Source organism: Coturnix japonica, chromosome 4 (assembly GCF_054131305.1).
Source record: "Coturnix japonica strain WE chromosome 4, WE-NBRP24, whole genome shotgun sequence".
NCBI classification, from domain to species: Eukaryota; Metazoa; Chordata; class Aves; order Galliformes; family Phasianidae; genus Coturnix; species Coturnix japonica.
In genome coordinates this window covers 78,570,789-78,714,967 of record NC_140666.1, presented here as the reverse complement: position 1 = coordinate 78,714,967, position 144,179 = coordinate 78,570,789, and the positions used below count along the sequence as shown (strand labels likewise).

General features: G+C 39.9%; 2 protein-coding genes and 2 long non-coding RNA genes across 10 annotated transcripts; 2 read left to right on the top strand and 2 right to left on the bottom strand.

The window, feature by feature from the left end:
- Positions 1-35,721: 35,721 nt before the first annotated feature.
- LOC146761144 (uncharacterized) lies at positions 35,722-37,659 on the top strand. Its single transcript, XR_014946135.1, has 2 exons — positions 35,722-35,926; positions 36,956-37,659. It is a non-coding gene; the product is annotated as an uncharacterized LOC146761144 (long non-coding RNA).
- A 21,903-nt stretch (positions 37,660-59,562) lies between these two features.
- RAB28 (RAB28, member RAS oncogene family) lies at positions 59,563-117,693 on the bottom strand. Of its 5 annotated transcripts, XM_015862914.3 has the most exons (9): positions 117,521-117,693; positions 114,047-114,126; positions 111,534-111,630; positions 106,715-106,803; positions 98,863-98,992; positions 70,212-70,315; positions 67,386-67,463; positions 60,813-60,913; positions 59,563-60,230 (listed from the first exon to the last, which is right to left on the bottom strand). In XM_015862914.3, the coding sequence occupies exons 2-8, from the start codon at positions 114,113-114,115 to the stop codon at positions 60,818-60,820; spliced, it is 663 nt and encodes a 220-aa protein (XP_015718400.1). In that variant the 5' UTR covers positions 114,116-114,126; positions 117,521-117,693; the 3' UTR covers positions 59,563-60,230; positions 60,813-60,817. The 5 variants fall into 5 exon arrangements, with proteins under 5 accessions (XP_015718400.1, XP_085401860.1, XP_015718397.1 ...); XM_085545734.1 differs by lacking the exon at positions 60,813-60,913; XM_015862911.3 differs by lacking the exon at positions 114,047-114,126.
- A 17,188-nt stretch (positions 117,694-134,881) lies between these two features.
- NKX3-2 (NK3 homeobox 2) lies at positions 134,882-136,887 on the bottom strand. Its single transcript, XM_085545732.1, has 2 exons — positions 136,387-136,887; positions 134,882-136,280 (listed from the first exon to the last, which is right to left on the bottom strand). Exons 1-2 carry the CDS (start codon positions 136,742-136,744, stop codon positions 135,814-135,816), a joined length of 825 nt encoding a protein of 274 aa, XP_085401858.1. The 5' UTR covers positions 136,745-136,887; the 3' UTR covers positions 134,882-135,813.
- A 246-nt stretch (positions 136,888-137,133) lies between these two features.
- LOC146761143 (uncharacterized) lies at positions 137,134-139,273 on the top strand. 3 transcript variants are annotated; one of them, XR_014945515.1, is made up of 4 exons: positions 137,134-137,210; positions 137,908-138,095; positions 138,181-138,503; positions 139,131-139,273. It is a non-coding gene; the product is annotated as an uncharacterized LOC146761143 (long non-coding RNA). The 3 variants fall into 3 exon arrangements; XR_014945514.1 differs by having other exon boundaries at positions 137,892-138,095; XR_014945516.1 differs by lacking the exon at positions 139,131-139,273 and having other exon boundaries at positions 137,134-137,419; positions 138,181-139,031.
- Positions 139,274-144,179: the final 4,906 nt, after the last annotated feature.

The following is a 144,179-nucleotide window of genomic DNA, read 5'->3' as shown; positions in this document are numbered from 1 at the left end:
CTGCCAGTTGGGAGCTCCTTCATTCGAAGGAGAACCCCAGTTTAGCTTCAGGCTAGAACTTAGCAATAATCATGTTGTTTTAAGGATCTAATTTAGACTTTCTGTAAATTCAAAGTGTTGAGTTAACCATGCTCTGTTTATTTGTAGAATATTTTCTGACACCTTGTTACACAATTAATCTACAACCTCACTTATAACCCTGGTCCTAAGAATAGAGGCCTGACATACACAGCCCTTGTCACCTGTAACATAATGTATTCTTTCACTCTTGTCTCACTCAAAGCTACAAGTTTCCTGGACAAAAAGGGTCAGGCTGAAAATTGGCTATTCAACACTGCCGGTAGAAACAAAACTGTACAGAAGTCAAAACAAGAGAAAAGAATGGATGAAAGAAGTCATTAACAGCAGCCCACTTCTAAAGTCTCTGACTCCATTTAAGTAGGGAAAGATTTTGTCTTGGGCTTCAAGCTGGCCCTTCCTCACCAACATTCTGCTGCTCAGGCTCTGCACCTCACCCTGCCTGAATGCTTTAACCAGCAGCTCCTGCAGGCAGGGTTGGTGGCTTCTGCCATGTGTATGACCTTCAGCCCTTCTGAAACAAGAGAGAAAACAAACACATGAAAATCCATTCAATTCATTCATAAACAGAATAGATTTTTACTTCAATACTTACAAAGGATAAATGTTTTATATATACATAAAAACCCATCGCAGAAATGTTTGCATAATGATTTAAAAAATAAAAAATAAAAAACAACAACATAAAAATTAATTTCTATCATCATCCAGAATACCTGTTCTTCAACCACCATCACCCACCACCCCCCAAAAATAGCATATATCCCAGTCCAAACAGCAGAGATTAATGGTCCTATCTTTCCAGTGTGATCCAATCTCATCTGGTGTTGTTGCAGTAAACAATGACATTAACAGATACAGAAACAAGGCCCACAATCTGCCATCCTTTGACAGTTTCTTCTTTTCATCTGTCCAGATGTGGGTAAAACCTGACATACTGGTTGCTCCTTGTAATATTATCAAATATCTATAACTAAGCTTCAGCAACCAAATACTAATTTTGTTGTTGTCAGTTGCAACTAGCAACAACACTAGAAGTTAATGCTTAGAATATACTACTAATAATCAAATAATGTATTAATAAAAAAATGAACCACTGTTTCTTGGATGCCTAAAGATAACCCAGAAAACTGAAAATAACTCTCCAGACAATAGTGAATCTTAATGTTTTCATTCCCCTTTGCTACTTCAGTAAAGACCATTCCCTTTTACTTTCTATTAAACTATCATAAACCAGCCAAAGCCACTGAATGATCTCTATGAATAAGAAAACTGTTCAAGCTAAGTAGCAGCTCAGCACTTACCCATCAGGAAAAGGAAACAATCAAAGCTATCCCCATCTAGGCTATGTTAGTACAGTACAGCATGGGCATAATACTGTATAGCAGCTTTTGTATGTATATGACAAATGAAGCAAGAGCTGATGAATTGTCCAGCAGTTCTAAAATGGTTTACAGTTTCCCTCACATGTCACTCCATTAGTTGTTAGCTCCTGAACTTGCCATATAGAAAAATTACTTGTGATTTGCTGAGCAATAAATATACATTTATATTCAACAGAAAAGTTTCCATCTCCCAAATCCTGAAACATGTGCAAAGCCTCAGATCCCATTATTTCTTCTAGATTAGATTCTGTGTATGTTACTTAACAGACACAAATTTTTTGCAGTAATACAGATGTGCAGAGAGAAATTTCAGACAAATTTCCCTAAAATACCAGTGAATAAAACTGGATCTCAAAAGGGTTCCTTACTTAGACAAATTCTGGGAAATCCCAGCTTGCAAACACCATCCTGCAGGCTGAGATGAATATTGAGCAGAAGTTCTCAGATTTTAGAGTGCTTCCTTAACACTGTGTTTGAAATATAAACTGTCTGATTTCCTCTGACCATAAGAAATCTGCTGAATGGGTGGGACTTTGCCAATATGTGCCCCATGTTGGCAGTGTCTTTGTTTGAAACTGAAGATCTAAGAGAGTAATGAGTAAAATCTACCAAATGTAAATGAACAAATAAATACACCACAAATTTAACACAAACAGTGGCAAGGACCTTGTGAAGATTGTTATGGTCTTGATAGTTGCGCTTTTTTATAGGAAAGATACTCAAGTTACGCTATTGTGAACAGTAATCTACAACTGATGCACCACAACAAACTGCCCAAGCAAGATAGGTATACTCAGGCTCTACTCCTGAATGCTGGAGCTTAAGCAAAGTTATTTATTCATAACTGTTGACGTGACCTGAACTATCTGATACATTAATGAACTAGCAGGTAGATTTTTGTTTGAGCTGTGAAAATAAGATGCAACAACCATGTTGGAGCATGGTTGTGGCAGCCCAAGAGCAGCTGCTCCTCAGAACTAAAGGAAAGCTTTTATTTTGCAGACTGCCCTTCTTTCAGTGAGACCCTCTTTAACCTGCAGGGATCATGCAGGAAACATAAAAGTTACTGAGGCCTTGCTGACCTTGTCAAGGCCACGTGTGGGAATTTTTAAAGTTTGAGTTGCTTCAAAATTATAGCAATTACTAGAAATATTCCAGGAAAAAAAAAAAATTTTTTTTTTCTTCTGTCAGTTCAGATTTCCCAGTTGAAATTGTCATTTTCATCTGCTAGTCTCTTAAAAAAATAGAATTATAGACACTTTTTTGGTCACTGGATAACAGATGGTATAAAACAGTGTGGCACTCAGTCATAATTAAGTCAGGCCTAATATGCATCTGTCAGAAACTGTTGACCTTTGCTGATGATGGTAGGGAAAAAGCTTTGATACTCTAGCACACATTTAAGGATTTTTGAAAGAAAAATGTCAAAGGTTTGAGTGTTCTGGCAGGAAATTACCTCTTGCATTCCTAATGACAAATGTTTTTAGCTTAATCTAGGTAAACAATGAAATGGTGATCCTTCAGTTGGGATTTCTAATCCAAAATATCACTTTTCCTATACTTCCCTTGCAAAGAGTCAAGGAATTGTAGAACATATGTAATTTTTTAGATGACAACATGTCAAATAATAAAATCTCCTAATACAACTGGCAGCTTTCACCTACAGCACGTGAAGATGAAGAAAAACTTGAAAAGTGAATTAAAAAAAAAAAAAATGTTTTCAGACATTTAACTATACGCTATATGACATATATTGCGGACAGCAAGAAGACTGAGTACACACAGAGCTCCTCGGCAAGTATGTGTAGCTTAGCAACAGCCAGTGTTGGAACTTGAAACACAGTTTATGCTGTGTATTACTCTTAGTCTATTACCTTAACTTTTGGCACAAATTGTATGTCAGGTGCCTGCTAACAGTGCTTGTTTACAAAGTCTAGACAGTGCACTAGAGCTAACTGGAGCCAAATGACCTTACCTTCTTCATACAGCCTGATTGTGTAGGCATTATATGAACAAACATCCACAAGGACTGGCTGGTGGGTAGCAAAAGACAAGAGGGGCAGAAGGAAATGCTACCCAATGGCTAGAGTACTAACCCAGTTTCTCTGCAATCCCAGATTCAACTTCCTGCCTGATCAAGGCTCCCAGTGATTTCTTGGCCAGAAAGTTTCAGTTCATATCACAAAGTTCCCCAGGCACGCAGGCATCCTAGCCCCACTAACATCAGCACAATTAGGCAATTTACACCTTGACATTCCCTTATGAGCCCAGCCGCTAATATTTCTCAGCCTCCTCTCCCTAGATATAAAATAGTAGTGATACTCTCTTTCCTCAGGGAAGCATAGCAAGGATTAATGAGTTAAAGATGAAATGGTAAGAGAAAACAAAAGACTTTAAGCAGAGAAGGGAAACATTATTTTTCAAGACCTACAACTTTCAGAGAGCCACACATATTTCCCCTGTACTGAGAAGTTGCAACGAACTCTAATTTTAAAGGCCTGTTTCAGTATTTTGCATTAATTTATATTAATTTAAACTTTTATTATATTATTTTTCTATCTCCCAAAGGTATACCCACTCAGCTCCCACACTCCCAAATAACTCTGGATTAACTTGTGCACAAGAAAAGGTGGTGTTGTCATAGCTTGATTCCTTTAAGCAAGTTACTGTATTGTTTAGCTTCCAGGGGAACAGAAATTTACCTAATCCCATGCAGAAATTCAGGCTTGAAAGCTGTACCAAAGCCATGACAAACAAACAAAAAGCTGATTTGGGAGATGAAGGAACATAATCTTTTCCCAGTGCATCTGCAGAGGAGACTGCAAGACAAGTGTCAGTGAGAAAGAGATCAAGTAACATCCCTCACTGCCTAAAACAAATAAATAATCTAATGCCAATGATTAATGATCAGGCTGTTTTATGTATATGCCTTCTTGGCCATTGGAAGAAATGCATGTGGTAGCTTATTACATTTAGTTTCATGAAAATGTTTTCCCAAGTGCAAGGTGCTCTGCAAAATCAGCTTTCAGCTTTGGAACAGCTCTTGCTTTCCAGCTCCAGAAAGGAAGCCACTGCTTCCCAGCTTTACCCTGGGAATGCCATTACTGCACCTACCCAAACAACAACAAAATCAGAATGGAAAATAAACTCACATGGAAAAGAGGGCAACAGAGAGCAGCACCACCAAAACAGGAAAATAAAACTACCACACACATTTAGATGTGGAAGGTCTTCTGTTAAAGATACAGTGCCAGGTGATTCAGCCATCATTTACTTTCTGTGGTTTGACAGCACATAATATTACTTGTTCTTTTGAATTAAGAGGGCTTTAATGATATTTAAACTTCTTGGTGCTACACTGGTAACTTAAACTTCTGAAGTACATTCCTAGATTTTTGGAAAGACGGTGAAAATCACTCCAAAAAGGAAGGGCTGTTCAGAAGGCAATCCGTGACTGAGCTCCTGATTCTGCTTTCATGCAATGAAATGTTGATGTTTCCTTTAATTGTTTTGGTATTCTTTTTTGGCTGTGAAGAACTACTTTAAAATTTACAGCACCTTTCTTATAAACCTTCAGATCATTCTTCTTATTTTCCAGTGAAATTAATGGGTCTGGTAATTCTACCTGTTGGCAATTTTCTGCAACTATATTCAAAGGGCTAACTGAGGTAACACTTCATCCAAATAAATATTACTCTAATGCATTTCTTGCTAATAATCTAATTTCCAATTTTAATTAATCATGAAAATGTCCATTACCATTGTCTCACATTTATCTAAATCAACCCCATCACCTAAGTATAATGTTCTTTATATCTGCCATATTCTTATTTTCCCCAGTCAGACAAACTTGGAACATTAGAGCATTCCTACTTTTTCTGCTCCCTTGTCTCAGTGCAGGACCACCTCTCAGAACTGCCACATTCACCCTCCCTATTTCAGTCTCTACCAGCTACATTCAGAAATTTGCCAAAGAAGAATACAATGTTAATTTTTAACTTCAGAAGAATAATCAGTCAAGGCTTGATCACTTCCCCTATACCACTGAAACTGGACTTTACCTTTGCCTTTACTCTTCCATGATCCCCTACCTGTCCTTCTCACCGTGAGTGCTACTAAAGAATATGAGCTCCATAGAACACGGGCAGACACCATTTGCATTCATTCCCGATGCTTCCTGCTCACATTTCATTTCTTTATTAAATGCTCCTTTCTTTCCCTTCTACTTTTATGAGCATCAAGCCTCCACACTGATCTCCAAACACAGCAAATGGTGTGGAAATCTGGACCCCAGCCTTGTGAACAGCTTCTATTTCTCTTATGGTCCAAACTAAATGCCCTGATCTGGCAGGAGTTCAGAAATCCAAACGAGAGCACAGATCCCACAAAGCTCCAGCATGTATCACACTGCATGGAGGTGGACGGGCTGCTTTGCTGCCATAGACCTTCTCACACATTCAAAGCTAAGCGTGTGTCCAAGCTGCCAAAGGGAAATTACAGTCAGAGCTCTCTTTCACTCATGCTAATCCCTTATTTCTGGAATAACACCTTGCTTTCTGCCTGGTGAGAGGGTCTACATGCAGATGTTGCCATCCCTTTCCCATGCTCTGCTCAGGTTGTAGCCAGAGTTATTGGATAAGGGGCTCCTTACTGTAAGGACAGATCTGTCTCTGCTGTTGGGCTTACATCCAAAGGTTGTTCTGCTTTGTTTTGATTTTTGTCTCCACATGGAGGGCAACACTAGGGTTTGATATTCATCTGAACATTTGGGTGAACACTCAGCGCTTTGTCAGGGCCTTGTATGAATACTGAATTCTGAAGAACTTCAAGTGTACCATGAAACTGGAAAAATTCAGATGCATGCTGAGAGAGGTGGCTGGAATAGAGGATAAGGTCATAATCAGGAGTGATAGAAACTATAAATCTTGAAAAATTGTTGTTTAACCAACAAATATTCTTCCCTCGATGTCCATTAAATTTTATAGTGCAGGCAGTGCTTGAAAACTCAGAAGTAAAAGTGTTTTGTATAGCTTAGCCTTGATGGTAAGCGCTTGAGGTGGAAAAAAGCCTTCAGGAAAGATGATGAAAGGCTTGTATCTGAATATCTGAGCATGTTTCTTCTTATTTAAAATCTTACAGATTGAGAAATAACTGACCAGTGTCAAGGGAAGAAAATTTCTCCAGGGGACAAATGCCAAAGCTTCTTTGTCTGAGCCCAGTAAGCCCTTGGGACCCAAAACTGCCTGGAAGGATTCTCTGGCCAAGCTGTGGTTTGTAGCCCACTCTGATGCATGACAGAGTAGAAGAATTAGGCTGATCAATCTTTTAAATACCTTATGGAAGGAAGGAAGGCTTTGAGTATCCCATAAAAGGCACTAAGATAAAGAAACAATCATTTTACCCTGACAATCCAAATTTCCACTGTCCACAAAAGAAGTTGTGAAGAACCACCTCTCACAGGACCTAATTATCCATGTGTCATTGACCCTCTATGACTGAACAGGGCAGGAACAGTGGCCAGGTCTGCTGGCACATCACCTCATGGCAGTGGTGAACGGTACTGCTGCTAGCTGGGTTACCAACCATGGCAAAATCATGCAGGCCTTTTCCAAAACCAGTCACAGAAAGATGTAGTGCCTAATGTTGAAGTTTCACATGAGATGTTCTTTGTTCACTGGAAATATGTCCCCTGATAAATCAGAGAGAGCTCTGCTTTCCTTTCAGGTTTTCAGAAGGTAGTTCATCCAGTTCAGTTGACCTACATTCTCTGATCTGTTGATGGTCTGCATTAGACACAGGCAGGAACTAAGAATAAAGGGTTAGTGCTGATAAATCTGACGCAGTTTTGGCTGAAGAGAAAATGTATCTGTCAAACAACTTGAATCGGTGATCTGTGACTGACTACATCTATATCCTGTGACAAGTTTGCAACCTGTGGCAGCTTTTATCTCCACCTGCTGCTCAAAGTCTATGTAGCACCAGACACCTTTTTGTTCCCTTTGCTGTGGCTGAGCTGTAGACAAAAGTAGACTCCTAAACAACTGATAGACCACAGCCATTAACTAAGAAAAACTATGTCTGAGTATCACACATAGTAAAGATGAACCGCAGTAGTACAAAGAAAAAAACATTAGTCGGCTAAAGAGCAGAAGTTAACACACAGCTTGCCAAAGACATTCAAGAGCTTCATTTGGCCCCAAATAATGAAAGGCTTTACACAGTTCCCAGTGCCAACACAACCATGTAATTGGGTTGCTGCAGTGTCAGCAGCCATACAGCTCATCAGATACAGGAAGCTCACTTGTATCAGGAGCTCTATACATACATAGAGATAGAGCAGCTGCTTGGAACTACCCAGAAACTGAGGCTGACTACTTTTGAGTAGTATATTAGCTGTGAGAAATGGTATTTCAGCAGTGCTCTAAAAACTGCTGAGTGCTTATCTGTTGCCGGAGAGAGACAAGGTGTTGACACTGAAAGGTAAAGCCTCATGAAAGTCTCATCTATCTCCTTTTGTCATGTTAGCAGAGCTATTGGTGGCACAAGGAGCTCAAAAGTGCTCCATACAGTAGAGAAGCCTTATCTAGAAAGAGCAAAGTCCTTTTTTTTCCCTTTCCCTTGGGCCAGTGGGTAGATCCAGCCCTGCTGATGAGCAGACAGTATTACTCTGACTTTGCAACTACAAAGGACAAAGAAAGATGCAGAACAACTGGGATTCAATTTCCCAGCGATATTTTGCTACAGTTTTCCAAGCAAGGCTCAGATTTCTAGGTTTCTCATGGTTTACATGGCCCTGAAAATTTTAAAAGCAAGAACAAGCAGAAAACTGGCTGAAGGCTGAGAAGTGAAAAAAAAGTAACTATATAGCCCTCTTCAGTTAAGGTGCAGACAGCAGTTAACCCTAAGTTTCCCTCCCATTGCACACAAGGGGTCATGGATAATCACTTATGACTAATTGCACACTTGTGTCAGGGAGATGGCTTTTCACATCTGGTTCAGATAATCCTGCAGTCCTGAAATGTTCCACCAAATGTTGCAAAAAAATACAACCTGTGCAGTATAACAGCTGGTGGATGACCTGAGCCTACAGACTGACACCTAATAACACATTTGCACCCTGCAAGAAGATCTTATTACACCATGGTCATTTTACATGGTGAAGGATTATCATCTTCAGGATGAGAATTCCACCTTTAAAGCAGAGCTATAAAGGTTCAAGGAAATACTGACCAAAGAACTGACCAACATGCTATAGAGCCACATGTCAGACTGGGGGACAAAGATCAGGACAAGGAAAAAGATCTTCTTTATAAAGTTAGAGTAGCAGTTCCTCAGTCAGGGGTCGGAACTTTCTGACAGATCCACAGCCTCAACCTGCCACATGACTTTTTCTTTATAATGCACTCTGTACCAACTTCATAAATCTTCTTACTAATCTCTCAATCCAACATTCTTGTCAGAAAGATTGAGGCAGTTAGATGTAACAATTCAAATATATGAGAATCATTCTTTTCTCCCAAGTAAGAAGTGTTGAAGATTGTCAGATGGCTCTTCTATGATATGCTAAATTTTGTTTACAGGTGTTGACAAAAGAGCTTTAGCCCTCTTTCTCAGTTATTATAATTATTTATTAGCTCTGAATTAGCTTCCTCTCACTAAACCTTATAAACTGTGTTTAAAAGTTTGCTCCAGATACAACAGTTCTGTACACTCTATACAAGGAATTAAAGTGGTACTCACCGCAGATTGAAGAGTTTGAGTTCCCAGCACAAATCTCTCCATACACTACCTTCAGGACAGTGGTTTTATACACCTGAAATACTCCTCAAGAACACTAAATTACTTATGTAAATACACCCTTCATGAGCAGTTAAAGCTATTTCCCTGATCAGTAAGGACATGAACAATTCTTTTTAGAGCATCTATCTCCCAAGGCAAAACTGTATTTTTGCATAGTGTATTCAAATACGTCTAAAGGCTTCTGTATTTTATCACAATGAGAAGTGTGGAAACTGATATGAAGTACAATATCAGTGGGGTTGCTTTCTTCTCCTTCACAGCTCTATATGTCCAGCTTAATGACATGGATTCTCTAAAGTCTATGAATTATAAAGCGCAATAGATGTCCACAAAATAAGTATCTCCAGAAATGTTGATATCTGCAGTAATGTACTGCACACAATATAGTGAGCCACAACCCAAAGCTTCTGCTCCTTCTGTAAAGATATTATAAGAATAGATTCAAATACAAAAGCAGTTGTTGATATTACAATAGGTCTCACTGCATTAAATACATTAATATGACAATATAAAAACAATTACAGAATACTCTATGGTGAACCACAATGGACTTTGTGGAAGTGAGATGAAATGATAATGTGCAAATGCAAATATGTTTTCATAGTAAGAATGAGGTGATAATATGAAGTTGAAATAAGGAACACTATTTCAATATTACAATATAAGGAAAGATGAAAACTGACCATTAACATCATCTAATTCAGTTGGGGGGGTGGGGGGGGAGAATAAAAAAAGGAATAGCAAAGAGGAAGTAGAAATTAAATTACTCAGAACAAGTGAGACCAACATAGAATTATAGCCTTCAGGTCCCTCTAGAGTGCATTTCATGGAACAGTCCTGCTGTTTAAATAGGTTTTGCTTGTGTTGCAGTTTAGTTAGACATGTCTGTAGTAGTTTACTGAAGACTAATTTCAGTCTTATCTGGTTGTAAAATCCCAAATTGTCAAACTGCTGTTCAGCTCACCACATCCTCAGTGCTACAATGTCAGACATAGCACACATTGGTAAAGCATCTCATCTACCTCTGTGTTATTCTTCTAGGAGGGTCCTATATTCACTTGATCTTCCTGGCACAAACTCTATGATAGTAAAGCAGGGTAACTGTGATTGCAGTGCACCTGGCAGGTTCTCTCTTCAGAGAGGAACAAATGTATGTTTAAGCTAATATGTTCTGTAGTCCCAAAATGCCTCATCTGGCAGGCACTGATGCTTAGTTAAGGCTACAACAATTTACGGGTTTACATTCACATGGACTGGACAAAAGGCCAACGTAGATGTAGTCAGGAGGAGCTAGCACTTTAGTAAGGAAGGATCTACTCAGGGCTGGGAAGAGAAAGTATGACTTAAGAAGAAAAAAAAAGAAAAGAAAAGAAAAAAGGAAAAATGTGGCAGCAATATTCAATATTTTCTGTTAAATAGATATGGAATTCAGGCACAATTCTTTAGTACTACTCTCTGTTTTCATAACAGGGCAGTTACATTTCAGTTAAATAAAAGCCCCTAGTTGTTATGCCAGAAACAGTTTAATGGAACTAGAAGACCAGGCTTTCTAACCAGAGGGGAGAGATCAATATGGGGTGAATGATGCTTCCTTTATAAGAATAATAATATGAATCTTGGGAAAAAAATATGCACATATATATTTTTCTGCTTATATAATAAAAGAATAATCACACCATTTCAATGGTTTGCTGCTAGAAGAGCAAAAATTGTTGCAAAAGACATTGTTCAGCATAGGCAAAGGTAGGTCCCAGATGCACAACTGGAAGCCTGCATTAATGAAACCAGCTGGGAGTTCCAAACATCCCCCAGTTCATGGCCTGCGTGTTCCACAAATCGCAAACTGCAGATGTAGGATAAGCCTTAAAACTTTATGTTAGGTGAGAGTCCATTTTATGAGTACTACTGGCAAGGTTCCACAAGTCAAATCAGTTTTGCATAGTGAAACGTACTCCTAGAAACTAAACCCAGCCAGTTTCTCTGACCTACCCAAGACAGACTTCCAAATGGAACTGCAACCTCTTGTACGTTATATAAGATAGATATAATGAAATATAACTTTTAGAAATACTATAAAGAAAGAATAGGTAAAAATCATAGTATTTAATGTAGCAAATATTCCAGCAGCTAGGAATATTATAATCTCATTCCTTCTGCAAGATCCACCAAGGTGAAACACACCATCAGCCACAAAAATCAAAGATGTTAATTATTTGTACCATATTTTTCACTCTGTATTTTACTGACACTGAAGTATTATACATCTGTGGAGAAAAAAGAACTTCAAGGGCCACGAGTGAGGTGACTTTCCAGCTTTCTTACAGCAAAACCTGCATACAAACACAGTAGATTCCCAGCATTTAGAAATCCTCCTTTTGGTACTTTTCACCTTGAGATATATCAGAGGTTCATTTTAGGATTAAAATAATCTAAAAGCTCAACACATCAAAAGAGATACTGAAATTCAAAATAACATTTCTGCCTGATTATTGTAAAATGTTACTTGGATTTCCTCTGATCCTAAATAGACAATGTAAGAAAAAACAAAATACATTCCTAGAAACAATTTATTGAAGAATCTAATAATGATTAAATACAAAATGATTACAAATTAGTGTGAATAGTGTGATTTGTGTCACTTTCAGAAATTATACATGCAAATATTCCTATCACTCACCATGGCCTTTCTGTGCTGCTCCAGTATAGTGGAGGCAGCATAAATTGGTTTCCAGAAATTCCTAGAACTCAGAGTGGCTGGAAGCCAGCACAGGCAGAGTCATGGAGCCCTGCCACTCCTACAGGCTGGGGAGATGCTACAGGGAGTGGCTGTTTCTTGGAGCTGCTCAAGGTTACAGATTGGTCCATGCTCTTCTTCTAGCCTGCATTCTTTTCTGGCATGCTCTGCCTCTCTGGAAGAGTTCTTAAACCTCAAAACGCTATTACTTTCATTTTACTTGACACTAGAAAGGACTTATTGCTCTAATTCATGCTTTCCTGACTTGGTTCCACAATCGACTTTTAGGAACATTCTTGAAATCCAGAGACAGGCTGAAGAATTTCTAAAAAATGTTTTAGATCACAGTGCATGTTCTCTTGTCTTGTGTACAGCAAGTGTGACATAGAATTGCATCAGTGCTAAAGTACAGCTTGGAGAACTTCTCAGCTCTTCTTAGAACTTCTTCCCGTCTGAGGAAGATAAAAATGAGGCTCATGTTCGTTTTTTGAGTTTTGCTTGGAGGTATTACTGAGCAGGTAATCTTTCTCCCCTTCAATTCTGGGTACTGTTGGTTGGTTGATTGGGTTGCTGGGGGAACATTTTCAGTGGAAGACAGAATTTTTTCCTATATGTTACTGCTGAGACCTTCAATAAATTAAATGGGTGGTTTTGAAGTTTTTCTGCCTACTTGCTACCATAAGTCTCTAAATAGAGCCTCTATAGTTTTTTCTATATAACCCATCTTAGTGTTTATAAGGTGGTAGGAGTTGTGGAACTTACCTGCAGGCTTGCCAAGGTCAGTGTATGAGCATAGCTCTGCTTTATTAGACTTTGGATTCATTCCCATTTGGAGGTTCATTTTCAAATGTATAAATCTCAGCTGGTAAAATACCATGACCTTCTAGCAACTTCTAAGCAAAAAGTCTACGCTCACCTCATACATCAGCATAAATCTAAATCATATCACCTTTTATTCCCCCTCCTTCCACAGCTGGTCCAGCACTCAGTGGGAAATTGCTGAGTTTCACATCTCGGGGGAACTCTTTGCTTTGCAGCAGTTGCCAGTGTGCCAGCGCAGTAAGAGCCATTTTTATCTCTGCATGTTTTGCCAGAAAAAAAAAAAAAAAAAAAAAAAAAAAAAAAAAGTATATATATAATAATTTGAACTCTCAGAAACAATTGCTATAGCAAATAATCCTCAATTACAAAACCTCATAAAGCATCCCTTTTTTCCCTTTGTAAGAGGCAACAAGTTTCATTTTCCTGCATGATTTCTCTTTGTAAAAATGCTTTTACAAAGAGGATCTCCAGTCAGTTTGGTTCCTGCAGGTGCAGGGAGACATGGTTTGTGTGACCACAAGCTCCTGTTCTCTGTGAGGACTCCTCCACCCAAGAAATAGCACACAGAACTTCTGCCTCTCCTCAAAGCTCCACTAAACTCAAAATCATCCCCAAAGAAATTCTGGGACCACTCACAGAGCTTCGCTGAATGAGTCTCCTCTGCTGGTACCAGCTTGTTTTGGGTCACCTGTAGCAAAGTTGATTCCACTGTGCCATTGGGTTGTGGCAGCCTCCAGAGTTTCTTTTTGATGATGCTAGAGCCCATCTTTAAGTGACTGATTCTCTTACAAAGTCAGCTAAAAGTGTTGTCCAAAGCCATGCAAGGGAGCATGCATCTGTTCCACTTTCAGAGATAAGGAAAGGAGGAAAAGAGGAAGACAGGGAGGGAGGGGAGGAAAATAGAGAGGAAGGGAAAAAAAGGAAAGAAGAGTAGGAGGGAGAGTGGGAAGAAGACAGACTGAATGAAGAAAAAACAGATTGAAGGATGGAAGTAAAAAAGGACAGCGAAGTAGTATCTTTCAAATTTCACATTCTCAGCTGTACCAATAAGAGTTTCAGTTTGCTCATAACATCCTGAGGGCCACATCCTCTCACAGAACTGATCATTGCAAAATATATGCCTATAATAAAAACTAATGTGAAAGAGAGAAGTAACATGAGCTGGGGAGAAAGGTCAAATAAGTCTAATAATTCTCCAATACAAAAACTGTTTTTATTTTATTTTCCCACAGCAGTCAACATCCATTCCTGCAACAGTACTAGAAAGAGAAGAGGCTCCCTCAGCCCTACAGCAGTCCCACTCACTGCCTGCCCCATCCCTGTGTTAAGCAGCCGATGCTGGAGGTGAGAGGGGTTCTGCTCTCATGGTTCTGCACTCTCTCACGCACACACAGAGAGCAAAGCCCATAGCCCCAACTGTTCAAAGCATTCTTTTCTAAACAGTCTTTTCATTTTAAAAAGTCTCTGAAACTCAAGACTCCCACACCATTATATTTCTTCTGCCTCCCATGAATGCCAGTATATACTCAGGCAGTGTTGGGCTGAAAAACGCATTCCTACCTCCTTGAAGGAAAAGATTAATTTAAAGCCTCCCAGAATTCTCTACAATCAAAATACTATCCAGCTATTACCATGTCTGAAACATTACAGTCAACTTCTTACGAGCAGTATTACAGGAATAAAATCAGCAATAGCATACGCTATTAATTAATTAGTTTAGAAAATGCTATGCACCTTCTAGATGCTCAAAATAAGACAGTTCCTACCCAAAGTCTCCAGTTCATAGTGTAATGATAGCACACTGAATAGAAATGAAAGCAAATGGAAAAAGCAAACAGTGAGAGGGACACCATTAAAACACAAGTGAGACGTTCTGCATTGGCCAGTTGTAAAGTGGAAGGCAGCATAATAGCCTTTCTAGCAATGACTCATAGTACAGCTGTGATAAGAAATACTTTAAGATCAGTTCAATCCACCATAGTATGATCTATCCAAATTACAGAGCCGTACAAGTCAGATATTTGTGAGCGTGCTGCTCCTTGCGTAATTTACACTCCAGCCCTAAGTGATTACTGGATCAGCCAGCTGACATATGGGAAATATTTGCACAGAGCTGTGACATGGGGAAGTTTGTGGTTAAAAATAAAAAATAAAAAATAAAAGAGAGAGAGAGAAGAAAAAAAAAAGGTGCTGTTAGTATGGAGACTGCCACTCCAGCTGAGCAAAGCCAAAGTTTCACTTGGAAGATTTCCCACCAGAACTTCCATCCTCTCAACAGTGTTAGCAAGAAAAGTCTTTTGCATTCACAATGTGTTGCTTTCATGTGATGAAGGGCCTATTGCTGTGAGCAGCTAAGCATCTCTCTAAGAATCTCCCTATTCAAACACCTCTGACAAATGGAGACATTTACAGAATGAGAATAGAGTTGATGTCAGAACTCAGGTGTTGAGCTCTATGTGTGCCTCACCTCGCCGCCCTTCTCTGCCACATGTGTTGAACTGATGCCATGATTCAGTTGGTAAGTGGCCGCCTTTCAGTGCTAGCAGAAGTAACACAAATTAACACATTGTATAAATGAGCTTGGCCATAAAGCCCTTTTAAAACCGCCTGCATGATAACTGCTTCAATAGCAGAAGAGGGAAAGCCCTAGATTCATCTGCGCTTGCTGCCTTAAGGCTGGGTTGTTTTACAGAGATGCAAGATCTCATCCAATGATGCAAGATCTCATCCAGTGAACTGCCAGCTCTGGGCCTGCTCCTGTCCAGCTCAGTCACCTTAACAGCACCGCCACAGAGAAAGGAGCTGCCCACCTCTCAGGCCCAACAGATTTATGGTGCTATTGTGCCAGTTATAAGGAACTGCTTCTCATTGTATGGCTTGCTTTAATACTGAGGAAATCACTCAAAACTGTTTCAGAGCCCTTCACGCTTAAAAAAATAAATAAATAAACTTTAAATTTTTTTTTAATTTAAATTTTGGATTTAAATAAAAGATTTACACTTCATATATGAGATGAACCAAACTAAATCATGGAAATGTACATCCTCTAACTAGGGAAAGTATTTTGTTACCATTGGTGTTACCAGCTTATGAGAACTGACAAGATCACAGCCCGCGGTGGTGTGGCTGAATGCCTGCAGAAAGAAAAAGGCTTTTGTAAGTCAGCTGGAAAGAACTTCCTTGTAGCACTAACTTCTGTCTGCAATGGAAGAAACAGTCTACTTTCAAATGGGAATCAACAAATATTGCTAAAATATTTCTCTCCATCAGACAAACAATTTGTCTTATAAATATGTTTTTTCTGCTAATTCCTCAGAGGATGACAGCTGGGTGGTAGATTTATACAGCTAAGGGAAAAAAAGGGAACAGAGAGGAATCCAAGCATTTTAAGGCATCTGAACTTTTCCAAACTTCCATACCTGTAGAGCTTCATTCCTCACTACTGAGCATATGGTGCTTCCTCTAACAGGAAGAAACAACAAAAAAGCATATTTGAACTGCTGTGAATGGAAATGCACAGTATCTTGCAATGATTATCTGATATAAGAGCTTCAAAAAATATTGCTAAACTTCAATTATAGAGATACTGTTGTTAAGAATATTTCAGGGCTCAGGGAAAATATGAGCAGGGTGAGGAGAAAAGAGACTGCTCAGACTTTGACACCATTCTCTCCTTATTTCTTAAAAAATAAAAACATGGTAAAGTTCATTAAATGTTTTCCATTCAGTTCTCATAAGTAAAGGAGAAGACAAAGAGAATACAGTGGTGTGAGGCAGCTTGGTATTAAAAGCACTAAAGTACTGAAATTCAAAATTCTAATGCAGAATTTCAGAGATCCTGGGGAGAATGGATCTTTAATATTAGCAATAAAGTTTAGAAAAACAACCTGGGACATTTTACTATAAGCTGGATAGCTGGGATACATACGGACTCACGTACACATGAAGAAGAGAAATAAAAACCAATGAGCTTTTAGCCTGGTCTCAGTGGAAAGAAATTCTAAGATAAACATGGAAGAACAAAAGGTACCAGGACTTGAAAGTAAAACCAAAAACATCTGTGTTTGATCTGAGCAAATGCAAACAAATAACATTATAATCAAAGACAACATACTGAATAAGTCCTTCTAAGTGGTAGCTCCAAGATAACTAGAGAAGGGCTGACAGTTTAACATCTGTGGGGGAGTTCAGTGCTGTGTGACACTCCCACATGAGAGAACTGTCACAATACAGAGGCATATTTGCTAGTCTGCCTTAGGATACATCTGCTCCTCTGCTCTTGGTACCCACCTGGATTGGTAAAATCAACCAACGTGGCCAACGACATAAAGTTCAAATCTCCTGCTTTTGTTGGGTTCAGCTATTGCTATCACTGTGCAGATTCTGTGATTCTACAATTCTGTGATTAGCATTGTAGGTGGTTTGGTACTAGAAAAAAAGGAAGATACTCACAGAAGAGAACGAGAAATCCCTCAGCTAAGTGACTCAGCATTGACAATATAACCATTTTCTGCAGTTCTGTTTTCTGGCTTTGAAGTCAATTAGCAAGGATAGACATAGATCAGAAAAGACAGACATATTCCTTATTTGATAACACTTATATTTTGAAAACTATAAATACCCTGCTGTTTTTACAGTGAGTTTTAATTCCTGTCCCAAATGCTGTGTAATTTTGTTATGTGCTGTTAAATGGCAGCCATGCTCTGACACAGTATTGCTGTATGTCAAGGGTGAGAAAAATCAATGCACTACTGTGTGAGTGGTCTGTAGAGCGCTTTGAGAACCAACCAGCCAAAGTGCTCAGCATTTATTTCATTACACATTGTTATTGTGCAGAGGTGGATATAAAGTCTGCAGGAATTAATGCCCCACGTGGGTTTCATCACAGGACCTGTGTGTGGACAGAAGGAGTCTCTGTCCCATCATAGCCTTCCAGAGCACATGGCAGAGGCATCCACCCCAGGGATTTTACGTTATTTACTTTGCTTCTTAAACAGAAATATCAACCAGTTTTCCACTGCTAGGCTGGCCTTCATCATGTGGGAAGGAAAATAAGTAATTTCTTTTTAATATATAAACTACACACAAGAAAAGTAACATATGAAAGCTCCTCTTTATCAATAATAATAATAATACATGTATAAATTAACGACATAAGCAATATGCTTCTCACAATAATAGCTAATTAATTAGTTTCCCCAACAAATATATATTTTTCAGTTACCTCTGGGTGGGGATACACGATACCAAGAATTTTTCTAATCTGCATTTCCTCAGTTAATAAACTAGTCCTATATGACAGGTTCCAAGTCCTGACTGAAACGGAAACTCTACAACTGACAAAGTCCTTGCCCAAGCTCTTCGCTAGGTTTTAAGGAGTTTTACTTCCAGTATAAAAATGAATTGCTGTTAAACTATGATCACTCCGTTAGTACAAATCTTTAAGCTAGCACATGCCTAGACAATGATCTTAAAAAAAACCCTGTAAAATAAACACACAACTTATCCTTCCCCAACTATTAATAAACACTTAATGCAAATGTTTAATGTAAATTTGAATGTTTCATGAACCCAACAAGGATAATATTCTGATCATTCTCAAAATGAATTTTCAGTGATGGGAATATAAACCAGTGCACAGAACATCCTGACCACACAGAGCAAAGGATAGGTTGCCTTCTACTATGGGAATCGGGTACACAAATGTAAAGAAACTTCAGCTCCTGTATTAGAGATGAGTAATGAACATCAAATGGTTACCAGCCCAGATTTCTATCATCTATTCTTTTTTTCTCTTTCCTCTCCTACTTCCATACGACTCTTCCACATCTTTCTGCTATTTTCCTTCTATCAGCATGTCCTTGTTTGCTAGTTTGCTCCAATGATATTATATGCATACATTAACAGTTTATCAGATTCCATAGGGAATAATTTTCCTTTTACAACTGTAAGTTCTGTAATATGAAGCAGTCCCTGAAGATAAATTCATTTGTGCTCTGGGTTGTACAAGTTAGAAACACTGCCTTAGAAGATACATACAGTTCTGTGAGGAATAAAGGATTTTTTTTACTACCATTTGATTGCATTTTGAGTAACTTGCCTCAAGTGCCATCTTACACCTGTACTAGAGCCAGATAACAAACCTAGATCTTCCAAAGACTTGGAGATTCAACTATTGTGCTCAGCTTTCTTTTCTAGTAATAAGCAGAAGGAAAGCCCACTTGAAAACCTTCTAAAAGGTTAGTCCTTTATATCTTCATTTTCCCTTCTGCAGAACACAGCAGAAAGACATCAGTTCATAAACCCATGTCTGAACTCCAAATACTGTAGCTACAAGCTAGACCTACTCTCACTGCTCTTCTCCAGCATGTAACCACTATCAAACATCCCAGGAAACTGCCAAGAGATAGATCACATGCCAGAGAAAAACATATTGGAGTGAAAGATTCACTGATTGCCTACCTGTTCTTAGAGCCACCTTTAAAATGCAGGGTTTCTGGAAAGAACTTGGACTCTTATTTTTAAGCGGGGAGGAGGGGAGGGGAACGCAACCCATAAGCCCTTTGAGAGAAGGAGAGGTAGAAAGAGATAAACAGGGGTAGGGAATTTCAGGATATTTAAAATCTTTTCCTGTCCTTTTTTTTTCTCAAGAATTAGCCTTATGTCTGACTACATTCATGGATACAGATTTAAAAATAGCTGGGTGACTTCCTGGCTGAGGGAAACAGAAAGATATAATTCAAGTTTATTGGCTGCCCAGCAGACATTACAATCTGTTTTCCTCCTTCACACAAAAAATTGCCTGTACATACACAGCCCTAAATGTGAAAGTTACATTCAAATTCACAACATACTTGTTCAGTTATTTGGGTGTCCAGTGGTTTCAGGAAGCCGCCGCATATTCCATCAAATCATACCCAGCTCTTCAGATAAAATACTACTGTAAGTGGTCAGATACTTTACCACTCAAGTAGAGACTGAATTCACTGTTTTCCATTGCATCAGCATCCATTCATTGCTGCATCATATACAGTATTTGTAAAGAAAAAAAGTAATGTCTCTTGGATTTTTAATTTCATAACTCTATCACTAGAGGACTTGGGAAACTGCTGAGTTAGGAATCATGCAATACTGTGTATTGGAAGTTAATTTGAAACAGGCTAGAAAGGACAAATGTGTACACCATCACACTGCAAGGTCCTGCACGGGCCCTAGGATTTCACATCCCCAGAAGGTGTCCAAGTGAGCAAACAAACTCACAGCTAGAAACAGTAACTTAATCCCTTCTTCCAAGCACATTTTAGCAACATGTGGATGCCACTAAGTGGGTCACAAGAGATAAGTGACCACACAGGACAAAATGAGGCTCATCAGAACAGTTGTAATTGAGTAAGACCCAAACCAAAGCAAAACACACCAAACCAAAACAAACAAACAAACAAATAGTTGGAGTAAAAAATGAATAGCACACTGAGCAGCAGGCATCCTAGTACAGGCCTGGTGGATCTCAGTGTAGCTGATTTTACCTTTTATAAAATGCAATTTGAAAAAGGGTATGTGATTGCAGCAGAGCCTTCAGCTTTTACTGAGCATGAAAAGAGTTAATAGGACACACAAAGGAGCATTGCACAGAGCTGTTGTCTGCGCAACACCAGAGCTTTCAGATGTCAGGGACAGAGGGGGATAAGTCCTTGAATGAGAAATCTACACACTTTACACAAATACCAGTTAGTAATAGAAAGTAAGAAATAAGGTCCACACCTTTCTGAAACCAAATGGCTTTCAATGGAAACACTGCGCGCAAAAATTTATAGAAGCAAAAGGGTGACTCACTGCTTGCATGTTGAGTTTATTTAAGAAATGCTTGTCTTACTTGCAGAGTTACATTTTAAGTAGGTGGTCTCCCCTTTTTGAATGAATATTATTTGCTTCCTTTTCTCAGGCAGCTACACAGCTTATAAAATGTTAGGGTTTGTTTCCAAGTGTTGCCATTCCGCAGTGTTTAAATAGCACTGCTCTAGAGACCAACACACTTTGAATGCATTACCCACCCAGACTACCAGTCATTAACCAGCAGCTGTGTCCCAGCCTCCTGCAGAGCAGAGGAGCTGGGAGGATCCAAACTGCAGTGTGGGATCTACTGACCCACGTTGCTCCTCATCTGGTGCTCTTACACAGAAGGTGAGGCTGCTGTTTCAAACACGCCTCATCACCTTGCTTTTTTTTTTTTTTGCTTCATTCCTTGTGCTTTTCACCGGGTGACCTTTTCAGTCACCTGCACATTTTGGTTTTGAGGTCTTTGTTTGTTTTCTGAATAGCTCATATTTGTGGCTCTCAAGCATGTGCCCTTTGACTCCACCTTCCCAAAGGACAGTCATTTTGGTCATACCTACTTGCTTTTGCTAAACCACAAAACAACACTTTGAGTCTCTCAATAAGGTGGTTACTTCTGCTGCTAAGCTCCAGACACAGAGTGCTTTACACCTGTTGCTATTGTGTTAATTCTCTTTGGAGATGTTGTACTTCTCAATGCTCATTTCACTTTGGGCATAAATGAGATAGATATCTTCCATATTTGGTCAAACCAAAGGAAGTTTTTCTCTTTCCTCTCTTCAAGAATGATTTATGGGAGGAACTTTTCACTGTAGAATGCCACATAAACAATAAATGCCTATTTGTATGATTTGAGGTAAATGAATAAGGGTCCTACACACCACCAGTGATGACATTGGGTATCCTGGGTGTCCTCCAACAGCAAGGCACCTCTTTCCAAGGGCACACAAGTCTTTCCAAGCTCCTGCATGATGCCTGTCAGTCCCACACAGCTGTTTGATACACCTTAGAGAATTCAAATAGCATAAGCATTGATCTGTATTATTTACATAAAGAAATTAGACTAAAGATCCTTTATCCCAAAAAGTAGATTAGGACAAGACTCAATAGATGAGAGATGAAGGAGTAACATATCATCAGGGCAAACCTACACCTGCATGACCACTAAGGAAAGAGCAGTTTGAGACAAAAGACATTGGACCAAAGAACAAGGCTGTTTCTTGACAGCAAGTGTGAACCTAAAGGGAAATAAAGTATGTATAGTGGCTAGATGGAGAGATTTTTGATACTTTAGAGCAAAGACAGCAGAAACTACGTCTAAAATGAGTCTGCAGCAACAGCTTTCAGTCAGAAACCTTCCTGTAAGTGGTGGATATTTAAGATTCGAAAAAGCTGCTTAGAAAACTCCAGGGGTTTTCATGGCGGGATCTCCATGATCTTATGTTCTGTGTGTTACCTATACACACAGACACATACAAGAAATGCTTTTTCTTCCTTGTCCTTCAAGTGAAACATAAAATCTTAAGTGAAAAGCACATGCACAGTATAACAGTTATAAATTAATGTACCAAACTTTGCACTGAACAAATCCACGACAAAACGGGAAATTCAATCCAAAAACCTGCAATCCACATCAATGGCATTTCTATACAAAAGCGGCCCACTGTGTACACACATATATAACACCCATCTAAGAGACATGATTAGAAGAGTGAGACTATTCTCCAGTATGCCAAAGGATTTCCACCTGAAGATAAGCATTGTTTCCAGATAGCTTGAATCACCACATGCACACTTCTAATAATGATTCTTTTTAGCAATTTTGTATACAATCTTCAGATATCAAATTTATGTTTAAGAGTACTAAAGTGAATTACACAAATTAAAACCCTTGCACTGTGTCTCACTTCAATATATAATAATACTCTATATTGAATAATATTCTAGAGAAGTTTAACTCATTTAAAATTAGTACGGTTAAGGCTGTGATCTGTCCACTCTGATTTTTCTAACAGGCAGATCATCTTTGGCTTGCATTAATTTCAACCAGAGCTGAACTCCCTTGGTTTGTACAAAAATTTCAGACTCACATAAACATAGGAATAGCAAAGTAATAAGTATAAAACATGTTTTATACCTTAAGGTCTATAATGTATATATATAACATATATACATACGTAAGGGAGAAGAGCTGAAATATCTACATATTCCAGTAACTAAAACTGATCACTCTTTATATTCAAATTGACACTGAGAGGGAAGTCTTGTCATGTGTTTGCAAACAGCTCTATTGGTAGCTGTGGAAAAGCCGTCAGAGGTACCTGGCCTTCTGCTGCTGGGTCACTCTCTTGTGGAAGATTTTTAGCCAGTTCAGCCTCCCACTAATAACAAACAGATGTACTTAATGCTACTGAATGTAAATATTATTCTAACACACTTCTGCCTAGTTTTCCGTGAGGCCCTATTTTGAACCATACATGCTTGTGAATCCCCTTGCCCAAGGGTTCTGCAGGTGGCCTATCTCACGGTGCCATTAGAAAGTTAATTACCTGCAAGGGAAGTTTAAACAAGTTGTTCCAAAAGCAGTGGAACTAATAAAGTTTGGTTTCCTACAGATCTGTGGCTTGCATCATTCTCCCCTCAATCCCACAACAACCCTTCTCCATATTCCTTTGATAAATTCCCCTCCCTGCAACCCACTGCCCCCATCTCTCCTCCATCTATCAGCTGCAGGTCAAGCAGAAGGCAGCACACACCCCGCTTGTTTCTGAGTGCTCCATGTGCTGCTGGCTGCCCTGGTTGTGCAAGCTGACTGGTTTCTGGTCTATATTCTATATCGATTTTTTTCCTTCCATCGGTGAATTCAAATCCTTCCTACCCTCAATTTATTTTACAGTACACAGGAAAAGAATTATTCTAAAAACAAAAACAAACAGACAAACAGACAAAATAGTGGCATCTTTTATCAAAATTGGCCTGAAAATGTGTTGTTTTTTTTTAATTTTGTAACAGATTTTTTTTCTAACGAAACTCAAAGTATGATTTTACTAAATGCATTCCCTTAGAAATTCAGCCTAAAACATTTCCTGCTCTCAGACCATCTGCATACATCTCCCTATTAGTTACAAGGACTTTTTTCTCTCTTTCTAGCAGAAAATCTTTGAAAACTTTCTGGTCACTGTCTCCTCTGGTCCTTCATCTCAGGTGTAGTTAAAGCTACAGAAAGATAAACCTATCCTTACCAAAATGCACTTATTATCATCATCTAGCACTAAAATTAAGCTGAGTATTTTGATCTCTCACTGCCATGAGGAATGAGATCACAATCTGAGCTGTTCTCTGATCACTGAACTCTTCAGGGACCTAAGTGTTTTATTTCCTGTTGATAAGCTTGTCCCACAGCTCTCGTGGCATCTTTTCTTCAATAAGCAATGGTCTGAAAGTGTAATTTTCTAGGACTTTCCACCCAGTCCTGCCTTAGGACTTATTATGAGCACTGTAGGTCTGTAAGCTACGCAGGGCAGACTTCCTAGACCCTCACTCTCAGAGAGATTAGAGTTTTACAAGAGAGGCCTTTCCTAACAGCAAAAAAGCAACAATAATATGCCTCTTAAAATAGCATCTGTGGACCTGGCCCAGCCCATCCAGGGATATTTTTCTACCACTCGGTAACTATAACACAGATGTATATTACTATCCCTGAGCTTTCTGGGACAGTTCTGATTAATGTTTCCCCAGGACACAGCACCTTGCAAGCCATGAATCATTTTGCCTGATTTTGTCTGCACTTTTCCATGTCAGCAGTTTTCCTGCCCCACCGCATGATGACAAGAGCAGCATGCAGTGTTTGTTGACTGCCAGGCATTGCGCTGGCTGTCACACCAGCATGAGAGGCAATAGAAACAGATCCACTTTGTTTAAGGATGTGCAGTGATTTCATAGACATCTACCCACTCTCTTGCTCCATCTGCAGAAACAGTGAACCTCCCTTCCCAAAATAATACCCATGTCAGATTCCTCAAAGGGTAAGGGAACATTTGAGGCAAAATTGTTTTACCACAGGGCAGTGGGATGCAGCCAGCAAAAGCCTGAGTAGTGACTACACAGTTATAACACTCCACTGTAATGCCCATCTCTGCAGCCTGCTCACATCTGAAGAGCTTGACCCCGTAACATCAGAATTTCCCCATGACACACTTGGCCTCCCCAACACAGTTACATTGCCTTCATTAATGAGCACACAGCTGCTAATGCTCTTTCCAATGCCCATCAGAGCTGTATCAGCCTTGCCCTTTGAATCACTCCCCCTTGATTGCCCCCATTTTTATGTGTTGCTGACTCCACAGCGAAGCTACACCCTTTTCTTTCTTTTTTCTGGTGGAGAACATGTTAACTACTTTTTCATGACAATCGTCATTAAAGATCTATCATGAGTCAAGCCTTCGGTCAGGACTTTGTTTACTCTGTATGAGAGTTTCAATGGAACTTGTTCCAACTTTATGCATCCATCTTACAGCTGATGAGAGACATAGAGAGAATTTTGTTTTGACCACCCAAAATAAACACTTTTGAGAAAAGAGATACAAAGTAAATAGTAAAAAAGACTTCAAAATATTAAGAGGAAACTTGGAATGCCTGAGGACATTACATACTGTCTTTCCACTTTATGAGATTAATTTCTTTTCAAACTCCTCATTAAATTGTAAATTATCAAATAAACATCTATTTCAGTAATTACTCACAACTTCAAAAACAGAGGGATGAAAATGCTAGAGTGAACTGTTAGGGGAAAAGGAAGTTAAGGTTCAAATTTAACTTAGTGCCTATTCTAGCTGAAATGTCTTAAGGTGTTGTGTGGAAATGAACTTGCAGATACCAGCACAGAAAACCCGTATAGTAAGGGGGCTTTCATTGTGCTGGTTGTGGCAGAAGGACAGACCTGGGGCAGGATGCACGCTCCAGCCAGGGAAACATCAACTCTAAATAGTACCACTTCCTTGCTCTTGCCTGTGCTCAAACACATACATATTGTGAGCCAGCAAGCAAATGAAGCAAAAGTGTGTGTCTTTACAGTATTTTCTCTTCCCCTGTCCCTCTCCACTTCTTCAAGGAATGAAGAGGGTCCAAGGAAAGAAGGGGGCTGGAAAACAGATGAACGCCTAGTTGTTCTCTGTGAGGGCAGGGATAAAGAAACAAACAACTCACATTACTCATAGGAGGGGGTGAAGGGAAAGAGAGTCAGTCTGGGCGAGCTGGATTTTCCTGGCTCCAGCAACCTCCTCCTGGAGTAATATATTGAGCCACTTCACACTCATCACTTCTTTATCTGAAATATACTGTCCACTCTCCAGCAGTTCTTAGCCTTCCCTCAAAGTTCTGACCTTCCATTAGCTGCTTCTTAGAGGAACCAAGAAATCCCGAGGCTCAACAGAGAAGGGAAAATGCTCAGGAATCACAAGGAGCCAGGGACTCCAGTACCATCCAGAAAAGAGATGAGAGTAGCCTAAATTCTTGGATGATGGGAGTTCTGGTGTAAAACTGCCAACTTTCCTTTTGACCTGCCACAGACTTTGTTGTGGGTAACACATAGCAGGCTGTTAATCTATGCAGAGAATAAGGAAAGTAAAAATAACATCTCTACTTACTGCATCAGGCTCAAAACTTGAATGGCAGAGTGGCAAACTGACAACTCAGAGGGGAATGAATAGTTTCAGCAGGCATTTAACATTTTTTGAATGTTTTTAACCTCAAATATTTGACTAGTATTAAGAGAAAGGGACAAATTCCTTATTTCATCTCCATGGGTTCACACTGCAACTTTAATTACTCTCTCATATTATCAGAAAGACTGATATCACCATCCATTTACTCATGTTCTCCAATAACTATGCAAGCTATCAAAATGAGAGCAGAAACAATCACAATTTTAACTGCAAAATCACAGAACATACAGTGACCACAGGAAAATGGCTAAGACTAATGTTCAACCATCAGACAACTTTACAACAGACTATTAGGAGGGTAAACTGAAATTGGATTAAAACCATTGGGATGGCCAATGGTGTTTGAGTTATGTTGGAAGACAGCCTCCTCTGTCACTGAAAATACTCACAGGGGAAGGCTTGATGTAACTCAGTTTTAATTCACCTCTGATTTTTCATAGAATCCTAAAATTGTGGAATCATTAACGTTGGAAAAGACCTCTAAGATCATCAAGTCCAACTGTCAGGCCATCCCCATCATGCCCACTAATCATGCCCATCAGCGCCACAACTCCAAGTTTCTTAACCACCACCTCCCTGAGAAGCCCGCTCCAATGCATCACAACTCTTTCTGAGAAGAATTCTTTCTTAGTATCTAACCTGAACATTCCCTGGTGCAGCTTGAGGATACCCTGACAAAAAGTGACCTGACTATTCAAGACAGAGGTGAAGGAAGCATTGAGTAATTCAGCCATTCCCTCATCCTTGGTGGTGATGTTCCCTACCACATTTAATAAAGGATTAAATAAAAGGAAAATTGATTTTCCTTTTGTTGTTAATGTATTTGTTAAAATATTTTTGTTATTTTTATAATGGCAGCCAGATTAAGTAAGTTCTAGCTGGGATTTTGCCTTTCTAATTTTCTCTCTGCAACAGAGACAGAATTCAGAAAGCAGTCCATATAGTCCAAGTCAGTTCTAACACACGGCAGCCCAAAAATGAGAGGAGGAAAACCAGAGTGAACACAGACAGAACTTTGTCAGGAGTATTGCATGGGCAGGATGCAGTCTGATCCACCTGATCTGGTCACCTTGGCTTTCAGTAGCACCATTCTCCTGTGTGCAACAAAACAGACATCAAACATCCATGTCTCAGCAGCCTGGCAGGAAAATAGAAGATTTTATCTTATGCCAATCTAAACATTGGTACATTATACTCCTTAATGTCTGAAGTGACTTCTGGCACCTACTTTGAGTATGAAAATTTCTCTCCCAAATGCAGAGGCCTTGAGTCAGTCATAGGCAATGCACAGGATCACTAAAACACCTCTCTGTCTCCTCTGCTGATAAAGTTAATAAAGATCTTTGGAGACCAGGTCCATTTCTTCAGACATAAATTATTCATTGAGGACTATGAGATCCAGTGGTCTGCAGTAAAGTTAGTCCTAAACATGTGGGCCTTCAAAAAAAAAAAATACTTGGAGTTCCTAAGTCTCTGAGTTGGCTTCTGTAAAGTGTTTCCTTTAAATTAGGCAGGCACAGATCAGAAGGCAAAGGTAAATGAGTTTGCATTAGTTTTGTGTGTGTGTGTCTGTCTCACTGCAGAGGTAATAAAATCATAATAAAATCATCCCTCTTCTATCCACAGATTTCAGATCTCCTTTCCTGCACACTCTGTTCTCACTACTAGTTGTGCTACATCATGGACAGAGATCTCACTATGGACAAAGATTTAACAGTAAGATCCCATGCCTAAGTTTCTCACTATTCTTCCATTATTTACAAGGTTGCACATGGACCTAGCACTAGCAAACACTCAGACTTTATTACTGGGCCCCTACTCTTTCACAGATTGGTGCACTGCAGCTAATAGTCCATGCTGAGGACATTAGCAATGCACTTTCCAGAAAGAAATAATCTTAGTCATCTTTCAGACTGGAGCCAGGATGAAGCAACTTGCAGTAGTAAAAAGCTTAAATGGCCAGAGCTGGCCAGTGACTGAAAACAAGAGCATTCACAAACTCCTGGCCCTGCTAAAAGCAGTGAGCGAAGTCTTGCTGATTTCAGTGCAGGCCAGATTCTCTCAGCTGAGGGTATCCTCAGTGCACAAAAAAACAGTCCTGTATCTAACAGAATTGCTTTTATCTCCAAAAGCATAGCAACTGGCCCAGAAAAATGGATCAAGAGGCTTGTTAAATGTTAAACAAGTTACGCTCTTCTGTCTCTCCCCTATGTTTCCTCCTGTTTATTTTAAAAGGGAGCTTTTTAATCCAAGAACCTAATTTCCCATCCTGCAATGTTTCAAGTAAGTGAGTTATGGGCCTCACTAGGCCGATAAAATACTTACAGGATTTCTGAATTAGCCTTACCTTTTCTAAAATCATCAATTCTTAAAATAAAGTAAGAGGAATATCCTGTGGAAATGTGTTCTATCAAAAGGAAAAAAGAGTGCTCCTATATTTAGTCCCATTCAATACAGACAGTTTCAAAGCAAGACTGTAAAGTAAAACTCTTAGACAACACTATATAAACACATTGTTTAAGCTACATTCTGGATCTGATTAATTATAACAGGAGATCAAATGTTAACAACTTAAGAATCTTCACTCCCATCTACACATATGGGGTACTTTAAAAAGTACTATAATTTCAGAGTAATAAATAAGAGCTCTCACTTAAATTATACAAGAATTATCTTGTTTCTTTAACATGAACATACAATATAGAGTTTTTGTTGCAGGATTTTTTTTATAGAAGTTGCCCATATATGGCATATGAGAGAACCAAGTAGGAAAATTATGTCCTTTGTAAGAACATTTAATTCACATTCTTGTTCTGTTTTCTGTACAGCAGTTATGCTTATGACAGGTATGCATTCCTGCACTGCTTACAATGTGCTTTTATATGAAAAAAACATTCATATTCATTCTTAGCTGAGAACACATCTTGCTTTGCCATGAGTATTACAGTAATTCTTTTTCTTAACAGAACAAAACAGGCCAACTTTCTCAGTATTTAAAGTCCAAATTCGATTTGTTTCCTTACCATTTTGCTTCCAGTTATTATTCTCAAATACTGGAAAATTTCCACTAAGCTCTAAATCTTAGAAAAATATATTGAATGTTTATTGCCTGATAACAATTACGGCAGTTTTCAGTATAATCACCATCACCACATCCTGTAGTCACCAGTTAAAAGAAAGGGAAAAACCATCTCCAGTCCAAATTGTGACACAGATAGTCCAAGCTCATTCCAGATGAGAGAGAACAGAAAAGCAAGCATGTGATCCCAAGCTACCAGTACAGAGCTTTTATATGCCATGTATCACCTCATAAAATTCAATAATGGAAGTGAATCTTCTATTTGAGGTTTTATTTATTTCCAATTTTCATTCCCTTTCCTAAAATTAGTCATAGTGAGCCAGAGCTGCATCTTGAATTACTAGTTAAAGTGATAAACATTAAAATGGGAGAGTTACAAGGAAACAAAAGTCCAGGACTTTGGAGAAACTGTAGCTGAATTAGAGTTGAATTCTACCCACACAGGTTTTCATGGGGTAGGATCAGATTCCTGTTCAAAACTAGTTTGGAGTCTGGCACCAGCCAGCAACCTACATCTTTGCCAAGGGCCCAGCAGCACTCAGACCTTGAATGTGAGTGAATTCAGGCTATGAAAACCATGGCAGGATGAAAGCTATTACTCTTGTGTCAGTGGCATGTTTTAATCAGAAGTAAGGCAGGATTTTTATCAGGTGTGTCACCACATCATTATATTGAATCAAATATATGTGATCTTTATTATGCTGCTGTTTCCACTCTCAATTTACAAATGGACATCAGAAAGCAGACCGTGATCTTAGCTATTCTGATCCCTGGTGCAAAAAATAAAGGTTATTCTAGAATTCAAAATGACCACTTGCCAGTAATATTTGTTGTATATCTATCCCATTTCACAGCAGGTAAATCAAAGGAAAAAGTTTTAACTTTCTGAAGCAAATACAAAGCTAATTCTAAGTACAAATAGCCAATGAACTTCTAAAAGCACTCCACATCGACAACAAAAGAGCTGGCTAGCCCAAAGCAGAATGAAAAGTCAAGGCGTCAAAAATGTTAATAAATATTAGTGTTCTGGTTAACTGAATGGTTCATGCTTAAACACTTGCTGTTTGATCTGCTGTATATGTCAACTTTTTTCTCTCACAGCTCAGATAAAGATACTAAACAATCCTACTTTGCATTGGAAACAAAACACACACACGCAAAATCTTTCACTTAGAAAATGGTTAAATAGAGAGGAAAGCATTAAAAAAATACAGTACTCAAGGTAGCCTTATTTTTTAGATAAACTCACCTTCTTTCCATTCTATTCCATGGCCCTTTAACAATAAATGCATAATCAGAATATATCTAGCACACTGCAAAGGTCATTTCCAGAAACTAGGTAGCTCATTGATGTCAGGGCTCTACAGAGCAGTAACTTGTTTTAACATACTGCTATCTGTCCCCTGCTCTATGAACTCTTCCTCTTGCCTACCCTCCCCTAAGCCATCCCATTGCACTTCAATAATATAAGGTGATTATCTCATCTGAAATGTGATTTTTATTTCAGGACCTTCATTATCTTCTTTGCTCAGAGATACCTTTGTCGTCAGTTTCCTTTGGGTCTATGGGTAGGCTCCATACTTCCTTTAGATCTTTAGATCTTAACCTGATGGTTACACCTGACCATGCAGTTCATAGAGTTCTTCAGAATAAAAGGATGAAGACATACAAATTCAGGACTCTGGGTGCTTTAGTGTGCTCCATCTTGCTGCTGGGGAAAACAATTTGCTGTAGGTCTGATGTGACAGTATTATTCTTTAGCTTTGGCCAAGTAAGAGCACATACATAGTTCCACATGGTATCATTTCCTCTAGGATTATGCCTGATATTTCAGATACATATCACATTGTTATGATGAGCTGTGTAGGAAACAAGTATGAAAGATTACAATGATGACAGTAGTATTAACTACTTGAAAAAGTATAAGTAATTTTTTCTACATTAATATATTTCAACAACATATCATAATGGCATGGTTCTGAATTACCAAAGTAAACGGATACTCCTGTGCATAACTGCTTTTCTCTAGAATTCCAAATACATGATTTCCCTAACAAAAAGAGCAATGTTATAAGCCACCTAAATCTCAGGTAGGGTTTCTAAGTACTCCTCTGTGTCTAAGGAGCTTAAACTTGTAACTTTTGAATTTGCAATTAAGCAATAGTGAAAATGTTATGTATATAACAAAATGTATATGTTATGTATATAACTAAAACAATTAACAAAAAAATTGAAGGGGAGTCACATTCATTATTTGAAGTGACAAAGGTACCAACTACTAAAAGACTTGAACTAACTGGTATTAACCTTGTATAATATGTTCACTCTTCTAATCTTAGCTCAGGATTAACCAGTAATATCAGTCAAAGGAAGGAGACTGAAATTTGGAGAGTGGTTTGTTGGGAGATAAATGAATAATATGAGCTTATGGAAACAGATCTGGATTTTTTGCTTATGTAAGGGGTCAACCAGAGGAAAGCTGTAATTCTAGGTTAAAGGTACAAACACATGAAACAGGTGCTGCCTTCCTCCCTGTCAGCTAGTACAAAAGCATTTCTCACGCAGTAGTTTTTTGTCTGCTGGTGGTTTTCAAGTGACTTGAAGAAGGATCAAGCCCTAATTTCTTACCCTGGTGCAGAAATTCTTGGAAAACACCCAGGCCTCTAGGTGACTGCATCTATGACTCACAGATAAGAAGTCCCCTTCTCTTATTCTCCCTTTCCAGCACTGCCAACAAGAACATGCACCTTCTGCAGTTAAACCCAGAAGTTTTGGTTTCCGTGTTTCAAGGACAAGACAAGGTAGAGGGAGTCCATTGACTCTGAATGTTCAGAGGTCCTGTCAAAAAGATGAGTCAGCTTAGAAGGCATAATTGGTGTCACTCCACCACCATCCAGTGTGCAACCATGACACCAGGCTTTATGTGCACAGCACAAATAGCTCAAATAGGATCAGAAATGATGAGCCATGTGTAGATATCACCCAGTGAGCACACAGAAGAGTGAAATTAAGCAAGATGTGAAGTCTCTTTATATTTGGGGATCTCTTGCAGGCCTTGCGAACAGAAGAGGTGACAAGATCAGGCAGCTGAGTGTAAGCAGGCTCAGCAGGGAGGGTGAATTCAGTCAAAACAAACAGATCCATCATGCCCATCACTACAAGCACCTGGCAACATACAGGTACTTTAGGGCGCAAAGTGCAGTTCTTATTTCATGTTCAGAGGCACTCTTTCACTTTGTTAGACTTTTGGGTTTAAAAATTCATAATGGCCTAATGACCATTGTTTGGTCTGAGCTAGGCCAGATCAAAATGACTTCATCTTTTCTTAAAGTGGTTTAACTCAAGGAGTGGAGACTGAATGGTTTCCCAGTTATAGAAGAGATCTCATTCACTGCCCTCATCCAGTACATGATCCTTTCAGGAGAGGCATGATTGACACAAACTTCGCAAGAGTTATAATTTTTAGATGTTGCTTTTTAGGGGAACAAACTGCTAAGGAACAGTAGAATCTGCTGGAACATTTGTGTCTCAATATAAATACTTTGCTGTTATACATGGACTGTCATTAACTTCTATATGAATGGAAGTTTCACAAATTAATGGAAGTTCTCCCTCCTTCGGAAAATAAAAATAAACAGCCATGGGTGAGCCAGTGTAAAAATTCACATCATAAGCAACAGAGCTCAATGTGTTAAAAACCATTAATCATGCTGAGGTCAACCAGTGCTTTACATATTTCCTCCCCAAACTCTGTCTTACGGGTGATCTGTGTCCTAACAGGTTTTGTATTGCTGAGTTGTAAAGCGGTTCTGATGAATTGTTTTTGGCACTCAGTCTAAAGCTTTGAAAGCCTGAGTCCTTGAAAATAAAAAGCAGAGCCTTCCTTTAACATTAGTCTTGGACACCACACTGGAACACAGTCTGCATTGTATGCATAACAGGAGAACAGCCTATGGCCTGTACATATTTTTGGCTGTGACATTGCGGGGAGTCAGAAGGCTATCAGCAGTGTCATAAAGTAAAGCCATTAGGGAAACAAGCATGCTTGAAGGGAAGGCTATTAATACTAACTTTATTCCTCCTTCATTCTGTCACAGCAACTGTGTGACTTGTCAGGATCCCTCCAATTCCCACCATCAGACAGTGACCCAGTCCATCCTCCCTGCTGTTCTGCTTTGCCCAGTGCCTTTCCTTAAGTTCTCACTCTCGTTATTTTCTTCACGTTTTGACAGAAACACATCTTACTCTCCTGCACTGTGTGAACAAGAAAGGCACTCTGGCTTCCATCCGTTCTCCTGCCTTTTGTACAGTTGCCACAAAAACCTATATTGAATACTTCCCCACTGATCTCATCCTTCATTCAGTTCAGTATGGCATCTCCCTTTAAGTTATACCCTTCCAGGTACAGTGAAGGATATCCCCTTATCTAGTGTTCCTACCTCCCAACCAAGTGGTCTTGCTCTACCTTCATGTCTTTCTATTTTCACCTGCTTTTACAAACTCTTTGCTATGCTTCTCCTCTTCATATTTAATCTTCCTTTTCTTTTTGTATTTCCTCTATACATTCAATGCATTAGACAATAATATCTTTCCTTTTCTTTCCCAGTTCCATCAAAGGATCCAAATACTCATGCTCTACCTCTACCTTTTCTCCATATGCTTCCACATCTATGTAAACTGGCAGTCATTTCTATCTCCACTACCTCTCCAGTCTACAACTCAATTACAGAGCTGCTCGCTGGAAAAAAAAACAAGTATTGGTTGGTTTTCCACTGCATAAAGAACCACTCATCCCATAATCTATCATCTCCATCAAGCTTCCATATTCTCCAATTGTTTTTAGGAGCAATATTCGCTGTGGCCAAGTTATACATCTAGTTAATGTCTAATTCTTCCTCTTGCTTTCTTCTTCTATCATCAAAATACTACTTTTTTCTTTTATTAATCAACAAAATCTTTCATCAAATATCTATTACTTCATGTTGTTATAGACATAGGCTCATTTTGCAGTGCAGGGGGGCAGGGGGGCAGCCTGCTCCTACACCTTCAAGACTTCCTTCCTAAAGAGTGACCAGCTGTCTTGGACCCTTTTACTCTCTAAGATTGAATCCCAGGAGAATCCCCCTACCAGTCTTCTGAACAAGTCTGTTCTCCACTTATTTTCTCCAAAGCCAGTCGGAATCTGTTCACTAATTTCAGCAGAAGGTGGATCAGGCAATTATTTTCTGAGATACTTGACTTCATTCATCATTGTTATCTATTATTTATTCTTCACCACTTCAGTAGGGTTGTGATTACAACACAGCTAAACTAAACATGTCAGAGAAAGTTAAAATACTTATTAAAAAAACATATCTCTTTTAATGAAATTATAGATGGCAACAACAATTTATAAGACAAATATTATCAGCATAAGAATTAAAACATTAATGACACAACTTTAATAAAATGCTGCTGTCTTTATTCCAGCAGCATTTTTTTAAATTAAGCATATTTAAAATATATAGATAGATTTTTCATAGTAAGTATAATTTCACCTGTGATCATGACAAGTAGCATTAACATACTGTTGTGATGATCACATAATTCACTCATAGGGTCACTGTTAGTTGTTTCACTTTTTGTTTGTCTATTTACTTGTCCATGCCATGCCATGCACTTTTTTGCCAGTAACTTCTCAGAACAAATTTTCTATTCCATGCTTATAAATAGCTGAGCACAACAGGACCTCAATCCTGGCTACAGTATTCAGGTGCTTCCAGAAATAACTTATCTTCTAATTTTATCACTATCAGCATTATTTATGGCTGGCCACAAGAACAGTCCCATTTAATTCTGCATTAACTAAAACTGTAAACAACATCACTGTCAGTCCCTTGTTTTTATGATAGGAATTCTGGATTGAATGAATGCTTTAAAGCATCACAATTCTCTCTCTCACATATGAGAGAAAATGTTTTTGTATAGCCTCTCATGTCAATAAATAAACTCAATGTACCATTTAATTCCTCATGGAAAACAGTGATGGATGTTCCACCTCAAAATTGCTAAGAAGCACTATGTTAGCCTCTAACCTCAGCTGCCCCAGTATCTGCTGGGGGTAAGTGGATGCAGCAAAAAATTTCTTGGTCCTTCGAGCTTGCCAGTGGTCTGATTTAGAGCAGCCCACGTCACATCTGGCTAGCACTGACCCCAGAGGGCTGCCTGCCAGCTGGGATTTGCCAGAACATAGTGTGCTTTGGACATTCCCCTGTTCCCACAGTAACGTTCTTGTCAGGGGCTGCGGGGAATGTGCTAAGCAATGAGAATACCCAGCTGAGGAGACACGGCACTTTTCCAGGCGGAACAGAGGGGCTCAGACAGGCACCCTCTGAAGCTCTTTGCAAGAATAAACCCTCTAACTTCAGCATGGAAAGATCACACCACATTACACCAGTCATGGTCCAGAAGGAGAGGAGAAAACACTGCCTAGGTAGGCATTTCTATTTTAATTAATAGGATAAGCAGCATTAAGCTGTGATGGTAGTTGGAAGGAGCACTGAGGTAAGTCAAGGTAATAAAGATTTTAAAAGTTTGTGCTTACAGGGCAACATTCTACCTTGAAGCAATGCTATGCAGGGTTTTACATATGTATTTATCACCATCCATCAGTTGAACATTGTATACAAGTGCAGGAAATATTCTGAAGAAATGAAATATTTTTGCACTTCGTCTCTCTAAAATACCTCCCCAGGACAGGCCCAGACCCACACCCAGCCATGTGTTAAAATATGGCTTTCTCAAACACAAACAACATTTGAACGAGGTTTAAAAGCGAGTCTCTAATGACTGAGCACTCAAAAATCCCACCCAATATTAAACAAGGGCCCTATCAACCCTCTCCTTGCATTATCTCCTGCTCCTTCACTTCCTGTCCCAAACCACTCTACGGGGCCACTCGGCAGCATCGGGCAGTTACCAAATTCCTCCCCCATCGATCACGCTCCTCCAGCGCTGTGCTTCCGAAGCCGTGAATAGCTTTGCAAATCCCTGATGAAATGCATAAAGCACTTCAGGGGGACAGTTGATAAATGAAAGCTCAGTAGAACTTTTTTGTTTAGCACAAGAGCTTAATGGAGCATGAGCGAGGTGGGTGGTGTGTACCTTCGATGGGTGGCAGGGGGGGATGCAGAACAACCTTGCTGAGAAAAAGGAGGAGAGAGAGACAGTAAACACGAAGCTGCGTGCTTCTGGAGAGATGATTTCTTAAATAAGTGTGTTCCAATATGCAGCCCACATATTTTCTACTGCTTTGAAATTGCATCTGCTTCTTATAAGAGTAGGGTGATTATTATATAAGAAAAGCCTATTTGCCTGAGTATGTGGTTACACATTTTCTACTGACTTCACAAATTGTTCAAATTTCAGTATTTGTTGGCTTCATTATAAGCCAGTGTTATTACTGGCAGCTACTTTCAGGTATTAAAAAGATTTTTTTATTTTTTTCTTATTGTTGCTGTAGTGTGGCATTAAGGATCAGAAACTCATCTGAGAAAGAGTAAAAGCTGAAAGGGCAAGACTCTACACCATAGCAAAGCATTGTATTTCAATTCTAAATCTCACTGAAGCAATTACATTTTGCTCTCCAAGCCAAGATACAAGACCTCCCAGACATGTGACCAAGATCTCATCAGTTGGAGTTCTCTGGTTCAGACCAAATCCTGATTGATCACTGTGTTCATTGAAGGGACTCACTTTGGCCTTTACACTTTGTACACCTCCTATCAGAGTCACTTCTTGGTTTCTTTTAGGGTTATTTTTTTCCTTTGTACTTTAATATTTTCTACTGATTTTTCCTGTGACAAAAAAAGGAAGCACAGAGATCTGCACATTGTTTTCAACAGAAGCAGGCCTGGAAGGACTCCCCAGGTCATCAGCTCTGGCTTTCACACGTATCAGTTCAGGTAATTGCTATTAAGTAATTCATTACAAATAATACGTGGTTTGTTTGTTTGTTTATTGTGGGGCTTTTTTCTTTCATTCATTTTGTTAGAATGACTGTTTCAGAAATTTACAGCTCTGGAGGATTGGAATATTCTCATTTTCAGCCCAGCTGCATTCATGACCAATTTATGTCCATCTGTTTTTTATGTCAGTATTGTTCTCAGTTTTGTTTTCTCTTTCAGTGAAAACCCCAAATAAAAGCAGATTTTTTTCTTGGTGAAACCTCTGCTAAATCATTACTTCTCTTCACCCACTGTAGCTAATTTTGTCCATCACCATTATACGCAGTTAAAAGATGCTGATTTACAAGAGAGCAGTATTCCAGCCAGACATCTGCCTGGAATCCTCATTGAAGCCAAAAGGCTTCAGTGCCTCTTTTGTCACCTGTAGGTGACCAAACTTGAAATAATGTGGACCTAATAGCAACAGCATCCTTACAAAGGTCAGGTCATCCTCATATAGACTCACAACTTATTGAAGAATCTAGGAAATCCAATAGAAATCCTTCCCCAAAAGAGACAGATTAAGCCTGTGTTCATTGCTTGTGTATTTTCACTCTGTTGAGTAAACAAAAACACAAGAAGTGGTTTAGGAGATCTACAGTTATAGATGAAGATGAGTATTCCCCTTCACAATACTAAGGCAGAATTGCACAAGCATATGAAGTTTAAGGACAGCAGGCCTGTGCCCACCTTCATACTGTTAAACTGAGACTGCAAAATATATCTCTGTGCATTACTAAGCAGGAACACCTCACACTGAAATGAATAAACAAATACCTGAATGTTAGGTCAGCTGCTGATTCTGAAGACAGTACAAAAACCATCCATTATTTTCCTTTTTTCTAAACCAAATGGCTCAAATGAGCATAATTCCTAATCCAAATGCACCAAGAATATAAATGGTCTCCATAACTTTTCAATGAGGGACAGAAGCCAACTACACTATTTCATTTCTCTAGGTCAGCAGGAGACACCTTGCACTCTCCTGTTGTCTCCTCTTAGGCACAAAAAGCTCTGGAAAATCAAGTTAAGGCCAAGAAAGGGGCCTGGAAGAAAAGGGCTGAGAGCAAAATCAACAGCACCAGTAAAGAGGGGTGTTCATCTAAATTGACAGATAGATTTCAAAGATACACATAAATTAGAAAGTGTATATCCACCTTGCTAAGTGAAGGAAAAAGTAAAGCAGAGAAGCACATGGGCTTTCCACAGCATTCCTATCCTGGGCAAATGTTCAGTGTCTACTGAGCCAAATTTGAAAGAGTCTGCAAAACTATTCATTACAGCAGCAACAAACTCTCCATAAGTTGCCTCAGCATCACCTCTGTTCTTGGGTAAGGATGCAAGGATACTCGCTGACCTCAGCTCCTCATAAGACATCACCAAAGCAAATGACTATCAGCTTCCCATTGGAAACACATCACTGTTGTTCAAATGACAGGTTATTTTGACACCTACTGGCCAACTCAGGGCACAGCATTGTCGGATTTCCAAATTGAGACTATGACAACAGGCAGATGTTTAAATAGAATCAAAACAACAAAAAATTAACATCCTTTCCTTTTTCTTTTCTTTTCTTTTCTTTTCTTTTCTTTTCTTTTCTTTTCTTTTCTTTTCTTTTCTTTTCTTTTCTTTTTTGTTTTTGTTTGTTTGTTTTTAATCTTCCTACTGGAAGGCAATGTAAGGCATATAGAAAGAGGATAGGCTGCCAAAAGTCCCAGGCAAGCCTTAATCCTGGCATTTCTCTAAAATTATTTAGGGAATAAGGAGAGGGAGGGAGGGAGGGAAAGAAAGAAGAATATGGGGACTGGGAAGCAGGATAGTGCTTCAAGAGTGCAGCATTTACATCTGTAAGCACTGGTGGGCTAATGGCTCTAAAATAGCTCTTAGGCATTGATGCATGAAATCCATTGCCACGTCCAGGTGTTGAAAAGGGACTTGGCTGATAAGAAAAGGCTGGTCAGAACTAAGAGTGCTACCAATGATATAAACAACTGCCATCTGGGGAAAAAAGAAAAGGATTAATCACTATCGGAAGCTAATCAGAACACCATTGCCCCTAAATACCGTTAGTGGATTATAGTATCAGGGTCCATACAAAGAGGGGTGCTGGTATATTACAAGTCAGTTAAAATACAGTGTGAAGTAAAGTCTAGGGTTATGAGATGAAAAGATTAATGAACCTTGTTAAATTTTGATACTGGTTGCTGTCAGCTCTCCTGACAGGTTGACACAAGTGCAGGATCAGTGACACAGACTTAGAATCTTGACCAATTAGTTTGGTTTACAACACAGAAATTAGAAACATCCAGAAATGGGAATTATTTTGAAAGAACTGAGTCCATATATTCAGAAATTTAAATATTGTCCCCTTGATTTTCTAATCATCTTGGCAAGAGCTTTCATGTTCTACATTTACCTGACTGTGCAACCAAAGAAAGAAGGTATCCCAAAATGTAAGGTAAAACAATGTTCAGATTTAACAACAACAATCAGTTGAAACCTAAACAAATTCTCTTGCTTTCAGTTATTCCCAGCCAGCCCTTTAGCTACACTGTATACAACACAAGCAACAAGCCCAGACATACTTTTAGCAAGTACTGAACATAAGCAACTTGTTGCAAGCAAGCAAGCGTACTTGCAAAATACTTTTTACCAAGGAAATTAAACAACTAGCACCAGGATTGACATATGGCACATTATGCAGTGAGAAAGAGTTAGGGAAAAAGAAATATATGGAAAAATAGAAACGATATGTACAAGTTGGAATAGAGCTGAGAGAGCTCATGTCGCCAACTGAATTAAAATGGCATGGGACCCTTAGTGAGTACAAGTATTTTTTAATATATAGGCATACCAGCTAATATAACCTCTTCAGGATGGTTATGAATTGACAAAATGACACTGCAGACAAAATACCATAATTATCATTTCTGCAGTTTGACCTGATCTGGCAGAATGTTGCTCTTGAGGCCATGCCTTCCTGCTGAGACAGGGAATATCTTCCTCTGCTCCCCTGAAAAAAAAATGTATATATAATAATAATAACTATTTATTATTATTATATATATATATATAGTATTAACAACAAAAGGCAAAACAGAACTAATGCAGTTCCAGTGCTCTGATAAAGTTAGTGTGTCTGTCTGTCTTATCCAATAAAATGAAGAGAGAAATTCTTGAGTTCATGCCCTCCAGCAAAGGAGGCTGAAGAGCTCAAGGCAGTATCCACTGCACCTAAGACATTAGCAGGACTGAATCAGCACTCTTGAAACTTTATACCATAGAATGATGAAGGTAAAAGTCCCTGGTAGCTACTGAGCCTTAGGTCAGATATTCCACAGCTGCACTCCTAACAGAAAAACAACTTTTATCTTAAGCCTCCCACAATAGCTGGGCTGCCTTAAGCAACATTCTCTTCATGCACATGCAACTGGGCTTCACCTGCTCGCTCTCCTCCTGTGGGCAGAGCCAGTGGGGTTCATATTCGTGCAGAGTGGGCAGAAAAACAGAAGGAGGATATTCTCTGCCATTCCAGAGGGGAAGAGGCTGGATTTTAACAGGGCTGCCCAAGAAGACAAGTATGGAAGCTGTCACTGCACCAAAAATGCAAGTACTCCTGCCCAGAGCCATATATGTGGGAGAACAGAAAAAGCCTGTGAAAAAAATTTCATATAAATGGTTTGATTGTGCTGTCTCACCAAGATTTTATCAGCTCGCACCATCATTAGAAAAATATATGTGCATTTTACTCAGTAAGGAAAGACACTGTCCTGTGTCTTCCAAGAGAATATTTGAGGTATGTGTTAAGAACAGCATGTAAAAGCTCCTGAAATGACTAAGGCACACTACCAACACTGCAGCTGCAGTGGGTACAAGCAGGAATGGTCTTTAAGGTCTCTTCCAGCCTAAGCCATCCCATAATTCTATGATAGGAGGAGGCCACATGTGGAAGGGAGAAGAGGGAGGCAGTGGCTGGCCAAACTAAGGAAATTTTGCAGCTGTATGGGTTACAGAAATATATGGGTGAAACAAAGGAAACCCCAGAGCCCATTCTTCCTCCCACTAATTTTCTGGCCTCTCATCTCTATCATCATCTGCTCTCCCTACAGTTATGCTTCTCCTGGCCTATTTGAGGATTTAATTTCAAATTATACATGTGAAAATACAGACTGAAAAGCCTATTTTACCACCAGTTTGATCACTAGTGTCTGAACTATAATTTAAAAATGCAGTGGTTTAATGTAGTTATGTTTCTCGTCTGCTATGTGAAGTATAATAGGACACAGAAGCCAGGCACCCACTGCATCAGGCACTATGCAAACATATCCCTGCACAATTCTTCCTCCATGAGTTTACAATTTCAGTACACAAGGGTTGAAGTATGTTAACACTACTGCTACTTCCTTTTTTTTCTAGGCTCTGTAAGACCTAAACATCAAGTTGACTGTATATGTTATAAATATTTTCTAAATATTATTTACCCAAGAGGCAGGATAACAGCTTTGAAAGTATAAGTACAATGTAGAAACACTTAAAACACACCCAACTTTCCCATGCCTCTCCTGCCTCTCCCTTCCACCCCTTATTACACAAACACCCACTACTGTTTTCTCCTAACACCCTCGTGGGAAGCATTTCCAAGCAAAGCAAGGTTTGTCTTTACCTTCAAGGCACCACTTAGCAACTGTCTCATGCCTTCCACCAGACAGTAGTATCTCCAGGCTGTCCCATCACATGTTTATTTCTGACTGTGTCTTTTTCCACACTGCCATAAAGTTAATGGAACATCCATTCAGAAAGGGCAGGCTTCCCATTTAAAAAAGAAAAAGAAAAAAAGCCACTTTCATTTCTCCCTGCTACATCAAACTGCTAGCAGGCTTCTGTACTACACTAAATTACCTTTTTTGTCCTTTACTGTACATGAAGACAGCATGTCCTTTACAGCCTTTTACTCTGAAACATTTGGTCCAATGGACGGCTTGACACATTTTGTAGCAGAGCAGCACAAGTGGAGATTATGATGAATATGATGCCATCCTCACTTCTGAATTAATTCCATCTTCTTCCATCTAAAAATACAACTTGAAAACTAATCCTTCCAGTGGGTTTCCCAAAGCATATTCTCTTTCCATCTTTGAGCACTGAGCTCAGTGAGCAGGAGACTGTTCCCTTTTTGTGTCTCACACAGAATCGAGCAGCTCTGTGATTTGTGATAAATGTGAGAAAGCAAACAAGAGAACATACCACCTGATGTTTCCATTGCAAGCTACTGAATACATTCTTACCAAGACATTAAATGTGGACTTCTGCAGAACAGACTGGAATCGTTTCTCCTCAGTGACCTACCAGCAGAACTTCTGTGATTCGATCTTTGTTTCTCTTGGGAATCATATTTAGACTGAATTAAACCTCAGTGAAGATTCTTATTTGCTTTCACAATTGTCACAATTTTTCTTTTGGTAGCCCCACTAGAGAAGCTATTGTAGTAAAAAATGATTAGAAACTATTATAATAAAAGAATACCTCCAAATCATCTTTCTATTATACATGAACTGCTCAGGAAAAACATCCATGTTTTAACCAGTGAGTTGACTCTCACTCTTGTAGTGGATACATTTTAATATACTGAACTTTAAAAAATTCATGCTGGTGATAAAAAAGATCGAAAAATGTATTTAATAGACATTTAATTGCAGAAGAGACTACAGTCTTAAAGCTATTCATCATGTTTTAAGTAGTTTATTACAAGTAACTATAGCCCATTTAGGACTCAAGGATCTTTGATTTCACTAATATTAATATTTGTCCTAAGTTACAAGTAATGATGAATACCAGCGTGAAATGATCTCTTTTCTTTTCTATAGCTGACCTGCAGCCACCCAAGCTGCAAGCCCAGTGCAGATGCACCAGAGAATCCATCTTATAGTTGCAGTCTTTTTTGTTTTTGTCTAGTTTTTTGTTTTTGCTTTTTTTTTACTTTGTTTTACAACTTATCAAAACAGCTGTAGGAGCTCGGAGGGAAATGAGCAATTTTAAATTGTTGTGTATACTAAATAGTTGGCTACTCAGCCAAAATAAACTTTGGCCTTCTAGTAGCTTTAAGGCAGTATTGGCACATGTAAAACAAAACATCCAACAAAACATACCACGATGAGTGCCAGATGTTCCTGGGAGAAAACACACAGCTGTTGGGCTTAGATCACCTGAACTCTTTTCAAAACCAAAGACAACCGGTCACCTTTGTTGAGCTGTCAGATTAGCAGAGGGACTGCAAAGACTGGAAATAGGGAAGGGCCGTCTCAGTTACACCGAAGAATGTCAATTTATACCTCATCAGACAGCTGTCATGTAGAACTGCTTATGACAGACAGAACTAAAAATAACTAATTTGTCTTAAGTGTACTGTTAGCCACACTGAAATAATCCCATTGTCATTACTTTTCTACTAGAAGCCGAGCTTTTCTCAAGTTTACTGTAAAAATCCAATTGACTCCAATTCTTCTGTTCTTCTATCTGGAAACAGCACCGCACAATTCATCATGGAGAGGTTATTTAGCAAGACTGAGCTTCAGCACACCAGGAATTATAATCAAGTGGAGTGCAGAGTCCTAAATTCTATATAATAATAAAATAATAGTTAGGAATTAGTATTATTCCACATGCACAAACATAAGTTAAGTATTGGATGAGATATATCCCTGACATGAAGTTTCAATAAACATGAACTACACACAAAAGATGGAGATAGATTACAGCTAATCATTAGACTATTATAGCTGGAGTTCCTATTCACATTGAAGTATGAAGAATTTATGACCATGTGATGGTGGCACAGCACTGTTGTATATTTTATTCTCTTGCCTTTTTCCTATTCATCAGTGACCTTTTTTTCTTTTTGATTACATTTATGTTTTAACTAAAGATCCTTCTGTAGATATGTTCTTGCCATTAGTAAGTAAAAGGGAAAGGTCTGCTTCCGATTATTACAAGGAAATAACATTCAAACAAGCAATCCCAACTCCTACTCTACGCTGCTCAATCAATGATCACTGTGTGCAAGAAGATGTGATAATGGGCTTAGGACATTTTCTCTCACTGAAGCCAAAAGCAAAATTCACACAGCAGTAACTCACAATGGATTTCTCACAATGGATTTGCCTTCAAGAGCCTATACATTGATTTCCTTGTTCTTGGTCTCCACATGCCTACTACATTCCTATTCTTTAATGCATCTGTGCTGTAATTCCACAGCACAACTCAGTAAATGGCAAAATTATGCACTTAAGTTTTTAGTTTACGTAATCCCCAGACTACTCCAGCCCCACTCAGAAACAATACTCTCTCATATTTGTCTGATAAGAAAATTACTTCATAGCAACAAACTTCATTCTGCAGCAAATCTTTGTTGAGTCTAGGTTGGTCTTTATAAACTGGGCTTTGTGCAAAGTGTCTCACATTCCATAGCCTGTGAGATTCTCATTGTTTCCTATTCTGCTATTAGTTAAGGACTAGAGGGGAGATGTAGGTTAGATGCTGGGAGTGAACTGTGGAAGGAAGGGATGACATTCAGAAGGACCTCAACAGACTTGAAAGGTGGGCCTGGGTGAATCCAATGAAGTTCAACATAGCAAAGTGCAAGGTTTTGAACTTGGGCTGAAGGAATCCCAGGCATCTATACAGACTGGAAGGAGCAGTCCTTGAGAGTAGCCCTGCAAAGAAAGACCTGGGGGTCCTGGTGGATTAAAAACTTAACATGAGCCAGCAGTGTGCTTTTGCAGTTCAGAAAGCAAATGGTATCCTGGGCTCCATCAGAAGAGGGATGGTCAGCAGGGATGGGGAGGTGATTGTCCCTCTCTACTCTGCCCTTGTGAGGCCCCATCTGGAGTACTGTGTCCAGGACTGGGCCCCCAATACAAGAAAGAAAGAGGGTGGTTGGAGAGGGTCCAGAGGAGGGCCACAAAGATGATCAGAGGGCTGGAGCACCTCCCCTATGAAGACAGGCTGAGGGAGCTGGGCTTGTTCAGCCTGGAGAAAAAAAGACTGTGGGGTGACCTAATTGCAGCCTTTCAGTACCTGAAAGGTACCTATAATCAGGAGGGGAGTCAGCTCTTTTTAAGGTTAGATAACAGCAGTACAAGGGGAAATGGTTTTAAGTTGAAGGAGGGAAGATTTAGGAAGTTCTTTACTGTGACAGTGGCAAGGTGCTGGAACAGGCCATCCTGAGAGGTTCTGGATGCTCCATCTGGAAGTGTTCAAGGCCAGGATGGATGCGGCCCTGGGCAACCTGGTCTAGTAATAAAGGTGGAGATTGGTGGCCCTGCCTGTGGCAGGGGGGTTGGAGCTTCATGATCCTTGAGGTTCCTTCCAACCTGGGCCAATCTGTGATTCTGCAATTCTGTAAATTCTTTACCTGGGAGCAGGGGAGGCGCTGGCACACCTGCCCGGAGAAGCTGTGGATGCCTCATCCCTGGAGATGTTCATGTCCAGGATAGATGGGCAACCTGAGCTGGTGGGTGGCAGCCCTGCCCGCAGCAGAGGGCATCTGAAATATTGAGTGCAGTACTCCATGCAGTCCCTATAGTAGGTCTGCCATTACTCAAATGAACACAATTACTAGAAACAGGTGAACAATTTTTGTTCAGAACACTGTATTTCTTTATGAATTCACAGAAACACAGAGAAAACACAGAACTATCATAATGAAACATAACAAATACCTTAAATATTTTAGGTTCCATAAAATCTCATGGGTGGTTTCATTGAAATACCCCCTTTTTATGAAGTCTAGTAAATTCAATGCTTCCTGAAGTTGTTACATTTTAATTGCTGTAACAGCACAAAACATTTATCCATACATCTGGTTAGAATTCCTTTTCTCTGACAAACTTAATCAGTGTAATTATCTATTTGACAGACACAAAGTTAGACAAGGAGAAACCTCAACAAGGCGTAATTTACATGCTTCAATTAATCTTTCTAAAAATTTGTACAATCCAACAGATGGATCAAACTCTATGTGAGTATTTGACCAAAGAGTATAAATCAACACTGACATGTTTTCTTTTAGGCAGTAGCTTGAGAAATTAATATTGTTTCACAAAGTTAGACAAAGGAATTGTAAATCTTACACTTCTAATAGCTCCCTTCCTCATAAAACTATCTACTACACAGAATATTAATGATGCAGCATTCTTAACCATGGCAAAGAAAGGATAGGTTAAACACATATATATACACATACACTATTCTTGTTCAAACATTTTCTTTTATTAATACAAAGAACTCCATAGCCTGCACCACTGCAACTTAATTCACATAGTGAAATTCCCAAAAAGGCAGATGGCTACTCATCATCTGACATCCCAGCATGCTTTCAAAGCAGAAACACTCCTGCAATTTCACACCTTCCCTTAAAACTAAATAGTGCAAATACTGTGATATGAAAACAAAATCTTACCTGAGGAAGTGGCATTGTCCTGGGGAAGACTCCTGTAGATGATTTATGACTACACTAAGCATGGTGTACCAGTACTCAACACATCTATAGTCAGCTCTCTAAGAAATATTTTGGGTGCTCAGTCTGAACAGCCTTCATTCTGAAATAGCCAGGACCTCCCGGGAAGAACAGACAAACCTGCTTCCTTCTTCTGATCATCAGAACATGAAGTAGATGCACTGCTGTGGTCTACAGAAGGTCTGAATGTGACCACCTTCTTGTTCCCAGCATCACTACATGCCGAGGAATCCCTGTCATCCTCTCCCAGGCAGCAGGCACCTGGCAAACCATTGGTCTTACATAGAAGGAGCTCCTGCTCCAGCTGAGCTCTTGAACGATGTATAGGGGTGGCCAGAGCTGCTTCCTCATACAGAGAGATGCTGCTGCTCACTCCATCATCCCATAGTGATGTCACTTCAGCAATAGCACAGCACAAAACTTGCATCTCTCCATCGATATGAGAACTCTCTACATCCATCTCAGTGGCAGCAGTATCCCCCTCAAAGCTGATAAAAAACTCAAGAGGGAACAAAACTGCCCCCAAACATTTTCCAACTTCATTTATCAAGCCAATATTGAAAACATTCTAAGGTTCACGCTATTCTAAAACCTTTCCTTACTGAACCATGAACATACTCCAGAGGTATGCTCTTTTGGCTCTTTTCACTTAAATGTGAAAAGCAGAGCTCCAAAGCTGCAAAGTCCTAATGCTCTTGATGTCTTAAAGATTATTTAAAATAAAATAAAATCAAAATTAGTACCAGATGGGAAGGGGCAAGGAGGCCAGAGAGACTTAAAAAAAAGAAAAAAAAAAAAAAAAAGTTCTGTTTTATCTACAGTTATTTTTGGCATTTCATATTGGTACTTGAGTTTTGTTTGGTGTTTTTTTTTACCCTCCAGCCTGCTATGACTAACTAATTCCAAGCTTAACTGGTAGTGACTATTGGCAATTTTGCTCACTTGTCAGATAATCACAGAGGTTAATATTTCCACATCTTTTATTTCATGGCCCTAGTCTAACACAGCAAACTTTACTTGCAAATACCATTCCCACATGGATTATGCCTTTTGGTGATTCACTGCACTGCTATTTGCGCCCTGCTTGCTTCTTAGGCCTTGGATCCCACTTGAGCTCAGACTTGCTCTCAAGGAGCCAGCCAGGGACTACGCAAGGATTGGGAGCCATCGCTTGCACGGCATGGATACAAGCTTTGCATTTACAGGAAAAATAAAGCCTTATTTCACAGTACAGAAATAACTATTACAATTCCTTAAGCAACTTGGAAGCAGAGAACAAGATAGCACATTTTTCAATCTTAAAGCTTTCCATAAGGAAACAAAAAGAATAATGTGCAAAACCAAGGAATGATCACATAACATGGATAATTTGTAGCAACCAGTATAAGAAAAATCCCACAGACTAAAATGAATTTTCACAGATTACCAATTGAACATTAAGAACATGAACAAATTCTCTACAGAATCTGTTTGTGGTAAATTGAAATAATCTTGAGGGATGTGATTCTATGCTATACTTAAGAAGCTGAAAATGTCCCTTTTTACAACATTGCTAGTTCAATCTATCTGAAAACTTAATTAAGATGCGAGACAATTGGCTTTAAACTCTACTAAATGTTGCCTTGCAGCCTTGGCTCCACCCCAGTATAATTATTTATACATGCATATTATATTCCATATATATTATATTCAAAAGAGCCATATGGAGGAACGTTAAGGCTCCAAAGGGAAACACCAAGGAGTCAGCAAAATGCCAGGGCCGCCTGTTCCCCATAGTGCTGTCTGCTTGCACACACATTTGATACCCTCCCTCAGATATTGCTCTGAGAAAGGCGCGGTACATTCCTCTATTTACTACACCCAAATGAAAACCTTACTGTGAGGGCAGAACTCATTTCCTGGCGGGCTGTTTGGTGTTGTACATTGCTCTGGTAACCAAGCGCTCACCACACACACCCTCACTGCATCCCATCTCCATCTTCTTCTTGGTCCCCATCCCTTTGGCTGGCGGCCGCTTTCCCATTTCTCACGCCCTCAGCCACCCAATTTCTCATCTACTCTTGGTTGGGGCCACACCTAGACAGTAAGGTTTCCATCCAAGACGTAACTCTGGCCAGACAAGTACTTCAGATTTTTCTCCCGACTGCCTTGAACTCCTGCTGACAAAACTCCTCTCATGTTCCTGCAAAGCTTTTTTGAACTGAAAATAGGGAACTGGAAGGGGTAACATAACACGGCAAATCACTGGAGAAATTGCAGCAGCTCTGCTGACAGTTTTTACAAAAGAAAATACCAACTTGTAGGGAACAGGAACTCATTAAATATATAGATAAACTTACGTGGGGTTAAAATCGTCACCTGGAAGAGCAAGAAAAACTTACTTGCCAAGTCCACCTTCAGTGTAAGGGGACCTCACTCTGCACTACTAAAGGTCCATTTCCCAGCAATATTTGCTGAGGAAAGAAAGAAAGATGCAAGATACAAAAGTAAAATATATTACCCACTCTGAGTTAACTCTGGCTGTCTTTATAAATGTGAGCTTTTATAAAAACAACAGTAACAAGAAATTATACTTCCAGGTTGAAATTATTTTTAAACAAGCTTCAAATTAAATTTCTTTTCATAGAATCATGGAATCATTTGAGTTGGAAGACACCATTAAAAGCCACCTTGTCCAACTCCCCTGCATAAGAGCAGCAGCAAGAGGAAGGGGTAATGCGCACAGGGCAGCAGCTGAAAAAAAGTTCTCAGAACTTTCCATACACTGACATTTGGTAGTCAAATTACCACAAACCTGCATGCTGAGAAACAACTGGTGTTGATGGAGTGGTTGGTCACAAGCACAACAGACATTCTTTTCAAGATGTGTGCATCTCTGCATCTCTCTGTGCAGATTCTCACCTACCAAACATATCTGCATAGTGTAGTGCAGATGCCTTTTCAATATGGATACATTTTTCCTACTTGCAACTTTAAGACCAAGTGAAATGTCTGAAGTTAAATAAAAATTAAAATCGGCAGCACGCTGACAAAAATAATGTGCTTGGGTTTATTTCGGCTTTATCAAATCCCAGTGACTTTTTACAACATTTATTCAGCTGTTCTGGATAAAGAATAAGATCTAAAATATTTTGATGTATCATCAGATGTAAGACTCTCTCATAAATTACAAATTGAAAGGTCAGTGACTCTATGAGTGTAAATGGTAACCAATTAGTCACCAAGGGCGAGCATCCAACTATATGAAACCCATCTCCTGACTCCACTTGGGTAGCAGACTGAGTACTGCATAGCTGTGTGGATAAAACTTCAGTTCTTTATGAATCTATCTATTTTTTATTAAAACTTAGTAAATGTTCTGAAGCCTTAGTGTGGAAACACCCTTGAGCCTCTCCTTTCTGCCCTAATATGTTGTACTGCTCATAGTCTTAATGCTTTCTAAAATATGCACTGTCCAGGTGAACAATGCAATCCCACTTCATTATATTTCCAGTTATCTGCTTGGATCATGAAGTATTAATCTGGATTTGAAGGAATAGAAACCTTATAATCTCAACACACAACAGATACAGTGCATGACTAGATGCCACTGTTAATCACAGGAAGGGACATTTTCTCATTGGGGCACAGATGGACCTATGTAGCTAATATGTTCTCTGCATTCAGCAAGGATGGTCCAGGCAATGCCAACAAAACAGTAAGCTATGCAACCCAGCTCTGGGCCCCAACACGGAAGTTGTTTGTAACACTACCACTTAGCTTTTTGGTACTGGGCAGTCATGAGTACCCTCACAATAGACATCTGATGTTGATGGTGAATACCTGATGTTGAGTCCTCACCTGAAGAACTGTGTCCAGTTCTGGGCTCCCCAATACAAAAAAGACGGGGATTTCCTGAAAAGAGTCCAGCAGAGGGCCACAAAGATAATAAAGGGCCTGGAGCACCTCTCCCATGGGGAAAGGTTGAGCAACTTGGGTCTGTTCCGCTCTGAGAAAAGAAGACTCAGAGGGGATCTGATCAACAAGGGAGGCAAAGAGATGAAGCCAGACTCCTGCCTACAGTGGCAGTTCATTGAGGTGAGGTCATCAGAATACACATTTCTAATACAAAAGTTTTTTGATCCAGGAAAGGAAAGATTCTAACCATACGGAGCTATCCCTGCCATTATGTTACCCTCCCTTCCTCAAATCATACTCACCAGTGCATTTCTCTCTTTATTTTGTTGTTTCTAGAAACCATGCAGAAGAGAAGAAACCGGTCATTTGAGGTGATAATCATTCATTTTTGTACAAAAAGAAAATGCATAGCAAAGAAGTGAGAGATCAGTTTCTAAAACTTGGGATAACCCAAGCCCTACCATCAGGTGCTCAGTGCCTTACTTCAGATATTTCCATCTGTTCAGCCACACTCACATGGAAACATCCCCTGTGCAGAACACAGTAAGGCTGTCTTTTTGTGCCAGAGCTTCTTTGATAAGCCCGTTGGGTTGGTAAGAAAAGAGGAAATTAATCATAATTGTTACTGTCTGCACCTTTACCCTTAATAGTAATAAGCAAGAACACCATGAAGTGAATATCTCTGGGAGTTCAGGAATGGATGTGATGGCAAACTGACATTCTGCAGGTGAATAGATGTGAAGAAGAGGTCAGAGAATGTTCAAAAGGATGAGAAAAAGGTCACTCCTAACTTTTGTGCAGACTGAAGAACACAGGCCATAAAGACCTAAAATTATCCCAGGAGCACAAGTACATGAGAATATTTCTTCATAGAAATATTAAGGATGTATCTGAGACACAGCTCCCTGCTCCCTCAGCTGTGCTTAAGGGATGTGTGCAATATCTCTTTATGCTCCTCTTCCACGTTTTTTTTGGCAGGGTCATTTTTCTAGACCAGGTTACAGCATGGTCAAGTAACTGTGCTGCCTTACTGTAGCAGTGGAACTGAGGATGAGGAGTGTTTTGGATCAGTGACAACAAGATTCTCCAACTATCTTCCCATTTCTGCACTTCTCATTGCAGTTCTCATCGTACCATGTAATTAGAAGTAGATGAGCTGGAAGCAAGCATGTCATTTCTACACCACAACAGCAAAAGCAGCACTTCACCATTGCTCAGCAATATACCTTGGTGGTGTGTAAGTTACTGTATTGACAGAGTCAACACAGCATAGAGTCAGCTATATTTAATAAATGCTTATTTTAATATAATAATTATAGCTATTTCCAAGTTTGAGCCACATTACCTAACACATGCTTTTAGCAGTACTGAAATATCAGGGTTAGAAATGTGAGTAAATCACATCCAAAACTGTACTAACACCAACTACCAAGGCACAGGTACAATTGTATGAATGTTTCTATGTGTACTTATACACACAGAAACCACAGCAAGAAGTCAATGATGCTTATAAGGAACTTTGGGATGTTTTCATGAACTTGTGAGTGCAAGTCAAGACAGGGATGCGTCAGACCTGAGACCTGACTTCCCACTAAGAGGTGCACATTGGAGCCTTCATGCTTAGATGGAAGATAAGGATGAAAAATACTCAGTTATACTATACCTGCTTAATAGAACAGAGTTGAAAAATCAGACTCAAAAGAAAATGAACCTCACTTGTGTTCATTCAAAAGAAAAATAGTAGATGAGATGACCAACATTTGAAATAAAGCCCATCTTTGTAGGATAAAACTAGGAAAGAGGTTAAACCAAAGGACTACCATCTCCTTTCTTACATCAGCGTGTGATTACTGGTGGGATACGATTCATTTTCTTGCAGCTTATGCTAGGTTGTGAGCTCACTTGCTGTTATAAATGAGTTGTCTGTATAATTGTTACCAATTACATGCAAATTGCTGCTAAATGGCACAGGCAGTCCATTTGTGCCAAATGTTGGTTTACACTTTGCTGTCTTTCCAAGACAGTGTGGAGATAAAAAAGCAATTGGATTGATGGGTGGGATGTCAAAATTTCCCTCTAGTTTCCATTATGCAGTTAAACATTGCCTCACCATTCTCTGACATATTCTGGAATATATCCAGAAATCACACTTCATTTTTTCCAAGATGATCAAATACCCCCCCAAATCTGAGCAAGAAGTACCAGCTCCTGTTTATTTCCACATCAGATGCTCCAAAAGGGAGCTTGATAAGCTTTGCTGCACTATATGTGCAATATTCTGATTTCAGTGGGACATGCCTAAACCAGTGTCTTCAGATCCTTCCGGTTCTTTCTGATTCATAGATGTGAAGAATGGTTGTTCCAAAAATGGCAACTCATTCAGTACACTCTGATCATACAGCAGAACTATACCTCAACTTGTATTTTTTCCTCTATCCCCTCTCAAACCCCTGTGCCATTCATGCTAGGAGGAAGCATTAGAAAGGCAAATGAGTATCTAAAAAATACCTTTTTTATTTTTGTTTTCCTTCGAACTTGGGAGTGGCTTTAGTTTACACTCTTCACAATGGGTAGCAAATTTCAGAAACAACACTGAAATTCCTGAATGAACTTTAGCTTCAAAGGCATTCACTTCAATGGAGCCAGAATTTCTCTGTCAGCAAAGCATGCCAGAATGTATTTAACTTCAAGTGTGTACTTAAATCTTGTAGACTTCAAGGGAACTTAAATATGTGCTTAATTTTGAGCATATGCTTAAGTGCTTTTGGTGAATAGTACTGAACCGCAGCCTTCAGCTCTCTGCGAAGGACAGAATGCTTTCCAAAGCAACATTTACTTCTCAGGGCACAGTGTGTGCCTTTCAAATCCTCCTTTGATGTTTCTTGGTCTACTTTGTTTTTAAAAGCTCACCAGAAATCAAAAAGGATTAGTAGGTCATGATCTCGCAAGCTACCTGGCATGGATCAGGCCAGGAACAGACAGAAATGGAGTTGAGCTGGCAAAGAAAAAATGTTTGCCTGAAGCAATTTGCATGATCCATTTTTCTGAGGGAGAAACTAGTTAAAATCCATCTGAGATCTTATCTACTATTTATAATCGTTCTTTTTTAAAAGGAAAGAAGAAAGAAGAAAGCGGAGTATAGGATATTCAGCAGATCGTAACTAGCAAAGTTGACCATTAGTAAGCAGCAGACACCTTCACCTATGCCAGTGATACCTCACACAACGTAATCCGTTCAATCAAATCATCTTGAAAAGAAAAACAATCCTGAAATATGTATAATTAACACACCTTGTATTTTAAGCAGGAACTTAAATCCTATCTTTATAGAAATGTCGGCTGTCAACGTGAGAGTAGAGCATAGATATAGAGAAAAGTCTTGAAAGTGAAATTAAAAAAAGATCTGAATTCCTAAGCTATTTCCCTTAGAATTCAGTGCTCTAAATGTGGTCTCTGAGCAAACACCAGCTCTTGACCTCAAATCTATATTCTTCTCAGAGGTTTGTCCACCAGAATAAGGAACTCAGTGTAGCGGTTAAATACAAAACAAACCTGAAATTGGTACCTTCTTAGGTTTGGTTCTGACCAATCTTTGAAACAAGATTGCTTTCAGTCAATTGGTTATTTCAGCACTTGACATCACCCCCACATAAAACAAGGCAAAAAGCCAATTAGCTAACTGGAAATTTTCCAGTTCAAAAGCTCCATCAGTGCCAAAATGAACGAAGATGAAGTGGAGTAGAAAAAAGTTTAAATTGGCTGAACAGTCAGCTCTCTATGGGGAGCTGAAAATAGAAATCAGTTCGTGGAACTCAGGAGCTTCACTATCTTCTATTTGGGGAAGATCAAACTTCTGCATTTGCAAGTTAAACAGGGATCCCCAAGGCTTCTGGAGAGTACATTATAAAAAGAGGTTTTATACAGGACCTGTGTATTTTGCAAATAAAACTGCAGCACATTAAATTCTAATCACATTCTATTCATAGTAACTGAAATCAGAGAATAAATTTGTTTCCTACAGATAATTATCTGGACTGGTGTTTTAATCTCAGATGGATGCCATTACCCCTACACAAACACAGATAAGTTTTGGCTGCTTCTTTTCAGCAGCATTCAGCTATTTTGACATTTTAAGTGGCTATGAGTTGTTTTTAAATAAAGACGGCCTAAAGAAATCAGATGGATATGTTAAGCAGCAGTACTTGCACTAAGAGAAAGAATGCAAGTATAGCATTGTAGAATAACATCTTTGCTTGGGAAATAATGCTAAAATTCCAGATGTCAGCACTGTAAACACCACTTCTATGAAAGTTATCGCTGCTTTAAGTGCTTCTACAGCATGACCATCGTACAAATTCTTCATCTAACGTCAGAAATAAATACAAGTACTCTATGAAATTAAATTCCCCTCACAGAAAATTTCCCATTACTATATAATGGTAAATTATTATAACGAACAGCAGTTTAGTGTTCTGTCAATGACAAAAGATAAATAGAACAGCACAGTTCCAGTCAGATATACCAAGATGTACTTCCAAAGAGTTAAAGATACCAAATTATGGAGATTTTGTTCCGTTTCCAGTCAGCTACAGCTGCTGTGCCAGCTCAGAGCAGTGATCTGCCCACAGCAAAGTACACAGTGACTTAGTCAATGCCACTTGTTCCTCTTGTTCAGCAACCCTAAGTCATGAGTCTCAGATCAACACATGCAATAGGGGCACCTTCTGACCAGTACTCTGTACTACAGCTTGTATGAAAAGGTCACAGTCATCTTAAAACAATGGTTACAAAGCTCTTTTGTGAAAAAGAAACCACTTTCATAACTTACGGTAGACATTAAAAGAAAATAACACGATTTCATATACTTTGTAGCACTAACAATTTCCAAATTGTTCAAGAGAACATATGTAATTTTGACTTTGTATTTGTTCTTTACAGCTTAAAAGAGTTTAATTACAAAGAACTCATGTTTTCATATCTTGTGTCAACTGTCAAAAGAACTGTACACTGGGAGGAGCTCAGGAACTCAGGTTCTGGCAATCACAACAGCTGTTCATAAGGGAAAACAGCATTGTGCTGCTCTTTATGAAATAGAGTTGTCCCCACGAATTTTATACTCAGAGAAGGAAGTTGCATATGGACAACACATCAAATGCACACCTTGAAAATGCTGATAATTGAGCACACAATCCCACAAAAGATGATGCTGACCATAGCGGCGAGTTCAACTCAAACACAGCTTTTAGCTATGGAGCTGTTGCTGCACTGATTCCTTACAACAGCTCTGACTGAGCAGGCAGATCACTTCATCAGTGTGCATCTGTGTAAGATCAGGGACTGAACAAGTTTCTTCCCTTCGTCTGGCCTCAGCTCCAGGAGAGAACATGCTTGCCCCCCACCCCCCTATGTCAGTGGACATTAAGCACATGTCACCTCGACTGGGAAGAGTGCTATATTACTTAAAACTTCGTTGCTGTTTGTTGAACTGCTCTCAACCAATTCTCACCTTCCAAGAAATTTTTAAGCTCATTAATATGCTACACACTTAAGCCAGGTGCGTGGTCACTCTGGGGGCCAGCAGCACAGCATTACTTGCAAGAGACTGGATACAGGATGCTTGTTGCCTGCTTCCCTGCCACACGCCTTTTCCATTCAGTCTGTTCCTCCCTATCAGCCTACAGATAGCCCTTAACTTCTCTGCCAAACACACGACTCCCTCTCTCCACATTGCCTAATCCTCTGGAATTATCTCTGACCTTTCTGCTCAGCCTGGTGGAACACAGGCCATACAGATGGCAAAGGCATCCCTGAATCTCCACCAACAGCTGCTGCAACACTTCAAAGGCAGCTACCACAGCCCAGGATTTACACTGCAGCTGGAATCCAACGGCTCGGGTGGGGTCCCCGGAGCTGAGCAAAAAAGAGCAAAGCTCATTTGTAAGGATTAAAATGTGGACAGGTAATGGATCTAAATGGGATGGCTAAGGTAGGGAAAGGCAGGGAGAGTGGAAGTCAGTATACAACACAGAAATTTTGAAGAGGTTAAGAGGGGCAGCAAAAGGAGGGGCTGGGGGCAGAGAAGACACAAGAGTCATGGTTAGCCTAAATAATACACATGGATGTTAGGGAGGAATAATGAGAAAGTCTCGTAAATGTAAACAAACACATTCAGAGGAGGTAGGACTGAAATATAAAAAATGGTGAAGAGATCAATGGGAAGAAAACACAGAAGGGTGTGCAAGTCAATGGCACGTAGAAAAATACACTGAGAATAAAAGCTCACAAACAGACAGAAAAATCCATTGGTAAAATAGCTTGGACTAGGATGCCTCCAAGCTACCACAATGCAGGTTATCCAAATGTACATAAAAGCAGAAGTTTCTGATTGTTCAGGTAATGATGAGCTTCCCCTAACCAGTTATGAGAAAGCATTCTCTTCTGAAAAGTTAAATTAGGAAAAATTTTTTACGAGAAGCACGCTTTTTTTTTTTTAATCAAAATTGCTATTGGCTCATTATGTTCATTTTCTGCATCTCCAAGTTCAAATGTCTCAGTTTACAGTGCAAAACACCCTTAGTACACCTACATTCATTCACTATTCTTGTTACAGGCCAGCCATGTTACTGTGATTTGTTACCCAGCTAAATGCTACCACTTACACAACAGGCAGCTTACACCAGAAGGCATTAGTTTAGAGATGTGAATCTTCCCACCATCTAAACCCGTGTGCCAAAAGCATCCCGACAGCAAACAAATTCCTTCACAATTGCTTCTCTTGCTCTTGCAGACAGAAATTCCTCAGCATCAACACCAACAAAGTGAAAAGAATGGAGGATCTTTTCCAACTAAGTACCAAACATCTTTGATAGGCCTTCAATACAAAGTGATGGACACCTTATCTTTGCCATTTTTCACAAAACTTGTTTTGTTTTAAACTCTCAAAAAAAAAACTTTTTGTTTTTGTTTTAAACTCTCCATAAAGTGTGAGAAAATTCTTTTGAAATGCTCAAAATACTCACATTTTACAACCATACAACATGATTGCTGGGAAGCAGGACTATGAAGTTGATTTGTAAGTCCTGGAGAAACGTTGAGATCTTGATGGTCCAGAGAGATCTCAGAGAGAGGGCGAGTTTACATGCCTGACATTTGAGCATATGGGCAGAAGTACAGACACAGGAACATGAAGAAAAAAAATAAAAATACTCAAGGCTACAAAAAAAAAAAAAAAAAAAAGAAGAAGAAAAAGAAAAAACAAAAACCTTACCACATGCTTTGGAGAGTATGAGCTCGTAAATTCATCAGCTACTTCAGAATGACTCTTTGATGCAGATGTTCTCATCCAGTGGTAAGCAAAAGACAGTTCACCTTTCAGTTCACCTTTTACCTCACAGTTAAACGCTAGGCAGTAGGACATGAGGAAGGTGACAGGAGGAAGAACATGGATGGTAACCCATAAATACTTCACTGAAAATTCACACCTACATCAACTGTTGAATCTTCCTCAGCAACTCAGCTTGTTTCAGAAAAAATCCCACATTTCAATGCTAAAATATCACAACACTAAGTCATTATCATTCAGTTACAAAGCTACACATTAAATTGCATATAGAACAATTTAAAAATGAACTTAACTTTCCAATTAACTTTGAATATACCAAAATAATATCAAATAGCACGTTCTACCAGCAGAGAAGACTCAGGGAGGGTTGAAACTATAGCAGCCTTTCAGTACCTGAAGGGGCCTACAGGAAAGCTTGGATTTTTTTATAAAGGCATATAGCAACAGGATGAAGGGAAGTGACTCTACACTAGAAGACGGTAGATTTAAACTAGATATTAGAAAGAAATTATTTACAGTGAGGTGGTGAGACACTGGGACAGGTTGTCCAGAGAGGTTGTGGATGCTCCCTCCCTGAAGGTATTCAAGGCCAGGCTGGATGGGGCTCTGAGCAACATGGTCTAGAGGGAGGTGTCCCTGCCTATAGCAGGGGGGCTGGAACTAGATGATCATTAAGTGTCCCTTCCAACACAAACCATTCTGTGATTCTTGCCACTTGGAATTTCTTGAACATATTTGTTTTAACTTTTAAACCCTTCCCTCAGCAGCTCTACAGGAATACTTAATTGAAAGACCTTGACACTTTTTCCACTTGAAATATACAAGCTTCCTTTGCTCAACCTCATTAATTTCCTACATCTCCAAATGTTTTGTCATACTCTATAAGAAAAAGCATTCTAGAGTTAAAAAAAAAAAAAAAAAAGGAAAAGCTTTCTAGCTTGGAAATAGGTTGGCTTAAATTTTTCCTCAGCTTACTGTAGATGTGTCAGGAGAGAAATGTATGTCTGAAAGAGACTGCTAGAAAAGGAACAGAGGAGAAATATGATGATCACACAGGACTCTGCTTTTTATTTGTTGTTTTGTGTGGGTTTTTTTTTTAACTCTTAAACAGAAATAAGAAAGACTCGATCCAAAAATAAGTCACTCAGTTAATAAAAAATGACCGATCCTAATTGATCTATCAACAGTTTCTAATGCACGTTGAATATATCACTCAACATTTACAGCCCAAACAGCCAAGTGAGGTTCATCCATATTCATGTAGACTTATGAGCATATCTACTACCGCAAGAATACTGATGTGGGAATAAAAAAAATACACAAAACATTAGCTTTTTGCAAAGCATCCATGAAGACAACTTGAGAAGTAATTACTTTTATATTACAGCTTTATTTCAAGCACTGATTCTTCCTGGATACAATTTATACATTTTGCACTATGTATATACAGTTATGGAATACTTTTCAAGTTATCCCTAAGTAAAATATATTAGTCATCTAAAAGTATTCCTGCAATAGTTTCCCCAAGTTATATTTTGCTGAATGAATAATGCTAGTTTAGATCACAGGAGAAAGAAAAAAAAATAAAGGAAAAAGAAATGCTTTGGCAAAACTTCCATAATCATACTTCTTCGCTCATTTTCATTCCAGTATCAGCCAAACAGATAGGAGAAAACAAACACGGTTCTACTGCTTTACTGAAATATAATTTCAAAGAATGTAGATTTTTATTTTTCAAAGTGTGTGGTCTCAACATTTCATTTTCAGTCAGTCAAAGAAAAAACCAAACTGCCTGCTGCTTCTTAATGTAAAATGGTGCAACACGCTTTTGAAACTTGTAGTTACATTGTAGTGATGGTGACTGTTAAAAGCTCCTGGCAATCCTAGAGCCTGTGTCAAAGTAGGAGGACAGCCAAAAGTATCAAAACAGAGAAGAATAATACAGTCATTGAACTGCACACATTGAGCTTCTAGGAGGATTAACGCTTCTCGTCACAGGCTCCTGACTGTAGTTGACAATATCGGCTTTCACCACCCTCTGTCAGAAAAGAAAAAAACATGGCAGTAACCAGAATCAAAATACAATACTGATGGCTGGTAAACTACTCAACAGATATTTTACTATGAAACACAGAGTGAAAAATAAAGAAACTGTGCAAAACAGACACAGTTCTGTGGGCATACAGACCAAAGACTGAATTAACATAAAAATAACTTCTGTGTACTATAAATATTCATTTTCTGTTTAAAAAAATAACAGATAATACCCATTCTATTAACAAAGCATTTAATGGAAACGTTTGCCTCTCCTCCATGGGGAGGGAAATAAGAGATTCCAGCTTTCTGTCCACTTTCATTTGAGGCAGCAGTGTAACATTCTGAAACTTGCAGCACTGAAAGCCCCTCTTAATACTATGACATGAAGTATGACCAAGTTTCTATGAACTACGGGGTTATTAGAAATGCCTCATAATTACACACAATACTTCAAATTAATGTGCTATATATTATTTCTGCTTACTGATCATCACTTCTAAGAGAATCTATTACAGATGTTATTTTATGTAAAAGCAATGTGGGTTGAAAAACGAACAACAAAAAAACACTTCTATATCAATACCTGAACTACTGCATCGAGCAGACTTTGCTCTGGCAGCTGGAAGTATTGTGATGTTGGTTATCTTCTTCAGGGTAGTTCACTATTTCTGCCCTGACAACATGCTGTTCAAACATGTACCAAAATATGGATAGAGATGAGGGAGAAGAATGAAAAAAGAAAAGGGAAGGGAAGAAAAAAATGGAAAGATTGATAAGTAGTTGAAAAGGAAGAATGAATGACATAAAATGACAGTGTAGAAGCTAAAACCAAGTGCATTTCTTTTCAGGACCTACGCAGAACAGGAACTTATCTAGCAGAAAGCATCACAATCAGCATCTGTCTCATTCTCAGGCTTCTTCAAGGACATGCATTCTCAAAGCATCACAGTGAAATACTCATGCACGCAACCAACAAAAAGTTACTAGAGGAGGAGAAGGGAAAAAAATAGGATAGAAAATGGGAGAGAATTCAGTGGAAGATGGGAATCGCTCCTTCCTTTAAGCCCACGGTAAATAAATTTTACAGTAGTCATCTTTCCTTTCAGCAATTGTAGCAAATGCACTAGCAGTATGCATGTATCTTTTCCATTACATAGCTCTTGTACTGCAGCTATATATTAACCAAAAAATAGTGACAAATTGAAACCTCACACCAAAGCACTGCCAGCTTTGATTTTACTTCATAGAAAAGATAAAAAGAAACTCCTTTTGTTTTTCCTAATGTTGAAACAAATCTGTTAAAAGCTTTCTATTAACAGAATGCTTATGCAATGGGGAAAAGAAATTCATATAACTTAAGCAAAAAATTACAAAAAATGTCTGGTATGAAAGATAAGATAATCTTTTCTTAAAAACTCCAACTTTTACACAATACATTTTTAAAGTTAAAATGAATGGCTAAATGAATGTATGTCACTATTTTGAAGGGAACAATACGTAAACTGTATGATGTGAACGTATAAGCAGTACATGTTAAAGATTACCTCTGTAAATAAAACCTTTATGTCAAACAAAGACTATTAATTGAATTGCCTGGTAAAGGATCTGAATTTATTAGCTGCTGATGTATTCCTCTTGAGTTTAATTGATCACATTTGTATTATCTTATCTAGTAGACAACATTTTTGATTTACTAGACTCCTGGCCTGATGTTATCAAGGAGAAGGTTGCTAAATCCATGTGAAGCGGTAGTAGGGGCTTTAGCATTAAACAGTGTTATCTGACCTCACAAGACCTAGTTTCATCATACCAATCTTCTGACTAAAGCCAAGGAAAAAAATCTTGCAATCAGTAGGCAATTAATTGTTCCTCAAAACATTGGTCTAAATCCCATCATGTAAACAAGGCTAGGTTAGTGATCTGTGTTTAGGCACACTGTAGCAAAAAGCTGACTAACATAAATGACAAGGATTTTCTAAAGGAATTTCACATGTTCAAAAAAAAAAAAAAATACATCGCAGTATTTATTTTATTAACTTTACAGTAATTAAAAACTTTGAGCTTCTTTGTATGTGTACCTATGCGAGACATCTACAATTGCCAAGATTCAAACCACTGTCAGTAATGAGAAATAAACTTACTCGATGCAGGTGCTCTGAATTCCCAATCTGAATTACCTGCCAAACATTTCATTACACAAAGCTGGCACATACACACCCTCATTTCTTGAGCTGGCATACAGCAAAAGAGAAAACTACAAATCACTTACAAAAACGCTACCTCCTGCCAATGCCAAGGAACAAAGCTGCACCCCATGTGGTTTTTACACTATGGTTGAAAGTAAAAAATACAGAAAGAAAAACATTTGATTAGTAGAGGAGCTATTTCCTCAAATTTCATCAGACCCTTGTGAATTAAAGGAACGGAATTCGAGGACTGAAAATAAGTCAGAATCTGCAATTTTTGGACTTTGGAATGGTTCCATTTCAAAAACACGTTCCAGTCACACACAAACAGTGATCTATTCCTTTGTTTCATCACAGTTTTGACCAAATAAAGGTTTGATTAACAGTCATCTCAGCATGTTAACAGACAAGATTTAGTAGCTCTAGCTGAGATGGTTTAAAAACTTACCACCCCCAAATGCCTGCTCTATTCCTATGCTGGAGATCACTGCTGCCCAAGGAGAGATGGTGGAATGTAACATGTACTTGCACCTCATCCGCTTCAGTACAAAGTCTAGCAACTTTTCACTTAAAAACAACTTTCATCAGCATTTTAAGCTAAGCTGTAGAACTTCACCCTGATGTGGCCAAGGCACACAATCACCTTCCATTTTCTGATTGTGCCGAGGGAGTGATAAATTCCAGCAAAAGGGCAGTAACAAATATCTTGGGTTGCATTAACATCTTAATCTGCTGCAGCTGTTTTCTAACACAATGCATGGCAAATAATTTAATTTCTAAGGCTTGTTCTTGCACTTAATTAACAGTTTAGCAGTCAATTTGAAGGAGGACCAAGACCACATCTACTTTTCGCAAGGGTTTCTGTAGTTCTGCCAACCATCAAAGCACAAGCCCCACAAATTCATACAAGCTGAAGTAGTGTGCTTAGGATTCTTATTGCTAACCACAGGTGAGTGACTTCTACAATCCTCCTAGTGACTGTGACAATTGGAATTGTTTTTAAAGAAAAGAAACATGATCTTCAGCCATAAAATCACAAGTGCTAGAAATAATTTATGAAGAGTATTCTCAGCATTAGACAACCAGTAACCATGAAGAAATAGACAATAAATCATAACTGATAAATCATTTCACTGTTGGTGCCTTACACATGGACAATATTCCATGTTATTCTTTGTTACCGCCTAAACTGAACGAAGGCACATTATGTTCTCTGACAAACATACAATCATAGAATATCTCGAGCTGGAAGGGACCATAAGAATCATCAAGTCCATCTCCCAGCTCCGCAGAAAGAAACACCCAAAAATCAGACTATATGTATGAGAACAATTGTCCAAGTTCTTGAACTCTGGCAGTTCAGAGATGGGACCACTGTTCCATGCCCATCACCCTCTGGTGAAGAACCTTTTCCTAACATCCAAGTTGACCCAAGTGTAATGGCAGCTTCAAGCCATTACACTCAAATATACACAAGTAGAAACCATCTCATTTTTCAAAATAAAGAAACCTCACATTACATTCAGAATGCTGAAAATTCAAAGACAAGATCCTGGAAGAAAACAATGCCCATTTGTAAAACTAAAATGCATTTTACTCTTTGCTCAAAGAAGAAATGAAATAGAATGCTTTCAAATTAACTGAGTTAAGTCACGCTTATTCTTGTGTTCTGTTTTGTTCCCTTTATAGGTTTATTTCTCTATTTTTATAGTCCAGTTGGTAGAGTATTAAACACCTAGAAACATTAAGGAGCACGTTCACATAGCCATTCTATAATTTAAGGAAGTCTAATGCTGCTTGGAGAGAAATTCAAAAAACAAACATCTCCCCTCCCTCTTCCATATTCACACATGGGAATCTCTGATAATCAAACAACCATTTGTAGTAAACCAGGAATCATCTAAAACTACCTCAATTCAGCCAAAAGATCCACTCCATGCTTTTGAGAAACAGCATCTACATACTACTTCAGTAGAGCTTTTCCACTGCAGACTAAGAAATTTCTCTCAAGAAATGTCCTTCTGTTCGCCTCTCTGAGGCTGTGAAGGTTAAAATTTTCTTTCTCTAATTTTATGCATACTTTCCATTTCCAGTCTTAAGAACTAACCAAAGTTTGGACCCCAAATACAACAATGAACCTTAAGCTACAGCTAAAAAGACAAACACTTAAGTACAATTCCCTTTGGTTTCTCACTGACTTAAATTTGAACAATTCTTACTGCCCACTCAAACTAGCACTCTCAAAGGGACCAAACCTTATACCGTTAGCAAAGTATTAGTGCCTATTCACAGCAAATTAAAACTGTGCTTCATTAGAAGAATCTTGCAGAGTCAGACTGTTTCTCCCTTTGGCTACACATGGAGAGACTTCTGCTGGACCTGAGTGAGGACACAATGAAATTTCCCTTCTAACCACCTCCGTTGACAGGCTTTGCTTTTTTCTTTTGTTGTTGCTTGTGTTGTGTCTGGATTTATTTCCTTTTTTCTTTTCTTTAATTTGGATTATTTCTTTTAAATCACTACAGCTTAGATTTTAATTTACAGTAATGTGCGCCATAGTGAGTATATAGACTATGCTTATTAACTGTAATTTGCATAATATCAACTTTGCCCTATCCACATATTGTACATTCCATAGATATGTTCAACACCATTAAAAATGCTGATTATTTAAAAGGTAGGAAAAAGCCTACTTAAAGCCAGCACCAGTTCAAACTAGAATGCACAGCATTCTTCAGACAAGTCTACACAGAGGTTCTTTCCTTAAAAACAGACACTTTCTTTACAAAGCTACAATACTCTATATAACCTCTTATCTCATATTCTTATTTTAATTGAAGGTATTTGCATACCTATCTACAAGTTTATATCTGAGTTTGCAGGACACAACAACACACATGTAAGATGACCGCTTCAATGCAAGCTAAGTAGTCGAATAAAAATTAAGGAGCTCTTTATGCAATTATTTATAACTGTATAATTATCATTATACTGTTCAGAGCAATAGGTGAATGGTGCCTCAGCATTACACAAATATTGAAAAACTACACTCAATATTTATTTACCTACAAATCATAACTTTTTGAAACTCTTTTCCTTTGCTTGTTAGGCATTCACTCTTAAGTATATTTTGGCATTTTACTATTTGCAATACAGTTTTGTAGGTAACCACTTCAACACAGATTGTAAACACTCAAGTGGTGAAACACTTTCAGAAACTACATATTTATTATATATTTCAAAAAGGAGGAGACCAACCTGTACACAAGATATGTTTTGTGTCATTGGTTTGGTTTCTTTTACTAAACTTTTTGACTTATTTTGGGGCTACTCATTTAATGTTAACAGCATCTAGCAATTCTAGGATACCGTGTCACCATCTCAGCCAATTTTTGGTTTAATAATTGTAATCCCAAATATCATTACCTAGTAAAGGTTGCCTTAGTAGTATAATCTTTGCTTCTGAGGTTTCTGAAACAGTTTTGTGTAAAACCCTTTGGTTTAAACCTATGTGCTCACAGTCTTCCTGGCAGGAAAATTATATTTAGAAGCAGGAACCTGGCAGGAGGTGGTGGTAAAGGAAAAGGGGCTATACTAGAAAAGCTCTTGCTTGTTTGCTTATTTGAACAATTAACACATTTTAGTTCTCCTAACATCCACTGATTTAAATAAATAATGTCCAATCCCAGTACCTACAGTTAAACGAATTACAATTTAAATTTTAAATAATGAAAACACTTTTTCCCATTAGTTTTAAATGTCATAAAGCTGCTCTCATTACAACTATTTAGCATGCAATGATTACAAGGAATATTCGTTTCAGAAACAGTAAAAAGCTGTGTTATAGTTCAAAGAAAGATATGCAACAAGGTTTTTATGTGCATTTGCTGTTTTCACACTTCTATTAGCCAATATAAGAGGATAGAGAATATGCTTTTTGATGACTCCACACCTATTGCTGGGAAACACTGTCCTCTCAGTTCTTTCTTGCTACAGAGAAGATGGCAGAAAAACCTCCAACTCAACACAAATTAAAAAGCCCAAAGTCAAAAGCAAAAGAGTATGCAGTTTCTTTAAGAGGAAATTATTAGGGATGGGCAGAGTAAGAAAAATAATGGAAGTCATATTAGCTACCCAATCACTTGATACCACAGGTCTGTCAAGAATGGGTACAGTCAATCAGAAAAAGATTTGTTTCTAATTTGTACATGATAATATACAAGTAGGAAATAGTGCTCTTGCAATCAGGGAAACAGACCTTACTGAGAAAAGCATCATCATACTGCATTATAAATTCAAATAATGAAAAGTCTGAGATTAACCGACCAAAGACATCACATAGTTTATTCTTGACTCTGAAACTGACAAACAGAGAAGCCTGGTCTATTGGCTGGTGACCCTGCACAGAACAGGGAGGTTGAAACTAGATGATCGTTGTGGTCCTTCCTTTTCAACCCATTCTATGAAACAGTAGCTTTTTTCCTATTCAGTTCAACATATGTCTATACTGAATGTTAATTTAGAGCATTTACACTTGCAGAAACTTATGCCTTCTGTCTCTCAAGCTTTTAGTGTTATAAAATGATTTTTCCTTAGTATGTAAAAGATTTTAAAACAAAGTATCATAATATTATATCAGTGTACAGTAATTTATGTATAGATAAGAACATCACTCATGCAAAGGTGTGTTAATTTCTAAGAAAACTTTTACATACTGCAAACTGCTCTCAAACTATTATTATTATCTTTAGTTTTTTGAACATGCCTTTTATTGCTTCAGCAAGTTTATCATGACGGATAAAGATTATTATATTTTTAAGAAGCTGTTGTGATAATAACTAACTGTCTCTGTAGAATGGGTACAGTTCACTTTAAGGGATAGATGTTAATTTGCAACATGGCTTAGTGTTTGCTTTTTTTTTTAACACTAAATAAAATTTTAAGCAAAACATATATTTGTGGGAAATTACCTGTGATTGTTCCATTTCTGCTTTGTTTAATTTAATGCCAAGGATGTCAGCAGCAATCCTCTGAAAACACAGGAAGACCTATGGAAAAAAAAAAAATTAAATTCCATTTAAATGATTAAAAACAGACATCCTAAAAGTTCTTTCAAATATATCAAACCGTTCTCGAACTGTAAACAACGAGATATAGAGAACTGTGACCTGTGCAAAACAGATCTGAGAACAATCTCATCTGGTACATTCTATTTTGTTTAAAAATTGGGGAAAATAACTCAACAATGCTACGAGGAATGAACAGTACACTGGATTGTGAGGCAACACTTCTACTCTGCCTCCAGAGGCTTAAGTTTAAACAAGCTTTTACACAACCCACCTCTCAAATACTGCTCTCGGTGCTATAAAATATGAATAAGGGTATTCACCAATGTTTTCACCAATGTTTAGCACAAAAATATTTTACCAGTGTATTGTGCAATAAAGACGTAAATTGCTGAAATTCAGAACAACTGAATTGTGCATCAGCAGCACCAAAATCTCTGCTATCTATGTTTCAAAAACATTATGAACATCAAATCCAAGCAATGATACATCTGTTTGGGAGTCTTACAAATGATTGTATATGTTACATTGAACAGAAATATCTAAGTAAGCAAAATGTAGCATGGCATGGAACAGCCTAGCCGTTAGACTTCAGATGCGATTTGACAGATAACAATGGGTGGGAAGGCTATCTTAAGTAACTCCCCTTTACTTCATCTCAATACAGTGCACCAAACTTACCGCTTAGGAAGCTGCATTTTAAATCTGATTAAAGGACATAAAAGATATTAAACAGGAACAGTTTAAGACTGTACTGCTGCTGAATGCAGCATACTGTCAAGCTGCATCCTATGCTCTGTGTAGCAGTGCAACTGAGCACACAGCCCAACCTGCCAGTTGACAATGCTTTTCACCAAAGAGCTGCCACTCCAGAAGGTAAGGCCTGTGGAAGTGTTATCAGTCATTTGCAAAGAAAAATTAAAAAAAAAAAAAAAAATTAAGTAAAAAAACATTCACGCATTTTTTTTCTTACAGCTCAAATGGAAGCTGAAAACAAATGAGTGGCAAAACCAACACTGTCACTTCCAAAATCACTTTATTTTCTCTGAACTACTTGGTCTACTATCTTAGTGTTAGTCTACTGTACTAACAACAATACAGCAAGGAAATGGGCAGACCTTTTCCAGAGACCTGCTCAATCACACTCTGTGGTGTTAGTAAACCAGTCACCTGCTGTGTTGAAGTTTCATACACAAAGCACCAGGTGGGAGCTCACTGCTCTAGTTATGAAGTTCAATGGAGAGCATGACAGTTATGCTACAGTAAATCTTTCATGACGTTTAATACTCCTCTAAGGAGACATTCAGATTTTTCTATGTATATAAAATTATCGTTTGCAATTGAGTCCGTTGGAAAGATCTGAGGTAAACAAAACAAATCGCTTCATCGACCTTAATTGAACATGCAAGACTCTTCTAGTCTAAACCCACAGCAGCCATGGAAGGCCTCTCCCTAAATCACTGTCCAGAATAAACACCCTGTCTTCCCTGCACAACTACCCAAATACATAAACTGCAGCAAGAGTGGAAAGAGTTAATTCAAACCTATACCGAAACTAAAAATGAACTACTGTAAACCATTCTTCATACCTTCTTTTGTCAGTAGATATTTAGACAGAAAGTTCTGGTGAATGCTTTTAGGTACATTCAGATTTACTTTTGTTTTTAAAGAGTAAGTTAAAAAAAGTACGATTAGCATATACAGTGGGATGCTGCTGTAATCATGAATTACATCATCAATTAAAAAGACATCATAAAGATTCCTTCTTAATTTGTAATGTTAACTACATCTATCTTATAAAAACCACTACTTTACCACAAAATGGTTGTCTCCTTGAGAAAGGAACACATTTCATCACATGCAAACTTCACTGCATGAAGTATTATAGAATTTGTCTTCTCTTTCTAACGTAAGAAAAACATTTTCAGACTTTAAACAAAAATTCCTGCCAAAGATTCAACACAAACTCTAAGGAGAATCAGGATTCACTGCATTTGTATCAGCAGTATAACACAGTAATTACAGATTATAAAATCTGGCAGTCCACTCTAGAAGTAATTGAGCTTTCATCAAATATCTTAAAACAACAAGTGATGCCATTTATGTTACAGAATTATGCTTCCATATAACTGGACACGGTCTTACTCTCCAGTAATACTCAAATAAAGTACATTATGTTGCCTGTGTGAGAAAGAGACAGACTTATTTTTTACAGGAATCACAAAGTCATTAGGCATGCAATAGAAATCAAGAAAAACAATACAATGTGATTTCATCTGACTGATACAGTCAACTAAAAGAGAATCTTATCTTCCATACACTTCCAACTAAAACAAGTATCCAAGTTAGGTCTGAGATAAATGATCATTCTAAAATGTGCTCGGCAAAGCACTACAAATATCAGAAAGTTCAAGTTTCAATGGACCTGCAGAGAGAACGTCTTCTGGCTCAGAACCCATATTAAAAATTTTGATTGTAACAGGATCTTGTGAAATTATCAACTGTTAAAAAGTTTCTGTGTTGATACTCTATAGATGAGACTTCACCTGGAACAAAGGCTGACAGCAGAGACCCAAAGGGCCTCATTTCTCACGATGATATACTAGCCAAGAGTACTTCCATATTATGATCTATACCTCAATCCACAAATCAAATGAGAAGATGCTGTAGTTAATAAAGAATGTATACATCCACAGAAAGATCAATACAGAGTTCACTTTTCTTACTTACAGAATCTCCTGTCTTGGCTGACACAAAATGACTACTGAAATTGTTTTCCTGACAGAATCGCTGATGCTTGTCAACTTTCACTGTGCGCATATGCTCCAAGTCAACTAGAAACAAGCAGGGAAAAAAAGATTACAGCATTAGAGTTGCTTTATGTAGTTATCTGTCTTAGAAAACTCGTTCATTAGAAATAAATCACATGTCATCTTATTCTTTGCAGAGGCGTGCAAGTGCCAGAAAAATACAGTAATCACAACAGTCATTGTACAAAATAAGAAACCCATATCTGATCTAAAGAAAAAAAACCCTTATGGACTCGCACAAGCAATTGGTAACAACTTTCCCAGTAACTACATGCAAGAAAAAAGAATCTGAAACAATTAAATTGCGTGTTTTGTTTGTTTTTTTACAGGTATAATGTCAGTATAATTAGTTATAATTATATATGTATTATATATATATATTATATATAATGTTAATCCAGCATAAACTAGAGGCACAGAGTCCACAAAGCACACCTGAAATGAGTCATAAATAACTTTATTGAAGAACACAACAGAGCAAAAACATTCACTATAATAATAATAATTTTTAAAAAAAGAATGAAAACATTGATGGTTCGTTACTTTATATGTGAAGTCTTCAATTCCACATTCCAGCACATTTTCATTTTTAGAATTTTATAACCATGGGAAGCAAAGTAAAGCTTTCAAACGGTATTTGATGTTAAAAAGCACTCGCCTACAACACAACATGGAGCTCAAGTCTTGCACAGGTTTTATTGTGCACATTCCAGTTTTTCCAAATCTGATCCTAAGGTAACTGGAAACTATATTGAAAAGTTTCTCTTTTTATTGCATTACAGTTCCTATAAGGGTGTTGACTCTCTGCCGTCAAATTATAAGGCAAATATATTCAGAAGGATTTAAGGACAACCAGGCTCTTTGAGTCAATACAGGAAAAAAAAACTTAAACTGATTTCCTGAGGAAGGGACCCAACTGACTTGTAAAAACTTGTAAATTTGCAAATCTAGTAAGCCTGCATAATAGTGTCATTTGATTATCAGCTGAAAAAAAATGCTCTCATACTTCATAAAAGGCTTTATTTTAAAATGATATTGGAGGTCTTTAATTTGTAGGCTCTGGAGATTTTCTCTTGGAGATTTTTAGTCTAGCAGGGGATTCCTACACCCCATTTATACTGCTTACTTTGGTTAATGTGGAGTTTTTGCCACATATTACTGTTCCTTGCACATCAGTAAGGCCTTGTTTATAAGAACAGGCCTAAAATCATCCAGTTACCACAGGCATTAATTTGTGAAGGACTAAAATACTAAGCTATTAACACTAACGTTTGTAGTACAGTACTTCATAACATTAAATGTAGAATATACAGCTTTACCAATAACAGGCAGAACAAAAACATTAATTAAGATGAATCCCAAAGTCAGTAAAAAGCCTCATACAGTCTATGTAACAGTTGTTTAACTTTTTTTCTATTAAAAATAACTACCAGGAGAGAGCGTCTGCAAACTCACAAGTAACAATTTCTCTCAATCTCTCTTTCCCAAGAGGAAAAAAACAGAGGTCACAGGAACACAAGAGCATACAAAAGGTAAATGAATTTCAAAGAAGAAAATGTTCTGCCTTGTAAGAATTCATACCACAAAGTGCTTCTTATTTTCTATTTGAGTAAATATTAAGAATAAAATATGGTCAGCAGAGCATATGTTTCACTACAGTAGAGCAATTAAAAGCATGCAAGATCCCAGATCTTCAAACAGACTGGAAGTAAAAATCGGGATATAACCGTGTTTCTGAAACTTGTGCCATTCTCAGTTCTTCTTCCCATTTGGGAGTATTTCATCCCATGGCTTCTAAATTCTGGGCAGTTTGCTGTGAACTGTGCAGTTACTGTTACAGAAGATAACTGCCAGGTGCCTGTCCATATGCGCACACTCAGCTCAGGGTAAACACAAGGCAATTCATGTTACAAGCACTCAATGAAAGAGGGCACAGTTTCAGTACAAGAAAAAGATTTCAAGTGTTAATAAACATTTAATCACGAAAAGCTGCAGGGCACAATCATAGGCAGTTACTGAAGATCTGCTAAAATGCAGTAAACCTAGTAAAGTAATTACCCCCTAGTTTTTTTTTAATTGTTATTATTTTATTTCTTTGAACATCCAACATTGGTCAGCAGAATAAGCAGAACTCATAGATAACAGGACATAACTCTTGTCCAGCTTTTATTTAGAAATGTCAGAGAAAAGTCTTTAGGAAGGATCTGGAGGAAAAAGCTTATTTTCTGAATAGGTGTTTATAAGAAATGCAGGAACTTCATAAGGAGGAAAAAAAATAAAACAAACAAAAAAAAACCTCATAGCTGGCCAACATGGGCTGGTACAATGAATCACTCAGCAGCAGGAATAGGTGTCTTTGGGATGAAGGATGATACAAGGATGTACTTAAGCCATGAAAAGCTTAAAGGCAAAGACAAATAACTTTTGGCCAGAAAGAAGAGAATCAAAGATAAATACAGTATGATTTTATAAACCAGGAAAAAAGATTTCGTTGAATATTCTAAATGACTCGATAACACTGCACTTGCCAATAAAAAGGAATTTCAGCAATTACGATGCAAAAGATGATCATTTTAACCATGTTAATGATTATGATAAGCCATCCCTAATGAAGGTCACAGAGAAAGATTTGGACTTATATCAAACACAAACATTTAGAGAAAGGCCTAAATGGATGGACATTTCCACACCAGACTGTTCAGTCACCCTGCACATCTGAAGTAAATGAGGAAGATGACAATAGCAGGACGAAATTAATAGCTCTGTTTTTACCAAGGATAATTTAAGTTGATGGCTAGAAACCACAAGGAGACGTCAAAAGGAGACCAAACATTTTGTTTGCAAAGGAAAAAAGAACTTTAACTATTCACAAATAGTGAGATCCTAAAATATACAAACATTACAAACTGTTACTTTGGTTCAAGTGCTTGCCTACAAACTGTGCTACCCTTATCAATAAATAATGCTTTTCTGCTCATTAAAAGCTAAAACAAGACCCAAATGGATAAGTTTTACAGAATACAGCAAGAATATCTATTTGGTCTTCAAGTGTGTCTGATGGGAAGAGTCACTTCAACTGAGGGCAGCAAAATAATTGTGGCTTCTCAAATAACAGATCCACGTGTGTAGTACGTACGGATACCACATAAACATAGCAGCACAACAAAAACAGACTGGAAATTCATGAATTACTTCCACCTAACCTAAGAGATGCAAATGAAACTCTCCCCTCAAAGAAGAAACTAGAACCGATTAGTGTCTACTGTAGCAAGAAATAAGGCTCACTGTAAGGTTTGCTTTTCAGTCTTGATTTGCAGGAGACTAAGCATGGATCCAGAGAGGTAAAAAAAGAATCTGGATCTTCCCTCTCATAGAAGCATTGCTGAAGGCAAGAAAAGAAGGAGGTAAGAAGAAAACTGCAGATGGCCACAGTCACCTCTGTGGAGCAAGTGGCAATTCAAAGATGACAAGGACAAAATTGTGGTTTGTGGAGATTGCATTGGTTCACATCTTCAGGTGACAGAGAAACTATTTTTTCCTTGTACTTTGAACTGCTGATATACATCACTTAATTGCAGTGAAAAGCTAATTGACAATGCTACATTAAAGAGGAAAGATAACAGTAGATTAATATTTTAAACAATTGTCTGCAAGGCTAGCAATGATATGACCGGTAAAAATTCTGAGCAAGCTCTTGAGAACGTATAAGTAATCAACTGTAAGTCACATTCCTGTATAACTTTACATGAGAAATTAGGCGTGAGCCACAGACATTTTAGTTTTTGGTTAGCAGTGAGGGAATGCAAGGACACTAGGAAGCGGGTGATTTACAGTCTCCACTACACGTAGCCATTCAACAGCAGTTAAGTCTCAATTGAAATGTTCTGCTATTTTTGTCTTAAGATTCTCAAACTATTAACCCTAAATAAATTAATAGCTAAGTTATTTATCTTATGCTATTTAACTGTATGTATCATTCCTCTAAGATAACAGAAGCTTGCAAAAAGTCTCTGCTGGTGGGTCCATAATAGTTTAGCTTACCATGCTTCCATGATCTCCATTTCAATACAACACGCAGGTGAAAAAACAGTAGCTAGGCAATATAAATAAGGGCTTATTTCATCCTTTCCACTAAAATGAACTACCACAAATACCATTAGCTCACTAGAATTCCTTCAAGTAATAAAGCATGATATCAAAACCCAGAGCAGTTTTGCCTTTAAATGATGGTAACAATAAATACGTATAACAACAGTTATAACTCTGCTGGGACAGACAAGAAGCCAGTAAGCACTTTAAAGTATCATTAATCAGTGAAATGATGAATGTTCTGATTTCACCACCTTTCAAAATGGCAGAAATCTAACAGTAGTTAATTTTGATATAAATATTGCTACCCAAGCAAGTAACTACACATACTATAAAAGATACCAGGTCATCACTTATGCAGAATGTAAAGGCTGCTACTTATGCTATATATGTGCCCTTCCCACAGGACAGCCAATGTCTTCCTTATAACATCACTAGAGAATAGTTTCATGTAAATTCAAAGTGTTTTTAAAGTCATAAAGCATTGATTTTTGCAATAATCTTTCAGGTAATTTTGGAAGAAACACAAATACAGAACTAGAACAGATACTTGCAAGCAGCTGAAATAGTGACAGTACTTGCTCAGAATGTCATAAACAGCTGAGTGGAATGCATAATGCATGTTAAGCAAGTCTGAATGCAGTAGTTTGCTGGCTTTTCTCCTGGATCGTGAGATTACATTTACAAACTGTATGGCACTATAAGGTTATTTTACTAACTCCCATGATAACTAATCTACCCATCTGCTAAAACATCAGTAGGAAAAGAAACTTTAAAGATACAGTTCAGAGTGTTTCAGTAAAACGATGCTTCCCCATCCAAATCTGAGTCTTTCAAAGCTTGCAAGTGTAACAATTACAACACAATCTGTTATAAAGGGCCAGTTTTTATTTTGAGCTGTTTATTATATTGAGCTATTTATTGATATTTACGGCATTTATCATTAAGATCTGTATTAACATGAATTAATTCACAACTGCCTTGCTTCATAATTATCACACATATTATAACTTTCATATTTAGATATGAAGATAATTAAGGGTAGTTTGAAAGTTATGAGTAAACACTTATGTTAATCTATGGTAGTGCACAAAAATATATTCTTTTACAGTATGCTGTGAAAAACGAAATACAAATCTTTCTGCAAAGTATTTGCAGCTGTTCACACAAGGTATACAATTACATAATGTTTAAATAATGAGCTATCACGATTAGCCCACACAGACATGACAAGTAAAATACTTTAATAATTTATTAATTTGATTTACATGTGCTTAAAATTATGTACATATTTTCTCTTCTGAAAATACTCCAGCGTCGTAAAAAAAAAAAAGGGGGGGGGGAGGACGACAACTGTATGTGGCAAATTTTTCATTCTATCTCTGTTACAACTTCAGCATTGTTTCTTAAGAGCAAACCTAGTTTGAGCACCTGAAAACCTAACAGAGACATGAAGACAACATTTATACAGTACTGTCTTCATGCAGCATCGCTGCACAACAAGCAATCAGTTTAATTGCAGTGTGAAGATTGCTTCACCTGTGCAAAAGCAGAAGTATCCGAATAGGGAAATAAAAAGGAGATTTCCTTAAGGTTTTATTCCAAAGAATAAAACAGAAATGCTGATGCATAGTGCAAGCAGCTCTAGCCATGAAGAGCCCCTCTCAGGCCTCCTCTGCCATAAGCAATACTACCCAGCTTCTCTTCTAGTTCTGCCACCACTCCAAAGAAAACGGGGGGGGGGGGAATGAATCAACAAAAACCATCCCCAGCTTTTTATTGCACAGCTTACCAGTAACCTACTGCATCCCCACAGAAGGATGGAGCTAGTTAAGTGAGCCTTCATTTTCTATGAATATTTGAGTGCATTACTTAGAAATTCAAGCAAAGGCACTTTCATTTTCTAATTAGACACAAAAGCTCTTAATAAAATTATCTGATATAATATTTCTGATCGTATTACTAATTATGACCAGTTAGTAACTAATATAATACTATAAGAACTAGAATTATGCAGAAATTATAACCAATTTGATTCATCTGACAAACTGCAGCGAGTCTGCAGTACTATCAAACTTCAACAGTTTAAGATCTAGCTCTATTAAAAATCAGTTTTGACTTGGTGCTCCCCAATTAATTTTGCACACAGTTTTCAAGAAAATCAAGCATCAATGCCAGAGTGCAAATTGCAACTTTTTGTAGCTAAATTTTTTAGTGCTTTCAATCTTTTTCTCACACTAAAATTGTATAGCTGCCAAGAAAAGAAAACTCTTTCATGGAAGTCCTGAAAACTATACCACGACTCTGATTTAAGGAAGCTCAAGGAAATATAAATATAGTTCCAAGTACAGATTTTCTCAGTAATTTTTTTATGTTATCAAGAAAACATCTAGAGTGTTGATCTGGTTATACTCATGTCAGACAAACTACATGTCACATTAACTACCTCCAGGAAGTTATTCCAAACACAAAATAAACTGTTTATGCCCCTTCTCAGATAGATAGCATGACAGATTGTTATTAGTTGAAGACAGATGAAATACATTAATTTGATTGCAAGCATGTGTTTACTTTCTCACTGTCATGTACACTCTGCTGCTGATGCTTCCCTATGAGGATGTAGTAACAAATCACATGTTATATTAGAAGACTTGCTAAGGGAGAATAATAATAGCTGGTGCTGCACTTTAATACTTAAAACACTATACTTAACATTTCCAGCTATAACAGGAAATCGACAGTTCCAGAAAGCAGAAAAAAAAAAGCTTAAAAACTCTTGTGATTTACACAAAGCATCTTAACACTTCCTCCTCTAAAAAACTAAAATTATCAACAAATATGTATGTCAATTACTGAAGAAAAATATAAGCTTATAAGTACCAAATACATGTCCAGAGCTCTTGCAAAACCAGTACACAAATTTCTACAGGGACAACATAAAGTACGTATGCTCAATATGGGAAAATAAAGCAGACAATTTCCAAATCTCCTCAGTTAAAAGCACAACAGCATCTTGTTCTTGAAGTGAGGTTTGCCTGTTTTCACATATACCTCTGATGTGCCTCCATTTATTTCTACAGAACCTACTTGGAATTCTCTTTCCTCTCAAAGAAAAACAAAGACACAAATTCTGTAATGAGCTTCTTAGCATAAGGGTGACAATTCTAAGATCTTTTCTAATTAGTAAGTAATAAGAAAGAATGTATTTAGAACCGTAAGTTCTCTTTGATTTATATTTAAGGTGGAAGCTCTTGTCTTTATATTAAGATTCCTACATAAAAATACGCTATATTAATTGAGACTTTCAAACACTGGTAAACAACAAAGGGCAACAGCGTTTTGTCTAAAGCTCAAAATGGTTAATTGGGTTAACATCTCCAAGATTTAAAACAGATTTCGGCACACTAAAACAATGGGACAGGATCCTCACCGAACAATAAGCATGTAAAACGTTTGGTAGATGACAGGTCATTTTTTAAGAAGATATGTTAACCTCTGCAAATGCAAACAGCAGGCATCTTTTCATACCCAAGTAAAATTTTTTTCTGAAGGAGAAGGGGAAGAAATAAAAATCACACACCCAAGTTTCTTTTCAAAGCTAAGATGATAGATGAACGATTCACACAGCTTGAAGGGACAGTTAAATAGAATAAAATAATATTTTTTTTCTCAGCTAGACATTTCCCACTTTCATTTTTCAATACATTCTTGGCAGAAATTTTTGCCACCATTTTTCATTTGACTGAACAGAGTAAGATTGCACTGATAGCTACTATGTGATCCGCTCTGTTAAGCACTGATCATCCTCACCCACACTCCTAATGAATATGCTTTTAGAACCAAGAAAGGTAGTTTAAAAAGTATATTAAGAAACAAATAAAACAAAAAACAAAACCAAAACCAAATGAAGTTACATTATTATCTTGCAATTAAAACATAACAATTTTTATTTTTTTTTTTTTTTACTTTATTTTCCTTTCTTTATGAAAGGGTATCACCACAGCATAGAAAGGAAGAGAGATGGAGCAGAGGTGTTTCTTGAAGTCACCAGCTTACCCTGCAACTCAAGTGACTACATACCCTGAAGATACATCTGTACTGCAGACAGAGCAGCCACAGAGAGGAACCAATTAACTTTAAATGCATTAATCTGGGCACAGGGTGCATAGATGTTGCAGCACAGACCTCTGTGCAGATTATCTTACCACGTATCTTTGTTTACTGTCTGCAGTATATATATCTATACAAACATGCCTTTAGGCTACATTTCACACTTCAAGTGGGAACGTGAATGAAAGAAGATGAAATGCTTTTTCTGCACAGTGTTATGGAGTATGATTAGCCTGGCAAGAGCAGATTAATGCCTTTGTCTTTCAAAAGCATTATCTCACAGGGCTTTAATGCTCTTTAATTTCACACCTTGGGTTAATCAGATTTTACCTTCTGCACGTGTGCTGTGATTATAAATTACTCCTGAAGTAAGGCTGTTTGCTCACTACTGCTTTTTATCTAGCCAGTCAGATTCAGACATAGCCCTTATCACCATCATTTATAAGAACTTAGCAATTACAGATAGTGTGCTGCCTAATTCTTTTCCGACTAAATTAGGCAAACGCTGTTCTTATTTTTACAAATGAAAAAATGAAACATGAAGGAAAAACTAAACATAAAGCCTTGCCTAAGATCACATGAGGTTCCACTGAAGCATTTTACTGCTTTATACACTAAATCATCTTTCATCTTCTTTAACGCCTGTGTTCAGGCTTCCTAACCTTTGTGCCAACAAAGACTGTAACAGCAATTAGGTTTTCTTCCTTTTCAAGTAAAAGCTGTTAATTTGGACACAAAAGTCTTTACAAATTGCTAATTCCTTAAGATAAGAGAGTAGCCATACCAGCAGAACACCTCCGGCTGACTTTCCTTACCCTATCAACCCATATACTATCACTGAGCAGTCACAACAATCACCATTGCACTCAAACACAGCTGGGAACGACCTATTTACCAAATAAAACTGAAAAAGTGAAACAAAACAAATCAACATATAGTCAAACATACCACAACTGAGGATGCCCAGCAACTACACACCATCCACAGACTGGATGTGCAAGTCCCCTTCAGCCCACCCTGACACACTGGCACTAGAAATGAAATGGCAAATGGAATTAGCAGTGATACAGCCGCACCATTATGGAGACTATCTCAGAGACGTGGCAATGCTGTTAATTAAGCACTGACACTCAACTAAAACACAGATAAAAATATATGATAATTATTTTGTATTTGTGAAACTCCAGCTGCAGCTTTTCTTCTCACTCCTTCTTAGGAAGTTTCTACAAGTAATAAATGTTTTCTTGATGTCTTTTTCTTACCAGCATCCTTCATATGACAGTAACCAAGAACAAACACACAAAAATCAAGCTGCAAACAGTACTTCATTTTTCTAACTGCTAGTGTTTCAGCATTATAAAGAAAAGCTTATGCCATTTAGAATCTATATTTTCTCTCACAAACATAACACGGCCTGTTACAGAACAACATACACTAAATACAACATTATATGATCTTGTAAGAAAATGTTAACATTATGACAACTGCAATGTGCTTTTTTAAAACGCTCATATGAACTCTGAGCAAATTAATTTCATTGTGTTGCGTCAAGAAAGCACATTGCTCTTCAGATTATATTTTGGGTAGTAGTTTCCAAACTTTCCTATACTGAACCTTACTGACCCAAGCATTACGAAACAAAAGTTGCTGGCAGAAAAATAGTAACAGACCCTACTTCCAATTCCACACCAAACTTTTTTATTCAGAATTACTGAAACAACATAAATAAATGCTTATATTGACAGAGCTGGATTCACTTGTGAGAAAATCAAGGATTTCAATTTATTTTTTTTTTTCCATAAAATAATTTCCCTCCTTGTAATACATATATAAAAGCATTTTAAAAATCTGATTTTTTCATTAGTTCAGCTAGAGATGTTCTACATCCTGGTTCAATTTAACAGTTTCATTACCTCAACAGAATATAGAAAATATATCACTGCACTATGATTACTGAAATCCAAAGCTGAGTGATCCCTTTTTACATGTTCTTCAATACCTTAGCTAAAACATGAAGTTGTAATGTAGCAAACATTCAGAAGATGGTGCTAGTCCAATATATCTGTAAGCCACAGATGGATCAGCCTCTGTTCATCTCTCAAATATTTTAACAAATTCTGATGCATCTACCCACCTCATCACAGAATTTATCCATGCCAGGAAAAGGTATAGTCACCTTTACTTAAATGCTAAGACAACATCTAAATTACTTCGTTGGTCTAAAATTCAAAAGATTTAGTGGATTGACAGCCAAAAAATAAATTTCTTTATAATTTCATAAATAGAGGATTTTAGGAAGACTCACACGTTGCTTAAATCCCAGCTGCATTCATTCTCATCTGTCTTTTACAGGCAGCAACAAGAGCTTCTTGCCATAGCTTCAAGGCATACCAATGCCAGCACCAAAGCTCAAAAACCATTGCTGTCCTATCTCATTCCTGGTTGTTCATTCCCACCTTCATGCCACAAGGCACTATTTGCTCCTCACCTGCTTAGGAGGCCATGCAGCTCATATGAGATTATAAAGCTCAGTAAGCTGATCCACGATAAAAATAGCTGTTTCCTTTTTTCAACATTCATTTTAACCCAGCTCAAGCCACCAATCTGATTTCCCACAGGACAGGAGTGGTAACTTCAAGATGTAAACTGGCTTCATCACAAAACAGGCTATCATGAAATTACAGCCTCTGGGAGCACCAGGGGGCTGAGTCCATGTCAGCACTGAGAAGGGCAGGCAACTCAGAGTCCGTATCACTACTGAATATGGAAAAGTAAATTTTCACATTAATAAAGACGCATGTTCGCATTAAGGAGATTAGATGCAGTTTATGATTATATGGTTGGGTTTTCTTGTGTTACACTGAAGTGTCTAATACACCTGTAATTCCGTCTATACTTAATCATGCTATAGCACCTTGTAAACTAGGGATAGTTGGACAACTCATTTCTTCCAAAAATAGGAAACCCAGACATACTACAGCATCAAGAAAGGAGCTTTATCTTTTTTTTTTTTTTTTTTTTTTTACATATCTCAATGCATTTACCTAATAATACCCCCTTCACAGGATCCACTCCAACATTCTCAACCAATCTATACACACCATTTCCACTGGAATGCCTCTGTTGATTTCATATCAAACAGACGCATTATAAAGCTGGCTCCCCCCTTAGGTGTGACGCTTTCAACCAATGCTCTCAATTACCTGCTCCTAACACAGCCAGCTCAGGTCACTTCCAGGGCCCTTCCATGCCTGACTTTGCTGCTAATTCCAGAAGATGCAATAATGGATTGGAGACACTGAGTTTCTCCTACAGACAGACCCCTCTGGGAGCTCTCCCACAACAAAAATTATAAGTGAACATGAAGTCATTCACCGGGATATAAAAACAAGCCTTAAATGTTCAAAGATCAGGCCAAGTCAGTATTATTGTTATTATAATAAAACTCCAGCATTAAGCAATTTCAGACATCATTTCAGTTCTTCTTCCAAACTTTTTCCAGTGTAGATGCAAGATTGGCACATATTTGAGTGAAATTACTCAGTTACTAGGCAATTTATTACTGCTTAACTGTTCCATGTGTATGAAATCCTCTTTGACAGCAGCCCAGCTTTTCTTCCATTTGGAAGCTTTTGTAAGTAATTATTACCAAGCCAAACAGTTTTCAACTGGCAGTTAAAAAAATTAACAGTACAACTCAACTTTGTAGTTAATTAGATTTTATAAGAAAAAAAAGACCGCTTAGCAAAGAAATATAACACACTTTGACTACTACAAAAGGAGAAAGTAAGTTTGCTATCAGTAGTGCCCTTATTAGCTATTTCTTAAACTGACCAAGAGCTGAATTCAGTCTATTTATACTCCAACAACTGACATCTCACAGATGTTAATATCACTAATTAGTCAATCTGGTTAAAAGACTTTCCCTCAATAAGAGATTCATCAGGGTACATGAAATCTGTTCTCATCTTAACTGCTCACTGCTTTTTCTCCATCAAAGTAAAGACATGAATTAGTTGATAAACTAAAATAGAACACACTAATATTAACATTTTACAATATTAACCATCTCATCTGAGCAAGTGGAACCAGCACATCAAGGTATCTACAAAGGACTGAAAGAAACTCTGTTCAGCTCTTAAAAAGCTGTGTACTATGTAAACAATCAAAAGATATAAGAAGAATACTCCAATCATTACAGATCCAACAAATTATGATCTACATCCTTGGAGCCACTTTGGCCACATGGCTACGCAGAGCAATCCAATTCCTTCAGACTCTTCTACTCCTCAGCAAAAAACTCACCTAAAGAAAGATTCAGTGGAAGAGGATGGCCTGAAATTAGAAGTAATCATTTCTTCAGCAGTTTAATTGCAAGTAAAGTGGATGGTCCTGGCTGAGCACTCACAAATCTTTTCTTGTGACAGCACCACCACAGTATAAAATAAATCCATGAGTTCATTCAAATAACGATTGTTCCCTTTGCTCCATTCAGTTGAGGCTGGATCAGTGAACTGAACCCTCTGCAAAGTACAACTTTTGGCAAAAGCAAAACTGGGTTAAACCAATCGTGAAACCACTTTCTCAGACTATGAGAGTTGTGGGGACACTGAGGGCACTTGAATTTGGACACATGTGTGCACTCAACTTTTTATTTTAAAACCAAGAATTACTTGAACTTAAAAATGTTAAGCAAGAAAGTTGAGGTTCAACTGAGACTTCTTTTTGCAAGCTTTTTTTTTTTATTATTCTAAAACTAAAGAGGATTTTAAGAGTTTCTGCTTCATTCAATTTTTACAGTAGTTAGGGAAAAGTAATCAGCTACATCTGACGGGAATTTAGATGCTGAAAGCATGCTTTTTCATATTATTTGGTTAATCACACCATCAAATCATTCTTGGTTTATACCCAATCTACTTATTATACTTAGGAGCTCTCAAGGATAAACCACTTCCCTTGCTAGGTGTGAAAAGGAAAAGGAGAATATGAGTCAAGAAGTTAACATCTTGGACTTAAGTAATCCCAAGATATTATCTATTAAAATTTTAGCATAGCCCTGATGATTTCTTAGTTTCTTTGTGACCTAACACACTTCTTCACTTTTAAAAGTATGTTAAGAGAGAATGGGGGTTTTGCACACATAATTCCTACAGCTTTGGCTTTAGTTAGTGGTTAGGCAGCCATGTCAAATCACAACCACACTGAACTTTTGACCTGAATACTGAAAGCACTATATAGGTGTGGAAACCCCAACATAAGAGCTAACAGCATAACAAAGCAACATACCTAGCCAGTTTAGTGACAACACTGCTTAGTACAAGTCAATAATCTGCTGAGGTTAAAAGAGAACAGACACCTCAATAAAAAACAAAAAACAAACAAACAAACAACAACAAAAAACAGATTTGCAGTCAAGAGATTTGATTATAAAGTGTGGTTCAGACCTCTCACCTCAGTGAATCGGCACAAAGTCTGCTCTGTTGGACTCATATTTTCTATACACACAGCCCAGACAAGTTTAACAGTCAAAAAATCTGCTGGATTTTCAATGTGGATGAAAACAGTCCCACATCCAGGCACATGTTCTGTATGAGTACCAAGTACACATAGACACAAGAAGCTTGAGCTACAGGAAATTATTTTCTCCCTGCATTACATTCTGGCAGCACTGAACATGCCTGCCCAGATCAACTGCCGTCCTATGTCTTGGAAGGTGCTGTAGGGATGGCACTGATGGTTACACTAATGGAAGTCATTTCCAACCTCAGTGATGCTATGATCTCACTCAAGAGCAGAACAACTAATGGTCTAAGCAGGCCCTAAGGAAACTGCCCAACCTAGTTTCAGAGATACACATACACCATTATCAGGCCAAAGAACATTTCACACAGGAGCCTCTCAACAACAGTAAAGACAGAATGTTTCTGAAGGAACTGTTTTCTCCCCTCTGAAAGCTCTTCACAGCGCACTATAAGGACTGGGCAAGGAACATTCTCAGTCTTCCTTCTTTCTTTCAAATATTCAACATTTGATAAGTGCCCTGCATATTTATGTCCAACAGGAGAATCAAACTGGATAACTCATAAAAGAAATTGTTACTTTAGAATGCTGCAGTCACGCACAGGACTCTTAATACCTGTGAAACACAGTGCCAGTGAATGACAATCCTATGCTAAAACTCAGAACTCTGGGAATTTCAGTGAACCAGATCCCTCATTAGAATCAGATGGAGACAGATGTACCTGCACAGTGTGTGGGCGCTGGTGGACATCAGCCCTTCCAATCTCTCTAATGAGCAATTTCCCCAGATTCAAAGAAAAATTTCATAAAAAGTTAAAGAGAAATGGCAAGTTGCCTCCTACTACCACCAACCTAACTGCTTGGGCTGCTGCTTCTATAAAACACAGCGTTCGGTTTTTTGTTCTGCTTTTTTTTTTTAAAAAGAAAATTATTGTTAAAACCATTTGGCTGAAAGTGAAGAGCTATTGAAAGCTACAGTCGGACTGGCAGCTTGCTCTTAAAATTCCCCCCACCACTTTTATAAGTATCGTTTTGCTTGTGGCTTTTAACAGCTGTTCACACACTCCTAAGCTAGATGTGAACTTTTATTTTCCCAAAACTAAACGGGAAGCTTTAAACAGCATCTGATTTAATTTTTTTTTAATTAAAGCGGAGGTTAAAAGGACCGTGGAAATGGATGATGCAGCTGTGCTGATGCTAGGGAAAAGAATTCCAGAACAAGAAGTGAGGTAGAGTAAACATATAAAGTAAGTTTCACAAAACTAAGTGCACGCCACACTTAGTGAGATTTTATTAGCTAATGGCAAGTTAACCCTATGTTTCTTCAGAAACGTTGTCAAAAATTAACTTACATTTTTCAAATACAATAGAATTTGGTTATCTGCTCTGTTCTTCCCTTGGAACAACTCTAAAATTAATTCCAGAATGAGTTCACGGGTTGCAGTTTTATTCCCAAATACATCTTATGTGACACAGTAGTCAGAACTAGGCTTGCTAATATTGCAATATATTTACTGGTTTGGTTTGCCAATGATTTTGCCTTCCCTGGTGTTTAGGTCTCTCTATAGAATAATTAAACCTTTTAAAACAGATTTGCAAATGTACTTAGATACTGAAAGATGCAAGCGTGCCTAAGGGGACAATTTTAAGCACTGTAACAACTGCTGGGCAACTAGGCAATGGTTAAGCCACGTATGAAAACCCCACCAGACAGGTATCTACATTTCTGAGCATTGGCATACTCATGAAAATTCTGCCCTCATGACCTATTTACTTAATAAATTGCACCACATACATTTTTAAAGGAGAATAAAAATGTCAAGTTCTATTTCTTCGTGTACATGTTAAATAAAAATGCACACAATGACAATATAATAATTCTAGATATCATCACAGTATTTAAAGGGTCTTTCCTACTCAAACACTCACGAAAAGCATAAACATACATTTAAAGCAGAAAATTCATAGGATTATGAAGGAAATGCCACATTAATTTTCGTGGATTTATATGCCCTCCTGACTGTAGCAACTCAAGATGAAATCTTTTCCAGGGCAGTGGTACATATACTATATAAACCAGAAGACCTTAATAGTTCATCAGTCAAGTTTACTCAGACAGAGAAGCTGCTAGAATTTTTACAAGATGTCTACTATACTGTAGAAGTGTCCATTGTAACCCATACTCCTCAAAAGCAGGATACCATCACAAAGAACAAAAACCTAGTGTCCATACCTGGCTGTTTAAGGAGCATAAGCAGATGACCTATGAATGAAAAAAAAACAACACTGTGAAGAGCACTCCCTTTGCACCAAGCACAAGGTATGGAAAGAATGGAGAGAACAAAGAAGTGCATAAGAGTGAGATGTAATCCAGGCAGGACAACAGTAACTAGTAGAGGAAGGCAAACAGAAAATGTTAGTGATGCAGTGATTTCTGTTCCCCTCCCCTGTCCACACACATACAAGAAACTCAAGGACAAGAAGTAAAGCAAATCACTTACAACAAATATGAAAACCCAAGATAATCAGAACCAGGAATCCAGAATGTTCTAGTCAGGTCACAAAAAACCACCACAGATTGGATCCCTGCTTAATGTTCCCCTGGGACATAACTTGATATTGTCTTCGATGATGCAAATCCCTGATTTCTATTGGGTCAGTTCCTTGCAGAAACCAAGACAATTTGAAAATGAAACCCAGGTCACTTGTGAAATGTTTTATGCAGGTGCATATAAATTACATTTGTGCATTTTAACATACCAAACCTAACAAACAAAAGTTCACCGCAGGGAAACATAAAGCAAATAGATCATTTATGTTGCTGAACATACCGTGAACGAAGCCACGCTCCAAGAACTGTGATTAATATACTGTACACTACTGACAGATAAAATGATTCATAGTGAACCAATTAGCAAAACATGTTTCATATTAGACAGAGCAAGAAGAAAACTCAAGTTCCGTAAGTATGAAGTGGCTACATAAGCAACTTTTTATTTAGGTGACTAGTAGTGCTGCCCTCAGCCCCACAAAAATATATAAATCAAATATTAAACCATCACTTAATAAAGAGGCAAAAGGAACTATCAATGGCCAATGAAGATTTGGCAGAAATATGCCTCCTTAAGATTTTACAACTTAAAAAAAATATATATATATATATAGTAATTTGACCAAAACTTCTGAGAAATGGATATGGCCAATACACAGGATCGCAAGACGTACCCGCACTGTAAGTGTTCAAAAGCAGATGGCACGTAAACAGAAAACGCCTCATTCCCAGATGGTTTTTCTTCATCCAAAGGATAACAGAACTACTCTTCTTCCTTCTGCAAGCTGGAAGCGCTTCCTCAGATTAAACAACTATAACAGCACATATACAGCCTAATATCAGAGGCTAATGAGGTAAAACTAATCAAGTTCAAATTGAAAGGAAGGGTAACCACTTTCATCAGCAAAGGAACATAGCCTGTTTAGGACAAAGGAAGCATTTTTATTGCCCAGTGACTTCTTTGCACCATGGTTTCCTAATATCTGACACTCTGCTGATGGCAGCAGTGCCTGGCATGCTAGCAGATTATGCACTGGGTGAAAATAAAACTGTCAACATTTCACAATGATCTATTTGAGTTCAGTCTAACTGCCAGACATGAAGCAAGAATTAGAGTGCAAAATATCATCACCTGTGCTGCGTAGGCCAAACCTGAATATACAGAAGAGTTTATATAGCTAAAATCTCTAAAATTTACCTCTGTCACAGTCATTTCAAAGGCAAAGCAGCACAACTGACAAGCAGTCAGTTTTGGATGTTTTGTTTTCTATTTCCCACTCAAAGCAGAATCCAATAACTTAAAGCTTATTGCCAGACAGCTGTTAATAGGACAGAAATGTATGCTATGGAAATATCACAATCAAAATATTATTAAAATATTCATTATATTATCATTTATTCAAAAATTAAGAGATAATGAACAATAAAGTTATTTCTGGTGACTGCCTGTGTGCAAAGACATGAAATATATTACATAAAACAACCGATTTCTAACTACATTTCCACTATAGAGAACTTTGTGACCACATAAAAGACGTTTTGCTGTCCATCTTACTCTCTAGTGACTCACTTCCATTATTCACTGCCATGCTTTAAGTCTAAATGTATGAAGGAAACTTTGGTGTTCATTCCTTGCTTTTGAAGCCAAAAAGACTGCTTGGAACAAGCCAGGAGAACAGTGTACCGTGGGACTGTGACGTCGGTATAGTACTTACTCTTTCATGAATAGTAATTACTCTAGCAAGTGTGTAAAGCAGACAGGCCCAGTTACATAAGGCCCAAAGCAAGTTTTATGAACTGCAGAAAAGCATGATTAGTATGGGGAGGGGCGGAGGGGGGGAAACATGTTTCACACTTTTATTGTAAAGAACATAAGAATCTCACAGAAACTGCCAGAACAGATGTTCATAAATTGGACCCTTAATCTACAGCACTTTCCAGGTTTTAAGCTATATCCACTGGTCTGTAGAACATATTCCTCTCTTTTTAATATAATTCTTCTGTTTAGTTTTTCTAATAAATAAGTTTATGACTTTAGTAGTGTTGCCAGCTGTTCAATTTTGATTTACTGTCAGAGTCTGCTTTAATATATAGTGGCTTTTGTGGCTTACCCATATAGATTACATTTTAAGCTTCAAGATATCACTGTAAAGCAGCTGGAAAAAGTACTGGCTGTGCTCGGAAACCAGCATTATTGCTGTAGTGATCAGCCACTTAAAGATGCAACAACACCAGTAATTAAGTTTCCAACCGTGTGATTCTATGATTCTATGCTCTAAAAACCTTTTTGATACGCCATTCCCAAAATAAAATTGCTGAAGTTACTGTGTAAGCCAAAGACCTGTTGAGGTATATTCTTTATAAAGCCAGCCCAAGAAAATCAGTGATTAACAATTTGGCAATATATTGGCTGGCAATGCAGAGATTTTACAGTGATCACTCTTTCTTACTTCATTACATAATTGCTCTGTGTAGCTTAAGACAACTTCTTAAATGCTTTCACATAAACAAACAAGTAATACCCCAGGTTCAAACATCACAAAATCCAGACATCATCATTAATGGCTTCTGATAAGTATCAGCAGGTGTTATAGTTACTGCAGCACAAAAAGCACAGAGTAAAGAACGCGATAAATAAGTTCTAGGAAAACAGAAAACTTTTCCACACCTTGAACTCCCACTGCATTCTTTACAACTCCTGATGCAGTCTTTTCTAGAAAATCTCTGTCTTCACAGCACGACAAGTGAATACTGCTTTTAAAGAACAGTACCACAGTAAAGTACCACAACAGTATTCTTTGAAATGACTGATGGATCAAAACTGAAAACTCCAGTAACGCTCTATCATTGAACAAGTGTAGAATCAGACAGACAAAGTAGATTTTTCTTTTTTGTTGTGATACATCATTCATGGAAGATGTAAAAGGAGAACGAAAGACAAACCAACATAAAACCAAACCAGCCTTTATATATTGACAATTTTATACGTGAACAGAAGAACATAAAACCTTAGAAATGATCAACTTAACAGACAGACCAACAACTCCTGTGCCCTGCTCTCTTTGGATCTTGGTGGTATGGCAGTAGAGGTTGAACCTCTTGACAATATTCCATTACATTTTGTTCCTGTGTGACTGGTGGTAGCAGGGGGGCAGCCTGACAAAATGGTGTCTGAAATGGAAGTGCAGATGAAGGAAAGACATTGCATTGAATTTCTCCATGCAGAAGATATAGTACCCAATGACATTCATCAACACTTGCTGAATGTTTATGGAGACCAAGCACTGGATGTGAATGCAGTAAGATGGTGGGTTCCACTGGCAATAGTGGTCACCTCTGCTGATACAGATTGTTATGAGAGCAGCATGCAGGTTCCTGTTCATCACTGAATAAAATGCAGAGCTAATGGTGGTAACCACGCTGAACAATCTGTAGCTGAGAATTTGGTCTATCAAATAGTGGTGCTGTGTTCTTTGTATATGTTGTAGTTCCCATTGAAATAAAAAGGAGGTATTACTTTCAGAGCAACCTACACATGTGTGAAAAACATATTTCAAAATATGAATTCTATCAGCACATACTAATACAGTATTATTGCAAAAGTAAACCTACTGGACAATATTGGATGCAAGAGATAGACCATGTGGTATCCGCAAGGAAAGAAAAAGAGTAATCCAAAACAGTATTACTGTCTATGGGCTAGTAATGAAAACATCAGAGTAAACTTGGAGCAGCTCACAGGAAGTCACTAGAATTGCTCTGAAGTTTACATCTGTATAACCAACTGCAATTTTTTATCTTCAGATTCCCCACACTGAGAAATGCAGAAGAATGTAGAAAATGTGATCCGGCTCATTTTACACTGTCAAAAACATAAGCATTAGAAATACTAACCTGAATAAGATTGGATCTGACAGCAAATTATTTTGCAGAAGAGCAACACAGCAAGAAGCTCCTGCAGCATTATCTTAAAGTCTGTGAGAACTTCAACTTATCTAAAGTAGTTTCAGGACATTGGTTCAGACCTGCGATCTTTCATATATGACAAACTGGTATTAATCTTATTAATAAATCTGTTATAAGAACCCTCCTTCATAGCATAGCCTACCCTTCACCTTCTGACCTGATTGGAACCAATTATTGGTTATTTGGGATGAAAAAAAAATTTCTTTTTAATTATATTTTTATAATTCATTGGACTAAGAAGAAAAAGTTTATGTTTTCCCTGCTGGTTTGGAAGAAACTTCCACATTTTCTGCTTGTACAGAGTAGTAAATATATTCAGTTACTGCATACATTTCAGTTGAAGTTGCAGCACACACATAAACACCGTACAACTGTTGCTACATTTTACTGACTCTAAAACTGTGAAGCAGTTGAAAAAAGGTAAGTTTCATCTGTTTTAAATAGAAAATAATACCACAATAGCACTTGTCTCTTTTCCCTGCTTTGTCCAAAATCCGAGCACTAACGCCCTATTCACACTTGAACATTGGTTATCCTCTATCATCGACTTCCTTTAATAATAATATATGAGAATATATTTCCACGGTAGCTAATGGAGACATTCCTACAAATCAATGTGCTGCAGTGATACAGAAATAAAAGCTTATTTCACTGTAATGATGCTTCCAGACTTCCCTTAAGTCAGGTGGTTACTTGCAGTTAATGATCTGTGACATACCACACAAGTAGTCCTAAAAAGACTTATTATCCACTGCATGTGCAACAATATTTGCTTTATGGATGGCTAAATGAATGAAGACATTCAATGTAACTGTAAAAGTAAAATCAAAAGAAAACTTACAAGTAACATGTTTTCTTTAAGTAAAAGAGCTGTGAACATTTTCCATTAATACTTAACCTTTTGCTGGAGCAGTGCAACCACATATAATGCTGGAATCCATAAAGCCCAAGAGCTGTTCAGGGTTAACACTGATTAACTGCCCCCAATCAGAAGTTATAACTTTTAAAAATTTCAGAGAGCTTCAGTCCATAAGTGAAATCAAACTGCACTTATATCACATGGCAAAGGCAGAGATGGAACACTTGCAAAGAACAGAAATTCTGTCCTGGCTTCAAAACAGGTTAGTTGGGGATTTTATTTGTGTGTGTGTGGTTTTGAGTTGGTTTTTGTTTCTGATTCTTTTTCAGTCCAGTAAAACAGATATTGAATGGTTCAAAACCATGTATTTTATGGTGCACTGATTTCCATTTACATAACAATAAAAAGAATAGCAAACTAACTTAAAATAAGCTATAATCCAGCAGCACAATATCTCCCACGACTCTCAGACTGTGCAGACATTCACACATTTTCTGTTTATAATTTTTTTCATTTACTAGACTCAGCTTTTGTCCACCATATGTCCACTGTAGATTAACTATTCCCCTAGGTACAATTAAGGGCTTTCCATTTGTTGTAAGAAGACCTAAGTATGAAGGACGCAGCCAGAAAAAACATTTCTACCTAAACCAAAAACAGAAGCACATTCAGCCTGGACTATGGTTTATGCAGCATCTTTTTTATTAGATGTGTGTCTACATCACTAAATAAACTGCGGACAAGATCCATGGAAACAGCAAGAGATCTCTCAGCATTTCGTTTGTGTATTATTATAAAAATAGGACACATATACTGTTCTAACCTCTATATTTAAACAGTTTATTTCTATTTCCATTTTCAATGACATCTTTAAAGATTTTTCTGAATTTAAGCACAACTGTTAGTGAATGAGAACATACTATTTACTGGTACTTCTATCATACCAGCATTTGAGTTCCAATCACACTAATAACAATCTACCAGGTCTTTGAAACTGGTCTTAGCACACAAAAAATTATGCAAGCAAATATATACTTACATATATATGCATACATGTATACATGTACATATACATATGTGTGTATGTATGTATGTATGTATACATACATGTATGTAATATAATATGTAAGTATATATATTTTATTTTAAAAAGAAGGGAAGAGCAGATTCAAGATTCAGTATGGGATAGACAGGAAACCACGTTCTCCACACTCAGTGAAGTAAGAAAGCATAGCATAAGAACAGAGTACTAACTGGACTAGTTCATAACAACCACCACTTTCCCATTGCGATACCACACAACTAGAACGTTAAAATTGTTATTTCCAGCAGGCAGTTCACACAATATCTAATCTGCTCTGGTTTAAGTGAGTACAAACTTGCTGAGCTTTGTACACCTGTTTCATCAGCACTCTGCTTAACCATACATATCTCAGATTTGGACAACTGGTATAAGAGCAAAATATCTTTATGAGTAAAATGTACATGTCATTCAGTCTCATGCCACACTATAGCAGAAAACTGAGCATGTTCCCTACTGGCCAACCCTATCTGCTGAACATCAGAAAGACAAGCAGGGTAGAAGATGACAACGATCATTAACTGTCTTTTGACAGCACAACAGAACATATTTCTCCTTTTTACTCTCCTTTTTTTGTCTATGTACATCCATCCCTAAAGAGCCACCATCAAAGTCACATACAGATGCCCCAGCAGCAACAGCCTTGTTTTATCCAACTGGCTTAGCAGCTGCTGTATTCACATGACTTCCCATCTAAGTGATGACTTTGTGAAGGATTCTGAAAGAACGGTACAATTAAAACATGGGCTGATTTGTGACCAGATGCAACAGACATTACAACAGATCTGAGCCCGAATGCAGTACATACATCCAGTTCCTCGCGACATCTCCCATATCTAAGTACTAAGGAACAGCAATAAACATTCTGCACACACACTCCTTTTCTTTTTTCTATATGATTTTCTGTGAGCTTGGTAACTTTCTAAGAAGAACCACACCTATAGCATATGTATCATAATTTACTACATTTGTCCACATGGCAGTAGAACAGCAAAAGACTACTTTGGGCTGACGGCAGCCAGCTCCACTACTATGATGTCAAGCATGGTTTATGATTAGAATCTCCCAAGACAGATGCTTTCTCAGTGACATAATTTTATTGCTCAAAATCTTGCATGTTTCTGGATTGCTCCCATCCTTAAAGTAATACCTAACACACTCAGACACTGTGTTAGAAATATAACATTACGATGAAAAAAATAATAATAATCATTCCCACCTGTAATTTCTCCACTTATTAAAGTTTCTAGATAAAAATAATTTTATAAAAGCTAACTGACAATTTCATAAAAATTAACTGACCACTGAAAAAAAATGAAATATATGACTGCAATTTTCTATTAATCTTACAAGTTCGTCAAGACAAACATTCTATACATATTTTAAAACAGGGTAGCATTCTACATTTATTCAAATGAGTTGGTAAATTGACCGTAGCACAGGACAAGGTTTTCATTTTAAGGGAATTTCTACATGTAAGTAGTTTACCCTCCAATCCCATGAGTATGTGCGGGACCTGCTGTCAGGCATACAGAAACTTCAGTTTAATCAGGTAAAAGATTCTGAAGAACACGGGTCCTCGCATTTGCTGTTCAACACTTGTCTTAATTAAAGGTGAAGAATCTAACAAGTGCAAGCCCACAGAAAACAAGAACAGAAAGTAGATGAGGGAGCTTGGAAGGAATGAGAGTGAACGTGTAATTCTAAACATTAATATGCTAGAGTTTCATAAAAAGTATTAATGAAGAAATGTCCTGAGTACAAATGGAGAGACTAAGTGGCTGAGGCAGTAAATGAGTCCAAACCCAGACTGGGTATGTCCTGTTACATATCACGTTCTCATTAGTACAGCATACTAAACACTGCAGGTATCAGGGATGAAGAACGTTTCCTTCCGAATTCAGATAAGATAGGTAAAAAGATTTTACATTGTATGTAAATGCAAGTTAAAGGGTACACTAAAGCATAACCTTTAAACTTCACAATGTAACAACATATCACTTCCTGTTCAGAGATACCACTCCAAGATCAATTAATCATGGCTAAGACGAACAAACGGTCAACATTCTTAATTAGTGTTGATGCATTCTCCTCTGTGCCCTCATCTGTCATGAAGACTGTTTAAAAATCTGAGTTATTAGTCTTTATTGAGGAGTGGATCTGGTTAATATCTCTAGGGATAGAAATCATTCATCCATCCACTATACACTGGTACCTGATAATTCCTAGCCCCTACATAAGCTACAGATAACCTAAGACCATCTAGGTAACTATAAATCAAAGTGAGTGTAGCTCCCATGCAACCTGGGTTAATTTTTGTTTACAATATATCCACTGAAAATGTTGGTAGGACACTTGAGGAGTCTGCTCATAGATTAGTGCACAGGGAAATATATAAAGTAGTAGTCAAGGTAGACAGGAAAGAAATGCATCAGTCATACGTAACACCATGAAACCTCTCTACTTCACACTAATGACCAGAAGATCCACTGTGAATTACTGAACTTTAAATTAATACTACTTGTAAGCAAAGAGCAAAAAATACACTCTATTCACTCAATAACCATAGATTAATTTGTAACATACAATGTAAATCAAAGTATTTTATAACAACATATCTTAGAAGTTACTGCATCAAAGCTCAAAAGCATTAATTAATCTTTACAGTGAGGCTCAGACCTTTATCTCAAGTACAAATTAAGCAGGATATAGCAACACAGATATAAGAACAGCTTAAATATACTTCATATCAAATAAAAATAAAATGAAATTACGAAGAAAGTAACATTTAAGATTCCACAGCAACTGCAAAATTTGGGATCACGATCTTATGATTTATAATTAATACAAAAAAGAAATTTGACATTAAAATTTATAATTATATTTGTCATTTACCAGACAATATAGGATTAGAAGGTAGAGGATTAACTGCCAACCAGAGATAGCTGAACAAAGCAGATCTGGGCAAGATTCAGCTTTCATAAGATCTGACTGAAATCAGCTTTCTACTGTCCCTGATAGAAACTGCAGATGAAAAAACAAGGGAAGGAGTGAAATTTTTATATATGTATATATATATTATTTTTTTTAAAAAAAAAAAAAAAAGCGCCCAGGAGGAAGATAGTCACCTTAAGAAAGTACTGCTTTCACAAAGGAGAACTGTATCTCTGAAGCTCGTTTTCAGAACTGGGCAATGACAGTCCTTCATTTTAGCTAGTATGGAAGAAAAAAAAAAAGGGCTAGGTAAGGAGGATTGGAGATCTGGAATTCAGATCTCAATTCACATTATTCTATTATTTTCAATTAAGGTTCTGATGGATGAGAGATTGCAGACCAAATAGAGCTTCATATGTAAAAATTATTTTCCTAGTGTTCCATAAGAAAATCTTAATTGCTTACTATTACAGCAGGATTTTCCAATCACTGAGGTTAATTATTATGCTTTCAATGGGCATAAAGTAGCTTACTGTATTCATTCTTTTAATCTAATGCAGTAGACAGTAAAATGGAAAAGTCAAAACTAGCACTGATGCATTCAAATCACAGTCGAACATTTTCTGTGGTGTAATATGAAGAAACTCCAAAGAAATTTAAGAGTGATTACAAATTACTGTAACAAACAAATCATTAAGGCTTATAGCCTTATAAACTGCTGTACTTGAAGTAACCTGCTTTCAGTAACAAGATTATCCAAGGAAACTATGTTATCTGATAGAATTAGTAAACAGTTTTCTATATGACACTGGGAAGGTAACACTGGGATGGTTTCACCTACATAAAAAATCTGGAAGCTATCTAAATGCTGGCCCAACATTTCAAATACCATGCAGTTATTTTCAATCATTCAATTTATCAATTTAATCCTGATTGTTAGAAATAACCCCCATCCATAAAAAGGGGGAAAAAGGAAAAAAAGGAAGACCCAGTGAACCACACGCAAGTCAGATTCAACTCCATGCCTAGGAAGATCACAGAGCAGATCCTCCTGGAAACTGGATGTGACTGATGAATGCTCCTTGGGCACCTTACTAAGAATGGCCTCGACTCTGTATAACATTGCTCAGCGCAGCAACTATAAACATCGGTGTGTTACAACATAGTTGTTCTCCTAGAATCAAAATGTAGCATCATACCAGACACTCTAAAGAAAACAATTCTGACCCAGCTGAAACTAATAATAGGTCAAATAACATCTGACAAATTTGGTGGCCTTCTATAATTGGGTTACAACAGGGCAGATAGGAAAGAGCAACTGACATCTGGACTTATTCAAATCATTTGACACTGTTCTACAGGACATCTGTGCCCTCAGATGTACATGCATTTGAGGAACAGACCAGTCAGTAGATAAGGAACTGGGTGGATGCGCACACTCAAAGAATTGCAGTCAACAGTTTGAAATCCAGATGGAGACTTGTGATAAGTGGTGCTTCTTAGGGGCACTATTTAGCTTCTTTGTTGGCAAAATGGATGGGATTGAGCTCACTCTCAGCAGGTGTGCAGATGACACCAAGTCTTGTGATGTGGTCAATATGCTGTAGGGAAGGAATGCCATCCATAGGGACCTTAACTGACTCAAGAGGTGGGTGTGGGTGAACCACATGAATTTCAACAAGTACCAGGTCCTGCACCCAGGCCAAGGCAACTCCAGGCAGAAACAGAGGTTAAGCAGAGAATGGACTGAGAGCATTGGTGGATGACAAGCTCAACATGAGTCAGCAGAGAGATCTTGCATTCCAGAAGGGCAACTATATCCTGTATTACATCTAAGTCTGGAATCCTTAACATCAGAAGGGCACAGAACTGATAGAGCAAGTCCAGAGGAAAGCTATAAAGGTTGTCAGAAGGCTGGAGCACCTCTCCCATCAAGCTGACAGAGCTGCAGTTGTTCAGCCTGGAGAAGAGAAGGCTCCAGGGTAACCTCACTATAATTTTCCAATACCTACAGGGGGCCTGCGGGAAAGCTGGAAAGGGATTCTCTGTGCAGGAACGTACTGGTAGGACAATGGACTTCATCTACAAGCATGTGGATTTAGATATTTGGAATAAATTCCTAACTTACAGTGGTGAGGCACTGGAACAGGCTGCACAGAGAAGATTCATACACATAATTCCTGGAAGCGTTCAAGGCTGGAATGAATTCAGCTCTGGGCAACCTGATCTAGTAAATGGGGTCCCTGCACATAGTAGAGGTTGGTAAAACTTCCCTGGTAGCTTCAACCTTTTGTAATATGCAAGAATCAATATTATGCTTGTGTAATATTTAGTCTCTTTCCCTACCCATGCAGTGCCTGACAATAACCTCTCACAGACAATTAAAGTATTGAAGTGAAAACCTTCATAGACATTCTTCTATTATCAATGTCATAAAAGCAATACACTTCTAAAACTTTTTTTTTTTTAATCATACTGAAATAGAATTAAAGCAAAGTAATGACTTCTGTAAAATGCATCTCCCACATGCCTTCTTTTGAGCGACACCTAGGAGCTCATGTGTGCAACAAGAAGCATCCTTAGGATCACAAGAAAGCAATACTTTGCTTTCTTTCCTTATATACAATTTATATTGGAAAGGAAAGAAGGTAGCAAGTACAGTGTTCCTCCTGCTGTTTTCTGAAATTGAAAACTCCTTCCCCAGTCTGCCTTCACCACTTTATTTCTGCAGCTACTTTATACTGCTCTCATCTTTATTAGAAAAAGCAGTAAGAGTGAGGATCCAAACCTCAGATACGCTAATAAGGATGTTTCTAGATTTCTTAACTGGAAATGAAGGAATTTGGATAAAAATCTATCTGGGGAACTAAATGGGTGATGACTGCATAAAGTGGTATACTTTGTTGGGCAGAAGAACATTATATCTTACTTATATAATGAAAAAGAAGTTAATAATAATCCCAAAGAACAACAGGTAACAAGTAACCTTGTGCAAAATCAGAAATAGCATTAAAAAAGAAGTATAATACACGACTCATAAACATCATGCCCAGCGTGCTTACTTTAAGTAATAGATACCAGCTCTTAATTTACCAGTCTCTTGATATACAGAATCGTGAAATATACCTGTTGTCAGATCCAGGAATGCTTCCCAGCTCTCCATTCTAGAAGTATGCCATGATTATATCCTGAAGCCCTATCAAATTCAAACATGGATGAGAGATCTCTCCACTCCTGCATGCTGCTCTCCAAGAAAAGAAAACACAGGCAGAGAGATTGCAACAAGTCCCTCAACCTAACCACCCAGAACCTTGAGGTGCACCCAAATATGCCGTATGTACATAATATTGCACAAGACAGTACATGTTTCAATTTACTAGTGATATATGCCCTGTGACTCTTCTTCACTGGAAAGCAATATCCAGAGTGTTCCAATTAATATTTAAATACAAATAACTTACTTTTATTTCCAACCAAGGCCACAAGTGGCTGCATTTCTGATTCTTCAGTCACTTTTTTAACTGCATTATACCAGTCCTCTAAATTTTCAAAGCTCTGGCAGTTGGTAATATCATACACCAAAAGAATACCCTGAAGAAAAAAATACATTTAAAACGTTACAAGTTGTAAAAATATTTTTAACATGGTAAAGTCTAATTTATTATTATAGTAAAATAGGTCATTTAAAATTAATCACATTTTATCTTGTAAGGAATTAAACAAGAGTCAGTACAAGCTGATATAATAAACATGTTGTTACAGTATTTCTCCTGCATTACAAGTGATCCAAATTCAAACACTAGCTGATCTACAAAAGCAGAGTAAAATGGCAATTCAGGAAGATGCACAATTAGTTATACTGGAAATATGCCAAAAAGCATGTGCAATATGAAAAATAAAAAAGGTATTTCTTACAAATCATAGAATCATATAGCATGGTAAAAATCACACTGGACATAGACTTATTTCTGCAAATCTTAACTGTAGCTTAACTCTCCCCTCCTTGGAAAAACAAAACAAAACAGAAAATGTGCTCAATTACATATTCCTACATACTGCCCAACTTACTGCAACTCCACTCTCCTTTGGAAAGAAAGGCCACATGCCTCCCTTAACTGCTGTAGTAGACAAGCAAGATGCAGTACTGGCAGTCTTTTTGCCTTTCAAAGAAATGCTAAAAACATAGTCAGAAGTCAAGAAGAAGAGGGTGCTTCACGTATTTCAGAGGCTGCAAGTAATAAATACTCCAAATAAGCATTGTTGAGTATCTTGTTCATAAGGAATTATGTTAGAATTCAATTCTATTGTGCTTGTAGAGCTCACATCTGGAAAATATCCCTGCAACCGCACACTGTCCCTTACATTAAATATTCATCAATATTCTTAAAAAGAAAAAAAAAGAAAAAAAAAACCACACAAAACTAGTTGGTTCAATGGTTCACTGTCAACAGAAAAGATTTTCCAAGAAAAGCTTTTCTGAGGTTTGTCCAGGCTCAGGCTTTGCTGAACTGTTTCATTAGTAGTACGCAAGATGACAAAATACAGTGCAAGCATTAATTTCAAAGGATACAACAAACTAGCAAAGACTGTAGTAGTATTTGAGTAAGTTTAGATTATAAGATGAGAAACAGTCTAAAAATAATAGGATGCAGTTCAATAAGTACCATGACAAGTTCAAAAGAAGCAATAATCAACAGCACAAGGATAGGAAACACCTGGCTTTCTAACAGATTCTACAGAAAAGGATCAAGGAGTTACAGTAGATCATGGTTGAATCTTATTTTGTAGTCACAAAAACAATTATCATATTGGCATGAAACATTCCAGGTGAAGTACTGCATCCAGCTTTGGACACAATGTCAAGAAAAGGGTAGGTTAGAAGATAAATAACAGCACCAAAAGCTTAGAAATCCTTACATCAGAAAATTTTTAAAACCTAGAATGCTTTAACAAACATTAGACTCATGGATAACGAGCATCACAATGAGGGTAAAAGGTTCAAGAGAAGATTGCATGAGTCCTTTTTCATGTGTTCATACACAGTTTGCAGATGACGCTTGAACTGGGAGGATTAAGCTGATACTCTTAAGGGCCTGGCTACCATTCCATACGTAGGCAAGTTCAAGGAATGGGCAAACAAGAACATTCAACATTTAGCAAGGAGCAAAGCCCCATAGCTGAGGAGCAATAGATAACACAGGCTGGGAACTGACTGGAGAGCTGAACTGAAAATGACCGTCAGGTCTTGGTAAACAGCAAGCCAAATCAGTCAGCGATGATCCCTGGCAGAAAGGATAGCAAGCAGGATTCTGAGCTGCATTAGCAGGAGCACAGCCATGTGAGCAAGAGAATCACAGAATCACACAGAATCACAGAATGACCTGGGTTGGAAGGGACCTCAAGGATCATGAAGTTCCAACCCCCCTGCCAAAAACTTCCACATTTACTAGATCAGGTTGCCCAGCGCCCCATCAAACCCGGCCTTGAACACCTCCAAGAACAGGGCATCCACAACCTCCCTGGGCAGCCTGTTCCAGGACTTCACCACTCTCCTAGTAAAGAACTTCCCCCTAACATCCAACCTAAATCTACCCTCCTTCAACTTAAATCCATTTCCCCTTGTCCTGGCATTTTCAGTCCTTTTGAAGAGTTTAATCCCCTCCTGGATATAGGTTCCCTTCAGGTACTGAAAGGCTGCAATGAGGTACTGAAGGGCTGCAAGAGTTCTAATCATAACCAGTATTTGTCAGATCACATCCAGTTTTAGGCCCCACAAGATACCAATATACCACAGTAATTTCAGCAGAGGTCCACCAGGACAACCAGAGGCTGGAGCACTTGTCCTGTGATAAAAAGCTGAAGGAACCAGACTTGTTTCAACATGAAGAAGAAACATCTGTGCAGATTTCCCATATCCATGAGGAGGCTACTGAGGTAATAGAGATAGGTTCTTCGCAGTAGGAACCTGAAACAATGGCTGTAAGTTTGAATGAGAGCTTCTGACTAGTTAAAGGAAAAGCTGCTTTCATGCAGGCATGGCTTCAGAGGAGGGCAACAGATCCTACTGAGATCCCTTTAGTCCCCATCCCCTTTCTCTGCAAATAAGTGAACACAGCACACTTCTTGCAACAGGAGTCAAGTCAGCAGTGTCTTCAGTGCTGAAGAATTAAGCATTTAATGTTGACTAACTCTGTTTCTACTAATTCTTCACAAAATGCTACACTACTACAGATGCTCTCACCCTGTACGATCAGAAGAAAGAGCATTCATGGAGGATTTACCATGAAAGACATTGCTGAATGAAGTTTGGAACTAGAGCTCACCTGACTTCCTTTTTGCCCCCTTCTCCATGAAATAAACCACTGCCATGAAAGCACTTTCATTTCTCAACCATTCTCTTTTTTGAACCTTGTCAGTACTTGTTATACTTGGCAAATACAACATCTCAGACTCTGAGAAAAACTCAGCACACCATCCAAGTCATAAAGAATACTTCCTGCCTAGAATTCTGCCACAAAAGCACTCTCTAAGCAGCTTAATATGTTGCGAATAAGGACCAGGCATAATGCCACAGCTAAAATTTCTCATTTTTTCTTTTAACTGAAGATAGAAACTCCATCATTGCTTTCACAAAAGAAATATATTTTCCACAAGCTCACACTATCTACTCGTTCCGTACTCTATATACTGTAAAATCTACTATTTCCCTATTGTACGTGAGGAATTGAGGTGGAAAATTAACACTGGCATTTTCTTTAATAACACAAAAAAGTAGCATGTCCTCTGCCATGAAAAAGGCATATTGTCATCAAAACATGGCATATTGTCATCCATATGAACAGCATGTTAAATTGTCTCATCTGAAGCAACGGAGCAAATAGAACCTGCTTACACAATTGCAGCCTAATAATGGAGGCATTTTGCTTATATGAGTGCAATACATGAGTACTTTCTATCTCAGAATTATAAGATATATTTTAAAAATAAGCCACTGGAAACTGAGAATATTGCAGAAATGATTCCTTGGTCTCTAGGTAAGGCAGAGTGTGCTGTACTCTTTCTTCTGTTAACAAACCAGTTTATGAGGAAGCACATGCCAGCTCTCGTAAGGATACTTTAAACTGGATATATGGATAGGAACAGCAATTACAGCTTAGAGATGGGAACATTTCTGAGATATTTACCACACATACAGCAACAGTACTATTATACAAGAGAACTGCCATTACAGAAGTACTGTAACAATATTCAACTAGTCAATAAATTCATACCAGACAATCGACACTTAAAAGATGTCAAGTTCATGTCAGAATTTGTCACAATAAAAGAAAGCAACTGAAAACAATAACTACAAAAATTGCTTTGCACTTCAGGCTTCTCCCCAGCCACCCTACTTCTACAATAGACTTCAGTATGATTTTTTTTAAATTCTTATGAAACATTAGAGCAAATTTTTAGTGTTCTCCCCTGGAGTAAAACTGAATTTTTGCTGAGTAGTAATACCTTGCAAATCTGCAGAAATACTATTTTTACAGGACAAAAAAAAAAAAAAAAATAGGTTTACAATGTACTCATAATTAACCACTGTTGCCTTAAGTGATATTGAGGATATGTGTACTTAAATACATTACATTGCAGCAACTCAGTCACGTGAAATAGGACTGTTCATCAGCTCAGCTGTGGTAACTGACTGACCTCTCTTAGCCTCTCAATTATGAGATAAACGTGCTTTAATTTGTGCTGACAAAAAGTCATTCCTTAGCAACTTTCACTTATAAAGATCAAAGACTTCTCTCCAGCTTGTAGAACTCCACTGGTTCAACAGTGAAATTCAACTACCACGATAGGATGCAGAAACAGTATTGGTTTAGATCCATGGGGAGGAAAAAAAATAAATAAAAGCAAAAAAACAAGTGTTTTAGGACAGCAAGTGAATTGCAGTTTCTCCGACTACAACCATGCAAGAAAATTAAGTAGCTGCTCATCTGCTATTCTTACTTTTAAAGATGACAAGGAGATGAGGGACCTCCATCAAAAATGGAACCATGACTTAACTATACAATCTATCCCGTAAAACTGACTCGGTTCTAATCAGAAAACTTCCAGTGACTTCTAAAAAAGTACACCTGGATCCCCTGCATACTCCCCCTGCTGTCCTGATCATGTTTCAACTGAGGTGACGTGAATGATTTCAACTGTTTCAGATTCTCAGAACTTCCACCTACAGATAGTCTATTTTTTAGGCAGGTCTACCACACAGTTGAATTGCTGAGCAGAAAACCAAGAACTCAGCCACTTGTGATTTCTGAGTCTCATCATCCAGACGAGCAACGTTAATCATGCTACAGCTACCTGTACCAAAGCATGATGCACACTGGAGGCACATCACATGCTGTTCTACGCACATACTTTTAAGTTGGAATGATTCAGACTTGCAAAATACATGCAGATGAACACAATTTCCAGAGCACAACCAAACTGTCTGCATTATGTTTATGTACACCGTTTGCATTTCAAAATCAAGATGTTGAAAATCCCAGTCGCACCACAAAAGCTGACCAGGTATAACACATCATAGGTATACATGCTTCTTTTATAGAAGCCTTTGCCAGAATTTCTCCAATATTTAAAGAGTTTTCTTGTACAGGGGAATCCAAAACTGAACACAGTGTTCCAATGTAGTCACAAAAATATCAGAGAACAGGATAATCCCTTTGTTTGACTTGCATCCCCTCAACCTCTCCCCACCCAAGAACTCCACCTCCTAAGACTTCTCACTGAATGACTGAGGATGGAGAGAACATCTGCAGCTCATCTAGTCCAATACTACAGCACCTGTGCAGGACTATGTCCAGATGACTTTCGAGCATCTCCACAGAGGGAGACTCCACAATCTGTTTTGAGCAGCCTGAGTCAGATCTTGGTTAATGTCATAGTACAAATAGCATTCCTCAATGTTCGGTACTGTGCTTCAGTTTGTGACCACTGCCTATCACTGGGCACCAATAAAAGGAGTCTGGCTATGCCTTCTTAACCTTCTTTACGTTGGCAAGCCTTTTCTTCTCCAGACTGAACAGTCCCAGCTCTCTCAACCTTTCCTCACATGCGAGATGCTCCGATCCATTAAACAGCTTCGGCGGCTCTTCGCTGGTCACCCTTCAGTTGATTCCCAGCCAATACTGCTGCACAAGGTTATTCTGTCCTGGGTGAAGAACTTTGCCTTCTCTGAACCACGTTTCTGCAGACCCATTCCTACTATATATCATGGTCTCTCTCAGGATCAGCTCTCACCTACAGCACATTGACCCTTCCTCCCCAGTCTGGCATCGCTCACAAACTTGCAAACAATGTTTTGTTCCATTGTTCACAGGATTAATAAAAGACATTAAATAGTATCAACCCCTAAGGAAATCAATTTATAAGCAGACACCAGAAAGGCATCAAGCTATGGAAAACTTCCAGCTTTCTGTACACTTCACCAGTCACCGTGTGATCTGTCCATTCAACCTCTATTGGTGTTGTGTTTTTGGTTGTTGTTTTTTATTTTTTTATTATTATTATTATTTTATTAATGTAATTTCTCCTGGTATTAATAATAAAGATTTTGCTGAAGTCAAGGTAAATGACATCTGCTGCTCCCCTCTCTGCAAAGTGCCATAGAAGGCAATCGAGCTGGTTGGGTCTAATTCCATGCTAGCTCCTCCCAGTTCATTTCTTGCTGCTCTGCTGTCTATTTACAGAATGTTTTTCCTTCTAAATACTCCTACTTACTCTACTTCATCTTTCCCTTTCTCCTTTTACAAAGATACAGATGCTCAATATTAAATAAGCTTCTGCCTGAAAGCTGAAAGTGCTGCTTTTCAGAATTACTCTTGGTGTTTTGCACATATATGAAAATAAATATAGTTTTATCTGTCTTCAAAAGATGCTGTTACAAAGCTAATAGAAAAGCATGTTGAAAATCAGCTCAAATGGTAAGAAATCTAATAAAGAAGTTGACTTGGGGAAGAAAAATAGGCTTACAATGAAGAGATGTGGGAGAAACAAAAAGAGATTGAATGCAGGTTTTTATTTTTGTTGTTAATGAATGATTTAAAAAACATATTACTGTGCCCTTAAACTTACTGATAACTTTTTCACCTACTTTGGGGCACTGACATTATTAACTTTATGATGTACCATCATTCATAAGGAACTCCTAAGGTTTATCACCAAACTCAATATAGGAAAAAGGTTAATTGCCTTTTATTTCTTTCACTGAGTTTACTTGGGGCATATGGCATCAATTTGTGATTAATCAAATTCTGCCTGTCATGGAAGTCTGTTGCTTGGTGTATCTTTCACAGGCAGCAAATTTTTTTTATTAGAGAAATAAGAAAAGAAAAAACAACTATAGAACAGATGCAACAGCTGAAAACATTTAGATCTTTTTTGAAAGTGACAAAATGATTAAATAAAGGCAAACTTATGAATTTAGCAACTAATGCTATTTAATCTCCCTAATTAATCATTCCTGTGTTGTCTTTATTAGTACAAAACTTCTATCCAAGTTTTAGAATTCCATATTCTTTCTGCTTAAATCACTGTAGATTTTACAGAAAGATGAATTTGTTTTCTGATAAATGCAATATTAAAACGTGATGTCTACTGTTTTCATTACCAACTCCAAGTTTAAAAACAGAGTATGTTTTAGGATCAATCATGTTAGAAACTTTGGCAAATAGTACTTCCTCTTAAATCAGTCAATAACTCAGGATACTATTATAATATAAAGCACCTACCTAAACCTACTACTCATTTTATACTGCTTACTTAGCTTAAAAATAAAATAAAACAAATATTCATGGACTGGATTTCTGTGGAAACACTTAGCTACCTGGTTGTCTCCTTTTGTTTGCCCTCTTATAACCTCAGTTGTATGTATGAGTTTAATGGTGTAGGATTGCTCTTAATTTCCTCCTTCTACTTCTTCTCCCCAGGAGGCATCTCCTCTAAAAGCAGTCACTGTATCAACCATGTGGATACCCAAATCACCTTTACTATTTACTATGATTGCTTTCCTTAACTCAAGAGAAAAAGCACAGAAACATACATCTGTTCTTAAGTTATTCAGATCTACAAATGCACACACTTACTTTGCTTTTTAAATCAGCTTTTAAAAAAACAACCTACAATAGCATGTTAATATCAATTATGTTTAGATTCAGCAGAGATTCAAGATCTACAAAGCAACACACTGCAAGATATTTATAATTTTGAGAACACAGTTTCAATTAATTCCATATAATTACTATATCACAATCAATACTGTACCTGAGCTCCATAAATATATTTATCCAGCATCTTGCCTCCTATTGTTTGTCCCCCTACATCCCACACTTGAAGAGTAACATTCAAATTTCCTGGAAAAGAAAATTATACAGGTTACTACGTAACCTGGAAAGCTTAGATACAATCAATTTATATTATCATGGCAGGTAATATCTCTTAGCATATCAACAGTAATAGCTTTTTACAAGTATAACACAAATAGTAACCAAATTTAAAGACAAAGACAACCATCATTTGGTAAAAGAAATGTCATTTGTGTCCAGGTAACCCATTACAGTGTCATAAAACCATAGCTAAATATTCACATTTCAACATAGTTACTTCACAAAATCGTACACAAAGTTTATCATCCTGACTAGAAGTTATACAACATACTTTACTCAAGGAATGCATAATAACTTCACAGGGAAATTTCTACAGTGCAGCGCTTGAAAGTGGAAGGTAACTGTGTCAACCTAACCATATTGTTTCATGTTCTGTGTCCCCTTTTCCTTCCACTTCCACATCTGTAAGGAAAATTCATAGAGTAAATGTATTTTGGTAGTGATGCTCTTTAAATTACTGTAAAGAATTATGTGGTTGACATTAACTCAGAGATGCAGATACAAGTCTACATTGCCAAAGCCAACTAAATTTCCTCTATCCACCACCCCAAAGCGGACAACCAAGTTAAATATGATTTACATAATTTCATCTTCCAAGAATCTACACCAAGAACAGATCTGCCTTTCTACTCTAAACAGTTTTAATATCAGTTCTGAAGACTGTTGAAACTGTTAACAGGCTTTCAAAACAGGGTTACAAAATAAAAAAAAAAAAATTAAAAAAGCAGCAGAATATTTAATACCCTGCAAGTCATACATACTTAGGAGGCCAAAAACTCAAATCCACGGTCTATGTATGTGCACACAGCAGCCTGTGTTACAACGTGCTTACTAATATTATAATACAATTTGGCTTGTAAGAACTGCAAAACTGCACTAATGTCTTGGAAGCACTAAACTAATAAGTAAGCCCCTGTAACTGATTCTCACCTCCACATAATTACACATTAATAACAATCCTGTGTACTCACAATCATAACCACCTATGAACTTTACTCCAAGAAGGATATACATTGTGATAAATCCCCTATCACAACATTTGAGTTGAGTGAAAAATACAGTAATTTGGACTGCTAACACATACTTTCAGTTCAGCTACTTCAAGTTATTAACAACTTTATTTCACACAACATGATCTGTTCAGCCTTCAATTTAAACCAAACTTCCTTACATGTTAATTGTGCAAGTATGCTTTGTGGAAATATATCCCAGCATTCCATAACTATAATAAGAACTATATAGCTGAATATATGCTATTTGTGCTACTAATTACTCCACATTACACTTTTATGGTGCATCATGCTTTAATCTGGTTAAAAACACAAATATCCTAAACTTCTACTTTGGTCAAATATGCAGGGATGAACATGAAACTATCTATTCAGAGTAATCTTAAGGTACATACAGTTCTATCAACATTAAGATACAGAAATTGCAAAAGGAACTCGGTAAATACATTACAAAACTCCCACTGAGGCAACCCTTCATAGAATAAGAAGCTTATTTGTTTTGACCATGCATCTACTATTTATTGACTGATTCTTTTTAAACAACATAACAGAAGTTATGCAAACAATACAGGTAAGTCTTCCATCAGCTGGATGGGATGAACTGGTAACAGGCAGTCTGAAATGACTGTGCATTCTCATTAGGTAAACCAACAAATATTCTCCAAAGTCCACCATGCTAAAGTATTGTATTGGTTGTACGCATTCTACTCCTCACCTCAAAAAACTCATTATGAGTTGTTAATTTCTCTTTACTAACAACAGAAGAAAGAAACGAAAGAAGAAATGGTTCTTAATTAAAGCCTCACTGAAATTAATGCTGATCATTCCCTGTGCAATGTTTAATTTTCCCCTTAAAATATATATTTTATATATATGTATAGCTCCTGTAATACTTGCTTTGTGCTCAGATTGATTCTTGGGGGGGAAAAAAGCATTAAGATTATTGTGACAGAAGGAAGAATACCAAACCATTTGCCTAGCAAATAACCCATAAGTGACTATGAGAGCAAGAGAACAGTTTTCTGCAAAGACATTTGAAATCTGTTTGTTGTTTTGTTTTTTAATACACTAAATAGGAACACATTGGAGAATGGGAACAAAACAAGAACCTACATATAAAATAAGACAGTTCTTAGAAACAAAGTTAACATACAATAAAAGTAACTGAAGAATCCCAGAACAGGAAAACGCTAGCACTACTTTAGACTGTAGAAAAAGCATGTAAGTACAAAACCAAAATAGCTAAAGCAGCACAGTGCAGGTATCCAAGCCATTTCAGGTATGAACTGAAGCCACTGGGCTGACTGAACACTGACCCTGCAGAGGTACACTTGGTGCACTGGTTAACCCTACTTAAAGTGCTGCACAGTCAGGATGGAACTTAAAACACAAGCCTGCCCACTTCTTGCACTGAAGACTTAAAAAACCCTTTTCACAGAAGAATCTTGTTTACTGGACTGCACCCACAACCTCCCTAACAGGTATTTGACTGTGGCACTTCAGAATTTCTATCAGCAGAACCCCTGACTAACATATAGGGTATTTAAGCAGTAAAACTTATGCTGCCGCTGAATCCAGACTACACAAAGTACTGCATCACAAAATACACTGAAATTGATTAACATTTGGAAAAGAAAAAAAAACCAAAAAATTCAAACAAACTGCATGAATTTTTCAGCAGATAAATAATAGAAGACAGTGTTCACAATTAAAGATTAAGTCAACAATGAAATAAACACCAAACAAATAAATAGTCAAGAGATTAGTATTTGCATCAAGCCACATTGTTTTAGCAAGTAAAATATCCTCCTTTCTTATTTTAAGATTGCATTAATTCCTAAAAGAAATGGTGAGAAATAGACTTCTTATTAAAAATAAGAATGTCAATATTTTATTGAAGAAGTTAAGATGGATTTTGAATACACCACAATATAAACTTCTGTGAGATTGTAGTAATCGGTAATTTCAACTTCTGAAACACTGCTCAGAGGAGAAGAGCAAATCTCAGGCTCTGTAAAACAGCCAACTGCCAGCTCTCCTACAGAGGAATCACAGCTCGTTTTCCTACCGATATACACATTATAATTCTTGTGTAGCAGCGTGGATTAATGTTATATGTAAAGAGAACGTCTCTGCAAACCCAGAACTAATCAAGAAATCAGAAAAATCCATTTACTTCATGCTTTCCACACTGGTATTTAGAAATCATAACCCCCCCACCCCCCCTTTCACTCCCCCCACCACCAGCCCACCTTACTTATAAAACATACCGATTTACATCTCCCTGCATACACATATGGGCATGAGCAAAAACTGAAAGACTACCCATTGAAAAAATGCCTTTTCCCAAATAGGAATACATTCCACGTCTGTTAGTATTTTGTTAACAACAAACAAGTAAAACAGATGCAGACTTTGCTGTTGTTTTGGTGCTATTTTTATCTACTTTCTGATTAAAAAAATAAACTAGAAGTAAAATAGGAATGGGGCAATAGATGATAATTTTCTATGCTTTCTACTTAAGAAGAACATGCAGAATCCCAGTAATGTATGCTTAACATCTGCATGCTTAACAACTGGAAAAAAAACTTGCAAAATACAAGTTCTGAGCATGCAAACAACATGATTTGTGGACATATTCCACTTGCATGTATCACCATAAGCAGCAAAATCACCAAAGGAAATCAGGGATCATAAGGATGCCTGAAAAGATCATTCTGTTTCACTTTAGGAAAGTATATAAATGTAATCAAGATACATTACTGGCAATGTAATTTTTAAGAAACTAAGTTCAGGAATGCTTTATTTTCTCACAACTTGAAGTTAGAGTTAATATTTAACTATCTGAGTTGGTTTCTCTCTCCACCTCCCAAGGAAAAAACACAGAACTTGCATCAAATTGATCAGCACTCACTACAACTTCCACCATCCAACGTTTTTCTAACTTTGATTTCTGAAAACAGAAGAAATTGATTTTAATGAAAACCTTTCAGGCTTGGAAACTGAGCAACCGCAAGTCAATGAAAAGGCTTATTTTAAACCCCAATTGTTCGGAAACAAGCTTCTAGCAGCAACTATTCTTTCTGAATTATTTCTTTGCATTTTCTACACTGCGTGCTGCATTTGGCATCTAAATAGTTTCTTTGCCGTCGCGAACTGAAACATCTTGAATGCTCAAACTGTATTTTTATGAGTGCCAAGGGACCCTAAATTTTAGTGGTCTATTAAATGCCAGCAATTTCATGCTGCCTTGCATAAAACAGCATTCACATATTAGAGCACCGCGATTCCATAGCTGCATTATGCTTCGCACACACAACCCAAATACGCTGTGTATTTCATTTCAAAAAATAAAACTATTTCTTTCAAAACACGGATACTTTTTCCAACGAGTGTACTTAAAGTTCCACTTCATTGTTTTATGCTCGACAGTTAGTGATAACAAAATCCATGAATACAGACAGCAGTGTTTAACTTAAGATCTTAAACATACGTCGCAAATACACAACTCTTTGTCACCTGGCAAGAATACGTTTGGAGGAATTTTACTTAGTAACATTTCTTTTTTAGTTATTTTACAATAAAAAGCAGTGTACTGAGCTTATTTAGTATACATTACTTTGAAGACTGTTTCTGCAGCTTTTACTGTGCCCTAATCTTTCAGTGATAGTGTCTTCATTCTCTTACCTGGCAGTATGATCCTTTTCAAATAGAAATCCAGTCCTATGGTTTGTTTGTATTGTTTTCCAAACGTTTCCTGGGCAAAACGCGTGGCTAAGGATGTCTAAAACAGAACAATATCAAATTATGTTGTCATTTTAAACAGTATAAAGCTCAAAGTTAAACCAAGAAATATGAAATATAGTTTAGCAGCTGCTAAATCAACGCATGCTGACAGTGCTGAAGGATTTGTATTGTTAAGCATTCCAGATAGATTCAACACAACAAGAGGAGGTAGCAACAGCCACCAATTAAACAGAAATCAGCAGACACACATTTCCTTGGCACTTTCGTATCATAAAACACAGATTTGAATGAGGTGCTATTAGTACATTCAGCTTGACACAAATCTAAGAGACATTACCTATACTTGAACAGCTCGATTTCGATAAATGTGCATTTCTCAAACAAGGGTCCAGAACACCCCAAACCCTGACCAGTTATTTTCTGGAGGGGAGGCTGAAGGAAAAAATAGATATCTGCACAGTGGAGAGCCCCAGAGGGGATCCAAAGCAAGGCAGGATTTCTGCCAGTGGACACTGAAGCCTCAGAATCAACTACTACACGATGGCTAAGACAGGAGGAGAGACTGCAAACACCTCAACAAACAGAAGACTAAACCCGTGTTAAAAATGCACATTTGCAGAATTATTCCTCTAGACAGAGCTTTGGGAACTTATGCTGTCAATTTATATTACATGGATTTACAAAAGTAGACCAATGCCCTGTAGGCATAGTAAAGAATCAGTTTTTATTGCACACAGCTAAAAGGATACACAAATTGCATGAATTAACAAAGCACAGCATTTCCATTCTTTCACTGGCAATTTAAGATCTCCGTGTAAAAATATGAAAGCAACACAACCTAGCGTTAAGAAAACAGAGAAATGCAATTACAGAGAAAATGAAAAGTTTGTACATGGAAAAATACATTAAATATGAATGTCAGGTAGGTAACATAACCAGCATCCAATTAGTGACACGTGCTTTGAAATTTCTTGTTGATGTAAAATATCTTGTTGAAATATAAAAAAACAAAGTAACTGCAGAAAAATAGAAGATATTTTTATATACTTGCACGTACAGAGAAGCTTGAGAGCTTCACAAAATCCTACCTGAAAACAAACAAACAAAAAGGAACTTCTGCCAGACTTCAGCCCATCAAGACCTGAAGATGGGAGTCACGTCAGCTGTTAGAGATTGCTGTTAGAGTACATTTAGCTAAAAATGCAATAGTAAAATAGCACCAACAGTTCTAAGAAAGTGAGAATATACAAGTTCTGTTAATGGACCTCTTGTAACAAAGATATGAATTACACTAGTAATGTGTCAAACGTACACAGGGAGAAAGATAACTGACTCTTTTTGGCATGGAGACATGACCAGAAGAGCTGGGGTATTAAAACTCAAGTATTAACATGCAAACATGTATTCAACTGTACAATTAACTGTGAAGTAAATAATAGAAGATACACTGTTTTCAATCACAATGACATTCCTATCACTGCCACACGTATAATAAGTGATATTTTGAGATTAGAACATACATTTTTGAAGTAATTAATAAAATATAAATAAATTAAATATTATGGCAGCATTTAATTTACTTCACTGAATTCAAGTCCAGAGGAAATTAAAAATAAGTAAATGGGAGTGGAAAGAAGTAAACGTGAACTTGCATGGCTATGGTTATGTATTTATATCATTCTGGAAAGGAAGAAGACCATGGAGGATGAGCCATGAGAAGACTGTGCTGCCTACAACTATGTGACAGTAATACTGACATCATAGACAAAAAAATACAGTTCAAGACAAATTTATTCTGTAATATTCAGTAACATCAGTAGTGCTTACGTTTAGATTTTTTAATGCCAATGGTTAGCACTGCAGTATTATAAAGACATTATTTTTATCTGTCAGGACCTTAAAGAATAAGAACATCACAGATAAATAAATACACCATATCTACTGCACGTTCTTCCTTTCCATAAAAGAATATCAGCATCCAGAGCGCAAACTAAAATATATCTGGCTATATCACTGTTCTGTTTTCTCCAATATGTTAATTTGGATCCCTATTTAATAAGCAGCCACTCCCTTCTTGTTTAAGGGCTCAGTAAATATTAGCTTTATCACTCCATGACATTCAATATCCCCCTGTGGGCTTCTAAGGGTGTTAGCAAAAATAAACAACATACATTCAATTAACAGTCAACCAACAAGAGCAGCAAGTTATCAACAGTGTAGAAAAGCTCTCTTAAATTGTTTTCTTCCACCGTGCTCTTGCATGCAAAGGAATTTATATCAGAAATTCACTGAGTAAATCCTTTTCAATTTTCTTCTATTAAACCTTAGTGCTGGGCTACCAGACTGGAGCTCTCTATTCACTTAACAACTATTTATCCACAAAGCACTGCAAGCAAAAGCTCCAGCTCCTTCACCACAGCAAACAGCGAATCATCCCACTGCACATTCAGTACCTCTGCAATGCAAATAACCCCGTCAGTCCTAAAACTGCTCTTCACCACGCTTCTCATGAAAGACTGCATAACAGTTATGCCTGTAAAGATAGGATCGGTATCATCCGTGTAAAGCAAAGTTAAATAATGGTCCAGCAGAACTGTACCTTTAAAAACAAATGAGATGGTTAGAACATTTTTTTTTAATAAGATTAGGTTCAATGCAGGAACTCTCAGCCATTAATCCAGAGATCAGAAGACAACATAATACCAAGAAGGCCTCGTTCCACCACACCACTAAGCCAAACGAGCTATCACCTCTCCCCTGACGTTAGCCTAGTTTGGTACATTCACACACTTAAGTATTTTAAAAAATAAATAAACTTTGTATGCTGTTCTGAATAGCAACGCAGCATTGAATCCTGGTCTTACAACCCCCCACTTCATCAGCAACTGAAGTTCTTTGAGTTCTAACCAAGACAACAGTAAATATATGCACAAAAAAAATTACACCATTCTGAGAGTGAAATACAACAGGATATTTGAGGAGCTGTTTTGGAAATAGAGATACAAGGGAACCGTGCAGGTGAGATGAGAATTTCTTGTTTATATTTTTCAATGTCATCAACAGACTCCAGGAACTGTGCTGACATGCCATCCCTGAATACGCACACACTCAGAAACAGAAAAAGAAAGAAGTATTAACGAAATAGCAGCAGAGCAGTGGAACAGAACAAGCAGTGATAGGCAGCTCTGACACTTACTATCAGCCTGCCAAAGGCAATCCCTCAAATGAAATCCCTCAAATGAAATCCCATAGAGGAACGCTTTCAGAAAGTAAAGCCAAAGGATTGTATCACTGTCGTAAGTAATTAAAACCACAGCCAAATGAATGGGATGCAAGCACATAGTGCTGGATTCTCAAATCTCCATTCATAAAACAACTTCACCAACCAGTTGAGAGCCAAAAAGCAGCATCTATCCATCCCTTCCCACCCTCCTCAAAGACCAAACTGTAGTTCTCCAAGCACAGCAACATTTGGGTACCATCCCTGCTGGCAAGAATCGTAAGACAGACAAAATGAAAACCTTAAGCAAAATAGAAAAATAAACTAATACAAAAACAAGTAATTGTCCAACACAGAATTTCTGACTGAGAACAGTCTAGTTTTGTGGGCTGGGGCACAAGAAGCCTCTCGCAAGCAGAGGAAGCAGTTCTGTCATCTGAAGGTAAAGCCTTTCCACTCCTAACCACTGACAAACCTTCGTTCGCTAACATAGATAAGACTACCAGACTTCTACAGTCAGGCATTTATCTACAAAGGCAGCTCCATGCAGACAGGTCACTTGATGCAGTTTTCCATTTTCAAAATGGAATAGTGATAATTTTTAGTCAACATGTACAAATGTATTGAGCTCAAGCATGACAAGATCCAGAATTAGCACAGCACTTCAAGAAGGTATCATAACAAAGCCTAAAGCGATGAGGATATCACTCCATATTCCAGCCTACATTTCACCACGTGAATATACCTCTACAGCAGGCTGAGTTCATTTTCATCATCCTCTAATGGAAGACATAAGGTATTTCAGTTCCCATTTGCAAAGGATGGCAAACAGGCAGAACCTCAGCCTCTCCCCTTCTCCCACAGCCCCAGTTTCAGCCCACAAAAAGCTACTGGATTTGCTTCCAGCAGCCCAACACTTTTTCATCAGTAGTAGGCCAGGACAGGTGTGGTTCTAACCAGAACTGTTACCTACTCCAATAAAAACCAACCTGTGCATAGCAAGAGAAGGACCATGTGAGAGATAATGTCTTCTTTTTCCCCTCCAATCCACACTTGAACTTGTTTATTTTAATAGAAAAATCATTTTGGCGTGGGAAGAGCAAGTTGACTTAGAACCTATATACACAGCTTTAGGCATCTATGATCCTTCTCACCATCAGAAGCAAGAAACCAATTTCTATTAATAATTCTTGGGTTCTTTTTTTGTCACATTAACTCTGCTTCTGATTCTGGGCTTCTTTTCAGCTTGTTTCCTTTGTTCTCTCATTAATATCTTATTAATAATCAACCACTACCTTCCTCAGTTTTTCTTATTAACAACCCAGCTTTTTCTTACTGCCTTCATTTTATTCTAGTGCTTTTTCAGGTTTTACTGCCTCATGATTCTTTCATTTCTTCCTCCCTTTCTAATCTTGCCTCCTTCAAGTTTTCCCCAGCAGTGCTTACTCCTTGTTTTAAAACTAAGTATTATGCTATTCATTGAACCACCATGAAATCAGCAAATAGAAGCACAACACCCCTCCCTCACAGAGGGAGGAATTCCTACACAGAGTAAACATAAATATTACCCTTAGCTTGGGACTGATACTGATTTGTTTTAAAACTGCCACCAACACTTCAGCAGAACCTTCATCATGCTGCTTCTAGTCAATGTGAAGATGAAAAGTTTGCCACCTTCAGCTTGCTGATGCACAAAGAGGTCTTTTTTTTCCCTCTCTCCTGGAGAACTGAAGACCAGACAGACCCAGATGGCCACGAGGGAGGAAATAAAATATGTTTTAAAAGGGGCAGAGGGGAAGCAAGCAACGGAAAGAAGCCAAATCTGAAAAGTCTCACATTAAACACACAATACGTGATATCTCAAAGATACATTCCATTATTTCCTACACATCTCTTCTCCAGTGATCCCGGTGACAGAAGAAGAGAAAAAACAATGTCTTGAGGAGCAAATGAGAGGCTAAGTATGTATGTGTGCACAGACCAGCTGTAAAACAGATGTGAAAAGCAGGCTAGTTAAAAACATATAGACATATGCATGTTTCAACATCTCAGCCAAACGAGGACACAACAAAGGAAAGGAACTCTCAACAATTTAGTCTTCCAAGGTGCCTGAAATACCACTAGGCATGTTTTACCCTTCCACTTCAAAACCCAATCACTTCTTTATTTTACAAGATCTTACAGTAAATCCATTATTGCACATGTTTGCTGCTAGGCCATAAAGATGACTGGAAGAAGCCTCTATTACAGCATCATCTAGGGGGGACAGGAGGAAAAGCAGCCCACCACAATACAAGCTGCACTCAATGAGCAGAATTGCTGGAGCCAGCAGAGATTTGGTGAATGGCAGCTCCAAAACGAGGGGTGGGAACCAGCATGAGCCTGCAGCAAAACTCAAGAATGCAGGAAAATCCCTGTTCAGCAAGGGGTGATGCCACAAGGCATTGAATGGGAGCAGGGAAAGGATTCTTCCTTTTGAATGGGAAACTCCTGGGGAAAGCCACCCATGGAACAGCACTCCAGCCATCGCTCCTGTGTGTTTATTATTGTCTCATCACACAGTCCATCTACTGCATTATACAAACACAACACTATTACTACGCTATTTATGTTAAGGACGTGCAGCTCTAGTAATAACGGGAGAACGACGGGCCCGAGCAGGGGGAGACCGGGTGGAGGAAGGCGGGGATGGAGGCGCGGCACTGACCTTCCCTGCGGTGCCATCCCCCAGCACCACGAGCTTGAGCTGGCGGTCCGGGCTCTCCTCCTCTTCCGAGTCAGACATGCCGGCCGCGGGGAAGGGAAGGAGCTCACGACGATCACGGAGCTGACCGCGGCGCCGGAGCCGCCATCTTCCCTCAGCGCGGCCGCCGTCGCTATGGGCCGCACCGGACGAAACCAACGACGGAGCGGAGAGGAAGGGGGAGAGGACGGGAGCTATAGAGCAGCGAGACCCGCAGCCGCTGTGGGCGCACTCAGGGGGCGGCTGCGATGATTTCCGTTTCACCACCCCCAGCAGGAAGGCGAGTGGCTCAGCCCGGCACCGTGCTCAGCACCGCAGTGGTTCGGCCCGGAGTGACGCCCCGAGCGGTAACTAAGGAGCTGGGGGTCAGAGGGTGTGGGGAGGAGCCAGGACCGCCTCGGCGGGCGGGGAAGGAGGGGGTGAGGAGGGGCATTGCGGGGCTGAGGTTGGGTCTGGCTGCCTCATGCTGCCCCCGACGTGCTGAGGGACGTGGAGTGGTGCCTACCGGCGGTCAGAGCTGCTGGTGCCCTGTCCGAGAGATCTCCAGCAAAGGGCAGCTCTGGTCCAGCCACTTCCCCATCTAGGAAAGGACATAATAAATAAGCAAGTCCCTGGGAGATTGCCTTTGGATATAATTTAACCTGTGGCCCAGCTTAACAGGTCTAGGAAAGGTGGCAGGTCTCCAAGCTGCAGTTCAGCCATCTCAGTCAGCTGCTTGTCTAACTTCCAAGAGCCTCCAGATAGTCACTGAAAACTGTGATGTCTGTGTCTGCTGAGAACTTTGCCATCCAGGTAGATAAACAGTAATAACACTTTACCCCCAACCAAATTGAAAACCACAGTATTGTTAAGCACTATGACCAGCGGTTTGTAACCTCCACTTGACAACTCTGTATAACAACTGGATGAAAATCATTCCTGTTTCAGTGTCTCTCTCAGGTTTTCTGCTTGGAACGTTTGTTAGAAGTTTCCAATCATACAAGTACACAGTCTTTCTGAGTCCTCAGTGGAATCACGATTCCTTATGCAAAGAAAATTACTCATGTGTTCATCTGTATGCAGAACTGAGGCCAAAAGCTTTCCCAGTGACATTGTTTAAAAGAGTACAGAAAAGGCCCAAATTTCTAATGGAAAACCAGACAGACACACATCTATGTCACTTTCTCATGCTTAAAAAAGAAAGAAAACAACAAATTAAGCATGTTACTCATCAAGTATTTTCCACTTTGAATCATTTTCAGTGTAACCTTACTGCAAGTTGTCCTAAGTAGGAATGTCACAGCATCAGGGTACAGCCAAGTGGCATTTGTCAGGAATAAGGGCACTGGGGATGAATGTGGAATTTTCCTTGAAGGCTCCTCACATACAGGGCTGCTGTGCTCTTACCATGAGGCATTTAAAAGCTCTACGCTGATCAAGGCAGACAACTTATAAACCACCAGGAATATTGGTGGAACCATCCACACTCCAGCTGATTCTGCTGCAGTCTCCCTGAAAATGAACAGGAAAAGATGAATTTAAAGTTTCTGAATTTAGCTTTCTACAACTCAGGCTTCTCATTTTTATTACAGTTTCTCTACCAGCAGCTCAGGTTTATGTTTTCCCACATTGAGGACCACAGTTCAGTCAAGGAACACCTTTGCATGCAGGTGCCAGAGCCTCTCTGCTGCCCCGGCCCTTGCAGAACTCATGCTGGGTAAGCCAAGGCTCCAGCCCAGAGGGAAAAGCTGGACTGTGTACCAAAATGTCCACTCTGCACTGACAGAGCACACAGCACCTTTAAGTTTCTTCCCAGCACATGTTCATTTTTCTTCTAGAAAAACTCCTGATTTTTTTTTAGCTTTGTCATCTAAATGAGTGAGCAATATAGAAGAGGTATTTCATCTCCGCTGTAGCATTCACAAGATTAATTGTCCTGAGGCTGCATTGCTTATCTATTTAAATGAGTGCTTAGATATTAAAGTATAATTTTTCAAACTAAAATGAAAATATGACACTGGTAGAAACACACAATCAGACATCTCAGCTGAAAAGCCTCCTTGCATTTATTAAGTGCATGGGTTACTTATATTGCAAGTGTTAAGTGGTTGACTAAACTTCTTTTTCACTGTTAAAAGTCTGTGTACGAGACTAAATTACATATTTCTGAAAGTGCATTCTTAACTAATTATTTTCTAAGCATTAACAACTTTTTACAGCTGGAAGGAAGCTGGTCTTGGGCTGCCTGATACTCTATACCTAAGGAAACATATGAGCAATGTTGAAGAAAAGTCCTGGGATTAACAAACTGAACATACTGCAGACTCTTTTTTTCATGGTAGAAGCATGTTTGTAATTTGAATTTTCTCTTCAGCACCGTTTGGATGTTAAGAATCCTTGAACACTGCCTTGGAATAAAACTTTCTTGTAAGAGTACCTTACTCACCCAACAACATGGAAATTTAATGTGTAGTATTCAGTAGATAATCGGTATTTAGATACTTTCTCTTTTGATATAAATTATACTCTCTACATATTATATCTTATTCCTCTATGAAGAAACATCACTAATAGTCCTGAGAATATTTTCATTGATAAAGTGGGATGGAAGTAATTTGAAAATCTCCAAATTAAATTTAATTTCTAAATATTAAGCTAATTATAATCCCATGCTCAGTCACATTTCTGTCTGTTAGTCAGGCTGATCATTTTCTATTGAATAAAATCACCTTCTGTATATGAAACCAAACTGTAAGGATAGTTTCCTATGTCTGTATATGAAGGGAGAGAATTTCAGTTCCCTTACCTGATAGTTCTCAATCAGGGGACTCTTGGGTATGTGAAACATCTTGCAGGAGTCCCCGAGAGGTTGCTGAGAAAAACAAGCCAGGTGTCAGAAGGCTTATGTGTGGTCAAGGTAGGTTTTCACTTTCAGCTGAGAGTTGCAGGTATCTGTAAGTTAAGTCTGATTGCTTCTGCTGCTGCCGGAAGATACTACTTTATCTCCCACCTTTGTCAGCAGCACATGGTGAATTTAAAATAAATAAATAAATAAATAAATAAATAAATAAATAAATAAATCTTAATTCAGTCTGCTTCTTTATTTTCAGGTGCAAAACAAACTAAAATCACTACATCCATGGGAAATAGTTATAGCAAGAATTGATAAATTGTGTCATCCTTCCCTGTGTCAGAGCTGGGTTTACTCCTCCTCCCAAACACTGGCATTAGGTGAGGGTCAACATGAATGAGGTGTAAATATTGGACTGACAGAAAAAGGAATAGCAAATGTGAGATCCTGCAATCTTTCTGCCATTCTCATCTGCACTGTGTCTTCGGCACTTGATGGGAACAACGCATTTCTCTGTTTGATTGTATGAGAGCTTGTCTTCTGATACTAACACAAGCCACTCCTTTTTGTTCTGCTGTTTCTTCTATTTTTTACTAAGTTTCTTCTTCATTGGTGTAATCTCCAATGTCTTTGCCAGGTCATCTTTCTTCTGTGCTGTTCGCTTATTGTGCCTTGAGTCAGACTGAATAATTATTGCAGCTGACTAGACAGGCAACTGAATGGAAATGGTAAATAATTTGTTTTTAATACACGTAAAAAAAAACAAAAACAAAAAAACCAGTTCCTACTCAAGTTGGAAATACTTGCTTTTGGAAGAGCATTCTTCCATTTTGCTTCTTATTATCCCAAGGTCATTTAAGGAGTAACTGTCTTAAGTGCTTGGTAATTACAGTGATGTAAAGGTCTCTGGCCCAGATGCTGCAGTGAACAAGACTTTCCACAGAGGAATATGGTTAAACCAAAGGCCACCACTTTTATGAACTACATTGCATAATAAAATGGGGAAGAACCACTAGCCAGCTGTTCTCCACAAACTACCCACTAAAATGGAACCAGTGAGGTTCACCAGGCATGGGACTATGGAGGCCAAGCTAAATGTTTAAGAGATGGCTAACCTCATCCACCCTCCCGCAAAAGAGGCAAAAGCATTTGGTACTAAATAACACATCTTCTGCATTGTCTATGCCAGGAAGAGAAGAGTGAAGTAAATATTAGGTGTTTTTTTCTCTCTTTTTTTTTTTCTTTTATTTGTGAAGGGTGCTAAATTTTCCCTACGCTGTGAAAAGGAAAATGGCTAAATATCACCTGGCCAGTATTTAAGACACTAACAGAAATTCTGGCCATAGCTAACATGAAAAACCCACATTGGAAATTTGCTCTCTGGTTGTGTGAATTCGCAAACAGGTTCTCTGGTCTTTCCATTAGCCAAATTTGCTAGTAAAGCCACACCACATTTGCAGTGTGGTAAACACTTTTTTCTCACTGTTGAAGGAAAGCGTGTTTGCTAACTCAGTAGAAAATCCAGATACAGCCAGGCTAAATAATAACAGCTAGAGAAACAAAGGAGGTCAAAACAATCTAGAGAACAAGATCTCATCTATAGGAGAGACAACTTAAATTCACACAAAGTAAGTCTAAGTTCTACTGAGTAAGTGCAAGTTTGAAATTTCCCTTCTCATTAGATTAATAGAGGATTGTCTCTTTCTCACAGCATTGACCTGTTACCAATCTGGTGAAAAGTCAGGTCATAACATTTTGTAATGACCTTGGAAAACAATTCTAGGAGTATTTTATAGAATCTAGGAGGGTAATGTCTAAATCATCGGTGTCTTCTTGTAGAATCTAAAGAATCAGAAGAATGAAACCAAGAAGAACTCATAGGTAGAAACAAAGGCAGCAAAGCTGCACACACAAGCAAAGCAAAATGAGGCAGGATCATTACTTCCCATCAGCAGGCAGATGTCTAGCTGCATCCTGGAAGGCAAGGCCTCAGCAAATGCAATGGTTTCTTGGGAAAAGAAACCCTGCACATTCTTACTTTCTCTTCCTTTCTCCCAGCATCCGTTTCTGAGCACAACACCATATGGTATGGGATATCCCCATGGTCAGCTGGAGTCAGCTGTCCCAGCTTGTTGCTTGCCTCCAGCTTCCTCAGTGGGAGAAAGCGAAGATACTTTGGTGTTGCACAAACATTGCTCAACAACAGTGAAACACTGATGTGTTATAGTTACCAGTTCAAGACATAGCATCATACTGGCTGCCATGAAGAAAATTAACTCCATTGCAGACAGACTCAGTACACACCTGAATATTTGGTTGCTAGTTTCCAAAAGCAGTCAATTTATCTATCTGAACCTTATCCCACATCAAGTATTCCAGTCCACAGTTGTCGAGTTCTTTTGGCCCAGTATATCTGTAGCCACTGCTATACCTTTCAGACATCCTTTTATCAGTTAACTAGACTGATCCTGCTTTTGTGGTGAGCTTATCAACAAATGTATTCCTCAAGGTTTTAGGTGAACCTTGTCCTTGAGGTAGCCCATCCCTACTGACATGATACATCTTCTTTCAGTAATACCATAATAATTATCCCTTCAGCTAGTTACCCATTTTAGTTTATCTACTGATTTTCACCTTTCTCACTTGATGAGTAGATATGCTATCTTTGTCAGTCCACATAGACTATACCTACCTTGATGATATCTCCCTTGTCTAAAAAAAATCTTTCAGCAAAGAAAGCTGTCACATCAATCTGACAAAATCTACCCGAAGTAAATCTGTGTTGCAACATATCATATTTTCCACTTACCCAAGGGTTTTGTCAATTATTCTTTTCTCACCCTGAACTTTATGCCGCAAGAAATCAGTTGGAAGTACATCAGTAAACACTTTTATATAATCTATTAATCTATGAATATATCATCTCCTTGTGAACAATTCACAAGAACATAAACTCTGTTTACTGAATAAATAAATGATTGCAACTGATTTTTTAAATATCCATGATAATGAATGTATCTCTTCAGTCATTTTTATGGTCAGTCTTCCTATCATTGTTCTTTATTGATCTCTACCCAAAGAACTAGACATACATGAACTGAATGAATCTTGGCATGGGAAATTCACTACAACCCCTTTTCTGCCAAGACCTACTCAAAGTCATATATGACGTCAGCCTCAAACGCAAGATTAGAACACAGGGCTTCTTACCTTGACCTCTCCAGAAATCCTTTTATCTCCACCACTAAGCTGCAACTGTTGTAGTTGTGACTGCTATACCTAAACACACAATTCTGTGTTCGCTGCAGCACATGCCAACCATGTTTTCCATGTGATCTCACCTAATTAGTTCCCAAGACTCCTAGCCTTTCTTTTACTGGTCTCTCTATAGCATGGAAAAATATTCTAAGTTGTGATCTGCGTGGAGAAACTTGAATTTCTGTTCCAGCAGCTTTTCTCCCAGAAAGAGATCTCTTTTGGATATACTCATGGTTATGCATCTGTGTGGGTCTTTAAGGAGCCCCCATACTACATAGCAAAAGTCTGTTAGCAGTCCGATTACACTAAGATCAAGATGTGAAGATGTGAGAGCCTGTTCCTCCACTCCTTCATGGTTCCACCTGCTTTTTATCTTAACTGGAAGGTACTGGTGACCCAGTACAGTTGCCTGTCACAGTGAATAAAGCCACCTCATTATTTCCCTGTTCTCCTCTATGACTGTGGCAAATTCCTTATTCTTCCTTCATGCTAAACTTGCAAAGTTGCAATTTTCAAGAAGCAAATGTGATCCAATGGCTATAGATGTGTAAATTGTTTAAGTGAACTGAGATTGTTCACCATATAGTAGTCTCCTACTCATGTTCTGTTGTGCTTCTGGTGCCTATGTAAGATGCAGGGCAGGAGATGATCAGACCTGATGCTACCTCCATGAACTGTGTGTTATGTCAGCACAACACATCAGCAAAGAAAGACAAGGATAACTGCACCACTAAATATGCTGTGCTTTGACAGAAAAATGATCCCCATCTGAATAATTAAACATAATGTCTTAATCAACTTTGAAACATCCATTGTGCCCAGCAGGCATTCTTGTCACTAACCAGAGTGACAGAGGGCTCTGACTCACAGAGGGTAAACAGCTGCAACAGTACAAGATGTTATCATCCTCACTCCCTCCGTTATTTTATTCCACACCTCTGCCCGCGGTTACCATCACAGCAAGAAGTTTGGGAGGAACAAATGTGCACCCACATCTCCCATCCCACAACCTCCTGCCTCCCTTCATATGAATTCATCTTCACTGGGGACTGAGCCATGCCCTGAGCAGCAAGCCTGGGCAAGTATTCCTTCTGCAATTTTGGATATGCAGCAAACCAGCTGATATCCTGGCTGGGCAACGGGGCATCTCAGACTGATTCAGCAGCTGGTCTGGGGGAGCTTTAATAAACATACTGTCTTGGATATTGTTGGTATTGTTTAATACAGTAAGGCTTGCAGCTCTGTGATAATGTAGCTCAGCTGGAATGACAAAAGGCTGTAGTTTTAGAGACCTTTCATGTCCATCTTTCTTACTGCACACAAATAAAAGTAAAATGAGGAAAAAAAAAAAAAGATGATAATCTGTGAGTCTGACAGGCAAAATAGCATCTGAGATACATGATTTTCAGAACTCCATTTTGTATTGATTTTCTGCTGCTGTGTTATCAAAACCCATGTCTCACTCAAAACACTTTCATTCAGCACTAGTTAGTGTGCTCCCAACCTCACCTAGGAGGTGTTTGATCTTTGAGGACACTTAATTTACCAGTGCCAAAACTATAGTTGTTTTAAACAGAACTGTATTAGCTTTATGGTATGATTATCTCAGATCTGGGTTTAGCTAAGCTAGTAGAAAACAGAGGAATACAGAAAGTGATCGGTAAGGAAGAGATTAATGGGAAGTACCCCACAAAAAGAGTTAAACAATGTCATTGACAGAATTTACATAACTAATTTTGTACTTAAGTTGACAATGTAATCAAAGTTTTGAGAATATGCAAGTGTTACTAACAGGAGATTGGATGTTCTTTTCAATGTCTTGAGGCTTCCACCACATACCCTTGTAACATCTAATAGTGATTCCAATCCAATTGATTATACTAAATTACTCTTTAGGAAGAATGCCTGCTAGTTAATAATAAAATGAAGAGATTTGCTTTCACTTGGCAACATGTTAAATAATTTCAGCACTTGCACATTGTTTTGGATATGAAATACTGTGAAATACTATGAACATTAAATACTATGAAAAACGCACACCTGGAGTGCGAAGAGAAATGAGATGCAGGCATACAATTTAGGTATGTTGACTCCACCTCGTCTTTCTCACAGTGCAATGCCATTTGAAAAGCTTGGTGTGATTTACTTTGGTTATTCAGAACTGGAGTAAACATTTGTGTTAGAAAATGTGATGTTGGACTTGATAGGGTTCCCTGCAATGGACAAACACATGTGCACATACAGCTGCTGCACACAAACTCGTGTGGATGTGACAACTGGAGCACATCAAGTGAAGTGGCTCAATGCTGGACTCTCATTGGCAATCATAAAAAGTTGGATGCTGTGCAATTCTGACACTTTGCTTTGGCACTTCAGTGGCAGCTGTGATCTTCTGAAAGGAAAGAAAAAAGAGAATTGCTCTTATAAATGTCTGAGCTCTTTGGCCAAGTTCCTGAGATCCTTTGCCTACGCAAAACCTCCTTGTCCTGAAGCTCTGTTAATGCACTGAAATGTTACCAGAGATCTCCACTGATCTCACTTTGTCATCCAAGAGCTTTTCCAAAATACTCCTTGCTAGATTTTAGCATTAATTGGTGTGTATTGGTATGTTTTCATTTGCCCTGAATCGTTTGATGACTCTCAAGTGCAATCCAAGGATCTTTGTGCCAGACTCTTGCCATGAGCATGTAAAGAATTTTTTTGAGATCAAAGGAGAAAATCTGGCTGGTCTGAAGAATGATATCACTTCTAACCCTGGTTTATTTTCTGCCTAGTGAGAACGAAGAGAAGAAAGCTTTATACAATATGCAATGTAAACATAACAGAAGGCACGAGCCTGTCAGCCTATCATTGACATGAGACATGCATACCTGGATTCTGACAACGATATTTTGTGAGCAAATGCAATAATGAAGCTTTTAAAAGCATGCATTTAAGAATGGTGACTGGTGTAGAGCTGTGTTCGTACAAGTTGTGATTTAAAAGGCTGGAGGCCTCAATGTGAGCCACTAAAATTCAAAATGACAGAAACTTAGAAAAATTTATTGCTCTGCATTTAATAAAATTTACATTTACAAGCTGCCATTTTGACATACTGAGTAACTCCATAACTCAGAGTTTGGAATGCTGAGCACCAGTTCAGATTGTGCCTGAGGTACATTGCTTCCTATTTACAGTGTTTCAGTCCAAAAGATGTCCTTTTGTTAGATCTCTGTTAGCTTGGATTTGTGTCATTTCCCCTCTCTCTCCCCACCACCCCCAACCCTCTCCCCCCCTCCCTGTCCTCCCGTCCCCCCCCCCCAAATTAACTAACTTTGCATGAAGAAATATGTCTTGTCATTAAAAATTAAAAGGCACAATTAAAAGCTCCCTTTCTTCTTGTTTAATGTGCTAATATGAGAACATTAAGGCCAATGTACCATCTACTGCTTGGTTGCTCCAGCTGTCTGGAGCTTTTATTAATTTACAGACTCAATTATGTAGACTCTTAAATCCAGAGCATTGGTGGGTGGTAAGGTAGATGGCTAATGAAGAAACATAGGGTAGGAAACTCCTTTAATGCCTATTTTATATGTATCTTGGGTAACATTTTTAGGAGAACAAGGATCAAAGATCGTAACTTTAAGAAACTCTCAAGATGAAAATAAATGTACACGGTTTTAGGCACCCCTAAAAATTATGAGATGGCTAATATCCCCATGATTCTGTGGTCTGCTCTAAAACAAAAATATGAAGCCAAATGTTTGGCTCTGTACAATAAAAACAGATTATCTAATAGTTTCCAGTGGGAAATATGAGAAAGACCATTCATAAAGCCTCTTAATAGTTATGAATTATAAGGACTTCCTCGTTTTCAGTATAAACTGAGACCCCGATAGAAACTGGTAGATATTTATACATATGCCCTCAAAGGGACTGCATATGGACATTTTTAATTAACATTATTTGCAACACCTTCTTCAAGTTGTTCATTAATAATTTGACATGTTTTGAAGTTCTTACCATAAAGTTTTCATCACTTACTCTAATTACACCATTCTTACATGACTTAAATACTTTGAAAAGGATGCAGTGATTTGCAATTTACACTTATTTTACTTTAAAAAGAAAACTCTGTTTAAGTAATCCAGGTCATAGCTTACAAACAAAAAATGAGGAGAGGAGAGGAGAGGAGAGGAGAGGAGAGGAGAGGAGAGGAGAGGAGAGGAGAGGAGAGGAGAGGAGAGGAGAGGAGAGGAGAGGAGAGGAGAGGAGAGGAGAGGAGAGGAGAGGAGAGGAGAGGAGAGGAGAGGAGAGGAGAGGAGAGGAGAGGAGAGGAGAGGAGAGGAGAGGAGAGGAGAGGAGAGGAGAGGAGAGGAGAGGAGAGGAGAGGAGAGGAGAGGAAAGGAAAGGAAAGGAAAGGAAAGGAAAGGAAAGGAAAGGAAAGGAAAGGAAAGGAAAGGAAAGGAAAGGAAAGGAAAGGAAAGGAAAGGAAAGGAAAGGAAAGGAAAGGAAAGGAAAGGAAAGGAAAGGAAAAAGATTAAACATCTGTTGGGTCCTTCCTATTAACATGTCAATAGGCCTTCTCTGTAACGAAGAAAAATAAATGAGATAATTTAAAAGTAAAGTCACAATTTGTCAGACAGACTTTCTGCATTTCCAGATATACCTCTGTTGTCCTCATTTCACCCCGCCCCTTCCTGCTCCCCAAATGTTTCAGTGTTTCCTAGTGGGTATAAAGCAGTATATTGCCCTCAGTTCACATCATCTGTCCTCCCTGTTTGGATGTCGCTGCCAAGACATGGCAAATACCCATTCCCACACGTACAGCGGGACATTGGAAAGACCTGGGAGATCAGCAAAGCCTGACATGAAGCATGATAGATGCAGGAAAGCCTGCTTCGTTCCAACGGGTTTCAAGTGTGCTTAAATTTGCTCTTTAGGTAGACTCTCATGCTGCAGTGTAGTGTCTTAGAAAGAAAAACGGCACTTGGCACTTCCCTCTGAGAGCTCGTATTAAATCATATGCAGAATCTAGTACCGTTTTTATTTGCAAGTACACCTTTCCTTTGAAACTTGGTGACAGCGACCTGTCGTTTAGCAGATGGCGTACACTGCAGAACACGAGGTGGCAGTGTCACACGCGGTGTGCCAAAGAGACTGCGGGCGTTCGGCTGTGCCCCAGGGAGATGGGGCAGAAGCGGGCATCACTGATCGCTTGGTGCTCCCTGTGGAAGTGAAGGGTCCTTTGTGTTCCCGGAATACCTGGAAAATACCCACGAAATGGATAAAGAAAAAGTATTTGCAGCAGTACAAATCTTGTTTCCTTGCAGATCTCTGAAGTCTCCGGGTTTGAAATGGTGTGTAGAAACATAAAATAGGTATCTTCCGAAGTTACCAAGGAAAGCCGACCTTCTGTCGATGGAAATTTGCTCGTCTTTTTTTCACCTATGTTTCTCTTAGCAAAGAGCAGAGCTCTAGGTTGTTAAAAAGACGGGTATTTTTCCCCCCCGGGTATTCATATCAGCTCCCTCCGTAATTAACGAGAGGCACGCATGTAGTTAGCGCCCAATCTTTGTCAAAGGCGTACAGGATAGTGTATTAATTAGTTCATAAATGCCATGTCTTTGTCACATCTTTTGCCTCTGGAGGCTCACTGCAATTAACATGGGTGAGCAGGTGAAGGTGAAAGAGTGACCGTGGTCCAAAACCTGTGACCGGAGTCTCAAATCAAACCTTTCCGAAACTGATCCGTCTGGAGCCCAGATACCCGGCAAGGGACCACACCAGTATGTCCAACCCCATGATGGCAGCTAACAACTCCTGTTCTGCTGAGTTCGGGGGCTTCCAACTCGGGGGTCGTTCCCCAACACTGCCGCGCTCTTGCTCCCACCGAGGGCCGTGGGACGGTTACTTTGTATGATGCAGTTCTGGACCCCCAGTCTCTCGCTTCCAGCCGAGCAAAGTTTTCACTGAGCTTCACTACTCGAACAAGGACACTTCAGAATTGCACTGTCTTTATTTATTTATTATTATTAATTATTTATTGAAGGGCGCTACGCCTGTTTCTACAACGAAAGAAAAAAGAAATGGAAGAAAGAGTAAGGAAGACCTCTGACATGAAATAACCAACACGAACTTGCAAAATATACGACGTAATGAACAGTTTTGTTTCATTCATTGACCCAAACCTGGGCAGGTCCTCCAAGAGCAGGAGGAGGGGTACGGAGGTGCCAGACAAGCAGAGGGAACAGAACAGCACCTGGCCCTTCAAAGCTGCCGTCAGGGCAAGCGCCAGGTCTGTAACCTGTTTCAGCTACGCCGATACGATGCTCCTCCACCTCCTCAAAGAAAGAAAGAAAGAAATTGAAGATATCCCTGGAAACCTTTAGGCAGGCAACCCCCGCAGAGTCCTTATGTGAAAGCACGTAGAAATTGAGAAAATAGACCTCTTGCTTCCTTAAAATGAAGATCCGCAGTTTCCAGGCAGCAGGTGCCCTTTCGGGCACTTCTTGGGACATCTCTGCTGCTGTCACTGCGGGGCTGACAGTGTTTCCCAGGACGGCGATAACGAACCGCGCTGTGCGGGAGAGCAACGCAGAGCCGGGATCCGACCTCGGCCCTTCCGTTCCCACCCTTCGCTGGGATTCGTTCAAAATCAAATTAAAACTAAATTAAAAATGAGGAGAAATGATACTCGGGGTGCGTGTCCGGGGTGGAGGGGCGGGGGGGGGGCACAGTAGTTGCGCCAGGAGAGTCCCGACGCCCGCGGGGACGTGAAAAATACCCCGCACCGGGGTATCAGGGAAAGGCTTTCAATAGAAAGCAGCTCCGCTTCAGTTCGTTTTACCGCTGATCCTCCACATCGCCCTTTCCTTTTCTCCCTCCATAGGACTGTACACCCTCACGTTGATGAGAGCCGGGGCTCCCATCGTTGCGCGGCCATCGCCCTCAAGGCCGTCTCCGGCTTTCGGAGGGTCATCCGTGGCACGGAGCTGCTGCAGGGGTTCGAGGTGACCGGGGCCGGCTGCTGGGGAAGGGCTCGGGCCGGGGACGGGGGGGGCATCCCAGGTGCCGGGCATCCCCGGCGGAGAGGAGCGAGAAGCGAAAGCCGTCGGGGCCGGCGGCCGCATAGACACATATGGTGCGTGGATTTAGGTGTCAAAAGTCGGCGAATTAGAAATGGTAATTGTCCGTCATTATGGGTGAAACGCGATCTATCACAACAACTGGAACATGTCTGGGCGCTAGCAAAAATAATTTGAATGATTAGCGATCATTATGGATGTCAAGCAGCGTCCATTAAGTCGTATGAAGAAATTACCCTTGACGTGCGAAATCAAACTACAAATACACACGGCGGGTACGAAGGGACCCTCCCCGCTCCTTCACAGCGGCGATAGAGGGACGGGGGGCGAGGGGGGGCAGAGCCGCTGTCGGTGCGGGCACCGTCCGGGGGCAGCAGCGGAGCTGGCACCGCGAGGGACGAACCCGCGTGTCCCGGCCCTCGGCAAAGGGAACGAGCCGCTTCCGGGGCCTTTGGTAAAAGGGCTTTGGGAATGAGATTCTTCCTTAGGGGCGAGCAATTTCCAAGCGATTCCCATTTCCCTATATTATTCATAAGATAAAATGTCGTTGTCGGCTTTTAGTTTAGTTTAGTTTTGTTTCTTTTTCATTTCCCCCCTTAAGGAGAGTGTTCGCTTCGTATTTTTTTCTCCCTTCCCTTTTAATTTTTCTTTCGCCAAGTCGTTTGTTCGGAATTAAAAACAACATAAAAACAGGGAAAAAAAAAATATAAAGAAAGAAAGAAAGAAAAAGTCAGAAAGAACGAAGCGGATATTTGAGCATCTCCGGGGGTACTTTCGGTCAGACGCTGCCATCCGCCCGGGGCCGCGGCTGCAGATCGCAAAGCACAGCTTAAAGGGCTCCGCTGAGAGCGAGCAAAGCTGCCATCTCTCCCAGGCATCGTTATTATTCTGTAATCCGATAAATTGGTCAAAATGGAAACAAATTAAAGCAGCCTCGGAGACACCTGACAGAGTGACGGCCCGCACCCCGCAGGGCAGCGCTCACAACCACCAAACGACCGCACGGATATTTCTATTGCTGCCATCTCTGGGAAAAAGCAGCAGAAATTTCCCGTTCGCGACGATTGTTTGCTCCTAATTGGACAACAGGAGCTGCGAATCGTGCTTTTTAAAAACAAGAAGGGATTTCTTTTAATTAGCCGAAGCCAAACAGTTGTTTGCTTTGCCTCCTTGAAGAGCCGCGCGGCACAACGGCGGCACAACGCCATCCCCTCTGTGCGCCGGTGACACCGGCCGGGAGCGGCCCCAGGCTCCTCCCGCACCCCCGGCACTGCCCGGTCCTCTCCCCCATCCCGCTGCTGCCCGAGCTTTCCCTCCTCTCCTTTATTCCCCCTCTTCGCCAATCTGTATTATTCCCTCGCAAGCCAAAAATAATATTAGTCCTCTCCACGCGCATTTCATCCCCAATTATCACTCGAGTCCTTTGCGACACGAAGGTTTTATTTCCCCGGCCGTGTGCGGAGCGGCGCGGCGCAGAGCTGAGGGCAGGATGCCGACAGCCCGAGGGCTGAGCACAGCTCCGCTCTGCAACGCGGGGGGAGCCCCCTGTGCGGGGCTGGGGCAGCTCCGTGCCGGGACACCGCTTGAGGCTGCAGCCGGACGGGTGAGAAAAAGAGTGTAAAGCCTTTTGGGCTCCCGTGCTTTGGCTGTTTGCTTAAGAAAAGAAATAGAAACAACAGAAATAGAAATGGATCGGATCTAGAAATAGAGAAATAGAAATAATAGTAATAATGGTAATAATAACAGTAATAATATGTTGAAATCCCGTCGGGCATCAGCGTACTGCTCTTCACTTCTCTTCCCCCCCTTACTCCCCCTTCCCCATCAAGAAAGACATCCCTCGTTGGTGGCACAGTTCGCCCCTGCGGGACACTCCCGGTCTCTGTCCCAGACAGGAAGGGCTCTGCCCGCCGCAGGGCGCTTCCATCCCTTCGATCTCTTTGCTACTGAGCCAAATTTGGGGCTAAAAGTACCTGAAAGCTCCGCAGCCCCGTTCCCAAGAAACCCCTCAACAGCGGCACTGAGGCCGGCCCCGCGATGGACGCCCCGCTATTGCAGGGCACGGCCGCTGCTCAGCGCCCCTGGGGCTCGGACGGCCGAGCGCTCCCAGAATCAGAAGCACAGAACAGCCCTTCTGCGACCCTCGGGGCCAAGGGGTGATGGGCAGAGCCCCTTCCCACAGCCGCCGGGATCCTGCAAAGCAGAAAAGCACGGGGCACTCTCCGGCTACGGTACCCGCAGGGTCAGGGAGCGTGCGGGCTACGGGCATCCCAATAGCGCCCGAGGTTTCCAGCATCCTCTCTCTCCTGGAGGTGAGAGGCTGATCTCTACCCGAGCGGTGTGTGAGTGCAGGGAACTGCCCTTGTTTTATCTCCCCGTGGCGGGGGGGCACCTGCATACAGGCGGCCTCGGGTCGCGGGGTCGTTCCTTGAGCCCATGAAAGTGATTCAACCCCGACACGGGCACCTGGGGAGACACACGCAGAGATGTACACCATTCACATTCTATGGCAACAATCGGATTGCCCGGAGCTGCGGATCCTTCTGCTTTTCCCTTCGGTGATTCCGCAGTCTGCTCACGGCCGGCTGTAAACCATTCCCACGGTCTCGAAGCCGATCCGAACTTTGGGGCAAAGCCCGGGGCCGGGACACGTCGCCGGGAGGGGATTTCTGCCCTTGGACGGGGGCTGCGCTGCGGTGCCGAACCCGTCCAGGTCTGAGAGTGGTGTCCCAAAACCGGGCTGATCCCTTCGGCCCCGGAGCCGCTCCGGGCGGTGCGCTGCGGTTTGTCATCGGGAAGAGACAGAAAGGCACAAAGCGCTGCTTTGTGCTTCACATCGTACTCTTATGGGGACAGGAACGCCTCCGAACTGCCTCGAAATACCATCAATAAATAATCGATTCGATTTCCCCGATGTAAATATCGACGTTTCTCCCATTTTGCCAACGCCGAAAGACGGCATGGCAGGCACTCAGACGTTCGGTGTCGAACGTTGCCCCCGACCTCACCCGGATCCACCGTTTTAGCCATTTCCGTCTCGCACAAAACGCATCTCAGCGGTTCGGGCTCCCATAGCGCAGCTCGGGGCTGTGCCGCTGTCCCCGCACGTTGTCCCGCATCGGGCGATCCCTCCCGCTCTGCATCCGCCCGAGGCCACGAAGGGAAACAACGAAACGAGGAGCGCTGCGGGGAAGGAGGGCCAAGGGTTGAGCTCTGTCCGTCACAGAGCCCGCAGTGACACCGAGGGACAGCGGTGTGACAGGGACCCGCTGCCGCCCGACCTGCGGGGCGAGACCCCGCGCTGCCCCCAGTGCTGCCGTCGGAACCGGCGGCTCCGCGTCCGTGGGGGGCGAGAGGGGCTTCGGGAGGGAACGGGGCGTGCAGCGGGGTGCGGAGCAGGGCACGTAGGGCTCTGCTCATTGTGGGAAACCCCTGTTCGTTTTCCCGGGTGGGAAAGAAGAGAGAGAAGCGGGAGGAAATGGTTAAAAAAAAGAAAGAAAAAAGAAGAAGAAAGAAAGAAAGAAAGAAAGGAAAATAGTTTCAGGATGGGGCCTCAGCGCTGTCAGCGCTCCCCGCATTGCTGCACGCACAGCCCCGGCGGTTCCCTGCCCACCGGCTGCGGAACCCGCTGAGCTCGCAGCTGCGGCTGCGCCCCGTCCGTTTGGATAAGGGCAAAACAGGGGTAAAAAAGAGGAAAGAACTAAAATCAAACCCAACGCCGAAGCGGGCGGTTCGGTCCCGGCCCTTCGCTGAGCGCATCCCCGCTGGGTCCCACCCGCAGCGCTGCCGCACGGAGCCTGGGAAGAGCGAAACTACAGCGGGATGACGGATGGAGGAACGCGGCCACAGCGCCGGCACCGCGCTCCCGGCCCGGCCCGTTTGCAGGCGGCTGCCGAGGCTGCCCGGAGCGGCTGCGGGGCCCCGGCGGGTGCACGAAGTCGGGCTGCGCTCCGTATCCGGGAACCACCGAGGTTGTAAACGCTCGTTCCGTCCCAGCTGTGCCAGAACGCCGGGCTCCGTGCTGCCCGTTCATCCCCATCCGCATCCTCCCCGTGTCCGCGGCACCCAACCTCTATTCCCCGGGAGCGGCGCCCGGAGTTCCGCATCACCCCCAACCACCCCCCCTCCTCCAGCGAGAGGCCGAGGAACGACACACGCGGCACAGCGAGGTGGGAACGTAACGTTTATAAATTAAAAAGAAAAACAAAACAAAACAAAACAAAAAAATACAGCGGGCTGCTTACACACATTCACGATTCATTGGGGGGGTCCGTAAGGTCGTTGAGTGCACAGTGCCACGAAAGGGAGAAAAAGAAAGAAAGAAACAAAGCGATGGGTTTTTACCTCGAGGGAAAAGAGCCCGTAATTACACTGCTGAGGGCTGCGGAACAGAAGGCACTTGGCGGCATTCAGCATTTCCCCTTACATCGATTTTTTCTTTGCTTTGCTTTGTTTGTTTTTAAAGCCTGCCTAGAAATATTCACATTGGATATAAAAATAAGAATGACAAGAACTTTAATACAACCGGAAAGTGCGACAACATCCAGAATCCTCCCCGAACACGGAAAGATCTCAGGGAAAAAAAAAAAGAAAAAAGAAAAAAAAAATAGAAAAAAAAATAAAATAAAGAGGAAAAATAAAGAAGAAGAAGCCTGGAGCGTTGGGGCGGATCTCACCCTTGAGGACACGGTTATCCTACGCAGCGGGTGGGGGTGGGAGAGGCTCCGTCCATTCGGCCCCGCTCTCGGTGCTCTCGGAGCCCCCCGGGATCCGTTCTCATCTCCTCGGAGCCGCGTTCGGTTGGGTGTTTCCCCCCCCTCCCATCCCAACACACACACACTCTCTCTTTGTGTCTCCCACGCGAGTCTCTGCCGATCCGACGATGGACGGAGCAAACAAACCAACGCTCCGCAGCCGCCGCACCGCAGCGTGGATCCCACGGAGCGGCTGTACCTCGGCCGCGTGTCCTCGGCCGCCGGGGCGGATGGGGAGAGGCTGAGCGACCGTCCGAATAATATTAATAATAAAAATAACAATAAAATAGCAATAAATACTGTCCGGGACGCCGCGGTGCTGCCGTCGGGGCGGTGCCGTCGGGGCGCTCACTGCGTGCCGGCGGCCGCGGCGCAGGACAGGGCCCAGCCGGGCAGGCAGTAGTAGGGATAGTAGTAGGACGGCTGCAGGGCGAGGAGCGAGGGCGGCCGCAGCACTTCGCCGGGCTGGTACTGTCTCTGGTCGTCGCGCACCAGCACCTTGACGGCCACCTTCTTGGCGGCCGGGGCGGCGGCCAGCAGGTCGGCCGCCATCTGCCGCCGCTTGGTTTTGTAGCGGCGGTTTTGGAACCAGATCTTCACCTGCGTCTCGGTCAGCTTCAGGGAGGCGGCCAGGTCGGCTCGCTCGGGCCCCGACAGGTAACGCTGGTGGTTGAATCGCCGCTCCAGCTCGAACACCTGCGCGTGGGAGAAGGCGGCCCGGGAGCGCTTCTTGCGAGGCTTCGGAGCCGCCGCCTCCTCGTCGGCCGCCAGCAGCCTCCCGCCCGCCGCATCCTCCTCCTCGGCCGGGCCGCGACCTGCGGGCAGGGCAGAGCGCGGCGTCACGGCCCGCGGTCTCCGGGACGCCCCACGTCCATCCCCACCCCGCACCTCCCCGCTCTCCTCCCGCCCCCCCCCCTATACCTGAGGCGGCGGCCGACGCTTCGCTGTCGCTGCGCGCTCCGTCCCGGTCTCGGTCCCGCTCCGCCGCCGCCTCCGAAGTCCGCGCCTCCGCCGCCGGCCGCCCCCTGCCCGCAGCCTCGGGGGGGCGGGCGCTGCCCCCGGCGCCGTCCTCCTCGGAGCGCCGCTCGCCGTCGGGCTCCTCGCTCAGCGCCGAGTCCGAGTCCCAGGCGGGCGGCGGACGCCGGCCGGGCGGCGGCGGGGCCTCGGCTCGGGCAGAGCACGGCCGCCAACCGCGGGCGCGCTCCTCCTTCTTGTTGAGGATGGCCTGGATGGAGAAAGGCGTCAGGGCGGTGCCGCCGCCGCCGCCGCGGACGGCCATGGCCCGGCGGCCCCGGGCGGAGAGAGCAGCGACGGCGCCGCGACTTCAGCTGGGCGCCCGCATCGCCGCCTCCGGCCGCGGCCGCGCCGCCGGGCCCTTGTGTGCCGCCGGGAGGGCGGGCGCCAGCGGGGGCAGGCTGTGTGCGCCGCCGGCCAGCCCGCCCATAGGGCCGGGGCCGGGCCGCGCTCCACCGGGCGCCGCCGCGGGTCCCTGTCGGCGCGGGCGCTGCCTCCGCCCCGCAATGTCCCGCCCCGCGCCCGCCCTCCGCTTTTTCTCCCGCGGGCGCTGTCATCCCTCACCGCCGCGTGACAGCGCCGGCCCCGCGCCTCCCATTGGCTCCACGCCGCGGGGCCAGCGGAGCTTTAACCCCTTCCGTGCCGGCGGGGCGCGGTGCGGGACGGGGCGAACGCGGAGGGCACGGAGCGAGGCGCTGCGGGAAGCCACGGCAACGCCGACGGAGCCGGTTGTGAGAACTGGGGGGGGTGGGTGTGTGCGAGGCTCAGAGCGCGGTGCGGGGCTGTGCGGGCGCTGTCGGAGCGGCGCGGGGCTCCGAGGCCGAGGAGCCGCGCTCCTCTTTTCCTTTCTTTGCCTTGCTTCTTTTTTCACGTCGACCTTTATTCTCCCACCCACGGAGATCTCTTCTCCATCGGCCTCACATCAGCAGCTCGGAGCAGGGTAAGGGCCGGGGAGCGGTGGGGCTGATGCGCCTGGAGAGGGGCGGCCGAGGGAAGGGACGGAGCCGAACCCACCGCCCCGGCCGCTTTAACGGGGATCCCGTGTCGGCTCCTCCGCGCGGACCCTCCGGGCAGACCCCGCCGAGCCGCTCCCGAACAGCCGGGGCTGGGGCCGGCCCGGGGCTGCCTGCGGGCGGCTGCCCCCCCTAGAGGTGGCCCGGCCGCACTGCCCGCTGCGGGACTCGGGGGAGCGGGGCATGAGCTCGTTTGCTCCGTTTTTTTCCTCCTTTATTTATTTACCTTTATTTCCTTTTTCCATTTTTTTTCTGCTTTTTCCCCCCCCCTCGCTTAAAAATATATATTTATTTTATTTTATTTTATTTTATTTTACTTTATTTTATTTTATTTTATTTTACTTTACTTTATTTACTTTTATTTTACTTTATTTTATTTTATACTTTCCTATCTACGAGCCCAAACATTTCTCAGGTGACCGGCAATTCTTGCACTGTGGCACCGGAACAGAGGAGGACGTGTCATAGAATTATACAATCGTTTGAGTTACAAGAGGCCCTGAAAGGCCATTTAGTCCAACTGCCCCGCAATAAACAGGGACACCTACAGCTACACCTACAGCTCCATCAGGTGCTCGCAGCCCCGTCCTCCTGTGCCTCCAGGTATGGAGCAGCCACTGCCTCTTTTGGCAGCCTGTTCCAGTGCCTGACCTTCCCTACTGTAACAAACAATTTTCCTTTTATTCAGTTTACAGTTTCCCCTCTAGTAGTGGAGCTTGGGGCGATCATCACATCACAATGTCCCTGCATCTCCTCCCGACGTACACGGAGACACAAACCCCGCAGCCTCCGCCGGCTCTTCGCAGGGTTCCGCTGGCAGACGGCAACGGCACAAAACGAAGCTGCCCCGGAGGAGCTGCTGCAGGTCGGGGGGAGCCGCCTCCTGGCTGCACCTGGGCTGTGCCACCAACGAATGCCAGCTTGTACCGCACAACTCGCTGCTTCTGCGGGGAAATCTCGTCTGCTTTCGGCTCTATTTCTTAAATGACGCCCATCTATTTCCGAGGCGAGGTAACGCGGCCGCTCGGCGATGACAGCCCCGTCGGGTCACCGCAGCCCCGTCCCTGCGCCTCTCCACACTCGTGGGCTCTGGCGGCAGGGATGCAGCGCCCGTATTCCTCCCTAAGAGGAAAAAATAACTTTGATTTTTGGACTTGAACCGAATTATCAAACGTGGGGAGCGTGCAGATGTCCTGCCGGCAGAGGGGATTTGCATCGCACGGACTTGACAAACCCTCAGCGAATGAGCTCGGAGCGTTTTAATAGCGGGCGGCGGTGCCCTTCTCCGCTCACAGTCCTTATATGGGGAAAAACAATGTCCCTGGGGCCGGGAGCCCCGAGCACCAACATTCCTATGGACGTTTACAGCCGAAGCGCAAAGCTGCCGGGGCGCTGCCGGCCGGGTGCGGCGGTGGCGTTGCTCGGGGCCGCGGGGCGAAGCGATTCACGGCTCCTCCCGCTGCTCCGTCCGTCCCGAGCCTTCCCCGAGGGACCCGGCGAGGACCCGCGGCTCTCACACCGCACGGCCCCGGGCAGCGCGTCAGTCCGCTCCTCCGCTCCGTCCCTGCTTTTGTATTAGCTTTCCCGCTGTTGCGCGGTTCTATGTTGTCATCTTCCGACTTATTTATTTCCCTGTAGGACAGCAAAACGGCCAGGGCAGGATTCAGTGGATTTGCTAATAACAAGCAAAGCAACACATCAAACGGCCACGTGAGTCTCGCAGTCAGTAACCGAAGTTACTTTTGAGTTTTCCAGTGCAATAAATACCTGTAGCTCCTGCATTCGGCTTCTCATCTGTTTCCAGGGATTTTCAGGAGTGGGATCCGTTTGCAATCTCTGATAGAAGAACGGAAGCTGAAACGGATCGAACAGTGCATCAAAGTCATGTGTGTGCCACCTAAACTGCTCTGCTCCGTCCATTTATCCCGACCGTGTGCATGTTATCTGTTGGAGCACTGTAACGAATAGTCACTGTATTACACTGAATGCATTTGCTGCTTTAGGCTTTTAATAACACCCACAGCATGGATTCATTTGGTGTTATCAGGTCCATTGTCACAGCTTTCCTCTGCCCATCTCAACAAAACGATATTTCCAACTTCTATTTTCACTTTTTCCCCTTTTCTTTCTCTCTTTCTCCCTCTCTCTTTCTTTCTCCCTCTCTCTTTCTTTCTCCTTCCTTTCCCTTCCCTTCCCTTCCCTTCCCTTCCCTTCCCTTCCCTTCCCTTCCCTTCCCTTCCCTTCCCTTCCCTTCCCTTCCCTTCCCTTCCCTTCCCTTCCCTTCCCTCTCTTTCCCTTCTCTTCCCTCTCTTCCTCTGCCTTCCCCTTTCGTTCTCTCTCTTCTTATTTTTTATTTATTTATTTATTTATTTAATTTTTTATAACAATTGAGGTCAGTGCACACAGAATTTGGACCAACTCACCAGTTAAATCAGCGGGGTGGCATTTAAACGTACTCTGTTGCTTCTGTTTCTTACCTACACCAAGCCAACTCCTCGCCATCCATGGTGCAGAACTGCTCATATTTATACAGTGATTACAGACCTTTGTCCATCTTTATGGATAGGAAATCCATGGGTGTTGTGTGCAGTTAAGGGTTGGACTCGATAATCCCTGCGGGTCCCTTCCAGTTCAGATGTCAGCACTCATTTCATATTCTATTTGCCTCTCTATTATACCCACCAGCATTAATATTTGAGAGCGTTTGGGGCTCAAACATGACACATCTCTACAAAACGCCCATCACTCAAAACCTTTTGAACTTAAGAGCAGGGATTCCCTCATTTCACATCCTTTTTTAGCCCAATAGAATCCTAAACCACAGAGTGCATGGAGGCAGCGCCTGGGTCACGCAGTCCCAGCCACGGCCGCTCTGCTGTGTGTGCTGTTTCCACTGGCAGTGATGTTGTATGCACAGGGACTGCACGTTTCATTCAAACACAGCATTAAACCATAGGATTTCTTGGCCTGCCCAGTGACAATACAAATACCTTCACAAACCTCACAATTAAACCAGTGACCTCGTTGTGTTCAGTGGAATGCAGTCTGTGTGGATTATGGGGGTATTGCTGCCATAGGAGTAACTTTTATATGGCTTATTAGCCAGGTGCTGTTTGGGATTTAGCTAACAAATAGGATAGGGGAAAAAAATGTTTCTGTCTGTTTATTCCAGTTTATGTCTGGAAAACACATATATACATATACACACATATATGTACGGGAATTTACTGCGCAGACCGTAAGCTGGCAGGATTTGAACCTATGCTTGGCTCGCTGTGGAGCGTGTTGATGAACGTCGAGTGGAGAACAGCCATCCCTGCAGCTCCACGGGAGCTTCGCCCGCTGCCGTGGATCGGCACCTCGGGGCCCATTGGGCGCTGACAGCGGAACCCGGCTCCGCCCGCAGCCCCGCGGCCGCCCGGTGCCGCAGCGCGGCGCCACCTGGCGGTGTGTGCGGGGCGGCTCCGGAGCCGAGCTCGGCTCTGGGCCGTGCGAGAAAAGCAAAGCCAGGGATGGGTATCAACACAGCCAACTCCTTCCTTCCTTAAAATCATAGGGTCATAAAGGTTGGAAAGATGTCCGAAGTCATCCAGTCCGACCGCTCACCTGCTGCTTCTGCTTTTCTTCATTCAGTGGAGCAAGAAGTCACGCGAGACATCGACAGTGGATAAGGGATGTTGTGATTCTGATCAACCCCAACTGAGGAGAAGGGAATGGGGAACAGCCCCAGACCTGAGACATGAGGCCAAGTGTCAAACTGAGCTCATGATTAGTTGAAAGATGCCTTCCCATCGGCTTATTATTATTATTATTATCTTAAAGCGGTTTGTATTGCCTATTTACTTAGCCTGAATAAAGTTAGGTTGAATGGAGTTAAGTAAGCAGTGTATTACTGCACAGTTCTTAGCCCTTGTTTATACAGAAAGCAGAGTGAAGCTATCGGTGTCGGAAGGGGAAAGCACACGCCAGATCTCTGCTTGCTTTGGGCACCGAAGCAGGAATAACTATTTGACTTTAACATCTTGAAGTTTATATACTGGAATTGGTGCCGGGATACCATGGATCACTGAGCGTGTTTGTCCTGTATTCCTCTATACTGTCACGTATTCCTCACAGTCAAATGTTACAGAATCACAGAATGACCCGGGTTGGAAGAGACCTCAAGGATCATGTAATTCCAACCCCCCTGCCCAGCAGGGCCACCAAATGTTTCAGCCAGACTGAAATTGTCTTCAGCTTTCAACTACTGCATGCCCTCTTCCTAGTATGTTGTATATAACAAGGATTGCTAACTAGGTTGGATAACCTGTGCTTCTTATGGGAAGCCTAAACGCAATGGCACTAGGAAAGGATACAACCCATAACAGCTCATTGCACATTTACACACCAATTAAGAGATTATTTTACTTGGAGGGTGGTTGGACACTGGAGAAGGCAGCTCAGAGAAGCTGTGAACGCTCCATCCTTGGAGACGTTCAAGGCTGGGTTGGATGGACTCTGAGCAGCCTGAACTGGTGGGTGCCAATCAGCCCACAGCAGGGGATTAGAACAAGGAGATCTTTGAGGTCCCCGAGGGTGTGTGTTATAGGCCACTCAGCTAATTAATTGATACTCAGTTCCAAAGATTGGCAAGTGTTTTTTCTCCTGACTTTAAATATAGTTATCTAGTAACTACCTCAAACGAGTTTCCTTTTATTATGCTTTACTTTGGAGATTTCCCCCCAATGAAGCCAGAGGAAGGGCAAGAGCTAAAAAGCTGAGATTTGAAGAAGAGGTTGAAGTCAGAAACAGCCTTTAGAGGAAATCTGGTGAAACACCAGAATCTCGAAGTAAAGATTAGAATGCAGCTGGAATTTCCTCGGTGTTTAAACTTTCCTGCTTTAGTAGAAAAACACCCTGCTTTGCTTGAGGCAGGCCCAGAATTCTTGAGGAGCTGATGGAAGTAATGGAGCGTGACACCCACAGCTGGGACAAGGAGTCTATTGGAAGAAGTAAGCGCAGCATCTTTAAGAGGTTGCCAAAACCTGCAGAAGGCTGACATGGACAGTTTCCTTTGAAATGCAGCTACAGGCAAAAGGAAAGGCTGGAGGGCTGCTGAAGTAATGAAGATAAGAGCCTTCTGAACCGGTATGAGAAATGGCTGAGTATTAATACTGATAATGATGGACGTTGTATCAAGAATCTTCAAGATTGAGAGCTTGGAGTAGGTATACAGAGCATGGAACGTGCAGTCAGCTTACTTCATTAGGATGTCTACATTACACCTTAAAACTAAAAACATTTGACATGGAAAGGCTTTAAATGGGAAGAGAGCTAAAATGGACCAGCCAGATTTACTCTTTACAATATAAACAGGTAGAGCTCCAAGGAAATCAAACGCTGCTTTGGAAGGAAATAGAGAGGTCACTCAGCACATCCCGGCTTCAGGGCAGTGACTGAAGCACAGAGGTCCCACCACCTCTTCCAAAAAGCAAGGAGTGGCAGAAACCTGGGGTAGAAAATTCTTTTCCCATTACAGCACTTGATACAGGAATCAGAATTGACTATTTTTTATACCGTCACTCAAGCCTGTCCTGAACTTGTATCAAGCAGACTTAGGCAAGAAACAGTGAATGTGTGTACTTGGGATCTATGTCACAGCTTTAAAAAGCACCTAAGGAGGAGATGTGCTATTAGAGACGCTGTTGGAATAGAAAACTGAGGCATTCATAGTGCTGCCAGCATCAGCAAAAGCCTTGCCCCAGCTGCCGAGTGCACCTACTGACTTTGGATCAGGCTCTAGGATGGAAATTTCATCAGTTGCAAGAGCCACAAGCCTGCCAGACCTCATCAAATAGTGACAACTGCAAACAAACTTTTACTGATGATCCTTTAGTTAGTTAAAAAAACAATTCCCCCTCAATCCACTTAGGTGATTTAAAACCTATACAGCGGGTAAAACCCATAGAGCTTTAGGTTGAAGACAGTGAAGCACTTCTAAGTATAACACGCCAGAAAATACGAAGAGATCCTGACAGCTTGCCAAGTCCTCTGGCTAATAGACAGCTGAGAGCTGGTGAGCAGGACCCAAACTCTCCTTCTGTAAAACTCAGTGGGGGCTGAACTCCATCTTCCACCAGGATCTCTCTGGTCCATTCAGCGTTACAGTATCCAGAAAAACGAAACAGTTCCAGGAGAATGAGTTATAAGAAAAAAAAAAGAAGCCCTAAAAAATTAAAAGCAAAGCACTGTGTAATTTATTGGGGTCCCAGGGCAGCTGTGCTCTCACACTGAAGTAGGCAAAGGAGGTTGGAGCTGCGCTATAGGGACACTGTTCTCTCACAGCACAAAGCAGTTCCTCCCCCTCCCACCAAACTCCCAATTGGTTACACAGGGTAGGAATGCATTTGCCACCTCTGCTTTCCACTCAGCACCCAATTTGTCTTCCACAACTGAATATAACCACATTAACAACTAACACCTCAGCCATACTTCCTTCCAAATGCAGCTCAGCTCTTCAGCACACAATGGATACTATTTCTCCATTGGAATCCCTGTGATTTCACTGTGATTTTACTAACGGTATGTGCTGTAAAAGTTGCTTTTTCTACATAATTCAAGGCTCAAATCAGACTACAAGCCCAATTTCTGAACCATAAGCACAAGCTTAAAGCTTCTTCCTAGATCTGCCTGTGAATAAAGCGCATA

Bases quoted from the DNA above. Each gene is read 5' to 3' on its own strand.
- RAB28 (XM_015862911.3), bottom strand. From the start codon at position 117,598: ATGTCTGACTCGGAAGAGGAGGAGAGCCCGGACCGCCAGCTCAAGCTC. The intron at 70,316-98,862 runs GTAAGTTATTTG...GCTTGTTTCTAG, and splicing joins GGCCTTGGTTGGAAATAAAA to TTGACTTGGAGCATATGCGC. The intron at 67,464-70,211 runs GTAAGTAAGAAA...TTTTTTCCATAG, and splicing joins CAGCCAAGACAGGAGATTCT to GTCTTCCTGTGTTTTCAGAG.
- NKX3-2 (XM_085545732.1), bottom strand. From the start codon at position 136,744: ATGGCCGTCCGCGGCGGCGGCGGCGGCACCGCCCTGACGCCTTTCTCC. The intron at 136,281-136,386 runs GTATAGGGGGGG...CCCTGCCCGCAG, and splicing joins AGCGTCGGCCGCCGCCTCAG to GTCGCGGCCCGGCCGAGGAG.